The sequence below is a fragment of the Emys orbicularis genome, chromosome 15, assembly GCF_028017835.1.
Source record: "Emys orbicularis isolate rEmyOrb1 chromosome 15, rEmyOrb1.hap1, whole genome shotgun sequence".
Taxonomy (NCBI): Eukaryota; Metazoa; Chordata; order Testudines; family Emydidae; genus Emys; species Emys orbicularis.
In genome coordinates this window covers 17785172-17926351 of record NC_088697.1, presented here as the reverse complement: position 1 = coordinate 17926351, position 141180 = coordinate 17785172, and the positions used below count along the sequence as shown (strand labels likewise).

At 53.7% G+C, this 141180-nt stretch overlaps 6 protein-coding genes across 8 annotated transcripts; 4 read left to right on the top strand and 2 right to left on the bottom strand.

Moving 5' to 3' along the window:
* The first annotated feature begins 44601 nt into the window (after positions 1-44601).
* PUS3 (pseudouridine synthase 3) lies at positions 44602-53181 on the top strand. The gene is made up of 5 exons (XM_065417110.1): positions 44602-44676; positions 48803-49247; positions 50771-51339; positions 51877-52067; positions 52194-53181. The coding sequence occupies exons 2-5, from the start codon at positions 48858-48860 to the stop codon at positions 52538-52540; spliced, it is 1497 nt and encodes a 498-aa protein (XP_065273182.1). The 5' UTR covers positions 44602-44676; positions 48803-48857; the 3' UTR covers positions 52541-53181.
* Positions 45712-55934, bottom strand: HYLS1 (HYLS1 centriolar and ciliogenesis associated). Of its 3 annotated transcripts, none has more exons than XM_065417111.1 (2): positions 55824-55934; positions 45712-47180 (listed from the first exon to the last, which is right to left on the bottom strand). In XM_065417111.1, exon 2 carries the CDS (start codon positions 47144-47146, stop codon positions 46223-46225), a length of 924 nt encoding a protein of 307 aa, XP_065273183.1. In that variant the 5' UTR covers positions 47147-47180; positions 55824-55934; the 3' UTR covers positions 45712-46222. The 3 variants fall into 3 exon arrangements, with proteins under 3 accessions (XP_065273183.1, XP_065273185.1, XP_065273184.1); XM_065417113.1 differs by having other exon boundaries at positions 55875-55934; XM_065417112.1 differs by lacking the exon at positions 55824-55934 and adding an exon at positions 52296-52372.
* A 358-nt stretch (positions 55935-56292) lies between these two features.
* Positions 56293-66738, top strand: RPUSD4 (RNA pseudouridine synthase D4). The gene is made up of 7 exons (XM_065417107.1): positions 56293-56491; positions 61997-62162; positions 63280-63481; positions 64346-64439; positions 64600-64750; positions 65178-65275; positions 66364-66738. The coding sequence occupies exons 1-7, from the start codon at positions 56327-56329 to the stop codon at positions 66568-66570; spliced, it is 1083 nt and encodes a 360-aa protein (XP_065273179.1). The 5' UTR covers positions 56293-56326; the 3' UTR covers positions 66571-66738.
* Positions 66739-71975: 5237 nt separating this feature from the next.
* On the top strand, positions 71976-86680 carry PANX3 (pannexin 3). Its single transcript, XM_065417043.1, has 5 exons — positions 71976-72156; positions 77620-77762; positions 80123-80337; positions 82728-83395; positions 86613-86680. The coding sequence occupies exons 1-5, from the start codon at positions 71976-71978 to the stop codon at positions 86678-86680; spliced, it is 1275 nt and encodes a 424-aa protein (XP_065273115.1).
* A 7987-nt stretch (positions 86681-94667) lies between these two features.
* Positions 94668-113062, bottom strand: SIAE (sialic acid acetylesterase). Its single transcript, XM_065417029.1, has 10 exons — positions 113017-113062; positions 110840-111001; positions 103165-103340; positions 102649-102787; positions 101197-101380; positions 98901-99010; positions 98682-98815; positions 97037-97191; positions 95429-95624; positions 94668-94922 (listed from the first exon to the last, which is right to left on the bottom strand). The coding sequence occupies exons 1-10, from the start codon at positions 113060-113062 to the stop codon at positions 94668-94670; spliced, it is 1557 nt and encodes a 518-aa protein (XP_065273101.1).
* A 1235-nt stretch (positions 113063-114297) lies between these two features.
* On the top strand, positions 114298-122159 carry SPA17 (sperm autoantigenic protein 17). Its single transcript, XM_065417429.1, has 5 exons — positions 114298-114328; positions 116333-116513; positions 117896-117966; positions 120775-120834; positions 121998-122159. Exons 2-5 carry the CDS (start codon positions 116360-116362, stop codon positions 122157-122159), a joined length of 447 nt encoding a protein of 148 aa, XP_065273501.1. The 5' UTR covers positions 114298-114328; positions 116333-116359.
* Positions 122160-141180: the final 19021 nt, after the last annotated feature.

The window sequence follows — 141180 nt, the reverse complement described above, 5'->3', positions numbered from 1 at the left end:
CTAAAGAACTTTAACTACTATACACAACTATCTACAGAAATGAGAACGATAAGCTAGGGAGTGTGGAGACCAGCTATGCCGTGCTCCACAGTTCCAACGACCGTCAGGGGCGGTAAGAAGGAACTGAGGGGGCGCTGGGTTGGCTGGGGTATATATCCAGCGCCATGAGGGCGCCACTCCAGGGGGCTCCACAGCCGACCCACCGGGTGTTGCTAGGGTAAAAGTTTTCCGACGATCGTGCACGCGGCGCGCGCACACCTAACTGGAATGGATATGAGCAAGCACTCGAAGAAGAACTGATGTTCTTCGAGATGTGTTGTTCCCGTCCATTCCACATTAGGTGTGCGCGCGCCGCGTGCACGAATCGTCGGAAACTTTTCCCTCAGCGGCTCCCGTCAGGCCCGCAGGGTCTCCCTTCCCGCCAGAGCGACGCCCCGCCCTCGCGTATATATATCCCTGCCGGCCCGACCCTCCCTCAGTTCCTTCTTGCCGGTGACTCCGACAGAGGGGAAGGAGGGTGGGAAGTGGAATGGACGTGAACAACACATCTCGAAGAACAACAGTTACAGAAGGTAAGTAACCGTCTTTTCTTCTTCGAGTGCTTGTTCACGTCCATTCCACATTAGGTGACTCACAAGCTTACCATTGGAGGAGGGTAGGAGTCAAGGAATAACTGATTGAAGCACCGCCCTGCCGACCATCGCGTCATCTTTGGTCTGATGGTGGACCGCGTAGTGGGCTGTGAAAGTATGCACCGACGACCAGGTGGCTGCCTTGCAGATCTCCTGGAGCGGGACCTGTGCCAAGAAGGCCGTCGAGGACGCCTGGGCCCTAGTGGAGTGAGCCTTGATCTGAGGTGCAGGCATGTTGGCGAGCTCGTAGCACGTACGTATGCAACGCACGATCCATGCCGACAGGCGCTGCGTCGAAATAGGCTGGCCCTTCATCCGTTCCGCAACGGCCACAAACAGCTGAGTCGATTTACGGAAAGGTCTGGTACGGTCCAGATAAAAAGCCAATGCCCGCCGAACATCCAGGGTATGTAGGCTGCGATGGCTTGGGTCCGTATGGGGCTTGGGGAAGAACACCGGTAAACAAATGTCCTGCCCCATGTGAAAATTCGTGACCACCTTTGGGAGGAATTTAGGGTGAGGCCTAAGATGCACCTTATCTTTATAAAAGACAGTATAAGGAGGCTCCGAGGTGAGGGCCCTCAATTCCGATACCCTCCTAGCCGAGGTGATGGCCACGAGGAACGCGACCTTCCATGAAAGGTGCGTGAGGGAGCAAGAGGCCAGGGGTTCAAAGAGCGGCCCCATAAGCTTAGTGAGGACCAGATTGAGGTTCCACGGGGGTATAGGAGGGCGCGAGTAAGGGAACACCCTCTCCAGTCCCTTGAGGAAACGGACTACCGTGGGGTTGGAGAACATGGATCTGCCCGAATCCCCAGGGTGGAACGCCGAAATGGCGGCCAGATGCACCTTAATAGAAGCGGGGGCGAGGCCTTGACGCCTGAGGTGCAGCAAGTAGTCCAGAATCAGTGGTATCGAGGCCTGCAAGGGCTGGGAGAGTTGAGGCTCACACCACAGAGAGAAGCGCTTCCACTTGGCAAGGTAGGTTGCCCTTGTGGAGGGTTTCCTACTACCAAGGAGGATTTGCTGGACCTCGTGGGAACATCTGTGCTCCACATCACTTAGCCAAAGAGAAGCCATGCTGTGAGATGCAGCGACGGCAGGTTCGGGTGGAGTAGGCGACCCCGATCTTGGGTGATGAGGTCGTGATGGAGGGGGAGGGCTATCGGAGTGGTCACGGACAGTTCCAACAGAGTTGTGAACCAGTGTTGGCGTGGCCACGCCGGGGCGATTAGAATGACTGTCGCCCTGTCCCTGCGGGTTTTTAGGAGGACCCTGTGAATGAGTGGGAATGGGGGGAAGGCGTACTTCAGGCTTCCGCCCCACGGGATTGCAAAGGCGTCCGCCATTGAGCCCGGACTGTGGTTCTGGAACGAGCAAAATTGCGGGCACTGGCTGTTGTCCTTGTTGGCAAACAGGTCCACCTGGGGAAACCCCCACCTCAGGAAAATAGAACGGAGGACGTCTCGTCTCAGCCTCCACTCGTGCATGAGATAGGACCGGCTGAGACGGTCCGCCAGGCCGTTCTGGACCCCGGGGAGATATGCCGCCCGAAGGTGCACTGAATGGGCTATGCAGAAGTCCCAGAGGAGGAGAGCCTCGTGACAGAGGGGAGAGGACCGGGACCCGCCCTGCTTGTTTATGTAGAACATAGCGGTAGTGTTGTCCGTCAGAACCGACACGCTGTGTCCTCTTATGGTGGCGTGAAAGGTCTGGCAGGCGAGGCAAACCGCCCTCAGCTCCTTCAGGTTGATGTGGAGCAACCGTTCCTCCCTGGACCACAAGCCCTGAGTGCGCTGGTCCCCTAGGTGCGCCCCCCAACCCAGGTCCGACGCGTATGTCACTAACGTCAGAGCTGGTTGTGGGGCGGCGAACGGGACCCCTGCGCAAACCTGCTGCTGATCGAGCCACCAACAGAGGGCGCCCGATACTCGAGCAGGGATCGTGACGACTATGTCCAATGGGTCTCTGTTGGGGCGATACACCTGGGCCAACCACAGCTGCAGAGGCCGGAGTCTGAGACGGGCGAGCCCGACTACGTGTGTGCATGCTGCCATGTGCCCCAAGAGTTGTAAGCAACATCTGGCCGTGGTCGTGGGGAATCGCTGCATGGAGGTTATGGCCTCCTGGATAGCCAGGAATCGCGATACGGGAAGACTCGCCCATGCCGCCACCGAGTCCAGGACTGCCCCTATGAAGTCCAGCCTCTGTGTGGGGACTAGTGAAGACTTGGGCACATTGACCAACAGGCCGAGTTCTCGGAATAATTGCAGCGCCAGTGCCACATGGGTGCGAACCTCCGCCTCCGACCTGCCCGCTAGGAGCCAATCGTCCAGGTACGGGAAGACGCGCATCCTTCTTTTTCGAAGGAAAGCCACTACCACTGACATGCATTTTGTAAAAACGCGCGGGGCTGTTGCCAGGCCGAAGGGCAGGACCGTAAATTGGAAATGGCGCTGGTTGACAGTGAAGCGCAGGAATCGCCGGTGGGCGGGCCGGACGGCGATGTGAAAATAGGCGTCTTTCATATCGAGGGCAGCGTACCAATCCCCCGGATCCAGGGAAGGAATGATGGTACCCAGGGAGACCATACGGAAACGTGGTTTGAGCAAGTATTTGTTTAACTTGCGAAGGTCCAGAATAGGACGGAGGCCCCCTTTTGCTTTGGGAATGAGGAAGTATCTCGAGTAGAACCCTTTTCCTCTGAGGTCCGGGGGAACCTCTTCCACCGCTCCCACTGAAAGGAGGGTCTGTACCTCCTGCATGAGAAGTTGCTCGTGAGAGGGGTCCCTGAAGAGGGACGGGGTTGGTGGGTGGGAGGGAGGGGGCGAGGAAAACTGGAGGGTATAACCTGTCTCCACCGTGCGGAGGACCCAACGGTCTGATGTTATACTGGACCAAGCACGGTAGAAATGAGACAGGCGGTCCCCGAAACACAGGGGTGGATCCGGAACGGAGATGGGTACACTGTCCTCGATCGCAGCTTCAAAACCCTGGTTTGTTTCCCGGCTGCGGTTTGTTTTGGCCTTGGGTTTGGCCTTGGTCAGGCATATTGTTGCGTCTACGCCTGTTATCCCTGCCCCTTCTGCGGTACGGCTCTTGTCGAGGGCGAGGATGGTACTGCCTCTGCGGAGGTTGGGGCTTAAAAGGCTTCCTCTGTGTCACCGGGGTGTGCATCCCCAAGGACTTGAGGGTAGCCCGAGAGTCCTTGAGGCTATGTAGTCTGGCGTCTGTCTGCTCTGAAAACAAGCCCGAACCCTCGAACGGCAGGTCCTGGAGGGTGTTTTGTACCTCCGGGGAAAGGCCAGAAGACTGCAGCCATGCAGAGCGTCTCATTACAACGCCTGACGCGATTGTTCTAGCGGCTGCGTCGGCAGAGTCAAGTGAGGCCTGTAAAGAGGTTTTGGCCACCGCCTTCCCCTCGTCCACTATGGCCGCAAACTCAGGTTGTGAGCCCTGAGGCAAGGCGTCCTTGAACTTGGACACTGATGCCCATGAATTAAAGTTGTGCCTATTCAGGATCGCTTGCTGGTTTGCGATCCGCAACTGGAGGCCTCCGGACGAGTAGACTTTCCTGCCAAATAGGTCTAGCCGTCTTGCTTCCTTGGCCTTGGGGGCTGGGGCCTGCTGGCCATGCCTTTCCCGTTCGTTAACCGCCGAGACGACCAGCGAACATGGGGCCGGATGGGAGAAGAGAAAGTCAAACCCTTTGGATGGGGCAAAGTACTTTCTTTCTACGCCCTTTGCAGTTGGCGCAGAGGAGGCTGGCGTTTGCCATACGGTCTTATAGTTTGACTGGACCGTTTTTATGAGCGGGAGCGCGATCCTGGAGGGACCTTCCGGGCTCAGAATGTCCACCATCGGGTCCTCCTGTTCAACCGTCTCCTCCGCTTGTAGTCCCAAGTTGAGGGCTACCCGTCGGAGCAGGTCCTGGTGCGCCCGGTGGTCAATAGGGGGAGGGCCGGACACTGTTGTGCCCGCCACGACTTCGTCCGGTGAGGAGGAGGAGGTCATGGCCTTTTGAGCGTCCTCGTCCTCCTGTAACTCCTCCTCAGCGGGGTGGCCCTCGGGGGTGCGTCCCCTGCCCTGAGTCAGGGACGGTGCAGGGCTCGGTGCCGAGTCTGCCCTCTCTGCGTCCGGTGGTCTGGAGACCGTGGCCTCCGCACGGGAGGCAGGACGGCACCGTGGGGAGCGGGACCGGTCTCCTGAGGGGCCCGATCTCGAGGTTCTGGATGGAGGGCCTTGCTGATGATAGGCCCACGGAGTCCAGAACGGCCACTGTCCAGGATGGCTCCAATGCGGTTGCCACGAGGCCTCCTGCTCTCTAGCGGCGTGCCCTCTGCGGCCATATCTGGAAAAACTGGAGCCCTCTTCCGACGCTAGGGACGGCGACCTAGAGGGCCACGGCGGTGCCGTGGGGCGGTGCCGGTCCGGTGTCGGAGAGCGGTGCCGTCGGGACCGGGACCGTGAGTAGCGTCGTGCCGATCTGGACCTGGAACGGTACCGTTGACCGCGGGACCGGGAACGGCTGCGGGAGGATGGTCTGGGGAACCTCGCCATCGAAGCGTCCCGGTGCCTGCTCGAGCCGGGCTGCTGGGACGGTGCCTCGCTCGCATAGGGGCCTGGCTGTTTGGTGGCCCGTTGCGCGGCAGGAAGCCGGGAGTCCACGAGGCGGAGCTCGACTGGGACCGGCGCCGTGAACGGTGCCGAGATGGCAACCGCGATGGGCGCATCATTGCCGGCTTGCCCTTGGAAGGCAGTCACGGCGGAATGTCTTTAGCGCGGAGTGTGTTGTCGGAGGACAATTCAATGAGGTCCTTTGCTGCCTCAAATGTGTCCGGGGTGGAGGACTGTTCCAACAGTTCCTCCAGCCCTTCCTCCTCACTCGACGCGCTTGTCCCGGGGCTCGACGGGCCTTTCGGCGCTGGAGCCACTGGTACCGGGACCTGTATCGGGGCCGTCACGGCCTTGGCCGCACTTGCGGTCTTTGCCGGTGCCACCTTCTTGTGTGGGGAGCGACCCCGGGCCTTGGGCTGGCTCTTGGACTTGGCCGGCGAAGAAGACCGGTGCCGGGCGTGATCTCGCCGTGGCGGCACCATAGGCTTAGTCTGCACCGCCGGTGTCGGGTCGCGGACCGATGCCGGGGCACTCCGCACCGAAGCCGACGGTGCCGCGGAAGAGGAGGGCTGTAACGCCGTCTCCATGAGGAGCTGTTTAAGACGAAAGTCTCTCTCTTTCCTAGTCCTGGGCTTGAAAGCCTTACAAATTTTACAGCGCTCCTTCTGGTGTGCTTCCCCAAGGCAACGGAGACACGACTCGTGCGGGTCGCTCACTGGCATAGGCCTGCGACACGCCTATGCCAGTGAGCGACAAGCCTTGAAGCCTTGGGCGTGCGGCAGGGAGGGTCGGGCCGGCAGGGATATATATACGCGAGGGCGGGGCGTTGCTCTGGCGGGAAGGGAGACCCTGCGGGCCCGACGGGAGCCGCTGAGGGAAAAGTTTCCGACGATTCGTGCACGCAGCGCGCGCACACCTAATATGGAATGGACGTGAACAAGCACTCGAAGAAGAATGAAGGGGACAGGCGATGGGGTAACAGGAGGATGGGGTAACGGGGATTGAGGTGGGATGGAGGTAACGGGGGACTGAAGGGGACAGTCGATGGGATAACAGGGGGATGGGGTAACGGGGGATTGAGGGGGACAGGCGATGGGGTAACAGGGGGATGCAGTTACGGGGGATTGAGGGGGACAGGCAATGGGGTAACGGGGATTGAGAGGGACAGGTGATGGGGTAACAGGTTGATGGGGTAACGGAGGATTGAAGGAGACAGGCGATGGGGTAACGGGGATTGAGGGGGACAGGGGGTAACGGGGGATTGATGGGGACAGGTGATGGGGTAACAGGGGGATGGGGTAACGGGGATTGAGGTGGGACGGGGGTAACGGAGGACGGAAGGAGACAGGCGATGGGGTAACAGGGCGATGGGGTAACGGGGGATTGAGGGGGACAGGTGATGTGGTAACGGGGATGGGGTAATGGGGGATTGAGGGGGACACGCGATGGGGTAACGGGGGATTGAGGTGGGACAAGCGATGAGGTAACGGGGATAGGGTAACGGGGGATTGAGAGGGACAGGCGATGGGGTAACGAGGATTGAGGGGGACAGGAGATGGGGTAACAGGGGGCTGGGGTAACGGGGGACTGAGGTGGGACAGGCGATGATGTAACGGGGGATTGAGGTGGGACAGGCGATGGGGTAACGGGGGAGTGAGGTGGGATGGGGGTAACGGGAGATTGAGGGGGATAGGTGATGGGGTAACAGAGGGATGGGTTAACGGGGATTGAGGTGGGACAGGGGATAACGGGGGATTAAAGGGGATAGGTGATGGTGTAACAGGGGGATGGGGTAACGGGGATTGAGGTGGGACGGGGGTAACGGGGGATTGAAGTGGACAGGAGATGGGATAACGGGGGAATGAAGGGGACAGGCGATGGGATAACGGGGGATTGAGGTGGGACAGGCGATGGGGTAACGGGGGAATGAAGGGGACAGGCGATGGGATAACGGGGGATTGAGGTGGGACAGGCGATGGGGTAACAGGGGAGTGAGGTGGGATAGGGGGTAACGGGGACTGAGGGGGACAGGCGATAGGGTAACAGGGGGATGGGGTAACGGGTATTGAGGTGGGATGGGGGTAATGGGGATTGAGGGGGACAGGTGATGGGGTAACAGGGGGATGGGGTAACGGGGATTGAGGTGGGACGGGGGTAACGGGGGATTGAGGTGGACAGGCGATGGGATAACGGGGGATTGAAGGGGACAGGCGATGGGGTAATAGGGGGGTGGGATAACGGGGATTCAGGTGGGACAGGGGGTAACGGGGGATTGAGGGGGACAGGCAATGGAGTAACGGGGATTGAGGGGGACAGGTGATGTGGTAACAGTGGGATGGGGTAACGGGGATTGAGGGGGACAGGTGATGGGATAACAGGGGGATGGGGTAATGGGGGATTGAGGGGGACACGCAATGGGGTAACGGGGGATTAAGGTGGGACATGCAATGAGGTAACCGGAATGGGGTAACAGGGGATTGAGGGGGACAGGCGATGGGGTAACGGGGATTGAGGGGGGCAGGAGATGGGGTAACAGGGGGCTGGGGTGACGGCGATTGAGGTGGGACACGCGATGGGGTAATGGGAGAGTGAGGTGGGATGGGGGTAACGGGGACTGAGGGGGACAGGCAATGGGGTAACGGGGAATGAGGGGGACAGGCAATGGCGTAACAGGGCGATGGGGTAACGGGGGACTGAGGTGGGACAGGCGATGGCGTAACGGGGGATTGAGGTGGGACACGCGATCGGGTAACGGGGGGATGGGGTAACAGGATTGAGGTGGGACGGGGGTAACGGAGGACTGAAGGAGACAGGCGATGGGGTAACAGGGGGATGCGGTTACGGGGGATTGAGGGGGACAGGCAATGGGGTAATGGGGATTGAGGGGGACAGGCGATGGGGTAACAGGGGGATGGGGTAACACGGGATTGAGGGGGACAGGCGATGGGATAACGGGGGATCGAGGTGGGACAGGCGATGGGATAACGGGGGATTGAGGGGGGACGGGGGTAACGGAGGATTGAAGGGGACAGGCAATGGGGTAACAGGGGGATGGGGTAACGGGGGATTGAAGTGGACAGGTGATAGGATAACGGGGGATGGAGGTGGGACAAGTGATGGGGTAACGGGGGAGGTGGGATGGGGGTAACGGGGGATTGAGGGGGACAGTTGATGGAGTAACAGGGGGATGGGGTAACGGGGATTGAGGTGGGACGGGGGAAACGGGGAATTGAAGTGGAAAGCGATGGGATAACGGGGGATTGAGGTGGGACAGGCGATGTGGTAACGGGGGGATGGGGTAACGGGGGATTGATGGGGACAGGCAATGGGGTAACGGGGATTGAGGGCGACAGGTGATGTGGTAACAGGGGGATGGGGTAACGGGGATTGAGGGGGACAGGTGATGGGATAACAGGGGGATGGGGTAATGGGGGATTGAGGGGGACACGCGATGCGGTAACGGGGATGGGGTAACAGGGTATTGAGGGGGACAGGCGATGGGGTAACGGGGATTGAGGGAGACAGGTGATGGGGTAACAGAGGGCTGGGGTAATGGGGGACTGAGGTGGGACAGGCGATGGGGTAACGGGGGATTGAGGTGGGACAGGAGATGGGGTAACAGGGGGATGGGGTAACGGGGGATTGAGGTGGGACTGGGGATTGAGGGGGACAGGCAATGTAGTAACAGGGGGATGGGGTAACGGGGATTGAGGTGGGATGGAGGTAACGGGGGACTGAAGGGGACAGTCGAAGGGATAACAGGGGGATGGGGTAACGGGGGATTGAGGGGGACAGGCGATGGGGTAACAGGGGGATGCGGTTACGGGGGATTGAGGGGGACAGGCAATGGGGTAATGGGGATTGAGAGGGACAGGCGATGGGGTAACAGGTTACATAAGAACATAAGAACGTAAGAAAGGCCGTACTGGGTCAGACCAAAGGTCCATCTAGCCCAGTATCTGTCTACCGACAGTGGCCAATGCCAGGTGCCCCAGAGGGAGTGAACCTAACAGGCAATGATCAAGTGATCTCTCTCCTGCCATCCATCTCCATCCTCTGACGAACAGAGGCTAGGGACACCATTCTTACCCATCCTGGCTAATAGCCATTTATGGACTTAGCCACCATGAATTTATCCAGTCCCCTTTTAAACATTGTTATAGTCCTAGCCTTCACAACCTCCTCAGGTAAGGAGTTCCACAAGTTGACTGTGCGCTGCGTGAAGAAGGTTGATGGGGTAACGGAGGATTGAAGGAGACAAGCGATGGGGTAACGGGGATTGAGGGTGACAGGGGGTAACGGGGGATTGATGGGGACAGGTGATGGGGTAACAGGGGGATGGGGTAACGGGGATTGAGGTGGGACGGGGGTAACGGAGGACGGAAGGAGACAGGCGATGGGGTAACAGGGCGATGGGGTAATGGGGGATTGAGGGGGACAGGTGATGTGGTAACGGGGATGGGGTAATGGGGGATTGAGGGGGACACGCGATGGGGTAACGGGGGATTGAGGTGGGACAAGCGATGAGGTAACGGGGATAGGGTAACGGGGGATTGAGAGGGACAGGCTATGGGGTAACTAGGATTGAGGGGGACAGGAGATGGGGTAACAGGGGGCTGGGGTAACGGGGGACTGAGGTGGGACAGGCGATGATGTAACGGGGGATTGAGGTGGGACAGGCGATGGGGTAACGGGGGAGTGAGGTGGGATGGGGGTAACGGGGGATTGAGGGGGATAGGTGATGGGGTAACAGAGGGATGGGTTAACAGGGATTGAGGTGGGACAGGGGATAACGGGGGATTAAACGGGATAGGTGATGGTGTAACAGGGGGATGGGATAACGGGGATTGAGGTGGGACGGGGGTAACGGGGGATTGAAGTGGACAGGCAATGGGATAACGGGGGAATGAAGGGGACAGGTGATGGGATAACGGGGGATTGTGGTGGGACAGGCGATGGGGTAACAGGGGAGTGAGGTGGGATAGGGGGTAACGGGGACTGAGGGGGACAGGCGATAGGGTAACAGGGGGATGGGGTAACGGGTATTGAGGTGGGATGGGGGTAATGGGGATTGAGGGGGACAGGTGATGGGGTAACAGGGGGATGGGGTAACGGGGATTGAGGGGGACAGGTGATGGGATAACAGGGGGATGGGGTAATGGGGGATTGAGGGGGACACGCAATGGGGTAACGGGGGATTAAGGTGGGACATGCAATGAGGTAACGGGAATGGGGTAACAGGGGATTGAGGGGGACAGGCGATGGGGTAACGGGGATTGAGGGGGGCAGGAGATGGGGTAACAGGGGGCTGGGGTGACGGCGACTGAGGTGGGACACGCGATGGGGTAATGGGAGAGTGAGGTGGGATGGGGGTAACGGGGACTGAGGGGGACAGGCAATGGGGTAACGGGGAATGAGGGGGACAGGCAATGGCGTAACAGGGCGATGGGGTAACGGGGGACTGAGGTGGGACAGGCGATGGCGTAACGGGGGATTGAGGTGGGACACGCGATCGGGTAACGGGGGGATGGGGTAACAGGATTGAGGTGGGACAGGGGTAACGGAGGACTGAAGGACACAGGCGATGGGGTAACAGGGGGATGCGGTTACGGGGGATTGAGGGGGACAGGCAATGGGGTAATGGGGATTGAGGGGGACAGGCGATGGGGTAACAGGGGGATGGGGTAACACGGGATCGAGGTGGGACAGGCGATGGGATAACGGGGGATCGAGGTGGGACAGGCGATGGGATAACGGGGGATTGAGGGGGGACGGGGGTAACGGAGGATTGAAGGGGACAGGCAATGGGGTAACAGGGGGATGGGGTAACGGGGGATTGAAGTGGACAGGTGATGGGATAACGGGGGATGGAGGTGGGACAAGCGATGGGGTAACGGGGGAGGTGGGATGGGGGTAACGGGGGATTGAGGGGGACAGGTGATGGAGTAACAGGGGGATGGGGTAACGGGGATTGAGGTGGGACGGGGGTAACGGGGGATTGAAGTGGACAGGCGATGGGATAACGGGGGATTGAGGTGGGACAGGCGATGGGGTAACGGGGGATTGAGGTGGGACAGGCGATGTGGTAACGGGGGGATGGGGTAACGGGGGATTGATGGGGACAGGCAATGGGGTAACGGGGATTGAGGGGGACAGGTGATGGGATAACAGGGGGATGGGGTAATGGGGGATTGAGGGGGACACGCGATGCGGTAACGGGGGATTGAGGTGGGACACGCGATGGGGTAACGGGGATGGGGTAACAGGGTATTGAGGGGGACAGGCGATGGGGTAACAGCGGGCTGGGGTAATGGGGGACTGAGGTGGGACAGGCGATGGGGTAACGGGGTATTGAGGTGGGACAGGAGATGGGGTAACAGGGGGATGGGGTAATGGGATTGAGGGGGACAGGCGATAGGGTAACGGGGATTGAGGGCGACGGGGTAATGGGGGACTGAGGTGGGACAGGCGATGGGGTAACAGGTGATTGAGGTGGGACAGGCGATGGGGTAACGGGGGATTGAGGGGGACAGGAGATGGGGTAACCGGGCGATGGAGTAACGGGGGATTGAGGGGGACAGGCAATGGGGTAACAGGGGGATGGGGTAACGGGGATTGAGGTGGGACGGGGTAACAGGGGATTGAGGGGGACAGGCAATGGGGTAACGGAGATTGAGGGGGACAGGTGATGTGGTAACAGTGGGATGGGGTAACGGGGGATTGAGGGGGACAGGCGATGGGATAACAGGGGGATGGGGTAACGGGGGATTGAGGGGGACAGGCGATGGGGTAACAGGGGGATGGGGTAACGGGGGATTGAGGTGGGACTGGGGATTGAGGGGGACAGGCAATGTAGTAACAGGGGGATGGGGTAACGGGGATTGAGGTGGGACAGGGGGTAACGGTGGATTGAGGGGGACAGGCAATGGGGTAACAGAGGGATGGGGTAACGGGGATTGAGGTGGGACTGGGGATTGAGGGGGACAGGCAATGTAGTAACAGGGGGATGGGGTAACGGGGATTGAGGTGGGACAGGGGGTAACGGTGGACTGAGGAGGACAGGCGATTGGGTAACAGGGGGATACAGTAATGGCGATTGAGGTGGGACTGGGGATTGAGGAGGACAGGTGATGGGGTAACGGGGATTGAGGTAGGACGGGGGTAACGGGGGATTGAGGGGGACAGGCAATGGAATAACAGGGAATGAGGTGGGGCAGGGGATTGAGGGGGACAGGAGATGGTGTAACAGGGGGATGGGGTAACGGGTATTGAGGTGGGACAGAGGGTAACCAGGGACTGATAGGGACAGGCGATGGTGTAACAGGGGGATGGGGTAATGGGGGATTGAGGGGAACAGGCGATGGGGTAATGGGGATTGAGGTGGGACGGCGGTAACGGGAGATTGAAGGGGACAGGCGATGGGGTAACAGGAGGATGGGGTAACGGGGACTGAGGTGGGACAGGGGGTAACGGTGGACTGAGAGGAACAGGCGATGGGGTAAAAGGGGGATGCAGTAATGGCGATTGAGAAGGGACTGGGGATTGAGGGGGACAGGTGATGGGGTAACGGGGATTGAGGTGGGATGGAGGTAACGGGGGACTGAAGGGGACAGTCGATGGGATAACAGGGGGATGGGGTAAAGGGGGATTGAGAGGGACAGGGGGTAAGGGGGGATTGATAGGGACAGGTGATGGGGTAACAGGGGAATGGGGTAACGGGGATTGAGGTGGGACGGGGGTAACGGAGGACTGATGGGGTAACAGGGCGATGGGGTAACGGGGGATTGAGGGGGACAGGTGATGTGGTAACGGGGATGGGGTAAAGGGGGATTGAGGGGGACACGTGATGGGGTAACGGGGGATTGAGGTGGGACAAGCGATGAGGTAACGGGGATAGGGTAACGGGGGATTGAGAGGGACAGGCGATGGGGTAACGAGGATTGAGGGGGACAGGAGATGGGGTAACAGGGGGCTGGGGTAACGGGGGACTGAGGTGGGACAGGCGATGATGTAACGGGGGATTGAGGTGGGACAGGCAATGGGGTAACGGGGGAGTGAGGTGGGACAGGGGGTAACGGGGGATTGAGGGGGATAGGTGATGGGGTAACAGAGGGATGGGGTAACGGGGATTGAGGTGGGACAGGGGATAACAGGGGATTCAAGGGGATAGGTGATGGTGTAACAGGGGGATGGGGTAACGGGGATTGAGGTGGGAAGGGGGTAACGGGGATTGAGGGGGACAGGTGATGGGGTAACGGGGATGGGGTAAGGGGGATTGAGGTGGGACGGGGGTAACGGGGGATTGAAGTGGACAGGCGATGGGGTAACGGGGGATTGAGGTGGGACAGGCGATGGGGTAACGGGGGGATGGGGTAACGGGGGATTGATGGGGACAGGAAATGGGGTAACGGGGATTGAGGGGGACAGGTGATGGGATAACAGGGGGATGGGGTAACGGGGATTGAGGGGGACAGGTGATGGGATAACAGGGGGATGGGATAATGGGGGATTGAGGGGGACACGCGATGCGGTAACGGGGGATTGAGCTGGGACACGCGATGGGGTAACGGGGATGGGGTAACAGGGTATTGAGGGGGACAGGCGATGGGGTAACGGGGATTGAGGGGGACAGGTGATGGGGTAACGGGGATTGAGGGGGACAGGTGATGGGGTAACAGAGGGCTGGGGTAATGGGGGACTGAGGTGGGACAGGCGATGGGGTAACGGGGGATTGAGGTGGGACAGGAGATGGGGTAACAGGGGGATGGGGTAACGGGATTGAGGGGGACAGGCGATAGGGTAACGGGGGATTGAGGTGGGACAGGAGATGCGGTAACAGGGGGATGGGGTAACGGGATTGAGGGGGACAGGCGATAGGGTAACGGGGATTGAGGGCGACGGGGTAATGGGGGACTGAGGTGGGACAGGCGATGGGGTAACAGGTGATTGAGGTGGGACAGGCGATGGGGTAACAGGTGATTGAGGTGGGACAGGAGATGGGGTAACAGGGCGATGGAGTAACGGGGGATTGAGGGGGACAGGCGATGGGGTAACAGGGGGATGGGGTAACGGGGATTGAGGTGGGATGGGGGTAACAGGGGATTGAGGGGGACAGGCAATGGGGTAACGGGGATTGAGGGGGACAGGTGATGTGGTAACAGTCGGATGGGGTAACGGGGGATTGAGGGGGACAGGCGATGGGGTAACAGGGGGATGGGGTAACGGGGGATTGAGGGGGACAGGCGATGGGATAACAGGGGGATGGGGTAACGGGGGATTGAGGGGGACAGGCGATGGGATAACAGGGGGAAGGGGTAACGGGGGATTGAGGGGGACAGGCGATGGGATAACAGGGGGAAGGGGTAACGGGGGATTGAGGGGGACAGGCGATGGGGTAACGGGGGATTGAGGGGGACAGGCGATGGGGTAACAGGGGGATGGGGTAACGGGGGATTGAGGGGGACAGGCGATGGGGTAACAGGGGGATGGGGTAACAGGGGATTGAGGGGGACAGGCGATGCGGTAACAGGGGGATGGGGAAACGGGGGATTGAGGGGGACAGGCGATGGGGTAACAGGGCGATGGAGTAACGGGGGATTCAGCGGGACAGGCGATGGGGTAACAGGGGGATGGGGAAACGGGGGATTGAGGGGGACAGGCGATGGGGTAACAGGGCGATGGAGTAACGGGGGATTGAGCGGGACAGGCGATGGGGTAACAGGGCGATGGAGTAACGGGGGATTGAGGGGGACAGGCGATGGGGTAACAGGGGGATGGGGTAACGGGGATTGAGGTGGGACGGGGGTAACAGGGGATTGAGGGGGACAGGTGATGTGGTAACAGTGGGATGGGGTTTGAGGGGGACAGGAGATGGGGTAACAGGGCGATGGAGTAACGGGGGATTGAGGGGGACAGGCGATGTGGTAAAAGGGGTATGGGGTAACGGGGATTGAGATGGGACGGGGGTAACAGGGGATTGAGGTGGGACGGGGGTAACACAGGATTGAGGGGGACAGGAGATGGAGTAACAGGGCGATGGAGTAACGGGGGATTAAGGGGGACAGGCGATGGGGTAATAGGGATTGAGGGAGGTAGGCAAACGGGTAACAGAGGGATGGGGTAACAGGGATTGATGTGGGACAGGGGATAACGGTGGATTGAGGGGGACAGGCAATGGGGTAACAGAGGGATGGGGTAACGGGGATTGAGGTGGGACTGGGGATTGAGGGGGACAGGCAATGTAGTAACGGATTGAGGTGGCACAGGAGGTAACGGGGGATTGAGGGGGATAGGCAATGGAATAACAGGGAATGAGGTGGGGCAGGGGATTGAGGGGGACAGGAGATGGTGTAACAGGGGGATGGGGTAACGGGTATTGAGGTGGGACAGAGGGTAACCAGGGACTGATAGGGACAGGCGATGGTGTAACAGGGGGATGGGGTAATGGGGGATTGAGGGGAACAGGCGATGGGGTAATGGGGATTGAGGTGGGACGGCGGTAACGGGAGATTGAAGGGGACAGGGGATGGGGTAACAGGAGGATGGGGTAACGGGGACTGAGGTGGGACAGGGGGTAACGGTGGACTGAGAGGAATAGGCGATGGGGTAACATGGGGATGCAGTAATGGCGATTGAGATGGGACTGGGGATTGAGGGGGGACAGGTGATGGGGTAACGGGGATTGAGGGGGACAGGGGGTAACGGGGGATTGATGGGGACAGTCGATGGGATAACAGGGGGATGGGGTAACGGGGATTGAGGTGGGACGGGGGTAACGGAGGACTGATGGGGTAACAGGGCGATGGGGTAACGGGGGATTGAGGGGGACAGGTGATGTGGTAACGGGGATGGGGTAATGGGGGATTGAGGGGGACACGCGATGGGGTAACGGGGGATTGAGGTGGGACAAGCGATGAGGTAAAGGGGATAGGGTAACGGGGGATTGAGAGGGACAGGCGATGGGGTAACGAGGATTGAGGGGGACAGGAGATGGGGTAACAGGGGGCTGGGGTAACGGGGGACTGAGGTGGGACAGGCGATGATGTAACGGGGGATTGAGGTGGGACAGGCAATGGGGTAACGGGGGAGTGAGGCGGGATGGGGGTAACGGGGGATTGAGGGGGATAGGTGAGGGGGTAACAGAGGGATGGGGTAACGGGGATTGAGGTGGGACAGGGGATAACGGGGGATTGAAGGGGATAGGTGATGGTGTAACAGGGGGATGGGGTAACGGGTTTTGAGGTGGGAAGGGGGTAACGGGGATTGAGGGGGACAGGTGATGGGGTAACAGGGGGATGGGGTAAGGGGGATTGAGGTGGGACGGGGGTAATGGGGGATTGAAGTGGACAGGCGATGGGATAACGGGGGATTGAAGGGGACAGGCGATGGGATAACAGGGGGGTGGGATAACGGGGATTGAGGTGGGACAGGGGGTAACGGGGGATTGAGGGGGACAGGCAATGGGGTAACAGGGATTGAGGGGGACAGGTGATGGGATAACAGAGGGATGGGGTAATGGGGGATTGAGGGGGACACGCGATGGGGTAACGGGGGATTGAGGTGGGACATGCAATGAGGTAACGGGGATGGGGTAACAGGGGATTGAGGGGGACAGGCGATGGGGTAACGGGGATTGAGGGGGGCAGGAGATGGGGTAACGGGGATTGAGGGGGGACTCGCGATGGGGTAATGGGAGAGTGAGGTGGGATAGGGCGTAACGGGGATTGAGGGGGACAGGCAATGGGGTAACAGGGATTGAGGGGGACAGGCAATGGGGTAACAGGGCGATGGGGTAACGGGGGACTGAGGTGGGACAGGCGATGGGGTAACGGGGGATTGAGGTGGGACAGGCAATGGGGTAATGGGGATTGAGGGGGACAGGCGATGGGGTAACAGGGGGATGGGGTAACACGGGATTGAGGGGGAGAGGCGATGGGATAACGGGGGATTGAGGTGGGACAGGCGATGGGATAACGGGGGATTGAGGGGGGACGGGGGTAACGGAGGATTGAAGTGGACAGGTGATGGGATAACAGGGGATTGAGGTGGGACACGCGATGGGGTAACGGGGGAGGTGGGATGGGGGTAACGGGGGATTGAGGGGGACAGGTGATGGCGTAACAGGGGGATGGGGTAACGGGGATTGAGGTGGGACGGGGGTAACGGGGGATTGAAGTGGACAGGCGATGGGATAACGAGGGATTGAAGGGGACAGGCGATGGGGTAACGGGGGAGTGAGGTGGGATAGGGGGTAACGGGGACTGAGGGGGACAGGCGATGGGGTAACGGGGATTGAGGGGGGACAGGTGATGTGGTAACAGTGGGATGGGGTTTGAGGGGGAGAGGTGATGGGATAACGGGGATGGTGTAACGGGGGATTGAGGGCGACAGGCGATGGGGTAACAGGGGGATGGGGTAACGGGGATTGAGGTGGGACGGGGGTAACAGGGGATTGAGGGGGACAGGTGATGTGGTAACAGTGGGATGGGGTTTGAGGGGGACAGGCGATGGGGTAACAGGGGGATGGGGTAACGGGGGATTGAGGGGGACAGGCGATGGGGTAACAGGGGGATGGGGTAACGGGGATTGAGGTGGGACGGGGGTAACAGGGGATTGAGGTGGGACAGGCAATGGGGTAACGGGGATTGAGGGGGACAGGTGATGTGGTAACAGTGGGATGGGGTTTGAGGGGGACAGGTGATGGGATAACAGGGGGATGGGGTAACGGGGGATTGAGGGGGACAGGCAATCGGGTAACAGGGTGATGGGGCAATGGGGATTGAGGCTGGACGGGGGATTGAGGGGGACAGGTGATGGGGTAACGGGGATTGAGGTGGGACGGCGGTAACGGGGGATTGAGGGGGACAGGCAATGGAATAACAGGGAATGAGGTGGGGCAGGGGATTGAGGGGGACAGGAGATGGGATAACAGGGAATGAGATGGGGCAGGGGATTGAGGTGGGACAGGCGATGGGATAATGGGGGATTGAGGGGGGACAGGGGTAAGGGAGGATTGAAGGAGACAGGCGATGGGGTAACGGGGATTGAGGGGGACAGGGGGTAACGGGGGATTGATGGGGACAGGTGATGGGGTAACAGGGATTGAGGTGGGACGGGGGTAACGGAGGACTGAAGGAGACAGGCGATGGGGTAACAGGGGGATGGGGTAACGGGGATGGGGTAATGGGGGATTTAGGGAGACACGCGATGGGGTAACGGGGGATTGAGGTGGGACAAGCGATGAGGTAACGGGGATAGGGTAACGGGGGATTGAGAGGGACAGGCGCTGGGGTAACGAGGATTGAGGGGGACAGGAGATGGGGTAACAGGGGGCTGGGGTAACGGGCGACTGAAGTGGACAGGTGATGGGATAACGGGGGATTGAGGTGGGACACGCGATGGGGTAACGGGGGAATGAGGTGGGATGGGGGTAACGGGGGATTGAGGGGGATAGGTGATGGGGTAACAGAGGGATGGGGTAACGGGGATTGAGGTGGGACAGGGGATAACGGGGGATTGAAGGGGATAGGTGATGCTGTAACAGGGGGATGGGGTAACGGGGATTGAGGTGGGATGGGGGTAACGTGGGATTGAAGTGGACAGGCGACGGGATAACGGGGGAATGAAGGGGACAGGCGATGGGATAACGGGGGATTGAGGTGGGATAGGCGATGGGGTAACAGGGGAGTGAGGTGGGATAGGGGGTAACAGGGATTGAGGGGGACAGGTGATGGGGTAACAGGGGGATGGGGTAACGGGGATTGAGGGGGACAGGTGATGGGATAACAGGGGGATGGGGTAACGGGGGACTGAGGGGGACACGCGATGGGGTAACGGGGGATTGAGGTGGGACATGCAATGAGGTAACGGGGATGGGGTAACAGGGGATTGAGGGGGACAGGCGATGGGGTAACGGGGATTGAGGGGGCAGGAGATGGGGTAACAGGGGGCTGGGGTAACGGCGATTGAGGTGGGACACGCGATGGGGTAATGGGAGAGCGAGGTGGGATAGGGGTAACGGGGACTGAGGGGGACAGGCAATGGGGTAACAGGGCGATGGGGTAATGGGGGTTGAGGTGGGACACGCGATGGGGTAACGGGGGAGTGAGGTGGGATGGGGGTAACGGGGGATTGAGGGGGATAGGTGATGGGGTAACAGGGCGATGGAGTAACGGGGGATTGAGGTGGGACAGTGGGTATCGGGATTGAGGGGGACAGGCGATGGGGTAACAGGGGATTGAGGTGGGACACGCGATGGGGTAACGGGGGAGGTGGGATGGGGGTAACGGGGGATTGAGGGGGACAGGTGATGGGATAACGGGGGATTGAGGTGGGACGGGGGTAACGGGGGTTTGAGGTGGGACACGCGATGGGATAACGGGGGAGGTGGGATGGGGGTAACGGGGGATTGAGGGGGATGGGGTAACGGGGGATTGAGGTGGGACAGGCGATGGGGTAACGGGGGAGTGAGGTGGGATAGGGGGTAACGGGGACTGAGGGGGACAGGCGATGGGGTAACAGGGGGATGGGGTAACGGGTATTGAGGTGGCACAGGGGGTAACGGGGGATTGATGGGGACACGCGATGGGGTAACGGGGATTGAGGTGGGACGGGGGTAACGGAGGACTGAAGGAGACAGGCGATGGGGTAACAGGGCGATGGAGTAACGGGGGATTGAGGTGGGACAGTGGGTATCGGGATTGAGGGGGACAGGCGATGGGGTAACAGGGGGATGCGGTTACGGGGGATTGAGGGGGACAGGTAATGGGGATTGAGGGGGACAGGCGATGGGGTAACAGGGGGATGGGGTAACACGGGATTGAGGGGGACAGGCGATGGGATAACGGGGGATTGAGGTGGGACACGCGATGGGATAACGGGGGAGGTGGGATGGGGGTAACGGGGGATTGAGGGGGACAGGTGATGGGGTAACAGGGGATTGAGGTGGGACACGCGATGGGGTAACGGGGGAGGTGGGATGGGGGTAACGGGGGATTGAGGGGGACAGGTGATGGGATAACGGGGGATTGAGGTGGGACGGGGGTAACGGGGGTTTGAGGTGGGACACGCGATGGGATAACGGGGGAGGTGGGATGGGGGTAACGGGGGATTGAGGGGGATGGGGTAACGGGGGATTGAGGTGGGACAGGCGATGGGGTAACGGGGGAGTGAGGTGGGATAGGGGGTAACGGGGACTGAGGGGGACAGGCGATGGGGTAACAGGGGGATGGGGTAACGGGTATTGAGGTGGCACAGGGGGTAACGGGGGATTGATGGGGACAGGCAATGGGGTAACGGGGATTGAGGGGGACAGGTGATGTGGTAACAGGGGGATGGGGTAATGGGGGATTGAGGGGGACACGCGATGGGGTAACGGGGGATTGAGGTGGGACACACGATGGGGTAACGGGGATGGGATAACAGGGTATTGAGGGGGACAGGCGATGGGGTAAGGGGGATTGAGGGGGACAGGCGATGGGGTAACAGAGGGCTGGGGTAATGGGGGACTGAGGTGGGACAGGCGATGGGGTAACGGGGGATTGAGGGGGACAGGAGATGGGGTAACAGGGCGATGGAGTAATGGGGGATTGAGGGGGACAGGCGATGGGGTAACAGGGGGATGGAGTAATGGGGGATTGAGGGGGACAGGCGATGGGGTAACAGAGGGATGGGGTAACGGGGATTGAGGTGGGACTGGGGATTGAGGGGGACAGGCAATGTAGTAACGGATTGAGGTGGCACAGGAGGTAACGGGGGATTGAGGGGGATAGGCAATGGAGTAACAGGGGGATGGGGTAACGGGGATTGAGGTGCGACAGGGGGTAACGGTGGACTGAGGAGGACAGGCGATTGGATAACAGGGGGATACAGTAATGGCGATTGAGGTGGGACTGGGGATTGAGGAGGACAGGTGATGGGGTAACGGGGATTGAGGTGGGACGGGGGTAACGGGGGATTGAGGGGGACAGGCAATGGAATGAGGGAATGAGGTGGGGAAGGGGATTGAGGGGGACAGGAGATGGGGTAACAGGGGGATGGGGTAACGGGTATAGAGGTGGGACAGAGGGTAACGGTGGACTGAGGAGGACAGGCGATTGTATAACAGGGGGATACAGTAATGGCGATTGAGGTGGGACTGGGGATTGAGGAGGACAGGTGATGGGGTAACGGGGATTGAGGTGGGACGGGGGTAACGGGGGATTGAGGGGGACAGGCAATGGAATGAGGGAATGAGGTGGGGAAGGGGATTGAGGGGGACCGGCGATGGTGTAACAGGGGGATGGGGTAATGGGGGATTGAGGGGAACAGACGATGGGGTAATGGGGATTGAGGTGGGACGGCGGTAACGGGAGATTGAAGGGGACAGGGGATGGGGTAACAGGAGGATGGGGTAACGGGGATTGAGGTGGGACAGGGGGTAACGGTGGACTGAGGAACAGGCGATGGGGTAACAGGGGGATGCAGTAATGGCGATTGAGATGGGACTGGGGATTGAGGGGGACAGGGGATGGGGTAACGGGGATTGAGGTGGGATGGAGGTAACGGGGGACTGAAGGGGACAGTCGATGGGATAACAGGGGGATGGGGTAACGGGGGATTGAGGGGGACAGGCGATGGGGTAACAGGGGGATGCGGTTACAGGGGATTGAGGGGGACAGGCAATGGGGTAATAGGGATTGAGAGGGACAGGCGATGGGGTAACGGGGATTGAGGGTGACAGGGGGTAACGGGGAATTGATGGAGACAGTTGATGGGGTAACAGGGGGATGGGGTAACGGGGATTGAGGTGGGACGGGGGTAACGGAGGACTGAAGGAGACAGGCGATGGGGTAACAGGGCGATGGGGTAACGGGGGATTGAGGGGGACAGGTGATGTGGTAACGGGGATGGGGTAATGGGGGATTGAGGGGGACACGCGATGGGGTAACGGGGGATTGAGGTGGGACAAGCGATGAGGTAACGGGGATAGGGTAACGGGGGATTGAGAGGGACAGGCGATGGGGTAACGAGGATTGAGGGGGACAGGAGATGGGGTAACAGGAGGATGGGGTAACGGTGGACTGAAGTGGACAGGTGATGGGATAACGGGGGATTGAGGTGGGAGACGCGATGGGGTAACGGGGGAGTGAGGTGGGATGGGGGTAACGGGGGATTGAGGGGGATAGGTGATGGGGTAACAGGGGGATGCGGTTACGGGGGATTGAGGGGGACAGGTAATGGGGATTGAGGGGGACAGGCGATGGGGTAACAGGGGGATGGGGTAACACGGGATTGAGGGGGACAGGCGATGGGATAACGGGGGATTGAGGTGGGACACGCGATGGGATAACGGGGGAGGTGGGATGGGGGTAACGGGGGATTGAGGGGGACAGGTGATGGGGTAACAGGGGATTGAGGTGGGACACGCGATGGGGTAACGGGGGAGGTGGGATGGGGGTAACGGGGGATTGAGGGGGACAGGTGATGGGATAACGGGGGATTGAGGTGGGACGGGGGTAACGGGGGTTTGAGGTGGGACACGCGATGGGATAACGGGGGAGGTGGGATGGGGGTAACGGGGGATTGAGGGGGACAGGGGATGGGGTAACGGGGGATTGAGGTGGGACAGGCGATGGGGTAACGGGGGAGTGAGGTGGGATAGGGGGTAACGGGGACTGAGGGGGACAGGCGATGGGGTAACAGAGGGATGGGGTAACGGGTATTGAGGTGGCACAGGGGGTAACGGGGGATTGATGGGGACAGGCAATGGGGTAACGGGGATTGAGGGGGACAGGTGATGTGGTAACAGGAGGATGGGGTAACGGGGGATTGAGGTGGGACACACGATGGGGTAACGGGGATGGGATAACAGGGTATTGAGGGGGACAGGCGATGGGGTAACGGGGATTGAGGGGGACAGGCGATGGGGTAACAGAGGGCTGGGGTAATGGGGGACTGAGGTGGGACAGGCGATGGGGTAACGGGGGATTGAGGGGGACAGGAGATGGGGTAACAGGGCGATGGAGTAATGGGGGATTGAGGGGGACAGGCGATGGGGTAACAGGGGGATGGAGTAATGGGGGATTGAGGGGGACAGGCGATGGGGTAACAGAGGGATGGGGTAACGGGGATTGAGGTGGGACTGGGGATTGAGGGGGACAGGCAATGTAGTAACGGATTGAGGTGGCACAGGAGGTAACAGGGGATTGAGGGGGATAGGCAATGGAGTAACAGGGGGATGGGGTAACGGGGATTGAGGTGCGACAGGGGGTAACGGTGGACTGAGGAGGACAGGCGATTGGATAACAGGGGGATACAGTAATGGCGATTGAGGTGGGACTGGGGATTGAGGAGGACAGGTGATGGGGTAACGGGGATTGAGGTGGGACGGGGGTAACGGGGGATTGAGGGGGACAGGCAATGGAATGAGGGAATGAGGTGGGGAAGGGGATTGAGGGGGACAGGAGATGGGGTAACAGGGGGATGGGGTAACGGGTATAGAGGTGGGACAGAGGGTAACGGTGGACTGAGGAGGACAGGCGATTGTATAACAGGGGGATACAGTAATGGCGATTGAGGTGGGACTGGGGATTGAGGAGGACAGGTGATGGGGTAACGGGGATTGAGGTGGGACGGGGGTAACGGGGGATTGAGGGGGACAGGCAATGGAATGAGGGAATGAGGTGGGGAAGGGGATTGAGGGGGACCGGCGATGGTGTAACAGGGGGATGGGGTAATGGGGGATTGAGGGGAACAGACGATGGGGTAACGGGGGATTGAGGTGGGACAAGCGATGAGGTAACGGGGATAGGGTAACGGGGGATTGAGAGGGACAGGCGATGGGGTAACGAGGATTGAGGGGGACAGGAGATGGGGTAACAGGAGGATGGGGTAACGGGGATTGAGGTGGGACAGGGGGTAACGGTGGACTGAGGAACAGGCGATGGGGTAACAGGGGGATGCAGTAATGGCGATTGAGATGGGACTGGGGATTGAGGGGGACAGGGGATGGGGTAACGGGGATTGAGGTGGGATGGAGGTAACGGGGGACTGAAGGGGACAGTCGATGGGATAACAGGGGGATGGGGTAACGGGGGATTGAGGGGGACAGGCGATGGGGTAACAGGGGGATGCGGTTACAGGGGATTGAGGGGGACAGGCAATGGGGTAATAGGGATTGAGAGGGACAGGCGATGGGGTAACGGGGATTGAGGGTGACAGGGGGTAACGGGGAATTGATGGAGACAGTTGATGGGGTAACAGGGGGATGGGGTAACGGGGATTGAGGTGGGACGGGGGTAACGGAGGACTGAAGGAGACAGGCGATGGGGTAACAGGGCGATGGGGTAACGGGGGATTGAGGGGGACAGGTGATGTGGTAACGGGGATGGGGTAATGGGGGATTGAGGGGGACACGCGATGGGGTAACGGGGGATTGAGGTGGGACAAGCGATGAGGTAACGGGGATAGGGTAACGGGGGATTGAGAGGGACAGGCGATGGGGTAACGAGGATTGAGGGGGACAGGAGATGGGGTAACAGGAGGATGGGGTAACGGTGGACTGAAGTGGACAGGTGATGGGATAACGGGGGATTGAGGTGGGAGACGCGATGGGGTAACGGGGGAGTGAGGTGGGATGGGGGTAACGGGGGATTGAGGGGGATAGGTGATGGGGTAACAGAGGGATGGGGTAACAGGGATTGAGGTGGGACAGGGGATAACGGGGGATTGAAGGGGATAGGTGATGGTGTAACAGGGGGATGGGGTAACGGGGATTGAGGTGGGACGGGGGTAAAGTGGGATTGAAGTGGACAGGCGATGGGATAACGGGGGAATGAAGGGGACAGGCGATGGGATAACGGGGGATTGAGGTGGGACAGGCGATGGGGTAACAGGGGAGTGAGGTGGGATAGGGGGTAACGGGGATTGAGGGGGACAGGTGATGGGGTAACAGGGGGATGGGGTAACGGGGATTGAGGTGGGACGGGGTAACGGGGGATTGATGGGGATAGGTGATGGGGTAACAGAGGGATGGGGTAACGGGGATTGAGGTGGGACAGGGGATAACGGGGGATTGAGGGGAACAGGCGATGGGGTAACGGGGATTGAGGGGGGCAGGAGATGGGGTAACAGGGGGCTGGGGTAACGGCGATTGAGGTGGGACACGCGATGGGGGAATGGGACAGTGAGGTGGGATGGGGGTAACGGGGACTGAGGGAGACAGGCAATGGGGTAACGGGGATTGAGGGGGACAGGCAATGGCGTAACAAGGCGAAGGGGTAACGGGGGACTGAGGTGGGACAGGCGATGGCGTAACGGGGGATTGAGGTGGGACACGCGATCGGGTAATGGGGGGATGGGGTAACGGGATTGAGGTGGGACGGGGGTAACGGAGGACTGAAGGAGACAGGCGATGGGGTAACAGGGGGATGCGGTTACGGGGGATTGAGGGGGACAGGCAATGGGGTAATAGGGATTGAGGGGGACAGGCGAAGGGGTAACGGGGGGGGTAACACGGGATTGAGGGGGACAGGCGATGGGATAACGGGGGATTGAGGTGGGACAGGCGATGGGATAACGGGGGATTGAGGGGGGACGGGGGTAACGGAGGATTGAAGGGGACAGGCAATGGGGTAACAGGGGGATGGGGTAACGGGGCATTGAAGTGGACAGGTGATGGGATAACGGGGGATGGGGTAACGGGGATTGAGGTGGGACAGGGGATAACGGGGGATTGAAGGGGATAGGTGATGGGATAGCGGGGGTATGAAGGGGACAGGCGATGGGATAACGGGGGATTGAGGTGGGACAGGCGATGGGATAACAGGAGAGTGAGGTGGGATAGGGGGTGACGGGGATTGAGGGGGACAGGCGATAGGGTAACAGGGGGATGGGGTAACGGGTATTGAGGTGGGATAGGGGGTAACAGGGATTGAGGGGGACAGGTGATGGGGTAACAGGGGGATGGGGTAACGGGGATTGAGGGGGACAGGTGATGGGATAACAGGGGGATGGGGAAATGGGGGATTGAGAAGGACACGCGATGGGGTAACGGGGGATTGTGGTGGGACATGCAATGAGGTAACGGGGATGGGGTAACAGGGGATTGAGGGGGACAGGCGATGGGGTAACGGGGATTGACGGGGGCAGGCGATGGGGTAACGGGGATTGAGGGGGGCAGGAGATGGGGTAACAGGGAGCTGGGGTAACGGCGATTGAGGTGGGACACGCGATGGGGTAATGGGAGAGTGAGGTGGGATAGGGGGTAACGGGGACTGAGGGGGACAGGCAATGGGGTAACGGGGATTGAGGGGGACAGGCGATGGGGTAACGGGGGGATGGGGTAACGGGATTGAGGTGGGACGGGGTAACGGAGGACTGAAGGAGACAGGCGATGGGGTAACAGGGGGATGAGGTTACGGGGGATTGAGGGGGACAGGTAATGGGGATTGAGGGGGACAGGCGATGGGGTAACAGGGGGATGGGGTAACACGGGATTGAGGTGGGACAGGCGATGGGATAACGGGGGATTGAGGTGGGACAGGCGATGGGATAACAGGGGTTTGAGGTGGGACAGGCGATGGGGTAACGGGGGAAGTGGGATGGGGGTAACGGGGGATTGATGGGGACAGGTGATGGGGTAACGGGGGATTGAGGTGGGACAAGCGATGGGGTAACGGGGGAGGTGTAATGGGGGTAACGGGGGATTGAGGGGGACAGGTGATGGGGTAACAGGGGGATGGGGTAACGGGGATTGAGGTGGGACGGGGGTAACGGGGGATTGAAGTGGACAGGCGATGGGATAACGGGGGATTGAAGGGGACAGGGGATGGGGTAACGGGGGATTGAGGTGGGACAGGCGATGGGGTAACGGGGGAGTGAGGTGGGATAGGGGGTAACGGGGACTGAGGGGGACAGGTGATGTGGTAACAGGGGGATGGGGTAACGGGGATTGAGGGGGACAGGTGATGGGATAACAGGGGGATGGGGTAATGGGGGATTGAGGGGGACACGCGATGGGGTAACGGGGGATTGAGGTGGGACACGCGATGGGGTAACGGGGATGGGATAACAGGGTATTGAGGGGGACAGGCGATGGGGTAACGGGGATTGAGGGGGACAGGCGATGGGGTAACGGGGATTGAGGGGGACAGGCGATGGGGTAACAGAGGGCTGGGGTAATGGGCGACTGAGGTGGGACAGGCGATGGGGTAACGGGGGATTGAGGGGGACAGGAGATGGGGTAACAGGGCAATGGGGTAATGGGGGACTGAGGTGGGACAGGCGATGGGGTAATGGGATTGAGATGGGACACACGATGGGGTAACAGGGGGATGGGGTAATGGGATTGAGGGGGACAGGCGATGGGGTAACGGGGATTGAGGGCGACGGGGTAATGGGGGACTGAGGTGGGACAGGCGATGGGGTAACAGGTGATTGAGGTGGGACAGGCGATGGGGTAACGGGGGATTGAGGGGGACAGGTGATGTGGTAACAGTGGGATGAGGTTTGAGGGGGACAGGTGATGGGATAACAGGGGGATGGGGTAACGGGGGATTGAGGGGGATAGGAGATGGGGTAACAGGGCAATGGAGTAACGGGGGATTGAGGGGGACAGGTGATGTGGTAACAGTGGGATGGAGTTTGAGGGGGACAGGTGATGGGATAACAGGGGGATGGGGTAACGGGGGATTGAGGGGGACAGGCGATGGGGTAACAAGGGGATGGGGTAAAGGGGATTGAGGTGGGACGGGGGTAACGGAGGACTGAAGGAGAAAGGCGATGGGGTAACAGGGCGATGGGGTAACGGGGGATTGAGGGGGACAGGTGATGTGGTAACGGGGATGGGGTAATGGGGGATTGAGGGGGACATGCGATGGGGTAACGGGGGATTGAGGTGGGACAAGCGATGAGGTAACGTGGATAGGGTAACGGGGGATTGAGAGGGACAGGCGATGGGGTAACGAGGATTGAGGGGGACAGGAGATGGGATAACGGGGGATTGAGGTGGGACGGGGGTAACGGGGGATTGAAGGGGACAGGCGATGGGATAACGGGGATTGAGGGGGACAGGTGATGTGGTAACAGTGGGATTGGGTAACGGGGATTGAGGGGGACAGGTGATGGGATAACAGGGGGGTGGGGTAATGGGGGATTGAAGGGGACAGGCGATGGGGTAACAGGAGGATGGGGTAACGGGGATTGAGGGGGACAGGCGATGGGGTAACGGGGATTGAGGTGGGACGGAGGTAACGGGGGACTGCAGGGGACAGTCGATGGGATAACAGGGGGATGGGGTAACGGGGGATTGAGGGGGACAGGCGATGGGGTAACAGGGGGATGCGGTTACAGGGGATTGAGGGGGACAGGCAATGGGGTAATGGGGATTGAGAGGGACAGGCGATGGGGTAACAGGTTGATGGGGTAACGGAGGATTGAAGGAGACAGGCGATGGGGTAACGGGGATTGAGGGGGACAGGGGGTAACGGGGGATGGATGGGGACAGGTGATGGGGTAACAGGGGGATGAGGTAACGGGGATTGAGGTGGGACGGGGGTAACGGAGGACTGAAGGAGACAGGCGATGAGGTAACAGTGCGATGGGGTAACGGGGGATTGAGGGGGACAGGTGATGTGGTAACGGGGATGGGGTAATGGGGGACTGAGAGGGACACGCGATGGGGTAACGGGGGATTGAGGTGGGACAAGCGATGAGGTAACGGGGATAGGGTAACGGGGGATTGAGGGGGACAGGTGATGTGGTAACGGGGATGGGGTAATGGGGGACTGAGGGGGACACGCGATGGGGTAACGGGGATGGGGTAATGGGGGACTGAGGGGGACACGCGATGGGGTAACGGGGGATTGAGGTGGGACAAGCGATGAGGTAACGGGGATAGGGTAACGGGGGATTGAGAGGGACAGGCGATGGGGTAACGAGGAGTGAGGGGGACAGGAGATGGGGTAACAGGGGGCTGGGGTAACGAAGGATTGAGGTGGGACAGGCGATGATGTAACGGGGGATTGAGGTGGGACAGGCGATGGGGTAACAGGAGGATGGGATAACGGGGGATTGAAGGGGATAGGTGATGGTGTAACAGGGGGATGGGGTAACGGGGATTGAGGTGGGACGGGGGTAACGGGGGATTGAAGGGGACAGGCAAATGGGATAACGGGGGAATAAAGGGGCAGGCGATGGGATAACGGGGGATTGAGGTGGGACAGGCGATGGGGTAACAGGGGAGTGAGGTGGGATAGGGGGTAACGGGGACTGAGGGGGATAGGCGATAGGGTAAGAAGGGGATGGGGTAACGGGTGTTGAGGTGGGATAAGGGGTAACGGGGATTGAGGGGGACAGGCGATGGGGTAACAGGGGGGTGGGATAACGGGGATTGAGGTGGGACAGGGGGTAACGGGGGATTGAGGGGGACAGGCAATGGGGTAACAAGGATTGAGGGGGACAGGTGATGTGGTAACAGTGGGATGGGGTAACGGGGATTGAGGGGGACAGGTGATGGGATAACAGGGGGATGGGGTAACGGGGGATTGAGGTGGGACATGCGATGAGGTAACGGGGATGGGGTAACGGGGATTGAGGGGGGCAGGAGATGGGGTAACGGGGATTGAGGGGGGCAGGAGATGGGGTAACGGGGGATTGAGGTGGGACAGGCGATGGGGTAACAGGAGGATGGGGTAACGGGGGACTGAAGTGGACAGGTGATGGGGTAACGGGGGATTGAGGTGGGACACGCGATGGGGTAACAGGGGAGTGAGGTGGGATAGGGGGTAACGGGGACTGAGGGGGATAGGCGATAGGGTAACAAGGGGATGGGGTAACGGGTATTGATGTGGGATAGGGGGTAACGGGGATTGAGGGGGACAGATGATGGGGTAACAGGGGGATGGGGTAACGGGGATTGAGGTGGGACGGGGTAACGGGGGATTGAAGTGGACAGGCGATGGGATAACGGGGGATTGAAGGAGACAGGCGATGGGATAACGGGGGGGTGGGATAACGGGGATTGAGGTGGGACAGGGGGTAACGGGGGATTGAGGGGGACAGGCAATGGGGTAACAGGGATTGAGGGAGACAGGTGATGTGGTAACAGTGGGATGGGGTAACGGGGATTGAGGGGGACAGGTGATGGGATAACAGAGGGATGGGGTAACGGGGGATTGAGGTGGGACATGCGATGAGGTAACGGGGATGGGGTAACGGGGATTGAGGGGGGCAGGAGATGAGGTAACGGGGATGGGGTAACGGGGATTGAGGGGGGCAGGAGATGGGGTAACAGGGGGCTGGGGTAAGGGCGATTGAGGTGGGACACGCGATGGGGTAATGGGAGAGTGAGTTGGGATAGGGGGTAACGGGGATTGAGGGGGACAGGCAATGGGGTAACGGGGATTGAGGGGGACAGGCAATGGGGTAACAGGGCGATGGGGTAACGGGGGACTGAGGTGGGACAGGCGATGGGGTAACGGGGGATTGAGGTGGGACACGCGATGGGGTAACGGGGGGATGGGGTAACGGGATTGAGGTGGGACGGGGGTAACGGAGGACTGAAGGAGACAGGCGATGGGGTAACAGGGCAATGGGGTAACGGGGGATTGAGGTGGGACAGTGGGTAACGGGACTGAGAGGGACAGGCGATGGGGTAACAGGGGGATGCGGTTACGGGGGATTGAGGAGGACAGGCAATGGGGTAATGGGGATTGAGGGGGACTGGCAATGGGATAACGGGGGATTGAGGTGGGACAGGCGATGGGATAACGGGGGATTGAGGGGGGACGGGGGTAACGGAGGATTAAAGGGGACAGGCAATGGGGTAACGGGGGATGGGGTAACGGGGGATTGAGGTGGGACACGCGATGGGGTAACGGGGGATTGAGGTGGGACACGCGATGGGGTAACGGGGGATTGAGGGGGACAGGCGATGGGGTAACGGGGGATTGAGGGGGACAGGCGATGGGGTAACAGAGGGCTGGGGTAATGGGCGACTGAGGTGGGACAGGCGATGGGGTAACGGGGGATTGAGGGGGACAGGAGATGGGGTAACAGGGCAATGGGGTAATGGGGGACTGAGGTGGGACAGGCGATGGGGTAATGGGATTGAGATGGGACACACGATGGGGTAACAGGGGGATGGGGTAACGGGGATTGAGGGGGACAGGTGATGGGATAACAGGGGGATGGGGTAATGGGGGATTGAGGGGGACACGCGATGGGGTAACGGGGGATTGAGGTGGGACACGCGATGGGGTAACGGGGATGGGATAACAGGGTATTGAGGGGGACAGGCGATGGGGTAACGGGGATTGAGGGGGACAGGCGATGGGGTAACAGAGGCCTGGGGTAATGGGCGACTGAGGTGGGACAGGCGATGGGGTAACGGGGGATTGAGGGGGACAGGAGATGGGGTAACAGGGCAATGGGGTAATGGGGGACTGAGGTGGGACAGGCGATGGGGTAATGGGATTGAGATGGGACACACGATGGGGTAACAGGGGGATGGGGTAACGGGATTGAGGGGGACAGGCGATGGGGTAACGGGGATTGAGGGCGACGGGGTAATGGGGGACTGAGGTGGGACAGGCGATGGGGTAACGGGGGATTGAGGGGGACAGGAGATGGGGTAACAGGGCAATGGGGTAAAAGGTGATTGAGGTGGGACAGGCGATGGGGTAACGGGGGATTGAGGGGGACAGGTGATGTGGTAACAGTGGGATGAGGTTTGAGGGGGACAGGTGATGGGATAACAGGGGGATGGGGTAACGGGGGATTGAGGGGGATAGGAGATGGGGTAACAGGGCAATGGAGTAACAGGGGATTGAGGGGGACAGGTGATGTGGTAACAGTGGGATGGGGTTTGAGGGGGACAGGTGATGGGATAACAGGGGGATGGGGTAACGGGGGATTGAGGGGGACAGGCGATGGGGTAACAATGGGATGGGGTAAAGGGGATTGAGGTGGGACGGGGGTAACGGAGGACTGAAGGAGAAAGGCGATGGGGTAACAGGGCGATGGGGTAACGGGGGATTGAGGGGGACAGGTGATGTGGTAACGGGGATGGGGTAATGGGGGATTGAGGGGGACACGCGATGGGGTAACGGGGGATTGAGGTGGGACAAGCGATGAGGTAACGGGGATAGGGTAACGGGGGATTGAGAGGGACAGGCGATGGGGTAACGAGGATTGAGGGGGACAGGAGATGGGATAACGGGGGATTGAGGTGGGATGGGGGTAACGGGGGATTGAAGGGGATAGGTGATGGTGTAACACGGGGATGGGGTAACGGGGATTGAGGTGGGACGGGGGTAACGGGGGATTGAAGGGGACAGGCGATGGGATAACGGGGATTGAGGGGGACAGGTGATGTGGTAACAGTGGGATTGGGTAACGGGGATTGAATGGGACAGGCGATGGGGTAACAGGAGGATGGGGTAACGGGGATTGAGGGGGACAGGCGATGGGGTAACGGGGATTGAGGTGGGACAGGGGGTAACGGGGGATTGAGGGGGACAGGCAATGGGGTAACAGGGATTGAGGGGGACAGGTGATGTGGTAACAGTGGGATGGAGTAACGGGGATTGAGGGGGACAGGTGATGGGATAACAGGGGGATGGGGTAACGGGGGATTGAGGTGCGACAGGCGATGGGGTAACAGGGGAGTGAGGTGGGATGGGGGTAACGGGGACTGAGGGGGATAGGCGATAGGGTAACAAGGGGATGGGGTAACGGGTATTGATGTGGGATAGGGGGTAACGGGGATTGAGGGGGACAGATGATGGGGTAACAGGGGGATGGGGTAACGGGGATTGAGGTGGGACGGGGTAACGGGGGATTGAAGTGGACAGGCGATGGGATAACGGGGGATTGAAGGGGACAGGCGATGGGATAACGGGGGGGTGGGATAACGGGGATTGAGGTGGGACAGGGGGTAACGGGGGATTGAGGGGGACAGGCAATGGGATAACAGGGATTGAGGGAGACAGGTGATGTGGTAACAGTGGGATGGGGTAACGGGGATTGAGGGGGACAGGTGATGGGATAACAGGGGGATGGGGTAACGGGTATTGAGGTGGGACATGTGATGAGGTAACGGGGATGGGGTAACGGGGATTGAGGGGGGCAGGAGATGGGGTATCGGGGATTGAGGGGGGCAGGAGATGGGGTATCGGGGATTGAGGGGGGCAGGAGATGGGGTAACAGGGGGCTGGGGTAAGGGCGATTGAGGTGGGACACGCGATGGGGTAATGGGAGAGTGAGGTGGGATAGGGGGTAACGGGGACTGAGGGGGACAGGCAATGGGGTAACGGGGATTGAGGGGGACAGGCAATGGGGTAACGGGGCGATGGGGTAACGGGGGACTGAGGTAGGACAGGCGATGGGGTAACGGGGGATTGAGGTGGGACACACGATGGGGTAACGGGGGGATGGGGTAACGGGACTGAGGTGGGACGGGGGTAACGGAGGACTGAAGGAGACAGGCGATGGGGTAACAGGGCAATGGGGTAACGGGGGATTGAGGTGGGACAGTGGGTAACGGGACTGAGGGGGACAGGCGATGGGGTAACAGGGGGATGCGGTTACGGGGGATTGAGGAGGACAGGCAATGGGGTAATGGGGATTGAGGGGGACTGGCGATGGGATAACGGGGGATTGAGGTGGGACAGGCGATGGGATAACGGGGGATTGAGGGGGGACGGGGGTAACGGAGGATTAAAGGGGACAGGCAATGGGGTAACGGGGGATGGGGTAACGGGGGATTGAGGTGGGACAGGCGATGGGGTAACGGGGGATTGAGGTGGGACAGGCGATGGGGTAACAGGGGGATGGGGTACCGGGTTTTGAGGTGGCACAGGGGGTAACGGGGGATTGATGGGGACAGGCAATGGGGTAACGGGGATTGAGGGGGACAGGTGATGTGGTAACAGGGGGATGGGGTAACGGGGATTGAGGGGGACAGGTTATGGGGTAACAGGGATTGAGGTGGGACAGAGGTAACCAGGGACTGAAGGGGACAGGCGATGGGGTAACAGGGGGATGGGGTAATGGGGGATTGAGGGGAACAGGCGATGGGGTAATGGGGATTGAGGTGGGATGGCGGTAATGGGAGATTGAAGGGGACAGGCGATGGGGTAACAGGACGATGGGGTAACGGGGATTGAGGTGGGACAGGGGGTAACGGTGGACTGAGAGGAACAGGCGATAGGGTAACAGGGGGATGCAGTAATGGCGATTGAGATGGGACTGGGGATTGAGGGGGACAGGTGATGGGGTAACGGGGATTGAGGTGGGATGAGGTAACGGGGGACTGAAGGGGACAGTCGATGGGATAACAGGGGGATGGGGTAACGGGGGATTGAGGGGGACAGGCAATGGGGTAACAGGGGGATGCGGTTACGGGGGATTGAGGGGGACAGGCAATGGGGTAATGGGGATTGAGAGGGACAGGCGATGGGGTAACAGGTTGATGGGGTAACGGAGGATTGAAGGTGACAGGCGATGGGGTAACGGCGGATTATTGGGGACAGGTGATGGGGTAACAGGAGGATGGGGTAACGGGGATTGAGGTGGGACGGGGGTAACGGAGGACTGAAGGAGACAGGCGATGGGGTAACAGGGCGATGGGGTAACGGGGGATTGAGGGGGACAGGTGATGTGGTAACCGGGATGGGGTAATGGGGGATTGAGGGGGACACGCGATGGGGTAACGGGGGATTGAGGTCGGACAAGCGATGAGGTAACGGGGATAGGGTAACGGGGGACTGAGAGGGACAGGCGATGGGGTAACGAGGATTGAGGGGGACAGGAGATGGGGTAACAGGGGGCTGGGGTAACGGGGGACTGAGGTGGGACAGGCGATGATGTAACGGGGGATTGAGGTGGGACAGGCAATGGGGTAACAGGAGGATGGGGTAACGGTGGACTGAAGTGGACAGGTGATGGGATAACGGGGGATTGAGGTGGGAGACGCGATGGGGTAACGGTGGAGTGAGGTGGGATGGGGGTAACGGGGGATTGAGGGGGATAGGTGATGGGGTAACAGAGGGATGGGGTAACGGGGATTGAGGTGGGACAGGGGATAACGGGGGAATGAAGGGGACAGGCGATGGGATAACGGGGGATTGAGGTGGGACGGGGGTAACGGGGGATTGAAGTGGACAGGCAATGGGATCACGGGGGATAGAAGGGGACAGGCGATGGGGTAACAGGGGGGTGGGATAACGGGGATTGAGGTGGGACAGGGGGTAACGGGCACTGAGGGGGACAGGCAATGGGGTAACGGGGATTGAGGGGGACAGGTGATGGGATAACAGGGGGATAGGGTAATGGGGGATTGAGGGGGACACGCGATGGGGTAACGGGGGATTGAGGTGGGACAGGCGATGGGGTAACGGGGGATTGAGGTGGGACACGCGATGGGGTAACGGGGGGATGGGGTAACGGGATTGAGGTGGGACGGGGGTAACGGAGGACTGAAGGAGACAGGCGATGGGTAACGGGGACTGAGGGGGACAGGTGATGTGGTAACAGTGGGATGGGGTTGGAGGGGGACAGGTGATGGGATAACAGGGGGATGGGGTAACGGGGGATTGAGGGGGACAGGAGATGGGGTAACAGGGAATGGAGTAACGGGGGATTGAGGGGGACAGGCGATGGGGTAACAGGGGGATGAGGTAACGGGGATTGAGGTGGGACGGGGGTAACAGGGGATTGAGGGGGACAGGTGATGGGATAACAGGGGGATGGGGTAACGGGGGATTGAGGGGGACAGGAGATGGGGTAACAGGGCAATGGAGTAACGGGGGATTGAGGGGGACAGGCGATGGGGTAACAGGGGGATGAGGTAACGGGGATTGAGGTGGGACGGGGGTAACAGGGGATTGAGGGGGACAGGTGATGGGATAACAGGGGGATGGGATAACGGGGGATTGAGGGGGACAGGAGATGGGGTAACAGGGGATGGGGTTTGAGGGGGACAGGTGATGGGATAACAGGGGGATGGGGTAACGGGGGATTGAGGGGGACAGGAGATGGGGTAACAGGAGGATGGGGTAACGGGGATTGAGGTGGGACAGGGGTAACAGGGGATTGAGGGGGACAGGCAATGGGGTAACAGGGATTGAGGGGGACAGGTGATGTGGTAACAGTGGGATGGGGTTTGAGGGGGACAGGTGATGGGATAACAGGGGGATGGGGTAACGGGGGATTGAGGGGGACAGGCGATGGGGTAACAGGGGGATGGGGTAACGGGGATTGAGGGGGACAGGAGATGGGGTAACAGGGCGATGGAGTAACGGGGGATTGAGGGGGACAGGCGATGGGGTAACAGGGGGATGGGGTAACGGGGATTGAGGTGGGACGGGGTAACAGGGGATTGAGGGGGATAGGCAATGGGGTAACGGGGGAGTGAGGTGGGATAGGGCGTAACGGGGACTGAGGGGGACAGGCGATGGGGTAACGGAGATTGAGGTGGGACACGCGATGGGGTAACGGGGATGGGCTAACAGGATATTGAGGGGGACAGGCGATGGGGTAATGGGGGACTGAGGTGGGACAGGCGATGGGGTAACAGAGGGCTGGGGTAATGGGGGACTGAGGTGGGACAGGCGATGGGGTAACGGGGGATTGAGGGGGACAGGCGATGGGGTAACAGGGGGATGGGGTAACGGTGATTGAGGTGGGACGGGGTAACAGGGGATTGAGGGGGACAGGTGATGTGGTAACAGTGGGATGGGGTTTGAGGGGGACAGGTGATGGGATAACAGGGGGATGGGGTAACGGGGGATTGAGGGGGACAGGCGATGGGGTAACAGGGGGATGGGGTAACGGGGATTGAGGTGGGACGGGGGTAACAGGGGATTGAGGTGGGACAGGCAATGGGGGTAACGGGGATTGAGGGGGACAGGTGATGTGGTAACAGTGGGATGGGGTTTGAGGGGGACAGGTGATGGGATAACAGGGGGATGGGGTAACGGGGGATTGAGGGCGACAGGCGATGGGGTAACAGGGGGATGGGGTAACGGGGATTGAGGTGGGACGGGGGTAACAGGGGATTGAGGGGGACAGGTGATGTGGTAACAGTGGGATGGGGTTTGAGGGGGACAGGTGATGGGATAACAGGGGGATGGGGTAACGGGGGATTGAGGGGGACAGGCGATGGGGTAACAGGGGGATGGGGTAACGGGGATTGAGGTGGGACGGGGGTAACAGGGGATTGAGGTGGGACAGGCAATGGGGTAACGGGGATTGAGGGGGACAGGTGATGTGGTAACAGTGGGATGGGGTTTGAGGGGGACAGGTGATGGGATAACAGGGGGATGGGGTAACGGGGGATTGAGGGGGACAGGAGATGGGGTAACAGGGCGATGGAGTAATGGGGGATTGAGGGGGGACAGGCGATGGGGTAACAGGGCGATGGAGTAATGGGGGATTGAGGGGGGACAGGCGATGGGGTAACAGGGGGATGGAGTAATGGGGGATTGAGGGGGGACAGGCGATGGGGTAACAGGGGGATGGGGTAACGGGGATTGAGGTGGGACGGGGGTAACAGGGGATTGAGGGGGACAGGTGATGTGGTAACAGTGGGATGGGGTTTGAGGGGGACAGGTGATGGGATAACAGGGGGATGGGGTAACGGGGGATTGAGGGGGACAGGAGATGGGGTAACAGGGCGATGGAGTAACGGGGGATTGAGGGGGACAGGCGATGGGGTAACAGGGGGATGGGGTAACCGGGGATTGAGGTGGGACAGGGGTAACAGGGGATTGAGGTGGGACGGGGGTAACAGGGGATTGAGGCGGACAGGAGATGGGGTAACAGGGCGATGGAGTAACGTGGGATTGAGGGGGACAGGCGATGGGGTAACAGCGGGATGGGGTAACGGGGATTGAGGTGGGACGGGGGTAACGGGGGATTGAAGGGGAACATGCAATGGGATAACAGAGATTGAGGGAGGCAGGCAAACGGGTAACAGGGGGATGGGGTAACAGGGATTGATGTGGGACAGGGGAGAACGGTGGATTGAGGGGGACAGGCAATGGGGTAACAGAGGGTTGGGGTGACGGGGATTGAGATGGGACTGGGGATTGAGGGGGACAGGCAATGTAGTAACGGATTGAGGTGGCACAGGAGGTAACGGGGGATTGAGGAGGACAGGCGATTGGGTAACAGGGGGATACAGTAATGGCGATTGAGGTGGGACTGGGGATTGAGGAGGACAGGTGATGGGGTAACGGGGATTGAGGTGGGACGGGGGTAACGGGAGATTGAGGGGGACAGGCAATGGACTAACAGGGAATGAGGTGGGGCAGGGGATTGAGGGGGACAGGAGATGGGGTAACAGGGGGATGGGGTAACGGGTATTGAGGTGGTACAGAGGGTAACCAGGGACTGAAGGGGACAGGCGATGGTGTAACAGGGGGATGGGGTAATGGGGGATTGAGGGGAACAGGCGATGGGGTAATGGGGATTGAGGTGGGACGGCGGTAACGGGAGATTGAAGGGGACAGGCGATGGGGTAACAGGAGGATGGGGTAACGGGGATTGAGGTGGGACAGGGGGTAACGGTGGACTGAGAGGAACAGGCGATGGGGTAACAGGGGGATGCAGTAATGGCGATTGAGATGGGACTGGGGATTGAGGGGGACAGGTGATGGGGTAACGGGGATTGAGGTGGGATGGAGGTAACGGGGGACTGAAGGGGACAGTCGATGGGATAACAGGGGGATGGGGTAACGGGGGATTGAGGGGGACAGGCGATGGGGTAACAGGGGGATGCGGTTACGGGGGATTGAGGGGGACAGGCAATGGGGTAATGGGGATTGAGTGGGACAGGCGATGGGGTAACAGGTTGATGGGGTAACGGAGGATTGAAGGAGACAGGCGATGGGGTAACGGGGATTGAGGGGGACAGGGGGTAACGGCGGATTGATGGGGACAGGTGATGGGGTAACAGGAGGATGGGGTAACGGGGATTGAGGTGGGACGGGGGTAACGGAGGACTGAAGGAGACAGGCGATGGGGTAACAGGGCGATGGGGTAACGGGGGATTGAGGGGGACAGGTGATGTGGTAACCGGGATGGGGTAATGGGGGATTGAGGGGGACACGCGATGGAGTAACGGGGGATTGAGGGGGACAGGCGATGGGGTAACAGGAGGATGGGGTAACGGGGATTGAGGTGGGACAGGGGTAACAGGGGATTGAGGGGGACAGGCAATGGGGTAACAGGGATTGAGGGGGACAGGTGATGTGGTAACAGTGGGATGGGGTTTGAGGGGGACAGGTGATGGGATAACAGGGGGATGGGGTAACGGGGGATTGAGGGGGACAGGCGATGGGGTAACAGGGGGATGGGGTAACGGGGATTGAGGGGGACAGGAGATGGGGTAACAGGGCGATGGAGTAACGGGGGATTGAGGGGGACAGGCGATGGGGTAACAGGGGGATGGGGTAACGGGGATTGAGGTGGGACGGGGTAACGGGATTGAGGGGGATAGGCAATGGGGTAACAGGGATTGAGGGGGACAGGTGATGGGATAACAGGGGGATGGGGTAACGGGGGATTGAGGGGGACAGGAGATGGGGTAACAGGGCGATAGAGTAACAGGGGATTGAGGGGGACAGGCGATGGGGTAACAGGGGTATGGGGTAACGGGGATTGAGGTGGGACGGGGGTAACAGGGGATTGAGGTGGGACGGGGGTAACAGGGGATTGAGGGGGACAGGCAATGGGGTAACGGGGATTGAGGGGGACAGGTGATGTGGTAAGAGTGGGATGGGGTTTGAGGGGGACAGGTGGTGGTATAACAGGCTGATGGGGTAACGGGGGATTGAGGGGGACAGGAGATGGGGTAACAGGGCGATGGGGTAACGGGGGACTGAGGTGGGACAGGGGGTAACGGGGACTGAGGGGGACAGGCAATGGGGTAACGGTTTAGAGGACGGGGAGGTGGACCCGGCGCTGACGGTCACCGAGAGGCCGGGCCTGTCCCACTCACACTGTCTGCCAGAGCGGCGGTGTCCCTGTCGACCCAGCCGCGCCCCAGCGAGGCCATGGCCGCCCCGCCACGTGCCGCGCCCGCCCGTTAGTGGCGCGAAGGGCTGAACGCCCACCGTAGCGCGGCGCGGCGGGGGAGGGGCAGGTCATGAATATTCATTAGGGCGGGGCAATAGCGAGCAGAAGAGAAGAAGGGGGCGGGAATCCAGCCGTGTGGGGGCGGGATTGCTGCTGGGCCCGCCCCCCGGGCACGAAGGGGGTTCTCTGAACTGCCCCAACTTTATCTGTCCCAAGGGGGAGTCCGAGTCTCGACTCCCAGCCCCACCCCAGAGCACAAAGGGGGTCTGTGCTCTCAAATGGCTTTCTTAGACAGCTGGCCTCCCAAGACTGCTGCCATGCAGGTTCATGGGCCTGGTGTACTCCATTATACAAACCACTACTTGCTTGCCCTTTTTCAAAGTTCTGTGTCATTTTCTGGCAATATACAACAAATGATTTTTTAAAATCCTCCAGTATCTTACTGTGGGGTCTGGAGTTATTAATGTAAGACCACAATCATCCTCCAGTTTGGGTTCATTACTGTAGTGCTGTTTAATAAGGGATATACTGGCCTTGGTGGCTAAAATTTGAAAGGAAAAGGCAGCAGAGTGAAGACAGGAGAACGAGTTCCTGTAGCTTGAAGCTGAAGTTACACACACCTGCTCCTCCATCTAGAGCAAAGAGAATCACTTGGTTGGGGCAGGGCTTGAAGTGAGCCAGATTATGCTGAGCTGGCAATTTATAAGGTTGTTTTTTTTTTAGGATGCTATCTTGTTCTTCAGAAACCTCAGCTTTCATTTTAAAAAAGTGTAAGTGTCTAGCACTTATAATTATGGAGAAAGCTGGAAAAACATGCAAACTGATGCAGCAGCATCTGTCTGAATTTGCAGAGATCCTGAAACAATAATAGTGAGAAGTATTCCCAAGGATAGGATGACGATTTAAATGTAAAAAGCAACAGAGTTCTGTGGCACCTTATAGACTAACAGATGTATTGGTGAATAAGCTTTCGTGGGTGAATACCCACTTCGTCAGATTTAAATGTAAAAATTGTTGTGTTTTGCGGATATCCAAGCATATAAAAAAGGAGAGGGAGGATCACAAATTTGCACTTTCGACTGTGACCAGCATCTTATCTGAGTGAGGCTTGGGAGAGTGCCATTACTTCCCCTCTGCCACCCAGTTTGGGGTCTCCATGCTGTGATCATATCAGCAATGAAAATATTAAACAGCATTGGGCTATTTTATAAATAGGTGACCTCATGGGAGCAGCAAGGCACTCAAGAAATGGGGGTAGTAAAGCAGTATCTAGTGTTCTTTCCTCTTCCCTATCTTGGCTTATAGGAATTGGAATCTTTTGGCTAAGGCCTGAAACCAAGACCTGACCACTTGGGGCCATTAAAAATTCCATAGCCACTTCTATGAGATTTGCAGAGTTATTAATGCCCCCCAGACATATTTGATGCTGAGTAATTACGTTCTACTTCTCTACATTTCACCCCAGAGGTAGCTGCTTTTCTGGGGTGGGTAAAATGCTCACTATACCTCAATCACAGGGGCATTGTGAGGGCTGCTCTAACTTGCATCCAACCTACTATGGCCCCTATGGGCTGTACAGCATGGGAAATAGCTGGGGGTGTTATATGGACACCCCAGATATGCCCCCTGCATCCATGATCTTCAGTGGGGGCAGCATGGAGAACTGTCATGAAACCCACCCCCCCCCAGGAGAAATTATTCCCGGGAGGGGGGGGGGTTACAGCTTCTTTGTAACCATGTGGCTGCAGCACACCTTTTAATTCCTCCCTTTGCCTCCTAATCAGGAGAGGGAGAGGATGTGAAATGGCCCTCACCTGAGTTTTCTTTCCCCAGGGGAAGTATTTTCTTTGGCCTGTCTTCTCCCCGCAAATATTAGGGGGCAGCTCTACTAACACAAAAACAGGGCAGCCTTGGAATCTGCCCCTCTACCACAGGGGCAATATAATAAATGCCTAGTAAATTAACCGTCTTAACCTGTTTATGCTAAAATGCTATAAACAGGGGGCGAGATCCTTAAAACAATTTTTAATCTGATTTAAAGTTATAAACGGGTGCAACTTTGAATATAGAGAAGTCCTGAGATCTGTTGTCATTTCTTCTCTGGGGACTGGATGGAATGAAGGAGTGGGGGCCAAGTCTGTACTCTGCACAGTGCAATTCAAGAAAACCACTTTGGCAAATCAAGGCCTGGAAAGAGACAAAGGATCACAAGCTTTTTCTAAAATGTTCCATTTTCTACTATATTTTCATGAGGCTTGATAACCTAATCACCACCACTTGGGAATGAAGTCATTGTGCCCCCTGATGCCAGAGTCCTAGTACCAGTCTTGTCCTAACACATGGGGAGCCATTTAGCTCCCCAAAGACAGCTGCAATCGGAGAGGACTTTAAATCCAGCTCCCCAGGTCACGGAGCTGGTGAAAGAAACAAAGAGAATCAGTTAGAAAAAAATATTTCAGGACCATTCAGGTTAATGATTTTTAACATGAAAGACCTCATTTTTTTTAAAACCACATTTTAAAAGATCACATTTCAAAAATATTCTGGGCAAAGGCAGGTTTCTTATGTTCTTCACAACTTGGTTGCACCATCAGTGATAAAATTGCTCTCATCTGCACCCACATTGTAAAGTCTTAGATGATGAATGCAACAACCTGTGGAGTGATAGCTTAAGCCAGTGGTTCTCAAACTTTTGTACTGGTGACCCCTTTCACATAGCAAGCCTTTGAATGTGACCCCCCCTTATAAATTAAAAACACTTTTTTGTATATTTAATACCATTATAAATGCTGGAAGCAAAGCGGGGTTTAGGGTGGAGGCTGACAGCTCGCAACCCCCCATGTAATAACCTTGTGACCCCCTGAGGGGTCCTGACCCCCAGTTTGAGAACCCCTGGCTTATGCCATAGGAGACAGTGTGGCCTAGCGGTTACTTCACAGAACTGGGAGTCACCATAGCTAGTTTCTAATCCCCGCTCTGCCATTGATTGGCTGTGTGGCCTTCCTTGGACAAGTCATTAGGGCAGGGGCAGGCAAACTTTTCGGCCTGAGGGCCATTGGGGTTTCGGAAATTGTATGGAGGGCGGGTTAGGGGAGGCTGTGCCTCCTCAAACAGCCAGGTGTGGCCCAGCCCCCGCCCCCTATCCGCCCCCCGCTTCTCACCCCCTGACAGCCCCTCCCTGGGACTCCTGCCCCATCCAACCCCCCCCTTGTTCCCTGACTGCCCCATCCAACCACCCCTTCTCCCTGCCCCTTGACCACCTCCAGAACCCCTGCCCCTGACTGCACCCCGCTGCCCCGTCCAACCCCCCCTCCTTCCTGACTGCTCCCCGGGATCCCTGCCCCATCCAACCACCCCTTCTTCCCGTCCCGACTGCCCCCCGCCACCCCATCCAACCTCCCCCTTCCTGACTGCCCCCATTCAACCCGTTCCCCACCCTCTGACCGCCCCAACCCCATCCCCATCCATACCCCCACCCCCTAACCACCACCCCAAACTCCCCTGCCAACCCCCCCTGCTCCCTGACCCCTGACCACGCTGCCTGGAGCACCAGCGGCTGGCGGCGCTACAGCCATGCCACAGGCCAGGCTCTGCTGCTGCGCTGCCCTAGGAGCCCGCAGCCCTGCCGCCCAGAGCTCGCAGTGAACTGGGGCTGCTGGGGAGGGGTAACAGCAGGGGAGGGGCCGGGGACTAGCCTCCTGGCCCAGGAGCTCAGGGGCGGGGCAGGAGGGGCCTGCGGGCCATAGTTTGCCCACCTCTGCACTATGGCCTGGTTTTCGGATGTGCTCACTACCTGCAGCTCCCACTGGAGTCATGGGTATGCTGGCCTGTACCTCTGAAAATCAGGCCTGAAAGCTCCACACTTGCTTGGGAACAATATGACTTTGCCTGCCTTTGTACAGAGCTTTTTGGTCTATGGCTGAAAAGCACAGTCAGTGCCAAGCATGATAAATCATGAAAAGTCCCTTTCCCCTTTACAGCAGAGGCTGGCTCCAGAGGCCTCTCTGAAGGAGGATTTCACACTGACATGATGGCGATTATTTGTAAACGTCCCCCTGAGAAGGGCAAACACGCCTCCAACGCTTCCTGAAAGCAGCACAAGATTGCGGGAGTCTCCCTGCGGATGAGGGAGAGTCTGCCTGTGCAGCGTTCACATTGCAAACAGCCCCCGTTAGCCCCTCGCTGGAAACGGGGGACTGTGGGCCACGTGGTGCCGGAACTACATTTCCCATGACCCTCCTGCAGAGCATGGGGGAGTGGAAAGGTCATTTCCTGCAGGGAACGCGGAAAGCAGCGCGCACGTGACCCCCCGCCCTGGCTCTTCTCGGGAGTGGTCCGTTCGAGTCGGGGCCGGTCTCCTGTAGAGGTAGGCGCCGCGTTGCAGGGCTAACTCGCCTGTCGGGGAGGTTGGTTTGCCTGGCACGGGGTCACTTGGCAATGCAGGATTCGCGCTCTCCGATCCCGCCAGGGAGAGAAATAGGGCCGGTTTGAAACCCTCGCTCTCTCCAGTGGGCCTCCCTGGAGTTCGGTCCAAGGCTGCATGAGACCGGGAACAATCGCTCCTCGGGACGTGCAGTGGTAGCAGTAGTGAGCGAACAGCCTCCAGGTTTAAAGGGGGTGCGGCGGAGAGGGTATTCTTAGCGAGCGGTCTTCCTTTGCAAGGATCCCCTTCTTGGCTGAAAAAAGTCAGGGGGTTGGGAGGTCTAGAGGCCTTCTCTTTCACAGTAGGTGGCCGAGGGAATTGATATTTCTGCTGGGGTGGGAAGGGCTTGCTTGACTTTAGTACATTGGATGTGCATGTTGTTTGTGCTGATAACACACAGTTCTGTGGCACTCTCTGATCTGTGGTTGCTAAGCATTTTACAATGCAGTGTAAGACTCAGTATCCCTGTCTTACAGATGGGGAAACTGAGGCCCAAAGTCATACAGCAAGTCAATGGCAGAGCTCGGCACAGAACCTAGATTTCCTCACCTCGTTGTTCTATCCTGTGAACCATGCGGCACCTCCAGAAACTGGATAGATGCATTTTATACAATGAAATTAATATATTAAAGTTCTAACCCCTTCCATCCCAGAGGATCCTAAAGACCTTTATAGACCGAGACAAATTATTCTGGTACTGGGCTGGCTAAGGACACCATGGCAAATGCTTCTATTTACAGAAAGTGCCTTGGCAACTTAAAGTGGCAGACAGCTGCCTCTTAAAAATACAATATAAAAGCCTCATGGAGGCACTGCAATGCCACTCTTGGTGACAAAACTCTGCAGTGTAGACAAGGCCTACGAATGTAAAGGCATAGACAAATGCATGGAATAGTTACTTGCCCTAGACCGGTTAGGAAAGTTCTCTCTTAAGCTAATCAGAAGTGTTTCTAATTAATCCACAGAACTACAGCAGATCCTTTCACACACTTTATTAAAATAAATGCATCACCCAGAAGCCACAAATAAAACACCATAAATAGCATCACAGCAATTCATCCACAGGAGCAAGAGCAAAAAATAAAAAGGCAAAAAATAGAACTAGTGATATTGGTTATTCCCGTGAGCATAGAAGATTCCTGTAGGTTGATTATTTTCATTATATCCACTTTGAGCAGCTTCTGATGCAATAGTCTACTCAAGGAGAAGCTCTGCAGGTCTTGCTAATAGGCAGGCAACTGGCATGCAACTGATGCGTTTCAATACAAATATTCAGGAAGCTGGCAGGTAAAGCTGTTTTCTACCACAATCAACCTCCTTTGTCTAGAAGCACAAATGAGATTTTAGAGTCAACTTGACTTATTCAGGATCTCTAGAAGGAACAAACAGTTAAGAATGATGCAATGTGCCTGTGCAGAGCAGGTAGATCTTTGATTGGCACTAAGGGATGGATAGTCCTGTGGATGGGGGTTGAAGAGACTCTAGATAACTATGAAGGAAAGGAGCTCTTCCTGGGAATGAGGCCACTTGCCAGGTCACAGCGCACCCCCCAGCGCAGGGCAGATCTCTTCTTTTCTGTAGGCACCAGATAGTTGTTGGGGACATAGATGTGTTGAGACCTGGTTGGGAGGTCGGGCTTGTAGAGCATCTGTTCCCGAATGCCCCAGCGCAATTCCTTCCTGTGATCCTCCCCTGGTATCCGGAATGACTCCCAGTCCCGCTTATACTCAAAGTACCGGGCTACCCGGTCAATCTTCCCACGATTACGGCCTTGCTGCTCTAATCTTGGAGGAATGAAGGATTTTGGTTGTCCAGCCATAATCAAGTCTTGTTCGTAAACTGGAGAGCCCTGACCATGGCAATCCCTAGGAAAAAATGGGGGGTCTCCATGAGAGCCACTGCGACGAGGAAGATCCAAGTAAAACTTTCCATGGGAACTGTGGTTCGGCTCGCTTTCCACCTCTGACGCGGTGTCTTCCTGGTGGGGGTGTAGATGGAGCAGTCTCTGTCTCAGGTCTGAGATCTCAGGGTCACTTTCAGCACTGGTTTCTGGTTCACTGGTGACGGATTCATCAGACACATGTACCTCTCCATCAGGCATCCGCCTCAGAACTTTCCTCTTCATCACTGGCTTCCTGGGTCCTCTAGGTCCCTCTGAGAGGGTCTCTGGTTGCATGCTGTGTTCTGCCTGGTGGTGCCGCATCAACAGATGAAGAGATGGCCTGATCCCAGAAGTCACAGATGCTTTACTATAGGGGTCATACTGGGTTGGAGCATAGGTTCCTCTCAGGCTATCACCATCTCCTTGCTCTGCACAAAGTTGGGTAAAGGCCATAGCAGCTGCTGCTGCCATCCGCTCTTTATGGTTCATAGTGGCCCATCTGTACCCATCTGGTCCTATCAGTGCCTCCATGGTTTCACCTGGGCTGGATTGATTGTCACTTATTCTACAAGAGTAAATTGTAATTAAGTTCTTAGTACATTTGAACTGACTGAGATACAAAAGATACTTAGCAAAAAACCACCACACACACACACACACACACACACACACACAGAGTCCTTGTGGCATCGTGGAGACTAACAAGTTTATTTGGGCATAAGCTTTCCCAAATAAATTTGTTAGTCTCTAAGGTGCCACAAGGACTCCATGGTTGATGGGGTTTTTTGCTGATACAGATGAACATGGCTACCACTGAAAAGATACTTAGTGAACATTAAAATCAGACTCTAGACCACTTACCAGTGACCATCTGAATGCTAAAAAGGGATTTAAACAAATGAGTAAGAGCTAGTGAAACTGAAAAGAGTAGTGCAATCAGAATCCTTTATGGATACCCAAATTTACCCCTCACTTTGAATGATACTTCCCTCCAGATGCTTTTATATGTCAGATGCAAATAGCTATAGCTATTTGTATAGCAAATAGCTACCTATCGTGTAGTCATGCCCTAATGTCCCTTTTGAAGCAAATATTAGAATTGTGCCATAAAAGAATTTGCAGTGGTATTCAAACAGCAAAGGGGTAATTGATATGGATTAGTTATCCTAGCACAAGGGACAGTTACTAAGGTAATAGCTAAGGATGAGGCAGAATAAGATTCACTCTTTGGTTTTGGGGGGGGGGGGGGGGGGAGTAGTGTGATTCTGCCTTGTGTGAGCAAGGACAGTTGTTTAATAACTATTTACTAGCTGTGCTGACTCCAAGGGGGCACCCTAGAAATGTTTTACTAGCACAGATAATGAAAAGGCCCACCCCCTGGGAGGTCATCTTGATACCAAAGTCTTACCTAAGGCAAAGCTGGAGACTGCAGTTGAATTGCATACTATGAGACTTCAGTCCATAGTAGAAGCCAAGTTGGGGAACATTTAGGCTGAGATTTTCAAAGTCACCTTGGGGATTTGGATACCTAATTCACATTAATTCTAAGAGCAACTGGGCACCGAATCCATTAGACAGCTTTGAAAACTTGAGCTTTAATAGTGTCAAAAGAAGCTATTTTGAAGGAAAGATGACATTACAACAGATGGTTCCGTAAGACTAATAACAGACATTAACAAGTTGTCTCACATGCTGATGCTAGTAGAGTAGGGGGCTGTTGAAAATGAGGATTGTTGCTTGGCAGCTCTGTACACATCCCCAAAAGACTACATGAAAGCTTGGTATAGATGTGACTGGGCCTAACGCAGTAGATCTGATAACAGTAAATGGAATGAGGGACATGAGATTAGAAGCGTTGAAAGGATTAATTACACTGAATAAGGAAAAGTTGTCACAGCTAAGCCCAGCCGGCCATATGCTAGGTCAGAACATGGGAAATGTAGGGCACTGAGGAATGTTAGAAAGCCAAAGCCAGTATGTGAAGTAAATTCTCAGATGGGTAAATGCCAGAGGCAGATTTATACTAAATATAACAGGAAGTAAAGACAGGTAAGTGGGTTGTAGCCCACGAAAGCTTATGCTCTAATAAATTTGTTAGTCTCTAAGGTGCCACAAGTACTCCTGTTATTTTTGAGGAAGTAAAGAGACACTCAGATTTGCTTATCGCCTTACTGTCTTCTTCTGCAGACACTGAGGAGCTACCAACGCCTCCCAACTGGGATAATTCACAGGAATTCTCAGTATGGCAGAAATGGGTGTGGAGAAAGATAAAGGAGAGGGACTACTGAAGAGGGTGCAGGAACTGGAGGAAGAAGTGAAGAGACTGCAAGAGAAACTCTTGGAGGGCAAGGAGGGCACCGACATAAAAAGCAACCCTTCAGCACTAGGGAAAACTAAGAAACGCCAGCAGCGGCCATTTGATTTTAGTGCCTATGGCCGGAGACATGTGGCACTGAAGATTGCCTACCTGGGCTGGGGTTACCAGGGCTTTGCCAGCCAGGAGAACACCAGCAACACCATTGAAGAAAAACTGTTCGAGGCACTAAGCAAGACCCGGCTGGTAGACAATAGGCAGACTTCCAATTATCATCGCTGTGGACGGACAGACAAGGGGGTCAGTGCATTTGGACAGGTCAGTACTTGAGGCTGCAAGTTCTCCCAGCTCTTGCAGATATGAGAGATTCTGCCTTAATTGTGCTGTGAAATCTAGGTGGAGGGTGTACAGTCCTTTAGGATAATTCAACAGGCTTTATGACAAAGCTCGTGTCAAGCACAGGGGATAAAATCATTGGACCAATCTAAAAAGATACTAATTTTTCGCTCTGATCTGAAAATGAACATGGTAAGGAGCATTCCTAGTATGTAAAAGGACACTGCAGAGAGAGCCCATAGTTAACTTTGTGCTCAGCAATGCATTTAGTCAACAATTCACAATGGACATGAATGATGGAAGACACTTCAGGCTTGTCTACATGGAGAAGCTATTGTGAAATAAGTGAGGGTGTGACTTTAAAGTGCAGTGCTCTTCTGTACTAACTCCCTGCATGGACACTCACTCAGCACAAAGGCACTCTTATTGTGGAGTAAGTATCCACACAAGAAGCAAGAATAGCTATTCTGCCACACAAGAATAGCTATTCTGCCATTATTTCCCCATGTAGACAAGCCATTAGTGTGCAACTTAGAACAATGCTAAGCAAAATTACAACTGCACCAAGTGTCCCAAACAGTCATTAACACATGTTGACTTGGTTAAATTCTTATTCCTTTAAAAAACAAAAAACCCTTGTGAAACGAAACAGAATGGTCTCCAGTTGACTTGGGTCTTGTCTACATACTGCCTTTGTACTGGTTAACTACTATGGTTAGGAGTGTGGGGTTTTTAACTAACTAGTAAACTCAGCATAACCCCTAGTGTGGAGGCAGTTTTACCAGTATAGCTATTCCTCTAGAGAAGGCGAGTAAGCACCTTTAAACCACTATGATTACATGAACGCTGGGAGGACTGTACCACTTTAACAATATTGGTATAGTTAACAGTACAACTGTGTTTAGACAAGGCTTTAGACTGTACACTTCAGTCAGTACATAACAGGATACGGTCATGTCAATGGGTTAAACGCCCACTTCTGTCAGTGGGTTGAACCCAAACCTTCTTGATAAGGGCCAAAAGCAGTTTTTGTTTGCATATAGACTAGCCACAGTCTTCCAATAAGTTGATCTGATGCCAGTGCCTAGTGGACAACTGTCTGTATAAAACACCACAAATTGGCACCCTTGTTGAGGTTAAGGAGTGAGTTAGCCATGGAACTGAGCTAAGTTGCCATCTGAGTGTATGATTCCTCCAAGTCAAGGTTGAAAGTATTCCAAGATACCTATATAGTCCATGGATTACTAGGACTTTGAGGGCTGTTAGTCTGTCACCAAATAGATAACAGTGCAGCAAACTGTTAGCTCACTCCAACCATCTCCAGCAGCTGCAACTATACACTTCAATAGGGACTACTGCTAGGTCTAGTTATTAAAGCAAACCAGAAGATTAGTGTCCCTTCCAGAGGTCTTGAATTTGTTTATTTTAAAACAGAGTGTAATTGGAAGCTTGCTTTGCCTATTTTGAGGGAGTCAGAGTGTAATCCCCTTTTTCCAATCCTACAGGTGATTTCCCTGGACCTTCGCTCAAACCTTTCAGAGGGAAAGAAAGTGAATGGTCATGAGGGTGGCTTGGACGACAAAACCAGTAGTCCTGCCAACGAAATCCGCTACACCCATATCCTAAATCGGGTGCTCCCTCCTGACATACGCGTGTTGGCCTGGGCCCCTGTAGAGCCCAGCTTCAGTGCTAGATTCAGCTGCCTCAAGAGGACCTATCGCTATTTTTTCCCTCGTGCAGATTTAGATGTGGCCCTCATGAACGCTGCAGCACAAAAATACGTGGGGACCCATGACTTCCGGAACTTGTGCAAGATGGATGTAGCCAATGGCGTGACAAACTTCCAAAGGACTATTCTCACAGCACAGGTGCAGCTGGTGGATAGAAGAGGGGAAACTGGGCTACAGGACCCTTTCCAACTGTACCAGTTTGAAGTCACAGGCCAGGCATTCCTCTATCATCAAGTCCGTTGCATGATGGCAATCCTCTTGCTAATTGGACAGAGTATGGAGAATCCAGAGATTATTGATGAGCTATTGGATGTAGAGAAGAACCCTCGAAAACCACAGTACAGGCAAGAATTACCAAGACAAATCCTCAGAATTTTACCTCAAAGAATTTATGCATCTTAGTCCCTGTTTCTGAATCTAGTGCCATAAGTGCCCCTGCCACGCTTCCTATCAACATCCAAGCAGCCTGTCACTATCAAGCCTAGAGTGATATGGAAGACAGTAATTCCAGTGGCAGCCTGCTACTTAACATACCCTCTTAATCTTCAAAACATGCCCTTGAGAAACTACTTTTCCTGTTGCCTCAGTGTTTAAGCTTTGGCTCTTCAGGCAAGGAACATGACATTCTTGATGGGTCTTATTCCTTAGGACCTAGTAAAAATGTAAGCATTACTCATAGGTTCAAGGAGTTGCTGACTTGACAGCTCTTATACAAGATAGTGAGCTAGTCATCGTCTTTTCCACTGAAATCAGTGCCATCACATTGGATCTGCAGTCTTGTGGTCTAGGTTTTTCCCAAGTCACTGCATCATTTTGTTTTAACTTCCTGCTGACTGTGCCTGTGCACGGTTAGGTAATGTCTCCTCCTTTCCTCTCTGCAGCATGGCAGTGGAATTTCCTCTGGTTCTGTATGACTGCGAGTTTGAAAACATCCAGTGGATCTACGACCAAGAAGTTCAGGAGTTTAATGTTACTCATCTACAGCAACTCTGGGCCAATCATGCAGTCAAAACTCACATGTTATATAACATGTTACAGGGGCTAGACTCTGCTGTCATACCCACAGGGACAGGTAGGAAAATTGTTCTGAGAGTATGCCTAACAAATCGAAGTCATGTAGGGATAAAGGCTAATTCCTGAAATGAGTAGCCTGGGTTGTTTGAGATATTCTAGCATCTGACTTTTTTGTATGTTACAGGCCCAGAGAAGAACAGAATGGTCCTCTGGAGAGAGGTGAAGCCCCCAGTTCACAACCAGGTCAGCAGTTTCATCGAGGGGGTGAAGGCCCGCACTTACAAACCTTTGCTGGCTCGTCCCAAGTGCGAAGGTTTGGAGTCCCGGATCAATCACTTTGTGCGCAGGGGACGTATTGAGCTGCCACACTGCAGGGAGAAAAAGACTGGAGCAGACAAAGAGGAGCACCTAGAAACAAAGAGAGGCCACAGTGACAGTGCAGAAAAAGATAGTGAGGTTCCAGGACAAGCTGCCAAGCGGGTCTGTGTGGACACAAAGTCCAAGAGCTCTAAACGAGAGCTTTCCACCTGATCGCAGAAGCAGAACCATCTTTCAGTGATGGGGTGGAAGTGGTTCCCTAGGATTTTAGGAAAGGAAACATTTGGGGGTGGGAGGAAGGGCACAGAGGAGAGGAATCCTTTTAAAGGTGCAATTCTGCACCTACTTTTTTTAAATATTAATTTCCAGGGCGCTGTCCAAAGAACTATTGTACAATAATATAGTGCAGAGGTTCTCAAACAGGTCCATGAAACATGCTGGGCATATGGTACTTGTTTTGCCTCCTTTTTACCAGCTGCTAAAATGCATTAAAAGTAGCTAATATTACTTTTCCATGCAAGCAATTGCTGTATTTGCCACAGGAATATCATGTGATTAAATGGAAGAGGTGGTGCCCCATGTAATTGAGGACAAGTGGTTGAGATAGTATAAGTGTGATCCAGACTAGGAAAGTGAAAACCCCTACTCTAAGGGGCCACCATTATTTCCTTTCATCCCTCAATTTCTTCAGCCCTTTCATGCTGCACTTTCTGCTTAAGCACTTTGCACATGGAAGAGTTGCAGAGAGAACCAGCTAGCACCCTGGCCAGGGTCCCTTTTCAGCCAGCTCCCTGGGTAAAGTGCTGTCTCAGCAACTGCTGCCAGGCTCCTGTTTGCCACCCAGAGTGCATTCTGGTGGGTAGTACCCAAAAGTGGGAAGTATGGCAAATGTCAGGATGCGCAAGTGCTTTGGAGCAGTGGTTCTCAAACTTGGGCCATCGCTTGTTTGGGGAAAGCCCCTGGCGGGCTGGGCCGGTTTGTTTACCTGCCGCATCCGCAGGTTCAGCTGATCGCGGCTCCCACTGGCCAACGGGGGCTGCAGGAAGCGGCGCAGGACAAGGGATGTGCTGGCTGCCCTTCCCGCAGCCCCCATTGGCCTGGAGCGGCGAACCGCGGCCAGTGGGAGGCACGATCGGCCGAACCTGCAGACGCAGCAGGTAAACAAACCAGCTCGGCCCGCCAGGGGCTTTCCCTGAGCAAGCAGCAGCCCAAGTTTGAGAACCACTGCTTTGGAGGAACCCAGGAATTTTGTAGGTTCCTTCCCCTTCATTCCTGCAGGCTTTATTTAGTTGAGAAAGGTGAGATACTTAGAGGCTACTAGGGCTACAGCTCTGTGGAAGCGTAAACGCTTTGGGTAACAGTGCTGTTCATGGAGACTACCTCCAGGCACTTAAAAGTGTCAGCATGAAACTAGGGAGCAAGGAAGTTTGAAAGAAAGTTAACTAAAAGAATCAGGTCAGAAATAATCAGCTTTTTCTAGAAACAAATAGGATACGATTTCAGATGAAACACTTGTCCCAATTACAAATATTGTGTGGGATGGACAGCAGGAGAGGCAGAGAAGGCTGAAGAAATTATTTTGGAAAGGAAGAGCCCGTACTGCAGGAGAAGAATTGAAAGGCAATAGTAGAATGGTCATGTCAGGATGTGGCAATGTCTTAATTTCTGAATCAGATCATTAAACACTTTTCAGTTTTAAACTAGAGATTGACTAATTTGGCACTCAGATGAATTTTACTAGTTGTTTCAAATGCTTTATTTTTTCCCTACGAAGGAAACAAGCACCTTCATGACACTGTAATTAAACTACAATTTTAGATGAGATGCACTGGAAGGAAATTGATGCGACTCTACAGAAAGTTCTGCCCACAATCCCAAAGGAGTGAGCCACACTAATAACTAGTGAAAAGTAGAATACCTGGTATTGGGGAAAGGTACCTACCACAGGCCCTCAACCCTGTCTTTAAAGGAATTTAGGCACCAATCCTCTAAGCAGTCTTGCAACTGCTTCCCTTCTTACACACTCATAGAAATGAACATTGACATCAATAGGACTATGTTCATTTGAACTATGGCTTCTTCCTCAACTAGCTCAATCCTGCCCTAGGAATACCAGCATCCTAGTATAGAGAGAGACTTGATTTCTCTGTATTGGACTTCTTGTCCACTTGTGAAGCAGCCCTAACCAGGAATGTGAATATGCCTTAAAACTACTCCAGCACTATGTTGGTTTGTTGAAAAGCTACGTTTCATAACTCCTATAATTATAGGGCAACAGCCTGCTAGATTCAATCACAGCATTTGATACCATTTTAAGGAGTGGAATGTCAGGTATACAGGAAAGTATAATTAAATATTTGAAAGTTTGAGGATGCAGCAGTGGTTGAGTCTGAAACTAAATGTTCAGCAATGCAAGTCTGTCAAGGAGAACAGTGCATGTTTTACCCAAAAGCCACCCTTTCAGATGGTTTACTTCAGTACTGTCAATGCATAAAGTGATCTATAAAAGACAAAACAGCTTATGCACTCCAAACTTGTGCTGGACATTTTTTGCCATACATAAATGGGTGGAAGAAGCCACACATTTGGCTCCATCCACACCCCTCTAAAAACTTGCCCTGGATTTATGGGGACAAGTGGCTCTAACGCTGTACAACTTCTAACTTCCGGAGCTAGTTTAATTACCATAAGTAGCAAAGACCTTTGTTTTAGGTTTCATAAGAAGGTAGTAGGACAGGCAGCACCCTGCTGGAGCTATGGTTCAGGCCCAATCTACACTACGATGTCAGTGGTGCCAGGGGAGTTAGAACATCTCTTGCCATGGTCCAGACTGGTGCTATACCAGAGATAGTGCGGCGAAACAGAGAGGCTCAGTCTCACATATATTAGAAGACCATCTTACATGTTAACCTCGTCAGGGGACGAGGTTCTACCCCTTTCCCTGCTGTAAAGGATTTGACAATGCAGATAAGAGCTGAGACTCTAACTGGACCAGACTCACCAGCACTACACAGGTTCCAGGCAGGAGTGACCCTTCTGAGGAGAGGCCTGGGGGGTTACAGAACTAGAGGGCGGGGGAGAGAGGTTGTACAGTGCCCAGTGCAATGACAAGTCTCTGTGAGCCTAAGCACCCCGGTGTTCTCCAGTCGATCACCAGGCCCGAGGCCTTGGGTGCGCGATAAGGCTGCGAGAGGCACTCCAGGAGCTGAGAGCGATGACCTGGGTTTTGCAGTTAGGGACAAGGTGGACCTGAGGCCGTGTTCAGTGGGGGGCACCCCAAGCACCAGCGCCCCCCCCCCAGCTCGCCCCACGAGCCTTGTTCTAGCAGCCGGGGCACAGCTAAGGTGGAGTCAGGGCCGATACGTTCCAGTCCCGCCTCGCCCAGGGCCCTGCCCGGTGACCGCAGGCGAGTCGCCGTCTCGCCAGAGCCTTACCGTCCCGGGCCCTGCACAGCGGGCGGGGCTGACAGCCGGGAGGGACCCTCCTCCCCCCGTACCTGTCCCGTGCCCGAGAAACTCCGGTCCCGTCCCCACGCAACGACCGTTACCGGTTCCTGCCCACTCCCAACGGCCGTCTCCGCCGCCGTTTAAATCGCGGGGCGGGACTTCCCCCCGAGGCCGCAAAATCCACCGTTCTTATTGGACCGTCCTCTGTTAAAGTCCGCCTACCGCCGCCGCATGCTTCGCTTTCATTGGGCGCTTAGCCTCAAAATTCCACCGCCGGCTTTTCTCCTCCCATTGGGTGCCGTGCTGGCGGCCCCGCCTCCTCCACACTCCATAGCAATCTCATTGGGGGCTATCGCTATCACTTCGCCCTGTCGCTACCGATTGGGTGAGGTCTCTGTAACCCCACCCGTCGACCTATCCCATTGGGCCTTCTCCCTGAAGGCTTACGCCATACCCTCCTGATTCGGCGCCTTATCCGCGCGCTAGATGCGCGGGGAGGCGGGGCATTTGGAGGCCTCGCTCGGCCCCACCCCCTTCTGACAACTCCGGAAAGATGGCGGTGTTGGGGAGCGTCGGCCTACGTCTCTGGGGCCCTGCGCCCGCCCTGAGTCAGAGCCTCCGGGCTTTCTCCACCACCCACGGGGCAGCCGCCGCGGTGAGCGCGGAGCAGCTGGCGGAGAAGCTGAGGGCCCAAAAGCGTGAGGAACAGAAACAGGAGGCGAGTGTTCCCGGCATGCGCTGCGGTGTGCTGGGGACTACAGCCCCCGGCATGCACTGCGGAGCCTTAGGGTGCTAGTCTCTGACTACAGCTCCCGGCCGGCTGTGCAGCTATCGGGGACTACAGCTCCCGGCAGGCTCCGCGAGGCTCTTGGGCTGCCCACTGAGCGCGTTGTGCCGTTCGGGGCCCGGGACCCCGCTGTGACTTCAGCTGGGGGAGGGGGTGCAGGGGACCTGCTCTCAGCTCTCAGCCCGCGAGCTAGGGCCCCAAGGGTTGCCAGGTACCTGGTCGAAAAGGGACCCTGGCGGCTCCGGACAGCACCGCCGACTGGGCTGTTAAAAGGCCGGTCAGGGGTGCTGCGGCGCTAAGGCAGGCTAGTCCCCACCTGTCCTGGCTGGCGCTGCGCTGCGCCCCGGAAGCCGGATCCTAGGCGGGGGGGGGGCAGTGACTGCAGGCTAGAGCAGCGCGTGCATGGAGCCTCTCCTGCACTCCAAACACCTCATCCCCGGTCCCACCCCGGAGCCAGCACCCCCAGCCGGAGCCCTTACCCCCTCCTGCACCCCAACTCCCTGTCCCAGGCCGGAGCCCCCTCCCGCACCCTCCATATGTGCTGGAACTAGGGAGGTGGGAGGTGCTGCAGCACCCCCTGGCTTGAGGTCGTTTCCATTATATGCAGGGTTACAATTTTGGTCAATGGTCTCAGCACCCCAGTATAAAAATTGTTCTAGCACCCCTGCCTGAACCCCTCATTTCTGGCCCCACCCTGGAGCCTGCACCCCCAGTTAGAGCCCTCACCCCATCCTGCACCCCAACCCCCTGCCCCAGCCCAGTGAAAGTGAGTGAGGGTGGGGGAGAGTGAGCCACCGAGGGAGGGGGAATGTAGTGAGTGGGGGTGGGGTGTCGGGGCAGAGGCGGGGCCTTGGGGAAGGGGTGGGGCTAGGGTGTTTGGTTTTGTGCGACTAGAAAGTTGGCAACCCTACCCTCGAGGGGTTAATAGTTTTGTAGCACGCTGTGCTGGAGGCTTTCAGAGCGTGCTCAAGCTAGTCATATAAAGATGTGTGGTTGTAACTCCTACCAGAGCCAGTGGGAATTGTGGGTGTTCAGCGCCTCTCAGTCAGGGTTGCCAGGTGTGTGGTTTTCAACTGAAACACTCAGTCAAAAAGGGACCCTGGCTGCTCCAGTCAGGCTGCTTAAAAGTCCGGTTGGCCGCAGTGGGGCTAAGGCAGGCTCCCAGCCTGCCTCCACGTGGCTCTCAGTAAGCGGCGGCGGTTCCTAGGCACAGGGGTGACCAGCAGGGCTCCATGCGCTGCTCCCGCCCGCAGGTGCCTCCCTGAGCGCTGGCTCCGCAGCTCCCATTGGCTGATAAGCCACAACAGGTACAAATCCGGGGCACCGCGACCAACGGGGGCTGCGGAGCCGGCGCTCGGGGTGGCGCTTGCCGGTGGGGGCAGCATGCACAGCCCCCGGCTGCTTTTCTGCCTAGGAGCTGGACATGCTGCGGCTTCCTCCATCCCTGGGAAATGCCCGGGCAGTGCTGGTGTGGCTACTAAGGGGCCACCTGAGGTCAGCTCCTCCTAGACTCCCATGAACCACACCAGCCAGAGCCTGCACCCCGAATCCCCGCCTGCACCCAAACTCCCTTTCGGAACCTGCACCTCAACCCCTTTGGCCCCAAACCCCTCATGCCCGGCCCCACCCCAAAGTCCGCACCCCTAGTCCGCACCCCTACCCCGTGCCCCCTCCCACACTCTGAACTCCTCATTTCTGGCCCCACCTCAGAGCCTGAACCCCAGCCCAGAGCCTGTACCCCCTACCACACCCCAACCCTCTGCCCCCCAGCCTGCACCCTGCTCTCGCACCCCTAACTCTCTCACATACCCCCAGCCCCAAGCACCATCCTGCTCTTCCTAACAGCTGCCCCAGCTAGGTGGCCCTGCTCACCACAAGTGGCTGGTGGCTGCTTGGGGAGAAGGGATGAGGTGTAGATGCTCTAAATTTGCAGCTTCTTTCCCCAGTAGTTCCTACCCGGGAGCCTCCACTTCAGCCCATCTGAGCTGTCTGGGATATGTCTACACTGCAGTTAAACAACCTGATGGCCTGGCTCAGCGGACTGGGGTCAGAACATTAGTGTGTAGACATTTGGGCTCTCTGAGTCCCTCCCCCCTTGGGGGTCTCAGAGCTTGGGGTTCAGCTAGCCCAAACACAGCCCCACAGCAAGCTCCAAGCAGTGGACAGGGGGCAACCAGCTTTAATTGCTGTGTGGACACACCCACCCACACCCCCTCCCAGCAAGTGGGACACAGCAGCTGCTAGCCTGGGTGGCTGTGCAGGCCAGTCCCTCCTTGCAGGAGGTGCATGTAGATTAGTGTGGTTTGGGGCGTGTCTCTGTCAGTGCATCCAGGGGCAGTGCACTGGGTCTGGTTCGGCTTCCGCCACTGGGGTGGCCACTGCAACCACCCAGTCAGCGGGGCACATCAGGAGCCCCACCAACAGCCAGACATCGCTGTGTGCAAAGCCTGACTGGTGGGTGCCCGCCAGAGACTGCAAAAAAGTAAGTGGGACATGTGGTCTGATGGTGCTGGCAGCACAAAAGGGGCCGGGCAACAGGGAATGCAGAGCTTCACTAGGATGTTCCTGAAACAGAAGTTAGTCCCTCGCTATGGTAATCTCCCTCACGCCCATATACAGATCCTCTATGCTTCAAATAAAGGACAACTTGGAAATTATGAGCGTTAATATACAAATAACACATTGTATTACAGTGTACAATCTTTTGCATGATTAGTGGTGTATACAAGACAGTGTTTATTAATTTGAGGTGTAATGTGGAACATCGGGCACCAAACGAAGGACAGGTGGTCACGCTGTGTGTGACTTTCTAACATTACCTCTCAACCTGCTTTGGGACAAATCTGGGACACAGTACAGGTGAAAAAACTTGAAACGAAGAACACTAGAAAACCTGTTGGTTAGCAGGATGGTAAAATAGGGAGGGGTCAGTTTCTGCAGCATGAATTACATTTTATGCAATGTTTCAGAGTAGCAGCCGTGTTAGTCTGTATCCTCAAAAATAACAGGAGTACTTGTGGCACCTTAGAGACTAACAAATTTATTAGAGCATAAGCTTTCGTGGGCTACAACCCACTTCTTCGGATGGGTTGTAGCCCACGAAAGCTTATGCTCTAATAAATTTGTTAGTCTCTAAGGTGCCACAAGTACTCCTGTTATTTTATGCAATCTCACCTTAACTTTAAAGAGCTATAATGAATTAATGATGCAATATTAAGGTTATATATTTAAATGCAAGTGTCAGGAAATGTTAACATCAATTTGTCCACATTGCATATATTGTCTGTTAAAGCATACGTTTAAACAATGTAACTAGTCATTAAACATGGAACAGCATCACTTTTCCCCTCTGCTAGACAGTTCATTGTCAGGTAGGGAAAGAGTCAGTCAGGGGCTGCAGCACTACTGGGTCCCCTACCAGGACAGTTGGGTGAAGGCAAGAAAAATCAAGCTCCTGCAATCGTCTCTTTAGTCTCGCTTATTGTGAGTGAGGGGGACACTTTTTTGGGGGGGGCAATTAATTTTACAATAGTGTTTAAAATACCCCCCTGGAGAGGTGAAGGGTATTTGAATCACACGTTCCATCTCCCACATTCAAACTGTTGCAGCTCCTGGCCTTCTCTTGGTGCCTGCTTGGGCCTTGCAGTGAAAATGAGCGAGGGTGGAGGAGAGCAAGTGATGGAGGGAGTGGGCGGGTCCGCGGGGCAAGGGCGTTCGGTTTTCTGCAATTAGCAAGTTGGCAACCCTACTCTCAGGGTCAGACCCTGTTCTCTTTGCTGCCTTTACCAGGTGCTCGTAAATAGGCATCAAATGGCCCAGCAGTAAACATTACAGTCAAATGAAGAAACTACCCAAGTAGTGTGCAACCACCCTGATGCCAAGTCCACATCCCGTCCCTCAGACTGAACCAGGCAAGAGAGATCTAGTAAAGACAGAACAGGGATATAAAGGGAGAGTAACAACAAAACGGAAGGGGAGGGAAACCCCATATTGGCAGAGGATAAGCTTGCCAGCAGGGCAGTACATATTAAGAAAGTATTTATTGTATGTTTAGCCGTTTGTTTTTTTTTAAATATGATTTAGTAGTTTGGAAATTGAGAGCCAACATGTGAGCAGCCGGTGCTCCAAGCACCAACAGCTTGCAAATCTTTGTGTTAAAAGAAAATGCTTCTTAATTATTATTTGTATTTAACATGCAAGCATAATGCTGCTATCTTGAATCTGGTGCAATGTGACACAAGAAATGCCAGTTCCCTTTGAATGCACAGGGAACTGGAGAGCTTCAAAAGCTGTTTTCCTTGCCTGCACACTCAGGGCTTGTCTACATGTACAGCGCTGCAGTGGGGCTTCTCCCGTTGGCGTAGTTAATCCACCTCTGTGAGAGACGGTAGCTCTGTTGACAAAAGAAGCTCTCCCATCGCCACAGCACTGTCTGCACCTGGGCTAGGTTGGTTTAACTACATCGCTTAAGGAGTGTGGATTTTTCACACCCTGAGCAACGTAATTATACGGATGTAAGTTTGTAGTGTTGACCTGGCTTCAGTCAGACAGGCATTGTGTAGTCTAGACAGTTAGGTGTGGGGTTACAGGATGTTAGTTGACATGTTCTAACTAAAACATTCTAAAACTCTAGTGTAGACAAGGCAGTGTAGACTTTACGGTGCACTAAATGGGTCAAGTTAAAGCCTAGGGGTTAGCCTAGCTTTGTATGAGTTAAAGTTTACACTCCCTGTCTGCATTGGACCCCTAGAATGTGTTCGGTAACGCTTTCTAACAAAACACCTTTAGATCCTGGTTCAGACAAAGCCCCAATGTGAACTCGGCTCTCATTCTGAGGGGTTTGTTCTCACAGCTCAGAAAGCCTTGCGTGGCTCCGAGGCCAGCATGGGGTCCATCTGACCCTTCGCATTACCTAACGTATTCGAATTAATCAGTGCCCTTCTTCAGAACCAGTGAGTACCATTTTTACAGTCCTTTGTCTGCTCATACCCTTACTTTGAAATCTTGGCCTTACTTCCTTGGATGCTGTCAGCCGGGGTCAAATGTCAGCCTGACATCAGAACTCCTAGGCCTGCATCAAGTGGGTGATGAAACCTACATAAAGTGGCGAGGCACTGAGAGCGCACTGGAGTTGAAACATTTGGGGATAAATCTTGCCCAGCCGGGTGAGATTCCAGTGGGATGGCTGCTGTGATAGGACCATTGGGCAGCGTCTGCGGCCCTGTCACTGTAGTAACTGTGCCTCTCACAGTTTTGAGATTCCTCAAAACACCATTGTGAGGGGAGGAGATGCCGAGGCAGAGACATTCTGTGAACTGCCCAGTGTCTCACAGGAAGTTTGCGGCAGAGTCAGGAATTGCACGCTGGGCTCCTAAATCCCCGTTACTTAACCTGAGACCATCCTTTCTCCACTTATAACATTTTCTTTCTTCACAGGAGCCTAAAAAACCAGTATTGAGGCGGGTCCGCGAACTGTCCCAGCTCAGCAAGCAGCTGCAGCGGGTTCACCCCAACGTGCTGGCCAAGGCACTGAAGCGCGGGATCCTCTACCAGAATGAGGAGCTTGTGGTGATTGACAAACCCTACGGCCTCCCTGTGCACGGTGAGAGAGGGCCAAGGGAGGCCGTTCTGTGCTGGGCAGTGCGTAGGCTAATGCTAGGAGTGTGTGTCAGCCAATTCTAGTTACTGGGAGAGCAGCTTCACCAACCCCTGAAGGTGCCTTCTCTTGGTGTCTGGGCTCATGTTATATTAAACAATTTCAGCTCCAAAGGCATCTAAATGCCACTCGGATCTCTGCCGCCACGCCAACACGCTCATCACTGTATAGATCTGAATTGAGCCTGGGCCATGCTGTGCTCATGAATGGAGACCTGAAGTGGAGCTGTACCCCAGACAGCCTCCTGCGGGAGCTGCACAGGGGAATAGGGGGATGGGGTAAAGTGAGCCCGGTATTCTGTCTCTAACTTCCCTGATTAGCCTGGGGATTTTCTTCCTACATCTGGTCCCAAGGAGAGAGCAGCATGTATCTTCTTAGGGTCACATCTCAGTTTGAGGAAAGGAGAAAGTTTCACCCACAATGCTGATTGTTAGACAATTCAGCCTCTCCCAGCAGGCTGTGCTATGGGGAATGATGCAGGAGACCTGGCATTAGAGAGCTGTCGGCGGCTCCAGCCTCTCCTAGCAGGAGGTGCGCTTATGTGGGCAATACAGCAAATGGAAAAGTGGAAGTTTGTTGTGGTAGTGCCTGAAGGACCCTAATCAGGACCATGGTACGAGGTTCCGTACCCACAGATAGGCACAATCCCTGCCCCGAAGAACTTGCTGTCTAATTTGGAATGTGCTTGTGAAACTCTTCTGCTGGTGGGTAGAGGAGCCAGTCAGTGAGTGAACTTGCCTGGCATTGCTCTGCTTCAAGTGGGCACCTGGAGTAAATCCAGGGTTCCTCTGGGAACTCTGAGTGCCTGGCCCCAAGGGTTAAAGTTCTGAAGGTTCCCAGTGGTGCCTGGCAGAGTGAGAACTGGGGTCATCTGCCGGGGAATATGTGCAGGCTCACAAGTGTCTGTGGCGACTGAGTCTCCAAAAAAAACATTTTGGACTATCAAGCTCTTTCCATGGGGCCCTGATAGAGCCTGTCCTTGCTGGCTCTGCACTCAGGGGAAACCGCTTCTCTTGCGTCACTAATCTGGTTCTTTGGTCTTGTTTCTCTTCCAATCACCCAGGTGGCCCTGGGATCCAGAATTGCATCACCGATGTGCTGCCAATTTTGGCCAAGATGCTGGATGGCATGAAAGCTGAACCCCTGCACCTGTGTCACCGGCTGGACAAGGAGACGACGGGCGTGATGGTGCTAGCATGGGACAAGGACACAGCACATCGGATCCAGTGCCTCTTCAAAACGCGACAGGTGGAGAAGAAATACTGGTACGAGAGGTTTGCTGGGAGCAGGAGCACAGGCTCTTATGTGGTTTGGAGCTAGGTGTAGAGGGGCATCTGTCCTCTTAAAGGTGAACTGGAGACAACATGGGGGTGGAATTCGTGCCAGTGGTGGTTCTGCAGCGCAGTGCATTTGTCCACTGAGAGCAAGCTGGATACTTGCCAGCTCCTTCATGTACGCCACAAACAGCCCTCACAGCGCAGCTCACTACCCACTTGGGCTGTGTTTGAACCTGTGACCTAGAGGGGAAAAGGCCCCCTGTTAATCACATGCTTATATGCTCTCACCTGGGAGTGATAGAAGCGCCATCTGCTCTGGATTGGTTGTGCCATGCTTGGGAATCAGATGATGAGCAATTAGTTGTTAGGCCCGGTAGCCTAATGCTGCTTGCTGTGCTCCAGCCCGGAGAGCGATCTTCCATCTCCTGCTCCCCAGGACTAGGTGGGCCTTGTCTCCTCTCCCCTCCTGTGCACAGTAAGGAGAAGGGTTGAGTAAGATGCCCTTCCCACTGGATACAGCCAGCGGTGAGTCTGGGGCTCAGAGCCTGGGAAAAGGCAATGGGGGGACTCCTCAGGGCTTCGAATCTGGTGCTCAGACCTCCATGTGTAATTGCTGGCATCCCCAAGCCTTGTTAGCTCTTTCTGGGGACTTGGAGCTAGCTGCACTTTACAGCTTTTTGGAAGGGCTGATCATGTTTGTCACATTGAAGAGCCTCCCATTGCAGGGTCAAAACCTCTGCAGTATTGCTAATGGAATAAAGGAGACTGACCTCTCCCTGCCCTGTAGAGAGCTGACTGCTGTGTGCAGAGAGCTGGGGTGGGGCCCTGTTGATCTGTGTGTTCTCTTCCCAGGACAATCAGCGTGGGGCTCCCAGTCCCCTCGGAGGGGCTGGTGGATATTCCCATTGTGGAGAAGCAAGTGCAGAGCCACCAGTCGCACTATAAGGTGAGTGAGCGGCCTCCCAGCCGGGCCCCGGTACTGCCAGCCAGGGCCTAGCACTGTGAATCTCTAGCCAGGCTGTCCGCACTATTACCCTGCCCTCACAGCGCTCAAGGTGTATTTCTTGTGACCCTCTCTTCCTTGTGCGGGCTTCCCTGTGCTTCAGATGACGCTGGCACCGAACTACCGCGTGTCTCCTGAGAATGGGAAGATGGTGAAAGTGCGCCGGAACCGAGATGCCCACAGTGCTGTGACCCGGTACCGCGTTCTGGCTAGCTCTCCCTCTTGTTCCCTCCTGGAGCTCCAGCCAATCACAGGTAAGGCTCGTTTGGACCCCAGTTTGTTAGGATATGCTAGCGACCAGAGCCCCTGATGTGCTTCCTGTGCTGCCTCTGTAGGGGTCCCTATAGTGACAGCAGGTGCCCGAGCCTGATGGGAAATGGTTCAGGCTGAGCCTGTGGGTCTCTGGGAGTTCAGGACTTTGCATTCGAGTCTGGCTTTGGCTGAATTGCAATCTTATCCAAATCAGGAGCATTCCTAGTGCGGTGGGGACCAAGTAGTTTGCTCCAGCAGTCAATCGGAGTGCTTGTTTGCATCCGGGCCTCTCTGGCTGCTGGGGCTAACGACGGGCTGCAATCTCCAGTCCATGCCCACTCTTCCTTTGGCAGTCAGTCTGGGCGAGCAGCAGGTGGCACCAGGCTGTGTTCTAACGCCTGGTTCTTCTCTCTCCTATTGCGTGCTCAGGAGTGAAGCACCAGCTCCGGGTCCACCTGGCCTATGGATTGGGGTGTCCAATCCTCGGGGACCACAAATACGCACATTGGAGCAAGTTGGCACCCCAGGTAAGAGGTGATATGGCAAGGGGAGCTGCTGGCCCTCAGAAGGGGAACAGTGGCAGAGTTATGGGGCCTGTGTCCCCACTGCACCCCACGCCCTGGGGAAGGCTCCACTTCCTGGTGTGAGGCCTGTTGCTAACCTTTCCCTGGGAGCACTTCCTTCCACATCCACAACCTGCTGAGACTGGCTTCTCCAGGCCAGGGAGTTCAGAGCAGTTTGGTGGGATCTTCAGCACCCCTTTTGGGCAGGTGAGGCCTGTTCTCAGAGCCTCAGACCCAGAGGAGAATCCAGGAACCAGGCCCCAAGACTGCCAGCTGGAAACTCTGAAGGTGTCCTCATGGCATGTGCTGGGGCTTCTCCCTGCCCCTGAGATGATGGGTTCCCCTCCCACAACAAGCCAGATCCTGGGGCATCTTCCTGGGGGGGGGCATCACCTCCACCACCACAAAGATCCCAAGCACCTCTCCCCAGGGATGAGGTGGGGAAATGTGCAGTAGGCAAGTCCCATCATCTCTAGGGGAGATGGGGATGGTCACCTTTGCAACATCCAGCTCCTGGGGCCTCTCTCTCTTTGGGAGCTTGGGGGTGTCACCATGAAGATCCCAAGGCATCTCTTCCCAGGGCAAGAAGAGGTGGAGGGGATGTTATGCTGCAGGCAGGTCCCGTGGCCTCTCTGCACCAGCCAGATCCTGCAGCACCTCACCCTAGGTGAGATGGGAGGGAGCGATCTTCCCCCTAAAGCAGATCCCAGGTCCTGTTTCCTCTTGGATAGTGTCTGGTCAGTGTCTGGTTCTTAAGCCCAGTGCTCTTTGACTGAATCAGGGGTAACCCCAAAGGCGCCTGTGATGCTCATTCCCCCAGGCAGGTACCTGGTACACTGTGTTGGTGTCTGGCAGCGGCTGGCTGTGGGTGTTTCTAATGCTCCTACAGCTTGCTGTACCCGCAGAAGCCTTGTTCTCTCGGCCCTCCCTGGCAGTAGGGGCTTGGGACACTGCCTTGTGTTTGCAGGTGGTGTGCTGGTTTTGGGCACTGGCTCTCACCCATCTCGCGCGCCCGCTCTCTCTCTCTCTCTCTCTCTCTCTCCTTGGAGCAGAAGCTTCCCGAGAACGCTCTGATGAGACTGGGGTTGGAACAGGCCAAAGTGCGTCACCTCCCCCTCCACCTGCACGCCCACCAGCTCACCCTGCCCATGGGGACCAGCGGGGACAAGCAGCTGCACCTGGTCTGCAGGCCGCCCCGCTTCTTCACAAACGCTTTAAAGCGGCTGAAGCTGGAGATTCCAGAGTCGCTAGAGAAGTGAGAGGAGAGCAGAGCTGCCTGTCTCCGCAGCCACCATTGCTCTGATGACGTCTGACTCTGGTCCTAGCCGCTGTGCGGTGCTGTCTACCTCATGGGAGAATGGGATGATGAGTTCAGTGGTCTCAGCCGCTCCAGGAAAACCTCAGCCATTGGGGACAAAGTCTGTCCATTGACCTGCTTGACTGATCTTGGGCCGTTCAGCTGCTTGAGGGAGGTTCTGACTCAGATCCAAGGTCTGGTTCTGTGCAGAACCAGGACTGGATTCAGTGAAGAGCCAGCAGGTTCAGCCCGCTGAGGTTTGGCAGAGGCAGAGCAGGGCCTTGCCTGGAATCCAAACCCAAACCGTGAACGTCTCTAAACAATAAATGGTCTGATCTCATTCTATGCGGTAACACACTGTTAGGAGTTGTGTAATCTGGGAGAAAGCCAGGTTGTCTCTGCCATGGGGCTTCCCCCCACTGAGATGTCAGCTGCCACCAGCAAGAGGCACCAGAATGACCCATTTCGCTGTGCACTGTGCTACGAAACTCTGCTCGGGGGGTGACTGACTGCTGGGCTGAGCTGGTGGGGCTCAGCTTCCCCTCTAAGGCCCTGGGCTGGAGGTATTGACGGGCTGGGTGTGTGACCCCGGGAGGTGAGGGAAGTGCAAGGCTGGAATCCTGCCTCACAAACGAGGTGGGTTTCCCCAAGCTCAGCGTGTGTTGAAGGGATCCTGCAGGGCCAGGGGTGCACTCGGTGACCCTGGTGTTTGAGGGGTGGGGAAGGGGGCAGCTGTTGTGCCCTCCCTCCGTGGCCCCGGCCTGGAGATGCACACTGCTGGGGTCGGGGAAGTCACCAGATTTTGGAGCTAATCTCTGATTTCATGAGAGGTGGAGTCACAAGTCTTGCAGCCTCTCCCCTTCTTTAATTCCATCGGGGGCTGCATTCTGGTGCTAGTCCCATTCACACTCTGTACTGCTGGCAATATGGCCAGGGTGCATGGAGTGGGGCAGCACAGCCCTTCCCTACGGGCAGGCGCTCTGTGAATTGCTCAGTCTGAGCTGCCATTCTGGTGGGATTGTGTATTAAGACAGTTGGCCATAGGACAGGTCCCTGTCTGGAATCCGAGCTCTTCACCGCCACAGGCATTTGTAACGTTCATTTGTAAACCACACAGTGTAAATACAGCAGTGGCTTTGCCTTGGCCAAGAGACTGCACAGAATGCATGGTTTTGGGCTGGAGCCTTACCTCCCCCCTGCCCACAGCACCCGTGGCAACGTAACTTGCCTTCCTGCTGGGATTCCCTCAGCTCTGCAGCTTGCCTCCAGCCCTGTAGAAGCAGGTTTTCCCTAGCGGCCCGGCAGGAACCCTGGGTGCTGTGCTGTGAGACCCAGTTCTTCAATCGCACAACAGCAGGTTCATTCTAAGGCAAACTGTCAAATGCTAGATCAACATGAAACCCGCTCAGCAAGGGGCAGGGGATGGTGATTCTTGCCAGCCAGCCCTGCCCTGTCTGTGTGTCACAACAGTTCTAGTGCTTGCTCTCCGTAGAAAGGGGTTAACACGCCTGTGGCATGCGTTATACAGCCAGACTATGATCTCTGACTTAGAATCAGTTAATCCTCCCCTCCAGCCCAGAGCCCCGACCCTGGCTACAGCACAGGCCCTGGCCCATTGTATGACAGAGACAGTTGAGCCCATGTAAAGTGACCGTTGCCAGGTCTGAGATGTCAGTGTGCAGGCCAGATGGGAGAGTTCATTAGCTCATGCTGGCCTACGGCTTTCCTCTGTAGAGGTGTTTGAGTAGGGGCATGGCTTCCTCACTAGAGGGCTCTTATCTCTACAGTTTATCCTCCCCCCAGCCCCCACACACACTCCTTTGATCCAGTGGGGCACAGGTTTGCTGACCGTGAGGACATAGGGCAAAGCCCCAGGTCCTTGTTGAAGGGTGGCTGGGAGGGGAGAGGCTAAGTGGTGGTATACTCGGGTTTGAAGGGTGGGGAGAGGTTTTGTTAAATACTGGATTGTCCATGTGGCTGGAATCTTAAGGGGATCTCCAGGTGTGTCCCATTTGGCTCATGGCTGGAGGGAGAGCACCTCACTCTCCCCCCCCCCCCCCCGTCTCCATTCTTGTGCTTGTCCATGGCCGTAGAGTGAGACGCGCTGATGTGCAGTAATTAAATCAAAGTCGGGTCTAAACTTCTGTCCAGAGGGGCTTTAACATGGTCCTGCCCCTGCTAATTCAGTGGGGACCCCTGGCAAAGAGATGATGGACAGACAGCTGCATAACAAGGGGAAGTCTCTTGGGACTCATCCAGGCTAGACCCCCCTCTCTCTTCCAGGGTTAGTCTGGCCTGAAAGGTGGTATGGACCCATCAGCAGAGCCAGGAGAAGGCCTGGCCCTGGCCCGGGCTCTGGATGGGGAGGGGTGAGGATGGCTGGGCAAGAAGCCGCTGCAGCCAAAGCAAGGGGCTAGAGTGGCCAAGCAACCAGAGCAGGGCTGGCTTTAGGCCAATTCAACCAATTCCCCTGAATCGGGCCCCACGCCTTAAAGAGGAGAATCGGTTGAATCTGCCTAAAGCCGGCCCTGCCCAGGCCCTTTAAATAGCCCCCAGAGCCCTGGGGTAGCAGGGGCTCCGGGGGCTATTTAAAGGGCCAGGGCTCCAGCTGCCTGTGCTGCCCCATCCTTTAAATAGCCACCGGAGCCCCGCCGCTTCCCCAGGGCTCCTGTGGCTATTTAAAGGGCCAGGCGGTAGAAGCAGGGGAGCCCTGGGCCCTTTAAATAGCCCCCGAGCCCCAGGCTGCTGCTACTACCCCCTGTCCTGCCTGCACCAGCCCCGCCCCCCTGCCCACAGCCAGCCCCTGTCTCCAGCCAGCCCCGCACCCCCTGCCCACAGCCAGCCCCTGCTGCACCCCCTGCCCTACCTCCAGCCCCGCACCCCCTGCCCGCAGCCAGCCCCTGCTGCACCCCCTGCCCTACCTCCAGCCCCGCACCCCCTGCCCTGCCCACACCAGCCCCTGTCTCCAGGAGGGAGGAGGAGGGGGCACTTACTGTACAGGGTGGGCTGGGGGCTGGCTCTGACCCCCTCAGCCAGTGGTGAGCTGGAGCCGGTTCGCATGAACTGGTTGTTAAATTTTAAAGCAGTTTTAGACCCGCTTGTTAACCGGCTTCCCTGCGAGAAGGGGGCGCTGCGGCTTCGATGGGCTCCGGCTGGGAAGTGTGTAATTCCTCCTCTGGCCGCCGGGGGTGCTGTGCCGCGGGAGCCATGTGGGCCACCTCCTGGCCCTGTTGCTGCTGCTGCTCCTTGGACCTCTGACCCTGGGGCTCCCGCTGCTGCCTGGTGGGTCCCTGGCTGCTCTGCTGGGCCTGGGCTGCGTCCTGCTGCTCGGGCTGCTCCAAGGCGCTCTCCCCGTGATTACCCACCACCCTGCCTGCAGCCAGCCCCTGCCGCACCCCTTGCCCGCAGCCAGCCCGTCTCCAGCCAGCCCCGCACCCGCTGCCCTGCCCGCAGCCAGCCCCTACCTCCTGTCAGCCCCTGCCCTGCCTCCAGCCAGACCCATGTCCAGTGGTGCCCTGCAGTTCCCAGGGCAGTAACCCTGCATACCTGCTTCAATGAGGGGGGCAGGGAGCAGCTGGGACCCACACATGTGCACACCCTAGGATGACCAGACAGCAAGTGTGAAAAATTGGGACGGGGTGGGCGGTAATAGAAGCCTATATAGGAAAAAGACCCCAAAATTGGGACTGTTCCTATAACATCGGGACATCTGGTCACCCTGGCACACCCCCAGGGAGTGGTGGGGACCCACACATGTGAAACGGAGCTCATTTCTGGTTCAGGCCCATCTTTTTAAAAAAGAACTTTAGGTAGGGTTAACATACATCCGCATACATTACGCAATGTACGTAATATAGAATTTTGTTATTATTTATATAGTTATGGAAAGTAAATAATACATGGAAGAAATTAAAGGGTTTTTTTTAACGTGGTTTTTTTTTTTAGTCATCCCTGCCGGGGCCCCGCCGAAAATGTTCAAATTGGGCCCCGCACTTCCTAAAGCCGGCCCTGAACCAGAGAGGCCTTCTAAGTGAGCCCAGGGGCACAAGCACGGGAGCCTTTTACACTCAAGTGCCTCTGACAAGCCTGCATGGGGGGAGGCTCAGCAAGGTTTGGCCATGGGATAGGGGCAAACTCCTGAGCAAGCAGGTCAACTTATAAAGGAGTGGTTGGTTGGGGGTGGGGCTCTTCCCAGGATGAGGGTGAGGGAGCAAGGGACCTGCCACTGAACTTACCTAGGCAGAGTGCTGCACCAAGTTGGGTCAGGCATGGGCCACTTGAGCAGGGAGAGCGGGCAGTGGGATTGCTACCGGGGCTACTGTCCCTGAAAGAGTACAACTGCCCATGCAACGAGCAGGAGGAAACGGTGTGGAAAAGACCCCACTGGGACCTCTAGAGGCAGAGTCACAGGTCAAAGGCTGCTGGCTCTGGAGAAGAGGCTGGACCTGGAGGGGCGTCGACAGGCACCAAGGCCCAGATTTTTAAAGATGTTTAAAAATCGGTGAGAGTGAGGTACCTCGATACCTTTGAAAATCTGCCCTACGCACTAGATCTGCAGATCCGTAAGGTTTCCTTGTCTGCTCCTCTCTGCCTGCCCTGAGGGGCCGTCAGCTCTTGTACTCAGCAGCGTCTCCCCTGAACAGCACAGTGGTGTCCCTTCCCTCAGGTAGGTGCACATGTGAGTGTCTACTGGAGTCTGGGGCTTGGCCTGGTCTAACACCTACCATCCTCGCCTTGCAGCCCTGCAGTGCCCGGGGCGGTGTCAGGCCCTAGAAAGGCCTCTCTGTAGCGTGCCACTAATGGCTGCCCACAGGGCTGGGGATCCGCCTGGCTGAGAATCACTCACCTCGCAGCGAGTGTCAGAGGTCATTACAGCTGACACGTGCGTGCATCCCCCACCCCCCAGGCATGGGAGCTGGGGGTGGGATCGTGCCTCCCTGCCAACCCTCCTGCTCATTACTGGATGCGAAAATAGCCCAGCAGCCCCACGCCCCTTAAAATCGCTGCTAGAAATAAATCTGTTTATGAGAGAGGGCTGTAAAACCACAAGGACGCAGCCTTTCGTGGGGTTGCCTGTGGCTGGGTGAGGCACGCCAGGGCCCAGCAATCAGTGCGGCCCTCCTGCGGCGACTCTGGCTGCTCTATTTGAGGGAAGGCTATTTGTAACTTTCCTAGAGAAAAGGCTTCCCTTGTAATTAGCAATGCACATGGTGCACTGCCTGGGCTGTCATTTACCACAGCCCGGTACATAATGCTGGGCAAATACAGCTTTCAACCCCACAAGTGCTCATGCCCTGCTAGCTACCGCTCGGCCGGGATCAAGCCATAAACAACACCAGCAGCTGCGTCTTCTCTGCTCCCGGAGTCATGTCTATCGCACACACGGCGGCCGAGTACATGCTCTCTGATGCTTTGCTCCCGGAACCGAGCGGCTCCCGAGCCAAAGGCCTTCGCCTGGAGTTACCGAGCGACCGCGTTGTGAAGTTTGTCACGGTGGGGCTGCCCCTGTTCCTGGTGTCCCTGGCGTTCGCGCGGGAGTTTTCCACAGGTAAGTTGCAGGGTGGTGTGTTATCAGGACTGGTTTTAGATCAGCATTAAGGGTAGAAAGATCTAGGGAAGGAGCAGGGTATGCAGCACAGACCCCACTGGCTTCCTCTGGCTCTAGTTCTGCTGATGCATCACAGGTACATGGAAGGTTCAAGGAGTGAGGGGGTGTTTATGGGGAACTAGTCAGAGTTCTGAGGGTGTGGAAGAGTTTCAGAAGGACGATAAAACCTTGTGCTATTTCAGTACCTGCTCCACCCTCTAAGTACTAGGGGTTAGGGTGAGACCTTAATGGGGTGTTGACTGTCCCACATCTGCCACTGCAAGGTTCTTCCATCTGAAGAATCTGGTTCTGGTCGCTGTCCGAGCCAGGCCACTGAGCTAGATGGATCTCGGGCTGATCCAGACTGTCAGTTCCTATGTTCCTGTGAACACTCTGTGCTCCCCTGGAGAGTCTGTGGTTTTTATCATCTGTGTTGCAATAGTGCCTTGGAGCCCCAGTCATGGCCCAGGGCCCCATGGTGCAAGGCACTGTGCCAAGAGAACTGGAAGCCCCAAAGAGCTTCTGATCTAAGTAGGGTTCTGCTGGTGGTGGTGGTGGGACCGCTCCTTAGCCAGCATATAACCTTGGACATAACTTGCCACAATTCTGACAAAAACAACGGCTGCTGCTCTCTCCTGGGAGTTCCCAGTTCTTGTGCTGATGTGGTTGGAATTGCACCTCACTGGCTGGTCGCCTGCGTTATGGGTGGTCTCGCTCACTCCTCTCTCTCTCTCCTGCCCCTGGATGTTCTCGGAGGCTGTGGTTTTCTCTGTCCCTGCAGCCCCTTGGAGAGCCAGCCCAGCCAGCACTGGGATGCTGACAGTGCTTGAATTGACTCTTCTTTCCCCAGTTATAGGACTTGGCCTGGGATCCTATTACACAAAGTTTAATTGATAACACAATTGGATGCATCTTAACCTCAAGCTAAACATGGACTTGGAGGATGATCTGTTTCTGCCTTCAGAGGCTTTAGTCTGGCTTCCTTGCTTTCTACCTCTTTCTGTCCATCCCACTGCTACATGCCCTGTGTTCTTGCTGGGGGGGGGGGGGGGGGGTAGATAAGGGAGTTATGTCACAATCTTTCTTAAGTCCCCTTTGTTGGTTCAGTTGCTGCTCCTGGAAGAGAGAGAGCATCTAGTAAAATCAAAAGGGAGATGCCTATTTACACAATGTGTGTTTAGCCTATGGAACTCCCCTCCACATGATGTTAGAGAGGAAACCTGCTAAGCGTCTTCCAAAACAGGGTTAGACGTTTCCCTGAATATTAAGAATATCCTCGACAATTAGACCTGCTGGGAGAGACATTTATGAGGGATACTCATCTCATGACAGAAGCCAACCACTGCTTAGCTGGGACGATGAAGAAATATTCCCAAATGCATATTGCTATGTAATTAACTATCAGGATGATTTTTTACTAACTTCTACAAGTTATGGTTCTGGTCAGAGAATGAATACAAGGCAGGCTGGACCAGGGGAGCAACCCCTGGATCAACCTTACTGTACTGTGTGGACAGAAAAGTTGTGGTCTTATGAGAGACTTCAATTTGGGAGACATCTGCTGGAGGTCTCATGGAGCCAGTAGTAAAATATCATTAGCTTCTTTTATGGGTGATGATGTTCTAACACAAAGGGTGTTGCATCGAACACCAGGTAACTGTATTTGGACTCATTCTAATGACTAAAGATGAATTACCACTGGACTGAAGTTGGTGGTTGTCTAGGGGGTGGTGATCAGGAGCTGATTACATTTGATATGAGCAAGTAGAGGCCAGTCCCAATCAGTAATAGAAACACTTGGTGTTTCAAAAGGGCTCATTTCCCTAAACTGAGGAAAATTATCAGTGACATTGGAAAGAAAAACTTAGAAAACTCTGACTGAAAACTGGGAGTTCTTTAAAAAGAATGTATTAGTTGGCCAAAAAGCCATGATTCCACAATTGAGAAAGAGAGCAGCTTTGGCTAACAGTCATCCTGAAAATATACAGCAATTGATAGAAATTAGAAGCTATGAAGTGTGGAAAATCTAGGGATAAAATCTTTAAAATCAGCAGGCCTGGAAAACTTGTAACCAAGAGTCCTAAAAGAGCTGGCTGAGAAGATCTCTGGCCAGCTGATATTAATTTTTTATAAATCTCAGAATCTTGGGGGCTTCAAGAAGACTGGAAGAGTGCTAATGTTGTGCTAATATTAAAAAAGAGCAAGCAGGATGGCCCAACTAAGTATGTAAGTTATAATAAACTTTTGTAAGGTGTTTGACTTAGCACCACACAACATTCTAATTTAAAAAATTTAGCACTCCACAATAGCAATAGACCACACATTAAATGGATTAGAAACGAACTGACAGATCTCAAAAAGTAGCTATTAGTGGGGAACCTTCATTGAATGGGGGTGTTCCGCTGGAGTTCTGTAGGGATAGGTATGAGGCCGGATGCTATTCAGCCACTGGAACAAACTACCAAGGGAAGTGGTGGATTCTCTAGTCTTCAGATCAAGACTGGACAGCTTTCTGGAAGATGCTTTAGCCAAACACAAGTCACTGGGCTCAATACAGGGGTAACAAGCCTGTGTTATTCAGGAGAGATCCCTTCTGGCCTTAAAATCTGTGAATCTAAGCTCCTGTGTTGCCAGTGATTTAACGTTTCTGCCAGGAAAGCTTTGGTCTCTAGTCATGGGAGCAGAGGACACGTGTGTTTGTGGGGCTATTTGTGTATGTCTGACCGGAGAATGTGAGGTTTGTGGATGTAATTTCCATCCTGCCTCAGAAATTTGTTCTTGGACTTAATGTTCAGGAGGCCGGGTGGAGTCGGAGAGAATAAAATAGATGTGTTTTTGCTGGCTTGTTCCTTGATTATAACATAGATTGAGGTGCCACCAGGTTATTAGTCTCCTGAATGGACATTGAAATAGTCTAGTTGATGGGCTCTCTACCTTCTGTAGGCTATTCACGGTGTTAGAGCTGTGGCTAACTCTGTGTGTATGTAAAGCACCAGAACATGGTGTTACGGGAATGAACTCATCGTCTTCAGGGACAGGATTATCTCAAATGCCTTCATTAGCAAATGCTTGATAGCCCCGTCCAAACCTAAATCATGATTTGGGCAAGATGGCAGCTAAAGCATAGAATCATAGAATATCAGGGTTGGAAGGGACCTCAGGAGGTCATCTAGTCCAACCCCCTGCTCAAAGCAGGACCAATCTCCAACTAAATCATCCCAGCCAGGGCTTTGTCAAGCTGGGCCTTAAAAACCTTTAAGGATGGAGATTCCACCACCTCCCTAGGGAACCCATTCCAGTGCTTCACCACCCTCCTAGGGAAAAAGTTTTTCCTAATATCCAACCTAAACCTCCCCCACTGCAACTTGAGACCATTACTCCTTGTTCTGTCACTCTAGCTGGCCTGGCCTGAGCCAACAACTGCACTTGCGTTTACCAGCAGCGAAGTCTAGCCTGGTGAGCTGCCTGGAGTTTGGCAGAACAGGCGTCTCAGCTAGTGACCCACCCGTAGCTGCCAGTTCCTCCGGCCCCCTCCAAAACTAACAGGCCTGGAGCAGGGATGGGGAGCTGGGGGCTGCAGGGCTGTCGGGTAGCTGCATTCCTGCTGCATCAACCCCACCAGCAAGCTTGTGGCTCGGTCTGAGCACATAGTGTGACATGGAGTCAGAAGAGTTAGTGGAATCCCTGGGGGCATGGCCTCAGGGGAAAGGGGGGAGCAGAGAAGGATCCCTCAGCCAGTGGTCTATAGGAGCTCACCAGACCACCCCTGCCCTGCCACCCCTGCCCTGGGCAGTGGTTTGTGGGGTACAGGGCCGGCTCTAACTTTTTTGCCGCCCCAGGCAAAAAAGAAGAGTGCCGCCCCGCCGTACCCCGCCCCGCGAGCACCGCCGAAATCCCCGCCCCCCCAGCGCCGCGCCGCCCGAAGCCCTCCCCCCCTCCAAGGGCCGCGCCGCCCGAAGCCCCCGCCCCCCCTCCGAGCGCCGCACCGCGCCAGCCCCCGCCCCCCCAAGACCCCGCCCCCCCGAGCACCACGCCGCCCGAAGCCCTGCCCCCCCAAGCACCACGCCGCCCGAAGCCCCCGCCCGCCCTCCGAGCACCACGCCGCCCGAAGCCCCGCCCCCCTGAGCACCACGCCGCCCGAAGCCCCCGCCCCCCCTCCGAGCGCCGCGCCTCCGAATCCAAAATAAAATAAAATAAAATAAAAAATCGAGCGCTGCCCTGCCCCAAGGTGCCGCCCCAAGCACGTGCTTGGTCGGCTGGTGCCTGGAGCCGGCCCTGGTGGGGACAGTACCCAGAGTGCCTTGCAACTGAACAGGTGTAGGGGGGCATTGGTGTGGCTGCAGGCAGGACGGCAGTATACGAGCTCAGCGAGGCTGCGCTGAACCGCTCGTATCGTACTGCTCAATTCTCAGTGCTGGCTGGAGCCAGACTTTCCTGCCAAGCCTGGCTTTGCCAGTGAGGCTGTTCCTGGGCTGGCAGGAGCCTTTGCCACAGGGACTCTCTCACCTTTTTGGGCCAGGGCAAGACGAGTTGTGCCCAGCCGACTGTGTTACATGGGCTGTTTGGGAGACAGGGAGGGAGGGGATACCCCAGGGGCGCCAACTTTCTGCGGCGCCGGTGGGTGCTCGCGCCCCCATGCCCCTGGCCCCGCCCCCATTCCAACCCCTTCCCCAAAGTCCCCGCCCCAACTCCGCCCCTTCCCTGCCCCTATTGGATCCCTTCCCCAAATCCCTGCCCCAGCCCCGCCTCTTCGCCCAGCGCGCCGTGTTCTCCCTCCTCCCCCCTCCCTCCCTGCTCTGCGAAACAGCAGTTTCACGGCGCAAGCGTTGGGAGGGAGGGTGGAGAAGCAGGACGCGGCAACATGCTCACGGAGGAGGCGGAGACGAGCTGGAGCAGGGGGGTGGGGCGGGGCCATGGGGAGCTGCCAGTGGGTGTAGAGCACTCACTAATTTTTCTCCGTGGGTGCTCCAGCCCCGGAACACCCACGGAGTCGGCGCCTATGTGTAGTTCCAAGGCAGCTGGGAGGAGTGTGGACAACACACAGCTCCAGCCTGCAGGGAATCAGGCAGCATGACCCCAGCCAGCAGAGATGTTGCTGTGTTGTCACTGAGTTTAAAATTGAGGCCCATGCAATCCCAGGCGGCGCTGACAGCACGGAATTGCTGGCTGCTCCGTGCCCACAAGGGGGTGCTGCCCACAAGGGGGTGCTATCCACACTGCATAGCAGAAGGGGCAGTGTAGCCGGGGTGGCTGCAGGCTGGGAGGGGAGTGGGCTGGAACGGGGCTGCTGGACACACATTCACCGCAGAGATTCCAGAGCAGCCGGGTTTCGCGTTAGTGGGGATGGTGGTGGGTGGAATCCCCACCTGTGGGTCCAGCAGCTCCTCCCTGCCTCTTGCTGTAACCACTCGTGCTCTGTTCCAGGGACCCAGATCAGCTGTTTCTCGCCCGCCAACTTCACAGGGAAGCAGTCTGCATACGTTGATACGTCTTGCTGGGATTCCTTGATCCATTATGAATTTGATGCTGCTGGAAACACTACAGCCAAATCCCTCTGGACTCTCAAGGTAGCGGGGCTGATGGGTTAGGGGAGCTCTGCAGTTCAAGGGGCTGAAAATCAGCCCCCGATGCAGCGTCTCCAGGGCCAGTGGCATTCGGGTGGGCAAGGGACCCAGGTGAAGAACCCAACTCATCAGGATAAAGTGCTCCCCGCCCCCCGTCAGCCAAAGGCGAGAGGGACAGGCTGGCCTTTGCACTGCACCCTAAGGGGCTCTGCCAGACCAATTTGCCCCAGAGCAGGAAGCCCTGCCCTCAGCCCCAGCCGGTGGAATCCTGCTGATCTCCATCATGGCCCTGGCATGCGGCAGGGAGATTTGTACCTGACAGGCAGGCTCCAGCCACCGGGGGCTTGTGGGATCGAGGCCAAATGGGTCCAGAAGTGACTAGGGGGTCGGTGTGGTTATGTTCTGCTGTAGCGTGCTCCTTGCAGCCAGCTCTGCCCATCAGCCAGGCGGCTCCATTCTGCACCAGCTGAAACTGCCGAGTGGTCACCAGGGGCAGCCCCGTGCAGAGTCCATGGCAGGGACCCAGCCTGGGTGTCACAAGGCAGCGACTCTTGGTGCAAGGTCCAGATCTCAAAGAAATGGTCATGGTCACTTCATTGGGCAGAGAGGCCTCAATGCCACTTCTGTGTGTTTGTGAGCAGCCCCGGCAGAGCTTCTGAACAAACCACCTCTGTGTAGAAGCAAGAACCACCTCTGCCGTTTCCAAGAATCCCCCACCCAGGATCTCCTCTATTTCCCTGCAAACCCTGCATCAGCTCCCAGGGGCCAAGTGGATTGTCCTGATCTGTGAGGCTCATTTGGAGAGCAATCTTGTTTGGGGTTCAAGTTCCCCTGGGTCTGTCCAGCTTCCCCCCCCCCCCCCAAGGAGGCCTAATGGATAGGGCACTGGGCTGGGACTAAGGATAACTGGATTCAATCCCTAGCTCTGCCACTGACTCCCTGTGGGACCTAGAGCAAGTCCCTACCCTGCTCCATGCCTCAGTTTCCCCATCTGTAATATGGGGAGGATGAGCCATTGTAAAGCACTTGGAGATGGTCAGGTGGGAAGAGCTGTGTAATCGCTCGGTATCATTATATCTGGGGTTAGGCCTCAGGGCTGCAGCTCCTAATCTGCTGTTCAGCCTTATCCTGGCCATTCCCTGCCTCCTGAATGTTACTCCTGTGGGAATTCTGTGTCACTGCCCATGCGTAGAATTTATGTCCCCCGCAGATTTCTTTGCTTCCCCACAGAGCAGTCATGTGACCCTCCCCAGCAGTATGTTTTGGGTGCCCAGGGCAGCCCGCAGACAAGTAAATCACTATGGAGCAGGGGGCGGGACTGGGGAAGACCCGGCTGGTCAGACCCACCCCCAGATTTCTCCCCCAGCTGCAGGAAGCTCTGCAAACTCCCCTCAACCCCCGCTTCCTGCACCCATTGCTCCTCAGCTGCAGGGGGAGGGATCTCTGTACAGCTGCTCCCCATCTGCCCAACCCTATGCATCCAGACGCCCTCATACCCGGACCCTCCCACCGAGCCTCACCCCCCCGCAATCAGAACCCCTCATGATGAGTCCCACTCCTGCTGCACCTGGACACCCCAATGAGCCACCCGGATCCCCACCCCACTGAGCTCCAACTAGCTGCACCTGGATCCCCACCCCACTGAGCCCCACACTCCCAGTATCTGGAGCCCCCAGTGAGCTCCCCACACGCAGACTCCTCTGCCAAGTTCTATCCTCCCTACACGGAGACCCTCTCCTACTGATCCCCAACCACCTTCACCTGGATCCCCCTGCAGAGTCCCATTACCATTGCACCCAAAAGCTCCCAACAAGCCCCTGTGCATCCAGATTCCCCCCCGCACCCGGATCCCACACAGAACTGTCTCACCCCACACCTGGATCCCCCCACACTAAGCCCCTCCACACTTGGATCCTGACTTGCTGAGCCTGCCTGCCCACACCTGGTGCACCTGGCATGGAGGGGCAGGGCCCTGAGGTGTTTCTGGGGCAGGCCCGGTCCTTGCACTGTGTCAGGGTCAGGTGCAGCCTCACCGCTGAGTCTGTGTCCCGGGGGGAAGCTGCACAGTGATCTCCCACCTCTGTGCAGCCAGTGATCTGTGCTCCCCACTGCCATGCTGGAGCCTGCAAATGTATTTGACAAATAAAATTTGCAAAAGTTTGCAGAATTTTAAAACATTGTCTGCAGAATTTTTAATTTTTTGGCGCAGAATGCCCTCAGGAGTAGAATGTGCAGCCCTGAACGGCCCTGACTTGCTGCCCGGCTTGTCCTTTATGCTCCTGTTATAGTCTGTTCTGACCGCTGTTCTGCTCTCACTCTCGCCGGTCGAGCTGGTCTCAGCCATTGCATTGTCCTTTGCCCAGGCCTTCCCCTACTCCCTGCTGCTCATCGCGGTGGCCATGTACCTGCCCTCCCTGTTGTGGCGATACACAGCCGCGCCCGCACTGAACAGCGACCTGCTCTTCATCATCGACGAGCTGGACAAGTCCTACAACCGCTCCATCCGCCTGGTGCAGCATATGGTGAAGGTCCGCCAGGCCAGCACGGATGCCCGGCTCTTCTGGGAGGAGTTTGAGAAGTGAGTCAGTGGCTTGAGGACTGACCCTTTGGGTTCCTCCTCCCGCTCCCAGCGTGCGCAGTCCCTCAGCCACCATCTTGCCGGAGCGGGTGCAGGGGTCTGACTGAGCCCATTTCCTGGGAGACCCAGGGCAAGAGAGCTCTGCAGTGGGGCAAGGTGGAGGGATCTCCTTGGAGAATGTCCTTAGGACTGGTCCAGGCAGGAGGGGCCCTCCAATGCCCCAGGCCAGGTCTCTGCCCCCCGAACCTGTCGGCACTGGAGTTCCTGCCCAGCCCCAGCTCCCCCACGGCCATGCTACCAGGACCTTCCCTCACCGAGACTGCCCTCAGGCCCGCCCTGTTGTGGGGAGGGGGTTCCTCAGCATGCAGGGGCTCTGAGGGGAAGGTGACACAGACTGGAGCTGGGTGGTGGATCCCTATAACCCGGGCCCCCACTCCCTCCCCTGTGGAGAGCCCTCTGTGGCGGCCTGGGATGGGCTGCAGGATTTGCTCTCCACAGGGTATCAGACTTTTAATCTGAGGGTCCAGGGTTCAAGTCCCTGGTCAGGCAAAGGGACTGTTCCCCCTGTGGTATTCCCCTGCAACTTCAGATGGCATCTCCTCAGGACCCTCCTTGACCTTTCCTTTCAGTGGGGGAGGTCTAGGTTGGATATTAGGAAAAACTTTTTCACTAGGAGGGTGGTGAATAGGGTGACCAGATGTCCCGATTTTATAGGGACAGTCCCGATTTTTGGGTCTTTTTCTTATATGGGCTCCTATTACCCCCCACCACCTGTCCCGATTTTTCACATTTGCTGTCTGGTCACCCTAGTGGTGAAGCACTGGAATGGGTTACCTAGGGAGGTTGGTGGAATCTCTTTCCTTAGAGGTTTTTAAGGCCCGGCTTGACAAAGCCCTGGCTGGGATGATTTAGTTGGGAATTGGTCCTGCTTTGAGCAGGGTGTTGGACTAGATGACCTCCTGAGGTCCCTTCCAACCCTGATATTCTATGATTCTATGAGATCTGTGCCTGGAAGCCCCCACCCCACATGGGGCTGTGGTCCAATCTGGTCCGGCATGTGTGTGTCTGATCCCATCCACAGCACGGGCTACCCTCCACCTGGGGCTGAGCCTGAGTTGCCCCAGGGCTGGAGGTGGGCCTGTGAATGGGGTACAGAGCACTCTGGGCCGGGCCTAGGGTCAGGAGACCCCCGAGGAGGTAACAGTGCAGGGCCCCAGCTGACGGCCACTGCCCCTTCCCCCCACATGTGATTCCTCCCATCCCCCGCTGCCTCCTGCCCCCTTCTCACCCCCGCAGCCGTGACTCTAGCTTCTTCTCCAGGAAGCAGTTGTGGATAAGCTGCCTGCACAGTGTGGCTCCTGCTGATAGTGGAGGGCCAGGGGGCTGCAGAAACCATGGTGGGAGGGGATGTGTGTGGGGGGGGCTCCTGTAATGGACAACCCTATGCTGGGTGCACTTCAAAGCTCATCTCTATGGTTTCCTTAGGGTCCCACCGCCTGTATGCAGGCAAAACTCCCATTGACGGGGTGCGGGGGGTGGGGGGTGGATTGGCTTGTGGGCAGGATCAGGCCCTTTATGTAGATCTTCTGCATTTAATCTACTGGAAGGGAGGAGGGGAGAGGGGGGTTGATTTAAATCATGATGGAAATCAGCAGGCAGGAAACCTTGATTTAAAGCCTCGATTTTAATCCTGTTTTGCTTTTGTACTTCTGAGTTATTTTCCTAAAGGAAGGTTGATGCTCATTGGAGGGTTGCCATTCACACGTGGATTGAAATAACAGCCTTTGCCCTAAACCCCATGGTACTTTTTGCTAACCACGAGGTTACGTTTTATCCAGACACGTTTTTTCAGCTTCTTAAGTTTCTGCATTTTGATTATGCTAGCAAAGGGTGAATGCTGCAATTTTTAGTGACTAGAGGAGGATTTAATTTTTTCCTTGTGATTTGCGTCATGCTCCATTTGGGTGGAAATTAAAATTCAATTACATGCACAAAACCAGCATTTAAAAGCGGATCTTTTTATTAAATAAAATTACTTAAAATGTGTTGGCTACAGACGAGAAAAAAGTTGATCAAAACATGTTCTGGGTATAAACAAACTGATTCATTAACACACACACACACCCCCGTCAGGTCACATTGGGGGCTAGACTAGATGACCCTTGAGGTCCCTTCTAACCCTCTGGTTCTATGATTCTGGTTAATGCATTGGGCAGTGTTCTGATCCATCCAGCACTACATCCCCTTGGCATCAGGGGCCCGGGGATTTAACGCTAGAGGTGGAATTTACAGGCCAGGTCCTCAGCTGGTCCTCAGCTGACTTCAGTGAAGTGACCTGATTTACCCTAGCTGAGGAACTGGCCCCAACTACCCCTCTGTCTCTCCCCCAGGGCCCGCAGGGAGCGGTACTTTGAGTTCCCGCTGCTGGAGCGGTACCTGGCCTGCAAACAGCGCTCGCACTCCCTGGTGGGCGCCTACCTGCTGCGGAACCTGCTGCTGCTGCTCCTCATCACTGCTACCTGTTTCTACCTGGGATTCCTCCACCTCCACGTCTTTTTCCAAGATGAATTTAGCTGCTCCATCAAGACAGGGCTCCTGCGGGATGAGCCCCAGGTCCCCGATGTGATTCCCTGCAAGCTGGTCTTCTTCTCTGTCTTCCAGCTGATCAGCCTCTCTAACGGGGGTGTCTATGTCCTCCTGGCGCCTGTGGTCATCTACAACATGCTGCAGCTCCTCCAGTGGGACAAGCGCCTCCTGTCCATCTATGAGATGCTGCCTGCCTTCGACCTCCTCAGCAGGAAGATGCTGACCTGCCCCTTGAACGACCTGAACATCCTCCTCCTGTTCCTGCAGGCCAATATCTCGGAGCTCAAGTCTTTCAGCAGGCTGAACGCGGTGTGCGCGCTGAGGGAGGTCACCTCCAGCCCACAGCACATCGACACCGTGGTGGATTTCATGACCCTCCTCGCCGGCCTGGAGACGTCCAAACCGAAACACCCGGCCTGCGCTGCAGGGGCCGAAGGAAACCCTCCTCCTCCTCCAAGCAGCGAGATCCTGGGTAAGAGACGAATGGAACCTTCCTCCCTCCCTCTGGGTTGCTTTCAATCAAAGCATGGAAATCTCAGTGGGACTGGGAAGTTGATGAAAAATCGACACAGTGCTGGCAAAGCGCCTCTATTCCCCCTGCTAAAAGTCAGAGCAGGACAAATCTTACCTGGTCACCTAGCCTGTAGCCAGCCTGCCATGGCAGGAGAGCTTCCTACTCGGTGATCCTCCATGCCCCGTTCAGCCTAGTTCTAAGTATCTTGGGCAAGGAGGCTCCCGTCACTTCCTTCGGGGGAATATTCCAGAGTTTACAGGCGCTGATCTTTTCTTGACTGTCATCTTCAATTCTCCTTACTTGCATCTCATTACTTCTCCTCTCCCCCTGCACCACCCCAATTATCCCTCTGCTGCTTCTAGCCTTGCTGGCAGAGCCAGGTGAGTGGTGAATACCCCGTCTGCTGGAAACCTGCAAAGCTCTCGAGTGTATTTGGTGATATCCCAATTTTCTTTATTCGCTCGGATGAGCTGGGGGGCAGGGTGTTGTGTGGGGCATACGTTCTGCTCGGCGCCTCTGGGCACTCCCCCAAGAACCATGTTTCTTACCGGATTGCAGGGCGTTCCTCAGCAGCTCATTAAGAATGCAAAATTCAAAGTGCATGTTAGTTACGTAAGTCATGTGATCTTCTTTCTGTTCCCCGATTGGATGACTTCTGTGACTAGCCATGTCGGAGCGTGAGCTACTCTTCCAATTGTGGAACTTGCTCCTGGTGGGTAAAAGCTGCTTGGGATATTTGTAGAACACAAACACGCCGGGGGCACAAGGGTAGGCCCAGAAAACTCCCCGGGAATATCCCCAGGATCTGCCCAGCTCTGTGCAGAGGGGGGAACCTGTCTGCCCCCCACAACCCTCGGCCCTTCTCATGTTCCCCAATTTTTCTTTTGCAATAGTAATGAACCTGTGGTGTGCCACAGACCAACCCTGAAGAGTGCAACCAGCCACTGCAGGGCATAACGGGACCCCTCTTGGCTTGGTGCGGAAGGTCCAAACCGGACCTTTCTAGGTCGCGGATGCTTCATGGTAGCCGGGATTTTGCGGCTGTCTGGATTTTGCATGTGGGTGGGTGGCTGCCATAGTAACAGTTGAACCAGCTTCACTGGAGAGCTGGCAGCTTAAAAGCCAGGCTGCCTGCGAGGCTCAGAGGGAGCCGAAGCTCCGCCCGTTGGGGGCCACTGCTGGGGGTCAGACCCCACAGGCCATGGGGCAGCAGCTTGGAGCCCTGTGCCCCTGCTTCTCCTGGGTCACCGAAGGGTCTCGGTTAGCTGTTTGGCTGTAAACCCAGGTTCCTGCCTGGGCTCCCCTGTGCCCTGAGCAAACGTTGCCGAGGCGGGACGGTTCAGCCAAGTCTCCCAGGCACATCGGTGTCTCTCTGCTGGGCCAGCGAAAGGCACCTGCGGCCTCTGACACACCTCTTGTCTTGTTCCCACCACACCCCCCTGGGGCAGCTGCTGTCTGGTCTGAGCTCTTTGATTTCCAGGCCCGCTTCTCTCCCAATTCTCTCCCCAGCCCCCATTCTGCTCGCTGGCTCCTGCACCATGTGGGGTGCGCTACTGGGCCACGCCTGGCTGGCCGCTCGTGCTCTGGGGGAGGGAACGGAGCGTGGCTGTAAACCGACCTCCTGCTCTAGCACAGCTTGAATTTACTTCCTTTGGCCTGTCTGGGTACAGCGCAGGCAGCTGGTCCCCACTGACAGGAGCTGTCCTTTGTGCCTCAGGGCTGCTGCCTTGATCGACGGTCCATCCCCCTCACTCTGACAATACAGTCCTGGGTTAGAACCCAGGCCTAGGAACCAGGACTCCTGGGTTCTCGTCCTTGTTCTGCCATTATTGGCTGTATGATTTCCCCCCCCCCCTCATCTGTGCCTCAGTCTCGCCTTCTGTAAAATGGGGAGCATGATCCTTATCCCCCTTTAGGCCGTGCCCTGAGATCTCTGGCTGAAAAACACCAGGGCCATGCTGAGTATGATCAGCCCAGTCACCATAGTAACAGCTGCTTTGGCTCCTGGATGACCAGCAAGCAACAAACATGCCTCCCTTCCTTTCAAGAGGGGAGTGCAGCAGAGCACGGCAGGCAGGGGGAGCCTGGGGGCTCAGAGGAGTCACCTGGACATGGTGTAGCTATCAGCCATGCTTATGGCTAGAAACATCCTGGAGGGGCAGCCCAACCCTTACCAGCAGCCATGCCTCCCTTATAGGCCACTCCCCTGGGATGTGGGGGACCCAGGTTCAAATCCTATCCCTGCCTGATACCTTGTTGCTCTTTCCTTCGCTCAATGATTATCCACAGGCAGCAGGGATGACTATGAGTTAGCGCTAAGGGAGCTTCCCGATGCCCTTACAGCAGTGCCATAGTACAGAGCGACCCCTGGAGGCCACGTAACAGCTGTGAGGGTGGCTAGAGAGAACAGTCACTCTTCAAACTGTGACCAAGGGGCTGGATCCCATCAGCGGGGAGAACCAGACTGTAGAGAAGGGAGTTGGAGCTGAGTGGAAGGGAACAGGAGCACTAAAAACCTGGGACTGCTTTGCTGGAAAGAGAATAGAAGGAGATCCCCTGATACCTTTAGCTGAATGAAATAATGAAGGGGGGAGAGGGTGCCCCATTTCCCCATCTCAGCATCCTGTAAGAGAACAAAGGGCACGCAGTGGCAAAAAGCAAGAAATGTAGAATGGATAAAAGGAAACTGGGTACAATGTATAATTAAGCGGTGGAACTCACTGCCGCTGGATATGATACAAGTGTAGTATGTCCCTGTTGCTGGCTATGAGCAAATGCCAAGAGCCAGCCATCTTCGTGTTTTAGTATGGGTGCTCATTAGTGTCAGCTGGAGCTGGAGAAAATTCCCTCCTTTGTTACACAAAGAACTGACTCCATGGGGGATAGGAAATGAGGGAAGCGGGGGGCATTCTGCCTCTTCCTGGAGCCCCGCAAAGTGGCCACGCTTGGACAAAGGGTACCAACCTAGCTGGACCCTTCTGCTACAGCAATCCCTGCAGCAAAGAGTGTATCCCGACTGTCTGAGACAGGGGGATGGGAGGGCTAGGCTGGTGGGGAGCAGGTGCCACAGCTACTGCTCTAGTGAGGCTGGTCACATCCCTTAGGGCTCTCCCTTTCCCCTTTATTTCTATCACCCACATACACTGGTGACTTTCTCTTTGCTCCCCTTATCTAGACATGAAACCCACAGGAGAAGCTAAAAGAAATGCTGGCCCCAAGCCCAGCCTGCCTGGCTCTGCCTGAGTGAAGGACCCTGACAGATTGCTGAGCAGGGATGGGAAGATCACAGCTCCCCTGCTGAAAGATGACAAGATGTTAGAGGACGACTAACAAATGTAACAATCAAATCCATGGGGTGAATTCAGGCCACAGCCCTACACTCAGCTACTGCTCCAGGATCGGCTCTGCACTCATCCCACCCATGTAATCATGGCTGAAACTGTTCATGACTCTAGTTATTTGTCAGATCCATTGATCAGCGCCCATGAAACTGGTTTTTATCTGGACCAGTGTAATCCTCACCCTGCCATTCTTTTGGGTCCAGCTGCTCCAGTGCAGCTGTGGGGCCCAATTCTGGTTTTATAGCAGTTCTACCCCAGTGTAACTATGGCTGCCAGAGGAGATACTCCTGATTTCCTCTAGCATAAATGATCTCAGTGGAGTTACTTTCCCCACAGGAAGTGAGAGTACCAGCGGGCCCAGGGGGCTGAGGAAGGCATATTCAAAATTAAGTAGAGGAAATGGAAAATGGTTCATAATTAAAAAGTAAAGGCCGTGTATTGCTCTTGCTTTAAAGGCGTTTGGATTCTGCGGAAGCAGGCTGCTCTGAAGGATAGTATTGTGCTAGACTAGAACCCACCAGCCCTAAACTGGGGACTACAACCCAGCTGGCCGGGCACATGGTCCTGGCTCACTCCCTTGCCAGCTGTAGGTGTCAGGCTTTAAAAGCAGCTGGAAACAAGAAGCAGGGGTCAGCACAACTGCCTCCATGAAGAGCTACTGCTATGTCATAGAATCATAGGACTGGAAGGGACCTCGAGAGGTCATCTAGTCCAGTCCCCTGCACTCATGGCAGGACTAAGTATTATCTAGACCATCCCTGACAGGTGTTTGTCTAACCTACTTTTAAAAATCTCCAATGATAGAGATTCCACAACCTCCTGGGCAATTTATTCCAGTGCTTAACCACCCTGACAGTTAGGAAGTTTTTCCTAGTGTCCAACCTAAACCTCCCTTGCTGCAATTTAAGCCCACTGCTTCTTGTCCTATCCTCCAAGTTTAAGAAGAACAATTCTTCTCCCTCTTCCTTGTAACAGCCTTTTATGTTCTTGAAAACTGTTATGTCCCCTCTCAGTCTTCTCTGCTCCAGACTAAACAAATTCAATTTTTTCAGTCTTCCCTCATCGGTCATGTTTTCTAGACTTTTAATCATTTTTGTTGCTCTTCTCTGCACTCTCTCCAATTTGTCCGCATATTTCCTGAAATGTGGCACCCAGAACTGGACACAATATTCCAGTTGAGGCCTAATCAGCGCAGAGTACAGCGGACGAATTACTTCTCGTGTCTTGCTCACATACTCCTGCTAATACATCCCAGAATGATGTCAGGGAAGGTGAAGAGGAAACACCAGGGAACAGGTGCTGCTAGTGAGGGAAGATGGGCCAGGGGTTAGTGTGCTAGCCAGTGATTTGCAGGTCCCTGCTCTGCCATTGTCTGTGCAGCTTACAACGGAGTTAACAGCACTGCCCTGCCGTGCTGAGGTGGTGGGAGGATAACCCCATTAAAGACCTGTGAGAGGCTCAAGTACTCAGGTAAGAGGGGCCATGTAAGTACCATAGGTAGCTAGTTACCAGCAGGAGAGGGCTGGCCAGGCAGCTGGGCGGCCAGGGCTGAGGAAACGGGGGGAGACGGGCCCACAGGATGCCACTAAGAGCAGGCCACTCCGCACAATGGAGTGGGAGCCCTTGGGGTTCTAACTGGGTGGGCTCTCCGGTGGCAGGGGCTGGCATTCACAGCTCTCGGCAGTTGGGTTTTAGCAGGCAGTGGGTTTGCTGCCCTCTCTTTGCACTCAGAAATACTTTAAAGCAAGAACTTTTATTCACTAACCTAGAGAATAAAATGGTGGCACTGGGGTCAGCGCTTGGTGGGGAAGAGACAGAACCGAAGAGTGACATGTTGCTTCTTGTATCTAGCCTGGTGGACATTGCTCTTAAAGTCATAGGATCCAGCAGGGGGAAGGTCTGGTGGGTAAGGCACTAGACTGGGACTCAGGAGAGCCGGGTCCAAGGCCTGGCACAGACACCCTGAGTGACTGTGGGCACCACATGGGGCCAGATTTCCAGAAGTATTCAGCTCCCATTGATGCACCTAAGTAAGTGGGCAGTTTCCAAAGAGCTGTACATGCTGGGCGCTGACCAGTGGAGAACGTGGCCCTTAATCTCTGTGCCCCAGTTCTCCAGCTATAAAATAAGGGTGATACTGTCTTCCACCATTGGTCTGCTTCTCTGCTTAGATTGGAAGATTGTTGGACCGGGGCTGTCTTTCTGTGCATGTGTATAGTGTCCAACAGCAGGGGGCGCTGCTCTCATCTGGGGCCTCCACCTCACTGCAATGCAAATAACTAATATTCACTTCCACCCAAGTCAATGGAAATGCTGTCCCCAAAAGACCTGCATGTACAAGCTCTGGATATAACCAATTCAAAAAAAGCCAGCGAGAAAAGGAATCGTCCATAAGGAAATAAATGAGATCAACTGTTACAAAAGCACAATCAAATCCAACCCTTTATTATTAGTTGTAGTTTCAATAATTTACATCACACTAGACAAAGGCACAGAATTTATTTCATAATAGAATTAACTTTAATCGTTACACAGGAATTCCCAGTTAAAGAGGAGGAACCTCCCAGTCCAGGAACCCTCCATCTAGAGGGGCTGTTAATTACATCACAGATTGACAACTCAGAAGAATACTGAAGTGGAGTAAATAAGGCTTTACACATCATCTTCCATGACATGAACACGTGGTTCTGCTCTGTAAATTCCCTGCATCTTAGCCCCTTCAAACCCAGCTGACATCGTGACAGAAATATTCTCAGCTTGTTAGCAAAGCCGAGGCAACCCGGCGCTGAGCCCGAGATGCTGCCTGTCCTTGTGAAATGGCAGACGCTAAGCGCCACTCGCTTACCAACGCGTGAGGCAGTGGCAGAGGGGGCGTGAGGGCTAGAGCTAGTCTGTGGAAGCTATTTTACTGGTGCTGAAGGAGAGAGCCCAGCATGAGCTCCCCGGAGGAGTTTACGGTGCTTCATTTTACTTGTCAGCAGAGCACATCTGAGGTGGCGGCAGAGACACAAACAGTGCCACTGTGCAAAGCAGAACCGCTTTTAGGTCCAACAGAATCTAGAGCTGGCTTGAGCACAAGCAACAGAATATTGCATCCGTCCCAGCTCATGCAACCCATAGTGTGCATGGAACAAACAGTGAGCCATCGGCCTTTGCAGCTGCACACCGGAACCATTGGGGCAGGTTTCACCGTGCCTCGGTGGGTCACACTTGAGAATACCAAATTCAGGACAAACGGCTAAGAAATAGGGCAGACACCCCCCCAAAACCAGGGTTGCCAGGTATCCAGTTTTTGACCGGAATGCCCGGTCGAAAAGGGACCCAGGTGGCTCCAGTCAGCACTGCTGATCGGGCTGCTAAAAGTCTGGTCAGCGGTGCAGCGGGGCTAAGGCAGACTCTCTGCCTGCCCTGGCTCCACGCAGCTCCTGGAAGCGGCCAGCATGTCCGGCTCCTAGGCACAGGGCTCTGCGCGCTACCCCGAGCGCCGGCTCCGCAGCTCCCTTTGGCTGGGAACTGTGGCCAATGGGAACTGCAGGGGCAGCACTTGCAGGTGCGGGCAGTGTGCGGAGCCGCCAGGTTACCCCTGTGCCTAGTAGCCGGGACCCACCTGAGGTAAGCGCTGCCAGGATGGAGCCCGCACCCTGAACCCCCTCCCGCACCTCAACTCCCTGCCCCAGGTTGGAACCCATTCCCACACTCCAAACCCCTCAACCCCAGCCCCCTTCTGCACCCCAAGCCCCTCATCCCCACCCCAGAGCCCGAACCCCCAGCCAGAACCCTCACCCCCTTCCTAGACCCCAACTCCCTGCTCCAGCCCAGTGAAAGTGAGTGAGGGTGGGGGAGAGCGAGCGACAGAGGGAGGGGGGGATGGAGTGAGTGGGGGGCAGGGCCTTGGAGAAGGGGCTGGGCCTTGGGGCAGAGGGTGGGGCAAGGGTGTTCGGTTTTGTGCGATTAGGAAGTTGGCAACCCTAATTGGTGATTATTCTCCCACAAGATATACCAAACCAGCAACAAAAGTAAACTGACTCACAACACTGGACAACAAGAAGTCAGAAATGCAACCTCCTTAGGTATTCCAGTCCTTGGTTCAACACCCAGACACTAGACAATGATGAGTAGTTATTTAAAACCAATTTCATCAACCAAAGGGTTCTTCTGATCCCAAGGGACCAGCCACATACCCAGGTCAATATATAACTCAGATCTTACCCCATAATCACGCTGTTGCCAATCCTTTAGTATCGAATATCTAAAGGTTTATTTATAAAAAGAAAGAGGTGAGAGTTAAAATTGGTTAAAGGAATCAAGTACATACAATAATTGCATATCAATAATTGGATCAGGCTTGAAGCAGTGATGGCATAAACTGCTGGCTTAAGTCAAGTCTCTGGTTGCTCCCAAATCACTGGAAGATTCTCAGTCCCTGGGTTAGAATGCTCCCATCAGTATAAGTCCATAGTCCAAATGATCAGAGCAGGAAAGAGGAACAATGGAGATGCTTGCAGGGCCTTTTATAGCTTCTGCCATGTGGAGGGAAACTCATTGTTCCAAGCAAAGCCTTCAGCACAGTTTGTGGGAAAGCACAGGCACACGATGGAGTTCAGTACCACATGATCTAGTCACATGCCCTTGCATGCTTCGATGAGTCATAGCAGAGCCATTGCCCATATTCTAGCTAGAAAGTCCAGCAGGCGGGAATAAGCTTCTTCCATGGTCTTGTGTCTGTTGATGGGCCATCAACTAGAATAGTCCCTTCACAATGTGCTGGCTAGAGTGGATGCAAACTACCCTGTGGGTAGCAACAAAGAGTCCTGTGGCACCTTAAAGACTAGCAGATGTATTGGACCATAAGCTTTCGTGGGTGAATGCCCACTTCATCTGACGAAGTGGGTATTCACCCACGAAAGCTTATGCTCCAATACATCTGTTAGTCTACAAGGTGCCACAGGACTCTTTGTTGCTTTTTACAGATCCAGACTAACATGGCTACCCCTCTGATACTTGATACCCTGTGGGTGTTGCCCAGGAGCAAACACATTTGAAATACAGGTACATAGTCAATATTCGTAACGTCAGACACAACAACGATACATGCATACAAATAGGATAATCATATTCCGCGAATCATAACGTTTCCATTGACACCTTATGTGACCTATTTTGTACAAGATTTGTTGCAATTATGTAACCGTGGTAGCAACAATGATCTACATGGTCATATTTTAATCATATAATGTCACAGCAGGTTAGCGAGCCACCTGGCAATGCCCAACGGACTTTGCCCAGTTACTGTCCCGGAGAACGTGATGGAGTTCCTTACAGGCTGCAGCCCTCCACACAGGCTACAGATGCTACCTAAATCTACACCGAGAGTGCCAGGACACCAACTTCCAGGCACAGCCTGTGGCACAGTGACAGGGTAAAGTGCACTGTTACCCCACAGCATAACTGAACAATGGAACTCACTGCCACGAGATATCACTGAGGCCAAGAGCTTAGCAGGACTCAATATTTAGAGAACTGAATGTTTACATGGATATGGAAAACATTTATAGTTACATTAGAGGGTCAAATAATTATTAGGACTTATGTAAATCTGATGAGGTACAACAAGGACAAGTGCAGAGTTCTGCACTTAGGACGGAAGAATCCCATGAACAGCTACAGGCTGGGGACCGACTGGCTAAGCGGCAGTTCTGCAGAAAAGGACCCGGGGATTACAGTGGATGAGAAGCTGGATATGAGTCAGCAGTGTGCCCTTGTTGCCAAGAAGGCCAACAGCATATTGGGCTGCATTAGTAGAAGCATTGCCAGCAGATTGAGGGAAGTGATTATTCCCCTCTATTTGGCACTGGTGAGGCCACGTCTGGAGTATTGTGTCCAGTTTTGGGCCCCCCACTACAGAAAGGATGTGGACAAATTGGAGACAGTCCAGCAAAGGGCAACAAAAATGATTAGGGCTGGGGCACATGACTTATGAGGAGAGGCTGATGGAACTGGGGTTATTTAGTCTGCAGAAGAGAAGAGTGAGGGGGGGATTTGATAACAGCCTTCAACTACCTGAAGGGGGGTTCCAAAGAGGATGGATCTAGACTGTTCTCAGTGGTGGCAGATGACAGAACAAGGAGTAATGGTCTCAAGTTGCAGTGGGGGAGGTGTAGGTTGGATATTAGGAAAAACTATTTCACTAGGAGGGTGGTGAAGCACTGGAATGGGTTACCTTGGGAGGTGGTGGAATCTCCATTCTTAGAGGTTTTTAAGGCCCAGCTTGACAAAGCCCTGGCTGGGATGATTTAGTTGGGGTTGGTCCTGCTTTGAGCAGGGGATTGGACTAGATGACCTCTTGAGGTCTCTTCCGACCTTAATCTTCTATGATGGGAGCCAGGTAGACACCTCTCCTGGGGGCAGGTAATTCCACCTCAGGACACCAGGGGGCGCCCTGCCTGTTCCTCTGATGAGGCAGGTACTGGCTATCAGGGCCGGCTTTAGGCCGATTCAGTCGATTCGGCTGAATTGGGCCCCGTGCCAAGAGGGCCCCGCGCTGCAGCTCTCCACCCCGCCCCCAGCTCACTTCCCCCTCCTCCCCTCCCCTGAACGCTCCGCCCCCTCCCCTGCTTCCCGCGAATCTCTGAAAAGGAGCAGGGGCGGGCTGGCAGCAGCACAAGGTAAGCTGGGGTGGTGGGGGCGCAAGAAGGGCTCGGGGAGGTGCCGCCCGTTCCCGCCGAGCACGCAGGCCGCGGCTCGGGTCCGGCCCCGGCCCGGCCCCCGCGGCGCGGCTCGGGTCCGGCCCGGCCCCGGCACGGCTCCCGCGGCGCTGCTTGGGTCTGGCCCGGCCCCCGCGGCGCGGCTCCGGGTCGGACCCAAGCCCGGCAACCCCGGCTGGAGCGCGGCTCGATTCCTGGGGGCGGGGCTTGCAGCAAGCCCCGCCCCCAGGAATCGGGCCCCGCTCTTGCTAAGGCCGGCCCTGATGGCTATAATTAAACAGGACACTTGGCTGGACTTACCCCAGGTCTGACCCGGCCCAGGAAAGCCTATGTAATACAGTTAAGGCACTGGTTAGACTAACCGAACCCATGGCGTTATGGTATAAAGAAGAAGCTGTTTCTGAATCAATGTGATTTCCAAAGCACCCAGGGGATCTCAACGTCCAATTCCCATTCATTTTAATGGGTATCCAAAGTCCTCAGGCGGCTTTGGGAATCTCAGCCTAAAATGACAGGTGAAGTGTTCATTGGCTACGAGTAGGGCCCTACCAAATTCACAGCCGTGAAAAACATGTCACAGACATAGTATGGGGGGAGGGTTTGTTACTTTTTGCAGGGAGGCAGGGCCGGCCTTACGGGTGTGCGATGTGGGCAACTGCTAAGGGCGCCGTGGTCATTCCCCCCCTCCACACACTGCCAGCCCAAGGCCCCTATAAACCCCAAGTGCTGGGCATGGAGACGGGGAGGGGCAGGGCTGGGGACTCCTACCTTGTGCTGGGCTCCAGCTGCTAGTCCCGGCTGCGCTGTGGAGGGGCAGGAGGGACTTCCTCTTCCCCTGCACGGCCTGCTGATAGGTCTGGGTCAGACCCACCCCAGGGAATCTCCCCCGGCTGCAGGAAGCTCCACGGCTGCTGGCTGGGATCCTAGCTCTGAAGGCAGCACCGTCGCCAGCAGCAGCGCCGAAGTAAGGGTGGCAATATCGCGTCCCCACTACCGTAGCCTTGTGACTGCTTCCCACCTTCCCCCTTCTGGGTCCGGCCCCCCGTGAAATTTCAGATTTAAATATCTGAAACGGTTACATTTAAGATTTTACAAATCCTATCATAATGAAATTTACCAAAATGGAGCGTGAATTTGATGGGGCCTTAGCTATGCGTCTATATTCTCTCTGCATCACCCCGCCTCCTAGCAGTTGGCCCAGCCTGTTCTTGATGCAGAGTCGATAACAAACGGAGGTGCTGGCAGCAGGTGCTTGTTGTAAAGGGGACACTGTCTGTACTCACACGGCCACTCTGCCCACGCATAGCGCAGGAGGGTGACAGCGGCCCTGCAGCCAGGGCTGGACAGCGTCACTGCGTGGGAAGATGCCGACACCACGGGTGCTGGAACCCACTGGCACGGCTCCTGCGCCGAGAGCTGGGGCCGGTAAGAGCAACACACCTGCAGGAAGAAGCACAGACCAGTCACGTGACCTTGCTCTGCCGCACCGAGCTGTAGCTCTGTTGTTTTCTGGCTCAGGCGGCTGCATCGCTGCGCTCTGGGGTGGAGATGGCAGAGCTGCCCTGCAGCGCATGCGATTGCTTAGGGCCCCACGCACCTCCCAGCTCAGCCTCCTCTCCCCCTCGGACAGCAGGGGACGCAGCTCCCCCCACCTCAACAGCAGGAGAGGCAGCATTTGCTAGATCGCCCCTGTAGCCCTGGGCTCCAGCACATCTGGGATTTGTCCACTGCAAACTTTTATTTAGACAACTAGCCAGCGTGCGGCAAGAGCTGCCTGCCCCACTGACATCGGGCCAGCTAGTCCAGCAGGGGGCACAGCCCGAGCTGATGGTGCTGGAGGGGTCATGTGCCCCCCGGAGAGCACTCAGGCTAGCCCAGTAACAGTGCAGCCCCTCTGCCCTTGGCGCTTGTGCCTTGAGACATGCAGGGACCCCCATGCGCCTCACCTCAAAGATGCGGTCGTGCATTAGAAGCAGCAGGAGTTCCTGGCCATACGTCACGTTAATGAGGCCCCTGGCTCCATCCACCACGACTTTTGTAGGATATGGGCCTTGGAAGACCAGGCCTTTCTCTCCATATGCCACAGCTCGGGCTCCCAGGTGCAGCCGATACGCCACGTTCTGTTTATCCCGGGGGTGAATGCTGCAAAGAGGGAAGCAGAGGGGAAATGATGGGGAGAGGGCAGGGAGCCACTTCCCAGCAGTGCAGGCAAAGGCAGTGGCTCCTGAAACTCCACCTCTGCCAGCAGAGGGCGCCGTGTAGCTCCAGGGTGCCCTCACCCCACCCCAGCAGCTAAGAACTTTGTCTAACTGCAGGATGAGTCAACGGGACCCTGCAGCAACTGCCTGGAGAGGTTGGGGGTGGGAGCAGATGCTGGAGGGAGCAGGTCTGCCAGGGAGGGGGACTGACTGAGACAGCGGCCAACCCTGGAGGTAAAGAAGTCAGCCGTGGGAGGGGAGGGCTAGGGGCTCCCTCCACAGCAGCAGCAGCAGCGTCTCCTGGACTGCAGATTGGCTGCAGGGTCCCAATCAAAGGGCTGATGACCAGGCCTGCTGCTGGGGTGGGGAGCAGCAGGGAGCGGTGGTAGGTCTGGCCTGACAAATGATCTGGAAGGGAAGCGGGGAGCAGCTGTGACTGCCAGTGGGGCTAGAGGAAGAGCACAACGGGACCAGGAGAGGTTAGAGAGGCCACCGGCCAAACCTGAGCCAAGGCCAGCTACCAATCTCCGTGCAGCAATGAAGAGCGCTGAGTCGGCGCAGCTGCAGCATACGAAGATAACGGCAGGAAGTCTAGTTCCGGGGGCAGGGAAAAGACTCCTGGGCAGATCCCTCCCAAAGTCCCCCCCCTGCACCAAATGGAAAGGGGGCACCCATCTCAAACCACCGCTGAGAGCACAAGCTCAAAGAGCCCAGCCTCCGCGGGACGGTCTCCCAGAGACCAGGCTACCGAACAGATCCCAGCTCAGCTCCCCAGGCTGCTCTGGGGGGCAATGGGCCCCAAGGATCTCGTGCCAGGCGCTGCGGCGCTGTCAATCGCCCCTCCCACGTACGCTGAGTACACCGACGCTGCATGCACCTGTGCGCCAAACCCGCCGGCACCAGCCTCTCCACAAAGCCCTCTGCCCACTAGCGGTGAGCTCCGAGTGCCTGCCCCCAGTACCTGTGTCCTTTACTGGCTATCACAGCAGTGCACCCAAGCACGCTGTGCCGCCCGGTACTTGACAGGGCTAGCGACCTGTACATCTCCCCGCCTCACACACCCAGCTGGGCAAAGCACAGCTAACAGATCTGGGAGGCCAGTGACACGGGGGTGGGGAGTGGCCCTGGAGCACTGTGCATTAGGGGATTTCTTCTCCTCCCCTTTCGGCACTCCCTGTCCTCCTCCTCTTTCCCGGCCCTGCCCCACTCTCCTCCCACACTGCAGCATGGCCTGACAGACGCCTGCTTCAGCCCCGCCCCTCCTGTGTGGGGAAAGGCCCTGGCACCTCCAGGCCGGGTGCTATGGAACGTCCCCTGGGCGCACTGCAGGCTGCTGTGCAGGGAGTGGGCAGTTACCTGCCGTAGGGCGAGTGCTCGTCGCACAGATCCACCGCCACGGCCATGAAGGTGTTGGGCATTCTCTTGTTGGGCACGTAGCCGTAGTCAGCTGTCTGGTGCCACCGAATGCGGGGGAAACGGTCATCCCGGTCCTGCCGGCGGAACGTGGATAACTGCAAAGACAGGGAGAGTTGGGAAACAGCTGTTCCCGCACCGGGGCCAGAGCCCGCCCCCGCCAGCCCTGCTTCCCAGTGTCCCACACATCAACCCACCCCAGCAGGGGGTGGCCCAGAAGGCCCTGACTTGCGCCAGCAGCCACATACTAACTCCCCATGCAGAGAGTTGAGCTTCTGCTCCACCCCAGCCCATGAGACACCGGGGCCAGAGGACGCCCCAGCCAGGCAGAGCGGGGTCACCATGGCATAGAGCAGCAGTTCTCCACCAAGGCCCCCTGAGCAGGTTTCAGGGGGTCCGCCAAGCAGAGCTGGCATTAGACTCACCAGAGCCCAGGGCAGAAAGCCGAAGCCCCGCCGCCCGAGCCCTGCCACCTGGGGCTCAAGCCGAAGCCTGAGCAACTTAGCTTCGCAGGGCCCCGGGCAATTGGCCCGCTTGCTACCCCCAGTGCCGGCCTGGCTTTTATACAGGGGCGCTGGAACAATTAGTGTAGTGGGGGTGCTGAGAGCCATTGAACCAAACCATAACCCCTGGATATGATGGAAACCCCTTCAAGCCAGGGGGTTCAGCTGGACCCCCAGCTCCCCTAGTTCCAGCACCTATGGTTTTATATGCAGAAGTGGAGTTTTTATAGCATGTTGGGAACCCCTGGCACAGAGGGTGGCAGGCAGGCAGAGGAGGAGTGGTGGGCTGGGACAGAAGGCAGGTGACCGGTGGGAAGGGAGCTGGGCGAGGCCCATCGGCGGGACTGCGGGCAGGGCACTAACTCTAAGGTCAGCTGGATTCTCTCAGCTTGTCCCCTCACGCCCTTTCCCTCCCCATCCCTGCTGGGCTCAGTCCTTCTCCATCAGCTTCTCCTCAGATTGCGCCTCTGACGCTCCTTCCTCCCAGCACTCTCCTCCTTCCTCCCAGGCCTCTCCCTCCACCCATACGCTCCCTCTTTCCTCCGCCTCCCCCACTCACCTGAAGCCAGGAGAGCCTGGGGGTGAGGCAGACAAGGGGACAGAGCAGGGGTGGCTTCTCTTCCCCCTTTCCCCTCCCAGTGCGTCAGGAGGGGAAGTGAGGGTCTAAGATGTGGGGGGCCCTGTCTTCCCCCGCTCCCCGTTCTGCTGTGAGATAGAGACAGGAGCAGAGGAGCCGGCAGGGCACAGACCCCAGCCAGCATGAAAAGGGGACAGGTAGCAGTGCCTGACTGCCCCGCAGGGGCAAGAGCATATATCACCCCTCCAGCACAACTCACAGCTCACTCTCCCCCTACAAGGCCTCTGTGCTGGGACTTGGCGCCTATGGCAAGACCACTCCTGGGTCCATTAGCGTCAAGGAGTCAGCAGGGAAACTCTGATCAAACTGACTCAACCTGGCCCTCCCCTCGGTCCTGCGCAGCATCAGGGATCGCTCTGCAGTGAAGTGAACGAAACGAGCAGCGAGCAGGAGCTGGCTCTGAGCAGCGATTCCTGTCTCCGTGGTCAGCACCCTGGCTACCAGTCACCTGAACAAACCCAAAGGGGAAGAGCGGCTGCGTTTGCCCCTCAGACCCGGCATGGAAGGCCCTGCGCCAGTCCGCGATGAGAGCTGGGAACGTGCAGTTGTACAGATCTGTGTTCACGAAGGCGTTTGCTTCACCTGCAATGAGCACACGGGACAAGTGAGAGCTGAGCCCAGCACCGGAAGTGGCGTGGCCGGTGCCGTGATATGCTGCCAGACTTACCCTGGTACCAGATGACGCCCGTGAGGGACATGTTGAGGAGCGGGTGGATCATCGCATTCCAGAGCACAGAGGGCATCTTGGGGCCAGAAAGCAGCGTGGGAAGAAGAAACCTACGACACAAGACAAGCACCGATTGGTGGGGGGCAGCACCTCACGTCACACAAGGTGACTGGCCGACTCCAGGTGGCATTGATCCCCTATGGTGGGCAATCACTGGACCTGTTCCTCGGGGACTGGATACACAGGACTAAAAGAGGTGAACCATTTGGGGTCAGACTGACAGGGCTAAAAGCACTGGGAAAAGACGAGCCCAGCCCGAGGGAGATGAGCTGGAAAAACAGCCTCTAGGGAAGGGGTTAAATGGTCACTAACGAGATGCCGTTCCCAACTCCTCTGGGGTTATTCCAGCACGTGCCCTGCCAGCCCTACCTGTGTCATTGCTCTAGTCGCATCGCACTCCCCCTGGGTACCAACCCACAGGGGAGGCTTTTCAAGAGTGGAAAGTCAGGGCTTGAATTACTCCGGTGCGGAATGAAATAGGGTTTGAGGCTGGCCCAGCAAGGGCTGGAGGCAGCGGCCAGGGAAGCTTCAGGGGAGTGGGGTGAAGGAGGTGGCGGCTGTGAGTGCAATGGGGTGGGGAGGAAGAGGAGGTTAAGGGCAAGGTGGTGCAGAGGAGCTGGAAGCCATGCGCACATGGGGGCAGGAGCTGGAAGCTCTGGAGAGGGGCTTGGTGGGGACAGTTCATTCAGGTGGAATGGGTACTGAGGGGACGGCTTATACTTAGGGCCCTACCAAATTCCCAGTGCCTTTTGGTCAATGTCATGACCAGGGTTTTTTTAAATTAGTCAATTTCACAGTTTCAGATGTTTACATCTAAAATTTCATGGTGTTGTAACCCTGGGGGTCCTGACCCCAAAGGTGGTCAGAGTATGGGGGTCACAAACCTATTGTAGGGGGGGAGGGGTCATGGGATTGCCACCCTCACTTCTGCCCTGCTGCTGGCAGGCGCACGGCTTTCAGAGTTGGGCAGCCAGAGAGGAAGGCTGCTGGCCAGGCACCCAGCTCTAAAGCCAGCACTACCGCCAGCAGCAGGGCTGAAGTGAGGGTCGCAGGCTATCGGGAGAGGGTGGGTTACCATATGTCATAGAATCATAGAAGATTAGGGTTGGACGAGACCTCAGGAGGTCATCTAGTCCAACCCCCTGCTCAAAGCAGGACCAATTCCCAACTAAATCATCCCAGCCAGGGCTTCGTCAAGCCGGGCCTTAAAAACCTCTAAGGATAGAGATTCCACCACCTCCTTAGGTAACGCATTCCAGTGCTTCATCACCTGCCTAATGAAACAGTTTTTCCTACTATCCAGCCTAAACCTCCCCCTCTGCAATTTGAGACCATTACTCCTTGTTCTGACATCTGCCTCCACTGAGAACAGCCTAGCTCCATCCTCTTTGGAACCCCCCTTCAGGTAGTTGAAGGCTGCTATCAAATCCCCCCCTCACTCCTCTCTTCTGCAAACTAAATAACCCCAGTTCCCTCAGCCTCTCCTCGTAAGTCATGTGCCCCAGCCCCCTAATCATTTTCGTTGCCCTCCACTGGACTGTCTCCAATTTGTCCACATCCTTTCTGTAGTGGGGGGCCCAAAACTGGACGCAATACTCCAGGTATGGCCTCACCAGTGTCAAATAGAGGGGAATAATCACTTCCCTCGATCTGCTGGCAACGCTCCTACTAATACAGCCCAATATGCTGTTAGCCTTCTTGGCAACAAGGGCACCAGGAGCGCCGCCAGCTTTTCTGCCGCCCTAGGCGGCGGAAGGTCCCGCCACCGAAATACCGCCGCGGTCGCCACCCCCCAAATTGTAGCGCCCTAGGCGACCACCTAGGTCGCCTAATGGGTTGCGCTGGCCCTGTAGGGCACACTGTTGACTCATATCCAGCTTCTCATCCACTGTAATCCCCAGATCTGTTTCTGTCCAGTTTTCCCAGCAGTCTCCTGGCCCAGTGGAGGGCTGACAGCTGGAGCTGCAGCCTCCCCGTGTGGGGGGAGGTGACAGCTGGAGCTCCAGAGCTTCTTGCAGCTGGGGGAGGTTCCTGGAGATGGGTCTGACCTGCCCTGGGAGCGGTCCCTGCAAGGGAGGAGGAAGTCTGGTCTCTCCCCATCCCCTGCCAGGACTAGCAGCTGGAGCCGGTGCAGGGTAGGAGCCCCCAGCTGGGTGCCAGATTTCACCGGGGAGATCAGATTTCACGGTCCATGACGTGTTTTTCACAGCCGTGAATTTGCTCTCAATGTCCTCACCGTCTGGCGTCGCCTGTGAGCCCACACTCCTGCAGCGCCCTTTCTGAGGACCAGGCTTCAATGCAGGTCCCTCCCCAGGAGGACTCCACTAATCCTATGGGGTACTGGAGCGTCTCGTACAAGTGACGGCCAAACAGCCAACACACAGCTGAGAAGTAGCTGAAGTTCCCGTGACCCAAGTTTTCTATTCAGGAAAAAGAGAATCGAGAGGCAAACAACAGAAAACTGCAGGCGATGCAAACGTCAGGGGGAGCTTCCAGAGGCAAAGCTGCAAGTGCTGGGGGGGACACCCCCGCCAGGGAAATCCATCCTGTGGGAGGGCCAGTGCAAGGACAGAGTCTACCTGGCCAGTGTCCTGTCTGATCCAGAGGAGCAATTCCAAAGGGAGGGGAATTGTTAGGCTGAATATCAGGGAAGCCTTCCAGAAATGGGCCTCACCTCTCAAGGGACGGGAGAAATTCCCATCAGAACTAGACTGAACACCACACTGTAAAACATGCTGGAGGAAACAACCTGCATTGATCCCAAGGGCTGCCTGGAGAAGACATCACTGCTCCCTACAGCCGCTTCCCACCCATTTCAAAGGTCTTGGTCCTTATCTTTAAGGCGCTCAATGGCCTAGGCCCAGCATATCTAAGAGCCTCGAAGTCCAGGATGAAGATGTGGTTGACAACTCCATTCCTCAGGCACAATGGAACTTTCCAGCACCACGGTAAAGCTGGTCTGTGCAGGAGACAGAGCTTTCTCAGGGGCTGGGTCCGGAGTCTGGACCGAACTACCTCAGGACCATCACAAACCTCCCCACCTTCCACTCCAAGGGCCAGGTACATTCTCCAGCCAGTCATTGCTAAGACACAGAGCAGTATGGCCATGTAAAAACAACAAAACCACTCCCAAAGCAAACGGCTCCACTGCATACATAATCCTGCCCCTGGGAGAGGATGAGAGAAAGAATAAACTGCTTGTGACTGATGCTAAATGCACAACTGGAAACTCAGATATTTTTGAGGGTGAGGGTGGAAGAACCTATCCAAGGGTGACTAGATAGCAAGTGTGAAAAATCAGGAAGGGGCTGTGGGGGGTAATAGGTGCCTATATAAGACAATGCCCCGAATATCAAGACTGTCCCTATAAAATCTGGACATCCCTAACCTATACAGACTAGAACAAGTATTCTAGAAATCAGAGCTGGAAGAGAACACCTCCAGGATTTTAAATTTATACATAGGGTTTGCTCTCTTTTGCTTCTTTATGATGGATGAAGAAGGCCTGAAAGGTTCTTTCTGCTTGTTTTTTTACCTTAGCTAAACCTGGAAGGTGGCATCTGGTCTCGCCCGGTTAAACAACAGGGTTCTTGAAAGTCTCAGAGAAGGTGGGCTGACATTCCTGCCCCTACGTGTCAGTTAGGCTTTGGAGCTAAACAGGCCCTTTTTAAGGGGGATTTGTACTCACCAGCTGTCGGTATAGACCACTCCAAGTCAATCTTCGCCAGGTCCTGCAATTCCACTTCAGACTGAATAAGAGAGGCCGTGAACACACGGACATATGGATAGAGAGGTGCTTCGGAGAGCTCCTTACTGGCATTGATTATCTAGGAAACAGGCAGGGCGGTGAATCATCATGGCCTTTCCTGCAGCAGTCATGGCTGCTAATTGCGTGGTTAACATACAGTCTGCAGTGCTGAACTCCTGCAGGCCCCAATGACAAATACTCCGGAGCGTGAGGTCACTTAGGAGTGCAAGAGGCTGGGAAGTTGTGGAAACTCCAGCCGCACGGGAGAGATTTAAAACTAGACTGGACAAAACACTAGGAAAACTGAACTGGATTTCTAGGATTCCTTGTCGCTCACTTAGCAAGCTTAATGTCTGACCCTGACAGATCAAAAGGGAACAACTTTCTTTGGACATAGTTACCAGCCCTGTCCCAACCCCTACAAAGGCTAATGCCTCATTACATACTGGAGATTACCTGGGAAACTGTCATCTCCATGTTACTTTGCCCACTGCAGAGCCAGACGTCTCCAAAGTAGATATCCCGCAGCGTCAGATTCTTTGGCTCGTCCCTGGAATGCTGCTCTGCCATCACACTATAAGGGCCACCATGGTCCATAGGAGCCAGTACAACTTTCCAGGTCCCAGAGTGCTCTGAAACATGAAGCAAAGGACCCTGACTTGATAGCAGCAAGCACAGATCCCTGATTGGTATCAATCCAGCGATACAAACAGAGGTTTTTATTAAATGAAAAGGGACATTTCATATCATGGTGCTTTAATAGGGCTAATTTTACAAAGCTGAAAACAATTATGAGCCAAAGCAGCTGGGAGGAAGAATTTAATTAGAAAAATATGTGCAATAATTAGGAATCATTTAAGAACATCTTACTAGATGCCCAAAAAGTCACAATGCCACAAATGAGGAAGAAGGTCGTGCCCATTAAAAAACCAAACGGGTTTAGAGGGGAAGTGAAGACAACTATAAAAACTCAAAAAATAATATATAACAAATAGAAGAAAGGTGAAGTTGAGAATAATGAATATAAATCAGAAGTTAGGAATTGTAGAAAATTGATAGGGGAAGCAAATGGACACAAGGAGACATCTATGGCCAGCAGAGTCAAGGAGAAAAAGGAGTTTTTAAAATGTATTAGGAACAAAAAAAATCCTGACAATGGTATTGGTCCATTACTAGATGGAAATGGCAGAATTATCAATAACAATGCTGGAAAGACAGAAGAGGTCAATAAATATTTCCTTTCTGTATTTGGGGGGAAAAACAGATATAATCAAGGGCTGTCAATTAATAGCAGTTAGCTCATGTGATTAACTCAAGAAATTAATTGTGATTAAAAAAATGAATCACAATTAATTACAGTTTTAATTGCACTGTTAAACAATAGAATACTAATTGAAATGTATTTAATATTTTGGATGTTTTTCTACATTTCAAATATATTGATTTCAATTACAACACAAGTATCAGAGGGGTAGCCGTGTTAGTCTGAATCTGTAAAAAGCAACAGAGGGTACTTCTGTTAGTCTTAAAGGTGCCACAGGACCCTCTGTTGCTAATTACAACACAATGCAAAGTGTACAGTGCTCACTTTATATTATTATTTTTATTACAAATATTTGCACTGTAAAAATGATAAACAAAGAAATAGTATTTTTCAATTCACCTCATACAAGTACCATAATGCAATCTCTTTATCGTGAAATTGCAACTTACAAATGTAGATTTTTTTTTAACATAACTGCACTCAAAACAAAACTTAAGAGCCTACAAGTCCACTCAGTCCTACTTCTTGTTCAGCCAATCGCTAAGACAAACAAGTTTGTTTACATTTACAGGAGATAATGCTGCCCTTTTCTTATTTACAATTTCACCTGAAAATGAGAACAGGCGTTCGCATGGCACTTTTGTAACCGGCACTGCAAGGTCTTTATGTGCCAGATATGCTAAATATTTTTATGTCCCTTCATGCTTCGGCCACCATTCCAGAGGACATGCTTCCATGCTGATAATGCTCGTTAAAAAAATAACGCGTTAATTAAATTTTGACTGAACTCCTTGGGAGAGAATAGTATGTCTCCTGCTCTGTTTTACCTGCATTCTGCCATGTATTTCATATTGGATGATGACCCAGAACACGTTGTTCGTTTTAAGAACACTTTCACTGCAGATTGGACAAAACGCAAAGAAAGTACCAATGTGAGATTTCTAAAGATAGCTACAGCACTTGACCCAAGGTTTAAGAATCAGAAGTGCCTTCCAAAATCTGAGAGGGGCGAGGTGTGAAGCATGCTGTGACGGGGTGTACCGGCCCCGCAGTGGGCCGCCAAGGGCGGACCAATCATTGTGGGTCCAGGAGGCCACACCCTCTCTTCCCTGATGCATATGCTCCAAGTGGAGAACTCAGATAAAAGGAGGCAGCCCAGGCCAGTCAAGGGGAAGGGGGGGAGAAGGAGGAAGGGAGTACACTACTGGCTCTTGCAAAGGTACCTGCAGCTCCCCTGGCGGTAAAGCCCGGGGACCGGGTCCGGGACTACCCACCAGACGACCCGCCAGCTGTGGAGACCGCCGTGGAAGCCGAGCCACTGCCCGTTGAGGAAGCTGCCTAAAGTATGCCCCAGCCCCGAGAGGCATGAGGCCTATAGACTGATTGTTTGCTTGCCTCACCCCGCCCCGGGTTGCAGCCTGCTTGCTGCTTCGCCCTGCCCAGGGGGCTAATTCCACAGACTGTTTGATTTTTTGGCCACTCAGAATCCAAGGATTACCCGTTTAGGTGACCCTGTGCGCGGGCCGGGCCACAGTTGACAGAAATCACCCCCGAGGAAGCCCACGACCAAGTGGTGGAGTGGGCCACCCCCATACTGGACTGACACCCCAGCTCGACCAGCAAGGCCCTGCCCATCATTCAGATGATGAAAGTGAACATGTGTCGGTCCACACTGCTTTGGATCATTATCGAGCAGAACCTGTCATCAGCATGAATGTCACCAGCATCACCTCTGGAACGGTGGTTGAAGCATGAAGGGACATATGAATCTTTAGCGCATCTGGCACGTAAATATCTTGCAATGCCGGCTACAACAGTGCCATGGGAATGCGTGTTCTCACTTTCAGGTGACATTGTAAACAAGACGCGGGCAGCATTATCTCACTTGTTTGTCTGACCGACTGGCTGGAGTAGGACTGAGTAGACTTGTAGGCTCTAAAGTTTTACATTGTTTTATTTTTGAATGCAGTTATTTTTTGTACATAATTCTACATTTGTAAGTTCAACTTTCATGATGAAGAGATCGCACTACAGTACTTGTATGAGGTGAATTGAAAAATACTATTTCTTTTGTTTTTTACAGCACAAATATTTGTAATAAAAAATAAATATAAAAAGTGAGCACTGTACACTTTGTATTCTGTGTTGTAACTGAAATCAATACATTTGAATATGTAGAAAACATCCAAAAATATTTAAATAAATGGGATTCTATTATTAACAGTGCAATTAATCACAATTAATTTTGTTTTTAAATCGCTTGACAGCCCTAATATAATCTCATCATATGATGATGATGATGATAACATGCTCCATTCCACTAGTATCTCTGGAGGATATTAAACAGAAGCTACTACAGTTAGATATTTTAAAATCAGTAGGTGAAGATAGCCAGCTCTTTTAAAACTTTTGGAAGCAGGTTGAGGAGCAGACTGGACCATTAATGGTTATTTTTAATAAGTCTTGGGGAAGTTCCAGAAGACTGGCAGAAAGCTAACATTGTGCCAATTTTTAAAAAGGGTAAACGGGTTGACCTAGATAATTATAGGCCTGTCAGCCTGACATTGATCTCAGTCAAGATAATGGATTAATAACAAACTATAGGAAGGTAATGTAATGAATGCAAATCAACATGGGTTTAAGGAAAATAGATCTGGTCAAACTAATTTGATTTTTTTATGAGATTACATGTTTAGTTGATAAAGAATAGCATTGACGTAATATACTTAGACTTCTGTAAGGCATTTGACTTGGTACAACATAACATTTTGATTAAAAAAGTAGAATGATATAAAATTAACATGGCACACATTAAATGGATTAAAAACTGGCTGATAGGTCTCAAAGTGTAACTGTAAATAGAGAATCGTCATCAAGTAGGTGTGTTTCCATTGGGGTCCACAGGGATCAGTTCTTGGCCCTACGCTATTTAACATTTTTATCAATGACCTGGAAGAAAACATAAAATTATCACCGATAAAGTTTGCAGATGACACAAAAATTGGGGATGTGGTAGATGACGAAGAGGACAGGTCACTGATTCAGAGCCATCTAGATCCCTTGGTAAACTGGGTATAAGCAAACAATATTTAATATGGGCTCTTCAGTCTAGCAGAGGAAGGTCTAACACGATCCACTGGCTGAAAGTTGAAGCTAGACACATTCAGACTGAAACAAGGTGTAAATTTTTAACAGTGAAAGTAATTAACCATTGGAACAATTTACCAATTGTCGTGGTGGACTCTCCATCACTGACCATGTTTAAATCAAGAGTGGCTGTTTTTTCCCTAAAAGCTCTGCTCTAAGAATTATTTGGGGGAAGTTCTGTGGCCTGTGTTACACAGGAGGTCAGACTAGATGATCATAATGGTCCCTTCTGGCCTTGGAATCTATGAAAATTGTCACTTAAACCCCGCCCCAGACTCTCTGAAATTTGTTCTCCTGCTGACGTTCTACGTAACTCCTGCCACCTCCACCACAGAGAGGCAATGGAGAAAACATGATTTTCCTCTGGTTTTTCAGTATGTTGACTTTGTGCATTCTACAGCACGTGAGGAGCGGAGTCAGTCGCCCCTGAGGTTTGTGTGGCGCTTTCCCCCAGCAACAGGAACAGAAAAACATTTTAAGCTGTAAGAAGAACGTGATTGGAAAGCCCCAAATATTGGCAAAGATTGTCTTTCTAGGACCACATCCATCATCCTAGCGTCTCCAGTAACTGGGGATGGGAGAAGAGAAGGGGACGCCATGATGTCCACTAGGAGCCTCGCAATGCAGGCCAGATTTACTGGGAAGGACATAGGCCCCAATCCCACATGCTGTTGCGAGTGATCAAATCTCTGCACCTGATCAGAGCTCCAATGCCTTCAAAGGAGCTCTGTGGGGGGGCATCCACATGGGTGTGACATCCCAGGGTACAGTCCAGACTAGTGGGGGGCTGCATCACCCCTGCTCTGCAAGCTTGAATGTCTTACAATGCCTTGCTGAAGTAGCTCCCACCTGGGCTGCTCACAAACAGATTTCTAGCATGCAAGCCACACGCTGAGTGTTTGTAACTGCAGCCTGCCCGCGACACTTGGGTTACACTCTGGGTCTCACCAGCCGTGGTTACACTGCACGGTGACCCCAACACACCCCCAGTCCCAGATCTCCCCCAGAAATGTATGTCCTGTGCTGGCCAGCCCTCTCCTGGACAGTGCAAACTACTTTAAGTTTGTTATTCCTTAACAGGAACAATAAGCCAGCCCATTATTTCAAATAGTTATTCAGACGCTTCAATTTACACACACAGGGTTAGCTACAAGAGTAAAACAAGTGTATTAACTACAAAGAGAGAGGTTTTAAGTGAGTACAAGCAATGAGGCGTAGAAATCAGAAAATAAAGATAAAATGCTTACTAATGCCTAACAAACTATATCGGATTCAAGCCCAGCTTCTCATCACATGCTTTCAGCAATGTTACTGAGCAGACTCTCAGGTCCGGATCCCTCCCCCAGAGTTCAACACTTGCTTCCTTGTTCTTTTCAGGTGCAGTGAATGTGATAGGCAGGGAGAGAGAGGGGTGTCCCCTAGGCCCCTCCTTTTTATAGTTTCAGTCCCCCTCTCGAAACACATTTCCAGCGGGGCACTAGGAGACAAAAAGTCTGTGTGGAAGGATGTTCCTTGCTGGCTTTTCCTCACCTGTTTGAGCTTCCTTTGTCTCTCCTTCCTGCTTGATGACTCTGTTTACTGCTTAAATGCAAATTAAGCAAAGCACACACTTTTCTGGCTAGGACAGCAATGTTTGCCAACTTCTGTTGGGCAGGGCTATGGGTTCGGAACACGTGTTAATAACACCATACAGGGGACTCTTATAACTACCTGTACAATGTTGCCACAGAGTTTATCAGGCCAATACGGACCAGCAAATTATGAGTTTTCAAATGATACCTTACAAGACATACTTTGTACAAAGATTATTACACCTCTACCTCGATATAACGCTGTCCTCGGGAGCCAAAAAATCTTACCGCGTTATAGGTGAAACCGCGTTATATCGAACTTGCTTTGATCCGCCCCCCCGGAGCACTGCTTTACTGCTTTACTGCATTATATCTGAATTCGTGTTATATCAGGTCGTGTTATATCGGGGTAGAGGTGTACTATGCTATTGCAAGCAAGCAAAGCCCTACACCTGAACAGAGCCCCAAAGCCCTCAAAGGAGCGCTCCAGGGGTCCATCCACATGGGATAACATGCAGGATGAGGGTCTTAGATGCTGGGGGTGGCGGGGTGCTCAGAAACGACTGCTAACCAATTATTTGTATTGATGACTTCCAATTAACAGTGTCCATTTAGAGACCTATAGGCCTGAAGCTAAAATGGGAACCACAGAGTGAATTCAGTTGAAAAAGGAGGATAAATTTCCCTACTATTGGGTATGTGTGTTAAAGGCAAGACTTTATGGGCATTCTTTTATTCCAATGAAGCCCTCTGGTTAATGATAAAGCAGAGGCATTTATATCATCCCAGATGCATTTATATCTGAGTAGAAGAACTTCAGAGGAGCACCCATTTGCTGGAGCACTTTGGCTCTGCGATATCAATTTCAGAATATGCTCAGCACCTTCAACTGATTTTACAGCTGCAGAACTGAGCCCAAAGAGATTAAATAACCTGCCCCAGGTCACACAGAAATTACGGCTAAACTGGGAATTGAACTCCCATCTTCTATGCCTTAGGCCAGTGCCCCAACCACAACGTCATCACTGCTCTTTCAATGCTAGTCCACCAGCTGCCCCATGAGACCTCCAGAAGAGAGAGAGAGAGAGAGAACGAACAGGGGGTTAGACTAGATGATCTCCTGAGGTCCCTTCCAACCCTGATATTCTATTCTACGAGAGAAGGCAGGCAACTAACTTTTTTCCCTTTCCATGTCGCCTTCAGCTAGAGCATTGTATGAAGTACGTACAGACCGAAAGTCAGAGCTCGGTTATCATTTTGACAGATAAAAGATAAAATAAATCCCCCTTTTTATCCCCATTCCTACACTGAAGAACCTGCACTCGTGCACCTACTTAAAATATCATTTTGACGGCAGCTCAGTAAATAGAGATTCAATTGTTTGAAAACCCAAATGTGCTAGAGTTGGTGTCAAGACTGCAAAAAGGAAGTGTGAGAGGGAGGCAGATTAAATACCAGAAATGCCTCAGCTCCAGGCAGAGATCAGGGCAGAACCTGGCCAAATGTGGCAATACCTGACTTAGTGCGTCTACATGGGCAAATCAGAGAAGCACAGCTTGAGTTTGCCACGTGACTTCAAAAGCCCCCTCACTGGTGCAGGTTTGGCAAAGGGGGTGCTTTTGGCCTGTATGGTGGGAATCTCCATAGAATGCCACTTTGGGGAAAACGATCTGACTATAAACTGTAAAATGCGGGCCCTAAGCTGCGAGGCCTGGAGAGGATGCACAAGGTCTATGGAGGTGCGCCGCAAATCTGTGTGCTCCAGACAACTGTCAGTTATTGCAGAAAGCAAACAGGCACTTGGGAAGTTGGGACTAGAACATGCCTCCTTCAATTCCACAAGCTTGTACCACGTGAACTACTGGAGAAACCATCTAACTAGTGCAGCTCCCTATCCTCTCTGAAGGTCAGACGGCAACAACACAAAGCCAACAAATCATAGAGGAAACAGGGTTTGGTGCCACATTCCCCACTGCCAAGGAGCTCGTCTGTAGGACAGCCACTTGGCTGGGGAAGTGGATAGGTGCTGCTGTTTGGGGGATGTTTCCTGGCCTTCATCAGAGGCAGGGAGTGGGGGCAGAGAGACCCTGGAAGCTGTGTGGTCATGGGGAAGTGCAAAGCAGTAGGAATCTGAGATTTATTTTATTACCTTCAACTTGTGCCATTTTCTTCATTATTACTTTGCTGTCTTTGGAAAGAGACACGATAACATTAGCGCCAGCTTCCCCGTAGCCCCATACCACTGCGCCGGCTGGTTTCTTCTGTAATACCATGTGGTCACCATAATAGGATGCAAAGCGAAACGTCACACCTAGGATCCACAAAAATGTCATGATCGTCCTGTCAATATTTTACTCCTCACAGAAATGCCAAACCCCTTATCCTCTATGGGGTATGCACTGGGAGGTAGGTAACTGTTAGGAATTTCTGTCTATAGCTGTCATTTTGTGAGACAGAGTTAATGAAGCATGTTATGGGGAGACAAACACACAGTGCTCTCCCATGACAACTTTCCTTTTGTTCTTTCTTATTTTGTTGTTTCCCTTTATCTAAAGTAAGTCTTGAGATGGCAGCACACAGTAGCTATTGATTTTGTTGTGACACCTACAATATTGGTGTTGAGATAATACAGCATGTTTGAGCCAAAAATCCTTCTAATAAAGCAAACAAACCAACAAAAATTGATCATTTTCTGACAGCATAAACTGCTAATAAATACACACTATTATATACTGCCTTGAATGGCTCAGATATCAGCATGATACAAATACTAAGACAGATAAGGAGGAATAGGAAAAACATTGTGTACTATCAGCTACTCTGTTAAAAAGCCACATGTCAATTGTAAACACTGCTTCTAGCATGTAACAATTAAATGGGCAAGATTTTGAGGAGGATAAATAGGTCCATGAGCAGGGAACTGAAGAACTTTAATTGCTGGAATCATCAAAAGTTAATTCCACACAATTGAAAAACAAACAAACTATTTCTCCACTGATTCAATGCTTGAAGAAATCACAATATTGTACCAATGCTGTAAATATGATGATGGTTGGACTCTAATAAATAATTGGGACCAATGTGTAACAATACTCATAGTAGTTCAGATATGTATTACCAGGGCCCTGTTTATTCGGCTCCCGCTGAATTTACCACAGAATTCACACTCTGCCCATCTGTCACGGAATTCGCCATTTCTAGAATCTGAACTTCCAGATAAAAATAATTGTGTTTCTCTCTTTCTCGTGATTTTGAAGATAACCCTGAAAACATGAACTGCCTGTAACCAATGCAATGCGGTCTTCTAGAATCTGCAGCTGGGACTCTGAGACATGTAACCAGCCCCATCTCTCAATGGCATGTTAACTCTAGAATCCTCAAGATGACCATCTAAAATTTCAATATCTAGATAATGTTCTTACCTGACAATTCCAATCCACCCCCCTTACCACCCCTGGGGTCCAAAGCCCCAGATGGCCACGCATCCAAGTACCACCCCCTTACTTCCATAATGTGGCTATTGACCAACACAAGAATCTGTGCATACTGCCAACTGAAAATGCAGAAACAGCATCAAACAAATGGAATTTAATAGCACGGAGGAGATTGCGTTAATGGGATTAGTCACTTTCATAATTAATTCAATAACAACCCTTCATTTTTCATTTAAATGAAACTACCAGAATTTCCAGTTTGCTGCACCAAAGCCCTGCATAATTCAGAGCAACAGAAGTAAACAGACTCTTAAAAGGACACGTTACAGAAAAACAAGACTGAAGAAAAAAGAGTTACCGAAGGAGCAACACATGAGGGTGTAGTAGGATGAAGGGAGAATGGGAAGACCGGGGAAATCCACAGGAACAGACAGGGGCTTTTATAGAAATTTTGCCTCCTACAAAATTGTGTCTCATTTAATGAGGGAAGCAAACCCAAAACAAAACAAAAAAAAAGCTGAAAATGGTGATGAAGGAAGGGGCAGAGGGGTCCCCAAATCTGACCTCTCAGGGGTATTCTACACCCTAACTTTTTTTCTTTTTAGATTGAGAGGTAAGTCCCCATCCACAAGGCTTCCAAAGGGGCGGAATGTCTCAGTGAGATTTTTATTGCAACCACAGAAGCCTAACCAACTTGCCTCTCTCAGGTGTTCCCTGGAAGCAGGAAAGTCTAGACAGAGAGAAGGAAAGTTCTCGCTGCTGGGCCCCTCTGATTTGTCACTAGAAAATCAGTTTTGTTTCTCATGTTCTCTCGCTTTCTGGGCAACACTTTTCATGCACAGGATATGGCTCGTGGGAAGGGAAGCCCCCTCTCTTCCCATTAACCCCTCACCTTCTGCAGAAGCCAGCGTAAGCACAAGCAGCAGGCAAGCAGCCATTTCCTCTACAAAATAACAGGGGACAGCTGCCAAGAAGTCAAATCACATGATTAGGCCAGAATTCTAGAGTGAGTTTTAAAGAGACAAGCTTCCACCTCCAGTCACTGAGTAAAAAAGAGGCCAGAGGGGAAAGTTAGCAGGATTGGGTGTGTGGGGGGAGAGGGGGGTGGACACCAGTGGACATAAGCTGGTGACAGCAATAGTGGGAAATCAGGGGGAGGGGGAAGTGTCTAGCACAGACACAGCCCTTTCTTACCAAAGCCCCCAGATGAACAGGGACAGGTCACACTACTCACAGAACCAAAGCCAATGGGTACAAGTGAGTTTAGGGCAAAAATCTCATGTGCCTCAAAGCCAGGGGCTTGGCACAGAGCAGCTGCGGAGCCACTAATGAGCTTGACCAGCAGCCACCACACATTAGACTCCTTCACACGGGCTCTCCCCAGCAGATGCCCCTGTGTTTGGGGCCTTCCTGCACCCCAGGAGACCCAGGTGGCCCTCGGCCCTATCACTACAGTCAGGCTCAGCCTGGTGTCAGCCCCGTGGATGACCAGCCCCTCCAAGCAACCGGGCCAGACGTTCCGTAGTTCTGACGCCAGCAAAGGGCCCACAGAGCCAGGTGAGGCTTAGGGTTGCCAACCCTCCAGGATTGACCTGGAGTCTTCAGGAATTAAAGATTAATCTTTAATTAAAAGATTGTCATGTGATGAAATATCCAGAAATACATCCAACAAAACTGGCAACCCTAGCGAGGCTGCAGGCAGCCCATGGAGAGCTCAGCCAGGTGGGCATTGCTTGGGCACGCAATGGTGAGACTCCCGCCTCCCAACGCTCCTGTATAGGGGACGAGCAGCCAGGGCACATGGGAGGGAGCTGAGCCTGGGGCGTGGGCACAGTGCCAAAGGCTGGCCTTGGGCAGGCTGCTCCTGGACAGAGGCTGGAAATCAGGTTCGGGCCCCGCCTGGCTGGTTCTGGGCCAAGGCCTCATGTTCCAAGCGGGTGCCAAAACCGCTTCCCTGCCCTGGTGCTGGCATGGAGGGTCGCTGCAGCCAGGCCCCCCATGCCTCTCCAGTGCCAATGGCCTGGGCACGGGCAAACCGGGTCCCAGCTGGGGCCGGGGGCGGGGCCTATAGGGAGATGGGCGGGGCCGGGTACTGCTTCGCGTTTGTCCCTTCCCGGGCACCAGCCCAAGCCGGTGGGAGGGGCGGGGTCTTGTTGCTAGGCAACAGAAGCGTCCAAGGAGCGGCCGAGTGCAGCGGCGGAGCGGTAAGAGCCCGCCCGAGGGCCGAGGCTGTTAGTGCCCCGGGCCGGGCACCGGACTCCCGTCGTGGGGGCGCCGGCCTGGAGCGAGCCGTGTCTGAACGGGGTGGGGCTCGCAGGGACCTCGCCCCCCCCCCCCCCACACACACACACACGCCGGGCGCAGGGTGCAGCTCGGGACCCCTGGGACTCCCCCTCCCCCCCACACACACACGCCGGGCCGGGCGCAGGGTGCAGCTCGGGACCCCCTGGGACTCCCCCGCCCCCCCCCCACACACACACCCCGGGCGCAGGGTGCAGCTCGGGACCCCTGGGACTCCCCCTCCCCCCCACACACACGCCGGGCCGGGCGCAGGGTGCAGCTAGGGACCCCCTGGGACTACCCCCCACACACACACACACACGCCGGGCGCAGGGTGCAGCTCGGGACCCCCTGGGACTTCCCCCCACACACACACACACCCCGGGCCGGGCGCAGGGTGCAGCTAGGGACCCCCTGGGACTCCCCCCCCCCCCCCCACACACACACCCCGGGCCGGGCGCAGGGTGCAGCTCGGGACCCCCTGGGACTTCCCCCCCCACACACACACCCCGGGCCGGGCGCAGGGTGCAGCTAGGGACCCCCTGGGACTCCCCCCCCCCCCCCCACACACACGCCGGGCCGGGCGCAGGGTGCAGCTCGGGACCCCTGGGACTCCCCCCCCCCACACACACACACGCCGGGCGCAGGGTGCAGCTCGGGACCCCTGGGACTCCCCCCCCCCACACACACACACAGTGGGCCGGGCGCAGGGTGCAGCTAGGGACCCCCTGGGACTCCCCCCCCACACACACACACAGATGCCGGGCCGGGCGCAGGGTGCAGCTAGGGACCCCCTGGGACTCCCCCCCCCCCCACACACACACACAGACGCCGGGCCGGGCGCAGGGTGCAGCTAGGGATCCCTGGGACTCCCTCCACTCTCACACACACACCACCACCACCACCACTGAGCCGGGCACAGCTAGGGACCGTCCACCAGGTGCAGAGTCGTGCTAGGGACCCCCCTGGGCTCCCCCCCACACACACACACGCTGGGCCTGGTGTGGGGTGCAGCTGGGGACCCCAGGACTCCCCACATACACATTCTGGGCCAGGTGCAGCCAGCACTTTCTTGGCAGGAACTTTCTCCCCTGGGACTCCGTGCCCTGTTCCAGCCACTGCCAAAAGGGCCCCACTGTGGCTGCCTGAAGCTGGCTGGAAATCTGGGAGCCATGGCCCCGTGCCAGCAGACAGCTACCCCGGGGCACTCAGCTGCGAAGAGCGGCTCCATGGCACTGACCCACTTCTGCCTTCCAGCTAGTCTGGGTGCACTTTCGGAAGGGTGGCCTCACTCATAGAATCCTCCTAGAGCTATAGGGTTAGAAGAGACTCAAGGGTCATCTAGTCTAACCCCCTGCCAAGATGCAGGATTTGTTGTGCAGGCACAAGTTGCATCCACAGAATTTGCAGCGTTAAATGCAACGCTGAGTTCTTATACATCCGGCTGCCTGACTGTGCTAATCCGGTAACTGGAGGTTAAAAATCAGCTTTGCTCCCACAATCCCACTGCAAATACGGATTGTGCCTGTGAAAAGGGAAAGCAGAATCTAGCATGTCTGAAAATATGTATGTGCAATGAGATTGAATTGAAACCTTAACTCCTTCATTCCCTGACTTGCCTTGTAATTAAAGTCATGACCATAATGTTGAGTTCTACAAATTTAAACCCCCAAAATTGTTATTTTTAAGAGGGTAAAAAAATAAATTGCCTGTGTTTAATAATGTTAGAAATAAAGAGCCTGTGTGAGCATTGATATTCACACTTTATTGAGGGGCATAGGCTGGGGGAGGTGTGAATTCCATAACCTTAACTATACCATTTGCTAGCTCTCTGAACTGTACACTGTGTTTGAGCGAATAGCAAAGAATTATGAATGCTGGACCCAGGTGAGAAGTAACTAGCCCATGCTCTTTAAATGGAACTGCAGGTGCCGTAGAAGGCCTGTTCCGACACCATGTCTATACCATTCTCAAACACCCATCACCGCATTCCGCCGGGATTTGCAAATCTGCTAGAAGGACTAGCCAGAGAAGTTTTGAGGGAGCAGCCTGAAGATATACCAGCCTTTGCAGCCAACTATTTTGAAGAGCTGCTGGATAAAAGAGAAAGTGAGTGTAAAGTAAATGAGGAATTTTGCTTATAAAAGGAAGTTACAGTACAGGGCTGAGTCAAAAGAACTGAATTCTATTCTCACTGTGTGATCCAGGGTACTTAAGTTCAACATCTCTGTTTTCCCAGTTCCTAAAATGGAGATTTAAAAATTCCTTCCTAATGGGTGTTAGTGCTAAAACGACTAGGTTTTCTGAGCTGGTAATGCCACTGAACTGCCGTATTTGTATCTCCTCTTCTGTGCGTATGTATGGCTCTTAGCTGGATGGAATGTCAGACCTGTCTATGGATGACATGTCTCCCTTTAATGGCTGTTAAAGATCCTAATATTAAGTACTATACAAACGTGAATGACTGTTTCATGGGTTTCCCTACTCTTTGTGCATCATAGATCTCTGTATCCATTTTCTTTATTGCATTTTCCCATTTTAAGCTTATTGTATTTCTCTCCCTCCTTCATAATTCCTTTTTCTTCCTGCTACATAGCCTTTCTTAATTCATTAGCTTATAACTGACATTCTCTGTAACCCTTTAGAAAATGGTAGGCTTGCGGAAGCAATCTAATTTTCTGAATATGTTTGGTTACGGGATGATGAACATGCAGACTCAAAACTACTCAGTCTCACTATGGTTTCCACTTAATATTTTTTTAATGTAGAATAAATTACACTACAGGGTAAGAGGCTTTTGTGTGGTTATCGCACAAGAAAAGCTTGTCAGCAGGGAATGTCCAGGGAGCAAGAATGCGCATCCCTCAGTGTAAGGTAATCAACTTCCTCCTCCCAGTCAGATCCACACTTCGGGGCTGTAAGGAGATCCCCATTAACTTGGGGTGAGGGTCCCCCACTGGCCCTGAGATTAATTGGCTTGCTGCTGCAGGTATACCTGTTCCTGGGCATGTTGGTCCCGCTTGGACATGCAGTGATGCCATTTTCTTGGGTCACCTCCCATTTCCTCATGGGAAGAAGCATGGCCATGACAGGCACTAGTGAATTGTTCAAGCTGGGGCATGCCATGCACACACCTCTGAGCACAGTCTTGCCTGCCTGTTGAGTCTCCTGTGTGGCTTTAATTGTGGCTCTGTACCTAGATGTTAGATGCTACAGTGGCTTTTGGCTCCCCTGCTGTCATGGGACTGTTCCTAGAACCATGGATGCATGATGTTCCTTAACTGGCATGACCTTTACCCTCCCCTAGTGGCAGTGCAGAAAATAGCATTTCTTTTTCTCACAGCCAAGGCTGCCTCTGTTCTGAATCTATCATCTTCATTCTGCTGTCAGCCTGCTGCCAACCCGCTGAATGAGTGTAACTTGACTGGGGAACTTCCTGTCTTAATTACTAGCTTGACATTGATATGATAAATGTTGGTATTTATTTTCAGAAACCAAGTTTGACCCAGCAGAATGGGGGGCTAAACTAGACGACAGGTTCTACAACAACAAAGCTTTTGAGGTAGGCTGGGATTGCTGCTCTAATGGGTCTCGTCTTAATGCAGTGCACAGGACTAAAAAGCAAAATCTCACCAAATGCTTTTGAACTTCAGTTAGAATCATAGAATATCAGGGTTGGAAGGAACCTCAGGAGGTCATCTAGTCCAACCCCCTGCTCAAAGCAGGACCAACCCCAACTAAATCATCCCAGCCAGGGCTTTGTCAAGCGGGCCTTAAAAACCTCTAAGGAAGGAGATTCCACCACCTCCCTAGGTAACCCATTCCAGTGCTTCACCACCCTCCTAGTGAAAAAGTTTTTCCTAATATCCAACCTAAACCTCCCCCACTGCAACTTGAGACCATTACTCCTCATTCTGTCATCTGGTACCACTGAGAATAGTCTAGATCCATTCTCTTTGGAATCCCCTTTTAGGTAGTTGAAAGCAGCTATCAAATCCTCCCTTATTCTTCTCTTCTGCAGACTAAATAATCCCAGTTCCCTCAGCCTCTCCTCTTAAGTCGTGTGCTCCAGCCCCCTAATCATTTTTGTTGCCCTTCGCTGGACTCTTTCCAATTTTTCCACATCCTTCTTGTAGTGTGGGGCCCAAAACTGGACACAGTACTCCAGATGAGGCCTCACCAACCCCGAATAGAGGGGAATGATCACGTCCCTTGATCTGCTGGCAATGCTCCTACTTATACAGCCCAAAATGCCGTTAGCCTTCTTGGCAACAAGGGCATGCTGTCGACTCATATCCAGTTTCTCATCCACTGTTACTCCTAGGTCCTTTTTTGCAGAACTGCTGCCTAGCCGCTCAATCCCTATTTTGTTGCAGTGCATGGGATTCTTCCGTCCTAAGTGCAGGACTCTGCACTTGTCCTTGTTGAACCTCATCAGATTTCTTTTGGCCCAATCCTCTAATTTGTCTAGGTCCCTCTGTATCCTATCCCTACCCTCCAGCGTGTCTACCACTCCTCCCAGTTTAGTGTCATCTGCAAACTTGCTGAGGGTGCAGTCCACGCCATCCTCCAGATCGTTAATGAAGATATTGAACAAAACCGGCCCCAGGACCGACCCTTGGGGCACTCCGCTCGATACCGGCTGCCAACTAGACATGGAGCCATTAATCACTATCCATTGAGCCTGATCATCTAGCCAGCTTTCTGTCCACCTTATAGTCCATTCATCCAGCCCATACTTCTTTAACTTGCTGGCAAGAATACTGTGGGAGACCATATCAAAAGCTTTGCTAAAGTCCAGAAATAACACGTCCACTGCTTTCCCCTCATCCACAGAGCCAGTTATCTCCTCATAGAAGGCAATTAGGTTAGTCAGGCATGATTTGCCCTTGGTGAATCCATGCTGACTGTTCCTGATCATTTTCCTCTCCTCTAAGTGCTTCAGAATTGATTCCTTGAGGACCTGCTCCATGATTTTTCCAGGGAGTGAGGTGAGGCTGACTGGCCCGTAGTTCCCCGGATCCTCCTTCTTCCCTTTTTTAAAGATAGGCACTACATTAGCCTTTTTCCAGTCATCTGGGACCTCCCCCGATCTCCATGAGTTTTCAAAGATAATGGCCAATGGCTCTGCAATCACACCAGCCAACTCCTTTAGCACCCTCGGATGCAGCGCATCCAGCACTATGGACTTGTGCTCGTCCAGCTTTTCTAAATAGTCCTGAACCACTTCTTTCTCCACAGAGGGCTGGTAACCTCCTCCCCATACTGTGCTGCCCAGTGCAGTAGTCTGGGAGCTGACCTTGTTCGTGAAGGCAGAGGCAAAAAAAGCATTGAGTACATTAGCTGAATGTTGCCATTGTGATTATTCTGCACATCTGAGGAGTGTGGTAGAATAACGTACTTCTGTGCTATGGACAAGACATGGCTTCCATGGAACAGGCTTGGTGAGAAATAATGCCAAGGTTCTTAACCTGGCTCGCCACTTCTAAGTTTGTCCTCTGAATAAACAGGGGCACAAAGTAAGCAAGATGCCCCCTATGCGGATGATCCGTATCCAGCAACATGACTTCTGTCTTCTCAGGGCTCTGAACAAGGCAGTTCTGATGCAATGTGTATCACCCAAGCTCCCCTCCAGGGCAGAGACTGAGCTAAGCGGGGTCCGTGATACAAGTAATATTCCGCTATGTTGTACATAGTGGTGATGCCCTATCTTGTGTCTAGAAATGATCTTGACACAGGACCTAATGTATATGTTGAACAGGAGAGATAGGGTTCAAGGTTCTAGCTTGACTTCCAGACACATTCACTGCTAACTTAAAAATTGGGGAGGGGTAGCTCAGTGGTTTGAGCATTGGCCTGCTAAACCCAGAGTTGTGAGTTCAATCCTTGAGGGGGCCATTTAGGAATCTGGGGCAAAAAACTGTTAGGGACGGTACTTGGTCCTGCTGTGAAGGCAGGGGACTAGACTCGATAACCTTTCAAGGTCCCTTCCAGCTCTATGAGATAGGTATATCTCCATATTAAATTGAAAGTCAGTAAACTCCTCAGGGCAGGGGTCTTGTCTTATCTGTGCTGGTGGGTGTTTTGCCCACTCTTGGGTGCTGTTAAAACAGTTAACAATAATGGTAACCAGGTGCCTTATGAAATCCAGCCTTCAGCTCTGCACATCCCCATTCATGGACGTTGAGCTAGTGCTTAAACTGAGAAATGGGACCAGGGGAATTACAGACTCACACAGATGGGGAGAAGCTGAATTTCCATTTGGGATCCTTGTTCTGGAGCAGTCTCCAGGGAGACTCAGACTTGAGCTCTTTCCTATTATGAAGGAATGGTTGGTTGAACCTTTATTTTTTTTCTGTTCTTCTTACAGGAGGCCGTATCTTTGCAAGAAGAGGTGAAGGAGTCGAAGAAAGATTCATCCCTGGAGCCCGTAAGTAATCTCCCAAAGTCTGCCTGGATTTTGACTCTGTTGGAACTGCATCTTGTGTCCATGTCCCGATGGCTAAGCAGGAGTTGGAAGTGCTCCACCAGTTCCAGGGCAGCTCTCTCTAAATAATCTGAAGAGAGAAAATCAAGGCCTTTTGTTCCAGCTGTCTTAGGATCCTCCCCTTTCTACTGTTCAATGTGGTTTCCCAAAGAGTGTGGAGTCAGATTCAGCCCTGGGGTGACTTTTCCCGTAGAGTTTCACCGGGGATGCGTTTGTTCCATTAGCATTTATAAAGCAGTTCATTCCTATCTGCAGAGAATTTGCCTTTGTTGTGAGGCTCTGTGTCCCTCCTTCCCCATTCTGGATGTTAGTTTCTAGATCACTGAAATCATTTCCCCCAGCTAATTAGTTAATATGATGCTCTAACTGCAACTTGGTGTGGTATTTGACTTGCTCCTCTCCATCATTCTCAGCTGGGGCACCTTGTTGGAGGTCGGGGAGCCTGATTTGTATCTCCCACTGGAAATAGGTCTCTCTTTTTCTCTCCCTCTGCCTAGTAACTCAGTCTCTGTCATGCTTGATAGTACGGTTCAGGCTTACAGTGCTCATCATTTTTAAAAATCAACATTTGCCAACAGTTATCATCACTCCCTGGGAACGAGAGGCCACCATTTCCCCCCGTACTTAGCAGGAAATAACAATCGTATCACACACCACCAAGTAGTAACTCTTGGCAAATGCTGATAGTTTAATGGCACCGTTAGTCTCCCACAGAAGGGAGCTTCGTGTTCTGGAAACTCTGAGATGAGCAGTTGGTCTTTAAATAAGGACCAAATCACAATGTTCTTACTCAGACAAGACTCCCAGTGAGTCAGAGAAAGTTCTGCCCAAGTAAGGGCCTCAAGATTTGGCCCTAAAAACAACCCCAACAATGATTAGATCTGTTGCAAAAAAAAAGGTAAAGATGACAAAACACATTTAGTTTCCCACTCAACCTTTGGTTCACACACAGCTTCCAAAATGCCTTTGAGAAGCAGCAGTTTTCAGTGGCTGCACATTATGCAGATTTACTGTAATTTAGGCATTCGTTTTTACTACAAGAAAATGATCAGCCTGTCAGCTGTTTACGGAGCCATTTCCTCTGTGGTTTTATTTCTTTAATGAAGGAGCTTGACAAACACAGCCTCTTTGAAACAACCACCCATGAAATAGAAGATAAAGCTGCCACAAAAATCCAGGCTGTCTACAGGGGATACAGGGTAAGAGAGACAGTGAGGAGACTGAAAGAACTAGGTCAGGATGCAACGAACCCCACGGAAGAAATCTAATGCCATTCGACCTGCCAGTGTCATGATTTCCAGACTAGATGTAGGTGAATGAATGGCTTGTTTGTCAGTATTGCTAGTAGGTTTATTTTTGTTTAATAAACATCACATTTTCAAAATGCACCTGAGTACTGTGTGTTTTTTTTTTTTTTGAGTCTGTTTGCAGAGCTGCTCGCTCAGTCTGTCATCGGCACAGACTCATTGAACTTCTCTAGCAAGTTGGTTGTGATCTGGTAAGCCACAGAGAACTGCCTTTTTGCAAATGTTAGTTCTAAAAGCAAAAAGTCCATTGCCTGAAGCATGTCATTTACTGGCTGCGTGTTAGGGTCACTGTTTCCAAACTCTCCCCAAAGGACGACAGAATGGGAAGGGGGCTATGGGAGCAAACACCAAAGATGTGTTCTGCATCCCGTCGCTTCTGCTCTGCTCCACCTTCTCCAGGTGTGCTCTTGCCCTCCGTCCTCAGGTCTAGAGCACAGGGACTAGACCTGGGGCCTGCTGCCTCCAAAGACTGGGCTGGACTGGACGATGGAGTCAGTCTCTCTCTCTGGCCTGATGACTAAGTATTTATCCACAACAGAACAGTCACTGGGCCAGAGAGACTAAGGCTAGGTCTACACTACAGCGGGGGTCCGACCTAAGATACGCAACTTCAGCTACGTGAATACCGTAGCTGAAGTTGCGTATTTTAGGTTGGCTTACCTGGCGGTGAGGACGCGGGAAAGTCGACCGCTGCCGCGCTGCCGCCGACTCCGCTGCCGCCTCTTGCCGCGGTGGATTTACGGAGTCGACGGCAGAGCGATCAGGGATCGATTTTACCGCGTCTTCACTAGACGCGGTAAGTCGATCCCCGATAGACCGATTGCTACCCGTCGGATTGGCGGGTAGTGAAGACAAAGCCTGAGTGGGAATGACTGTAATCTAGTGATTTGGGCATCCACCTGGGAGATGGGAAGCCCCAAGTCCAGTCCCCCTGCTGTACTCACTCTTTCATTATTTATCCAGAGTGCAACAGCTTCAACAGGAGAGAGGGGGGGAGCCTGCATCCGAATATCCCATAGCTCAGTGGTTAGAGCACTCTCCTGAGAGGCAGGTCTCCCTTTTCTCCCTCTGCCAGAACCTCAGTCTCCCACATCCCAGGTGAGTGCCTGAACCAGTGGGTTCAGAGTGAAAAGGTGGGCTGCTGCTCCTCCACTGGCCAGATTTTAAATGGGACTGATCCAGTAGGTGGCCTCTGAGCACACCTACTGGATTGGGCCCCGCATGTGACTTAGGTGGCTGGACGCCTATCTTCCTGTTCTTTGTGAATCGCTCTGGGGCTTAGGCATGTACCTTCATGGATCCCACGCTGTGCACCACAGTTTCCCCATTGGTAAACTAGGGATAATTTTGCCGCCTTCATAGTCGGGGGCTCTAGGCAATTAAGCCGTGTTTGTAAAGTAGCTCGATATTCCTGGTTGAAAAGATGCTATAAAAGTGCAGTATATTATTAGATTTATGCCTGGGAAAACAATGAAGAAAATAAAGAACAAAAGACTGGATTCAATATTTGTGAGGACTGGGAAGACCCAGGAGTGGTAATGCCATACACAGGCTTGATTCTGCACTTTTTAGCTCTTGTGTTGTCACTTAACCTGCATGCAAAGCGGGTATGAAATGTTACCCAGTGGAATGTTGGCATTTTGCACCGAGTTTGCACGGCACCTGCCCAGCGTGTGAGAAGCGGGGGGTCAGGTCCACGTCCTTTCTGTTCTAGCTCACTAGTCTGAATCCAGGCCAGGTGAGCACAGCTGATCATGTATAGCTCTCTGGTGCCCTTTGTGAATTGATGGGGTCAATCTCAGTCCAATTCCTATTAGAGGTTTAACTGGCATGCTAGGCTGATGGCTAAATTCTGTTTATTCTACTACCCTTCTTAAGCACTAAACTTAGATTTTTTTTTTTTTTTAAGGGAACACTTCTGTTGGGACAGAACCTGACAGAATTCAGCACTGGGGCTGTCACTTTGTCTTGAATCAATAGTTTAGAAATATTGTAACACAAAACGGAAAGTAGTGATTGAAGAACAAAAGCTCCCTGCCAGCCTCCGCCCTTCCTGGGGTGGAGGATTATCTCATCAATTGGGATCAAGTCACTTTTTAATGAAAACTTAATAAATTGGCCCCAATAATTGGGCGTTATTTCCCAAGGTCCCTGCAGTTATTATAATTGCTCACCTGAGATTTCTTACTCATTGCTCGACTTTTCAGGATAAGAATGCTCGTGCGATCGTCTTGAAAGTCCCTGCCGGAGCGTCTGAAGGAGGAAGAAAAGATATGTAAATGTGCACATCTCTAGATTATATTTAATGCTCTATTTTTAGTTTTCTTGTATCCCTTGAGGTTGTCACAATTTAGTACAGATCCCTGCTTGAACGAGGGATGTGACATCTGCTATCATTACAAACCCCATCGATATGCTTGGTGGTGGGGGAGGGGAGGCACTGCGGTACTGCAGTTAACGTATTTTACAGTCTCAAAGTAACTTCTAGCCACCTTGTTTGGATGTGCTGGGCCCAGGGCCGGCTCTAGGTTTTTTGCTGCCCCAAGCAAAAAAAATTTTTGGCTGCCCCCCACCCCAGCCCTGGGCTCCCACCCGCACTCCCCTGCTGCCCCAGCCCTGGGTTCTCCCCCCACCCACCCACCCACACCCCCTGTCGCCCCAGTGCTGGGCTCCCCCCTTTCCCTCCCACCAGTGCCCTCCCCCCACCCCAGCCCTGGGCTCTCCCCCAACCTGCACCCTCCTGCTGTCCCAGCCCTGGGTCACTGGTAACTCGCTCCCAGGGCACGTCATTCAGACAGGATTGGTTCCCGCATGGTTACAGAACTGCAGTAAAGTGGAACAATTTTCAGCTTGTGTGACTGGAGGATATCTGGATGCATATTATAAGACTGTCCTACATAAATGAGGAAAAGTTGAGGTGCCTTTATTATTCTTTTGTTCCACTCTTTCTTTCTATGGGGAATTTGCCAATGCAATATCACTGTCTTCCTTTCAAGCAAATAAAACTAAAAAAAAAAAAAGGCAATGGCTGTTGAAAATAGCAATTCCAGTCCTAAAAACCACTGGGAAGCATTTCTTGCTCAATTTTATCCTACTTTTTCTACAGCAAGTTACAGTATATTTGATTTGGAAGAAATGAAGTAACAGCTGCCCGAATTGAGCTTGAGGACTCCTGAATTTTGAGGTGATCAAATCTGGAAGGCAGGTGCTAGATTCCCTTTCTAATATTAGCTATATCTGGAAAGGAAAAGTCAATTTCTGCTTCCATGGCTCAGAAGTGGAAATCCTCGTAAGTGCCTGGTACTGTATCTAAAGCTGCCCAGGTCCAGAGCCTCCTCTCCCTTACTTTTCATTTTAAATTCTAGTGGGATCCACGAACCTCCCTTACTAGGCTTCATAGATTCTAGGACTGGAAGGGACCTCGAGAGGTCATCGAGTCCAGTCCCCTGCCCGCATGGCAGGACTAAATACTGTCTAGACCATCCCTGATAGACATTTATCTAACCTACTCTTAAATATCTCCAGAGATGGAGATTCCACAACCTCCCTAGGCAATCTATTCCAGGGTTTAACCACCCTGACAGTTAGGAACTTTTTTCTAATGTCCAACCTAGACCTCCCTTGCTGCAGTTTAAACCCATTGCTTCTTGTGATAAATTAATGGAGATATCCTATCTCCTAGAACTGGAAGGGACCTTGAAAGGTCATTGAGTCCAGCCCCCTGCCTTCACTAGCAGGACCAAGTACTGATTTTGCCCCAAATCCCTAAGTGGCCCCCTCAAGGATTGAACTCACAACCTTGGGTTTAGCAGGCCAATGCTCAACCCACTGAGCTATCCCTCCCCTCAGATAGAGAGGGGCACTGTCCATTTAGTCTACCCAATTCCTTCTTTGGGGGCTGCAAGGTGAGGTCACACCAGTATCCCTAATCCAGTCTGGGGAAGTCTTCTGAAGGGGATATCTGGGGCAAAGCCTTCTACTCCTTGGGCACACTTGTTCCCAGGGCCAGTGCAACCATTTAGGCGACCTAGGCGATCGCCTAGGGCACTAGGATTTGGGGGGCGCCATTTTCTTCGGCAGCGACCGCGGTGGCCGGATCTTCGGCTGCCCCGGTTGCCGTCGGCATTTAGGCGGAGGGAGCTGGGGCAGTGGAGCGCGAGGAGGGCCGCCTGCAGCAAGGGGGGGGGGGCGGCATGCAGGGGAATTCCCCGCCCCAGCTCAAGCCTGCCCCGCCTCCTCCCTGAGCACGCCGTGGCTGCTTCACTTCTCCCGCCTCCCAGGCTTGCGGCGCCTAAACTGATTGGCGCCGCAAGCCTGGGAGGCGGGAGAAGTGAAGCAGCGACGGCGTGCTCGGGGAGGAGGCGGGACAGGGGTGAGCTGGGCCAGGGGGGGTGCCTCAGGGTGGGGGGTGGGGAGCTGCTGCGGGGGGGGGGGCGCTTCAGGGCGGAGGGGGGAGCTGCCATGGGGGGGGCGCCTCAGGGCGGGGGCTCGGGGACGGGGCGGGGGGCGCGAGGTGGAAGTTTCGCCTAGGGTGCGAAACATCCTTCCACCGGCCCTTCTTGTTCCCCATTCACAGTGCCACCCCTTTCGACTCACAGCAAGCTGCAGCATAGCTCAGCTACCTCACTCCCTACCCCTCCCTTTCCTGTTGATAGCTGCCAAGGGATTGCTGGGAAATGTAGTTCTTTCCCTACTCCAGGGCTGGCTCTCTAGGCAGGGAGCTGGCCAAGGAACTACAGCTCCCAGGGTCCCATGGGTTCTCAGCTCCCATGCTGGATCCCCAGCTGCTCTGTGGCTCCACTTCTGTAGGGTTGTGAAAGGGGAGGAAGTGAGTAAAAAAAAAAAAAAGGATGGCCCGAATGCCGCCCCCTGCAAATGTGCTGCCCCAAGCACCTGCTTGTTTTGCTGGTGCCTAGAGCCGGCCCTGGCTGGGCCTATGCTGGGTAACACATTTTCCATGGCTGCTTTGTTTCAGTGACATGCCAAAGGGGCTTCCATTCACATGAGTGAACTTAGCACTTGATTGATAAATTTAAATGTTTCTAATGTACTAAACTAAGTTCACTCTTAATTATTGTACCACTCGACATGAATGCTGGAAAAACGGACCCCAACCACTGAAAATTAAGCAGTAGCGTTGAGTCTTTAGGACTAAGGCTTCAGTACAGAAGATGGTGAACAAAACTGCATTGAATTCAGTGGGGTCACTCCTGGTTTTTACTAGTGTATATGCAAGTAGAATGAGCAGGCCTGATTCCCCTTGCCTTGCTCCTTGGGTAGTCATTCAGCGGTGTAAAATGCTACCAACCCAGCATTCCTCACTCATGCAAGGCTGTGGAAAATCTCTCTCTGGTACATAAACGCTCTCCATTCCCATAGTATTTGAGCACCTCACAAACTCTACTCTATTTATCCTCCCATACCCCGGTGAGGCAGGGAAGTGCTATTATTCCCATTGTACAGATGGGGAACTAAGGCACAGAGGGACCAATGCCTGGATCCTCAAAGCTATGTGGGTGCCTAACTTCCATTGGAATCCATAGGAATTAGGTGCCCAAGTACCTTTGAGGATCTGGGCCTAACTCAAAGTCCCACAGGCAGGGCTAGATCTACAAAGGGATTTAGGAATGGGAATGCAAGTTCAGGCTCATAGAGTGGGTGCCATTAACATTTCAACATTTATCAGCAGTGTTATCTGAGACAGCATAGTTATTTCTTATTCTAAGTATAACTAAATACTGTGGCGTCCCTGAGATACACAACTGCTGTGTAGTAACTGTTAGTAAGTGCTGACTTTTCAGTATACAGTATTGTATCTTGTACTCTACAAGTACCTTATCAGTTAACTTTTGGCATCAGTGTAAAATGTACTAAAACTTCTTATTAATGACCTATTGATTTTGCTGACAATGCGCCATGGACAATGTGAAATCAAAGGGAGTTTCCTTCACAGAAGAATTATAGGATTGGGAATGCAGAAGAAACCCAAAACCATTTCAAATTGTTTTGATTATTTTAAAATGAAATTTTCAAATCAACACATTCTTGTGGAACATGCCAATTTTGACAAATTACCAAAACCACACTAACTGAAATTTTTTGACCAGCTTGAAGCTGGGTTTACAAATGCCTAATCTGTATAAGAAATTCTCACACTTGTGCCTGCAGACTGGGTACCAGTGCATGCTTCCTTTATTCCACAACAGGATATAAAAGAATAAATATACCTCCAGCCATAAAGTACTCTTCTGCATCTCCCAGTATAGCCTCTCTGTTATGTGTGTTCATTTCCACTGACCCACTAAAGCTGCCCACCCTCAACCACATGGGAAGGGATGTGGAATAAATGCCTGGAACTCCCTCTCCTCCCAGAGGGAAGGCAGATGTAAATTACCCTTCCCTTTTGTGAACCTGGCCCTTCCAGAGCCAGCACCTGCAGGCTACACTTGAATGGAATTGGAGGGGAACTCGTGATCTGTTTCGACACTGGGCTACAGCACTACAGAGTCAGAAATATTGATGCTACACCAGTGGATCCCAAACTTTTTAGCCTAAGACACTGGCTGTAGGAGCAGTGCCTGTGGCTCCCTCTCTAGCTTAACGAGGGGTCTCTTTGCCCTATGCTGCCCGCTTGCCAATCAATAGTCCTTGCTCAAACTTGGCAATGCCTTCACATTCTCCCCAAGGCTGAGGGTTTACAACTGGCTGGAAAATGTAGTGAAACTATACGTCACTGAACAGATTTTAAAGAAACCTGAAGAGTTTCTGCCAGTGAGCATGTGCATAGATGCCTAAGTCCCGATGCCTGGAGTCTATCTCACAGCTAAGCCCCTGTGGGGTGCTCAAACAAAGCATGGCCCTGCTCACCTTGCCTGATCTGGTAGGCGTTGTTAGCGGTCGCCTAACCGATGGGGCCCTGCACAAAACACCACTGGAGCAGGCGGCGGCAGCAGCCCCCTTATTACCTCTTGCCCAATGGTCGAAGCACTCACCCAGTTTGTGGGAGATCCCCCTGTTAGGTGAATGCCCTAGCCTCTGGGCTATGGGACATTCTGAGGTGGGGGTCTCTCTCAGTCTCTCCTGCTGAAGCTGTTACTGGAACAGGGTCTTGACGTTGAGTCTTCCCATGCCAGGCGAGTGCCCTGACCAGTCAGTTACAGAGTCAGGCTCATGCTGTCTCTGCCCCAGGGACATAATTATTCATACAAAATAGAACTTGTGGGCGGCGGGTATAATAGGCCGGGGGAAGCTCTGCCTCCCCATGTGCTGGTGCTGGTGCTGCTGCCAGACCCCCGGCTGCTGGATTTTGGGGGGAAGTTTTTGCTTTATTGTGCCCCATGCAGGTTCCAGAGCGGCTGAAGAGGCGGTATGTGCTACTCCACTTCCTGTGTTCATCAGTAATCTCCCGGGACTCCAGAGAGATTACTGATGGACCCAGGAAGCTGAGTAGCAAATACCGCTGCCTCAGCTGCCCCGGAACCTGCATGGGGCATAGTAAAAGTGTCTTTGGATGGGAGTGAGAGACTTTTCCCCGCAGCGGCTTGGGGTCTGGGGCATGGCTGCGGTTGGCCTGGGGCTCCTTCAGGCAGGTGGGGGGGGAGGCCTCAGGGCACCTCCGGGCAGGGAGGCTTGGGGCTTCGGCTGGCCTGGGGCTCCTCCAGCCGAGGGGAGGTGCTCAGGACTCCTCCGCGTGGGGAGGGGGAGAGGACTCATGGCTCTGGCTGCGGGGGAGTGGCAGGGGGTCTCAGGAAGAAGGGGCGGAGCCAGGGGCTAGCCTCCCCTAAGGGGGGCTGCACCCACCACCCATGATGGAACTGTTTCAACAAGAGAGATTGAGGGAGCCCCCCCCTCAGAACATCCCATTGCACAGGGGCCGGGGCACTCTGCCGAGATGTGGGTTCAAATCTCTGTTCTAACGCCATCAGCGGGGATTGAACCTGGGTCGCCCACCTAGACGAGGGGAGCGTTCTGACCTCCGTGCTAAAGGCCTTTTCGGGGCGAGCTGCACAACCTGCTCTTCCGTGGCGACCTCTGATTTTTTCAAGCAGGGGCCCAGACCCCTAACTCCAGGAGAGGGTTTGCGGCTGCAAACCCAGCGCAGAGATAGACCCCTCCCCCCCGGTATTTTCTACTCGCTGGTTTAGGCAGCAACACGCTCAGCTGCCTGGCTTTTGTGGATCCCATTCTTAGGTGCCTCAGTCCCCGTACATTGCAGAGGGAGCCTGGCTGCCTAGCGTGGGGCTGTGGCTTCTGCTAGAAGGCAGGTTGCCTAAAGTTAGGCTCTGTAATGCTGAGTCTCTGCAGCTCTAGCCTAAAGCCTGCGGCAGTTCTCCCACGTACCAGGTTAGTGCTCTAACCACTGGCCCGTCCTTCCGCCGACAGCCCAGAAAAGTCAGAACATGCACACTCGGTCTCATTTATTGTAGACATAAGCAAAGAATCATGGCGGCGTCTCTTCTCTCCCCTGCAAATCCTTTCCTGTCGCTGAGGTGAGTGGCTGTAACAGTATCAGAAACGGGCCCAACAGGCCCCAAGTCTCCATCCCGCACCCCCTCCCCAACCCCCACCCTCCCACAAGCAGATCGGCAGATTTAATCAGCCTGCGTTTTCCTTCAGTGGGTTACACTGCCACAAAACGGGTAGGATCTGGTAGAGAATCAGGCCTCCTACTATTTAAAGGTGCCAAACACAGAAAACTAAGCGGGAGCTACACCCACGGCCTGGGCTTGTCAGCCCCCAGCTGTCATTGCTGATGGCAGGGGGAAAACGATAAAAGCAGGGAGGACGAACTGAGTTGGCGTAACCCTCCCTTTCTTCCAGCACAGGCAGTGCTCCCGCCAGCGACTGTGGCTCTGGCCTGCTAGGTTTGCCGGCTGTCATGTTATTTGTTGGGCGGTGAGAAAGCTGTTTTGGAAGGGCTATCCCCCAGCTCCTGCCAATGCTGCTGCCTTGAGTCAGCACCATTCTCCAGTCTGGGCCTGAGTGAATTGCTGAGCAGTTTGGCATGAGCACCTCCTCAACCACCTGAGCTCTGCCCTTACAACCTCCCCAGCACTGGCTTGTTTTACTGCAATTTAGGATTCCCTCCCTCTCCAGTATCTCCCCGAGTCCCCCCCCCCCCCCAATCTACATTATTCTAAGCTTTTCCTCCCTTAAATTCCTGCTTTGTGTTTAAGTTCCTCTAACACAGATTTAGTCTGGGAACAGAAGGGAGGACTAGTGATGGAATTCGCTGCTGCTAGCTTTGCCTCTGCCCTAGAAAGGAGCCCGAATCCTATTGCTGGCTGGATGCATGGGCACTTCCTCCCCCCAGCGTAAGGCAGGATGAGGTCACTGTTTTTTATTTAGACATTTGTTTGCTGTTGCTTCTGGGCTCTTTAAATACATCAAAACAGCCTCATTAGTCGGTCAGTTAGAGACTTGCCATTTTAAATGACTAAGGCTAGGTCTACACTACCCGCCTGAATCGGCAGGTAGAAATCGACCTCTCGGGGATCGATTTATCGCGTCCCGTCGGGACGCGACAATCGATCCCCGAATCGACGGTCTTACTCCACCAGCGAAGGTGGGAGTAAGCGCCGTTGACAGGAAGCCGCAGAGGTCGATTTTGCCACCGTCCCTACAGCGGGGTAAGTCGGCTGTGATACGTCGAATTCAGCTACGCTATTCGCGTAGCTGAATTTGTGTATCTTAAATCGACCCCCCCCTGTAGTGAAGACGTAGCCTAAGCTGTGAGTTCTGCCGTGCTTGCTGTCTGAAAGCCCCGTTAAACAGCTGTGCCTTTCCCTGTGCTCACCCAGCGTGGGCTCTGGTAGACTACTGGACTGCAAGGGTTGCACAGGCAGAGGTCCTCCACTGAGCATGCTTTGCAGCTGCTTCTGCACCATGACCTTCAAGAACGGGCAGCAAAGCTAGCCCAGCAGAGCGTCATCCCCAGAAAAGACCCAGGGGAAGAGACAGTCCCTCAGCCCATTGGGTGCTAGACCGCTCATTCCCCAACTGAGCCCCGGAGCACGTGCTGGTGCTGTGCAGACTGGCTGATCACAGGTTCCAAACTCCACCTTGACCTCTGGTTCATGAATGCACAGAAGAGCCCGGATGCCTATAAAAGCAGCTGCTGGGGTGGGAGGAGGACAATGTCTCGTTAATAGCCACTCCTGCATAAGAGGAGAGGAAACAGAAGACTGCTGGCCAAAGGCAGACATGCATCCCTAGTAGCAAGTGCAGGCAGAGATCCCATACTCCCTACCCCTTCCTCCTGATGCTCCCCTCCAACTAGCACCATTTCCATTTTGGCCGGGCAGAGCATCAGCGAGTCTCCTCATCTCTATCAGCCTCTGGGAAAGCGCAAGTTCTAGGGTTCGGGGTCCACACAAAGGTGAGGGTGAGCTGAGTTTCATCCACATTAACTGGTGACACTGCAGCCCCAAATGTCCCCCAATTGCTGTTAGCAGTGGTACTTTGATGTCCATTGGGATGGCAGAGAGCAGTGACAGTGCATGCATGTGTTAGTTATACTGCGTGTTGAGTTACCAGGCTGTATTACTGCCTCTACCTGCATTAGACCCATTCCCTTTAGTTAGTGTTAGTTTGTTGGTCCTTTCCTGCTTCCTGGCGGGGACAGAGAAGGTGGGGACGGCAGGGGAGGATATTGGGATTAATAGCCAGTTAAAATATGTAGAGGAAGGTTCCCAATCAACAGGTACCCCAAGTTTCAACAGATTATTTCAAACAGAACAGCAATATCGGGATCAACGGGAAGCAACCGTTCACACTGTCGCCATGAGTAATGCAGTAGGAATAAAATGCATCTCCGGGAACAGGATCAACATTATATTAAGTATTAACAATGTTCTGGCATTTGATGTTCCTCCTCTGCTAACAAACAGTGCCATCAGCGTCCTTGCAGGACATGCAGGATTTGGTGGCTCAGGTATGTCTACACCACAGCAGGAGGCATCATTTCCAGTTTGGAAGCCATACTCGCGCAACCTCTGACTGAGTGAGTGTTCTTAAAATAGCCGCGTAGCTGTGATGATGCAAGCAGCAGGCCAGGCTAGCTGCCCTGACTACGAAGCAGTCTGAAACCCTAGAGATGTACTCCAGCAGCTAGTCCATCCCATTGTTGCTTTACACTATTGAGATAACACAGGTATGTCTCCTCAAGCTGGAAATTACACCTCCAGTACCAGTGTAGATGTAGCCTCAGTGGGAGTCTGCATCAGGAAAAAGGGTGGATTTTTTTTTAAACCAAGTGCTAGCTAACATATAGAACATAAGAACGGCCATACTCGGTCAGATCAATGGTCCTTCTAGGCCAATATCCAGTCTTCTGACAGTGGCCACTCCCGGATGCTTCAGAGGGAATGAACAGAACAGGGCAGTTTTGAGTGGTCCATCCCCTGTCGTCTAGTCCCAGCTTCTGGCAATCAGAGGTTTAGGAACACCCAGTGCATAGGGCTGTGTCCCTGACTATTTTGGCTAATAGCCATTATTGATGTATCCTCCATGAACTCATCTAATTCTTTTTTGAACCCAGTTATACTTTTGGCCTTCACAATATCCCCTGGCAATGAGTTCCACAGGTTGACTGTGCGTTGTATGAAGAAGTACGTCCGCAAGTTAGTTGTAAAGCTGCTGCCTATTCATTTCACTGAGTGACCCCTTGTTCTTGTGTTATGCGAAGGGATAAAAACCCTTCCCTATTCACTTTGTTCACACCAATCATGATTTTATAGACTTCTGCCCTAGTAGTAGTCTCTTTTCTAAGCTGAACAGTCTGTCCTTTTAGTAACTAACACATGGTAACATCCCAGTGTGGACAAGGCAGGTTGTAGTTTTCACACACATTAGAAGGGCAAGTGCTTACTTTGACCTGCTGCGTGACAACTACATACTACCTTGTCCACACTAAGATGTTACCATGTGTTAGCTAGTGTAGTAAAAAAACCACCTTTTTTTCCTAGTGAGGACAAGGCCTTGGCCTCTTCCTCTGCCTCCCTTGGGGCCATGATACCTACTCATATAAATGCTGTGTTTGTGGCAGAACAAACCCAGTTGATGGTATATTATAGTTTAAGGGAGTTTGTAGAAGAAAAGTGTCTGGCAGCTCCGATGCACTGAACTATGCCAAATGATCCCCATGGTTGTGGCCCAGAGATTCCAGCTCAAATGTGCTCAGTTTACAAATACAACTAAATTCTGATCTCAGGTACACTAGTGTAAATCCAGAGTAAACGTCCATTGGTGTAAATGAGATGAGACTGCCCTGTTTTTTTACTGACTGCTGGCTTGCAAACTCAGACAGGGAATGAGAGTCAAGCTGGGTTCGTTCTGGCTTGCCAACGCTGAAATTCTGCAACCAGAATTTGGTTCACAATCCTGTTGATGATGCATGAGCTAGAATCCAGCTCTTTCCCACTTACCTGTGCTAGTTCTGCAGGGTCAACAGGAGGAAAAAGCAGTGAAAACTTATCTTTGTTACTAGAACAAAGAACTGTGACTCTGATACAGGGAGCAAATCAGTTGAGAAGAAAGTTCAGTTTTAACACAGATGCCTGTGAGTCAAGCTGCACTTCAAACTGGCCCCACTTCAGAATTACAATGGCTATCAAGGGGATTTTATCTGGTGAATCAATCCAGCGCTTGACAGATCAAACAATGCTACATCTAAGGGTTTAAAATGGTCACTACCCTCAAGATTAACACAGAAAAACAGCTCCAGCAGACCTGGAGGAGATAAAAGCATCTTCACTTAATAGAAGATGAATTTTTTCCTTCCCAGTGCACAAGCCCTAAACTAGGATAGACATGCTGGATCATAGAGTTGGAAGGGACCTCAGGAGGTCATCTAGTCCACCCCCCTGCTCAAAGCAGGGCTGATCCCCAGACAGATTTTTACCCCAGTTCCCTAAGTGGCCCCCTCAAGGATTGAACTCACAACCCTGGGTTTAGCAGGTCAATGCTCAAACCACCTGAGTCTGTTCTAGTTACCCCACTAAAACTGGTGTCAGCGAGAGGAGGATCAGGCATACATTCTGAGTTTGATTCATTGGCTTGTGTAATTTAGACACAGGCACAATAATCACCTGGATTTTGTAAGTGAGAAGTGTAATTTGCCAGCCAGTGTAATAATGCCCTGGGGGAAGGAGAGGGGAGGGATGACATCAGAAAAAGGGGTGTGGTTTATTCAAATAAGTGGCGGTCCCCCTGTCAGGTAGTAGCAATCATGTAGTGTGTATGGTGTCTGGATGAAAATAGCCCCCCTCCCAGTTTGACTCTGGTGAGGTGCTGTCTTCCAGGCAGGGTCCAGGGTCCAGCCCAGTTCAGACACTGAAGTTTGCAGCAGGTGGCTGTGGAGCATCCATCACAGAGGCAGGATAAAGTGTAATTATTAGTAGTTTACAGTGCAGTTCTACTCCGTAAAGTGACTGTGTCGGAATGACAGGTTTCAAAGTAGCAGCCGTGTTAGTCTATAGCCGCAAAAAGAACAGGAGTACTTGTGGCACCTTAGAGACGAACAAATTTATTTCAGCATAAGCTTTCATGGGCTACAGCCCACTTCTTCAGATGCATAGAGTGGAACACACAGACAGAAGATCTTTATACATACAGAGAACATGAAAAGGTGGAAGTACGCATACCAATTGTAAGAGGCCAATCAATTGAGATGAGCTATCAGTAGCAGCAGAAGAAAAAACTTTGAAGTGATAATCGAGATGACCCATAGAAGGTGTGAGGAGAATTTAACATGGGGGGAAAAAAATTCAATTAGTGTAATGACCCAACCATTCCCAGTCTCTGTTTAGACCTAAGTTAATTGTGTCTAATTTGCATATTAATTCGAGTTCAGCAGTCTCTCTTTGGAGTCTGTTTTTGAAGTTTTTTTGTTGCAAAACTGACACCTTCAAGTCTGTCACTGAGTGATTAGAGAGGTTGAAGTGTTCTCCCACTGGTTTTTGAATGTTATGATTCCTGATGTCAGATTTGTGTCCATTTATTCTTTTGCGTAGAGACTGTCCAGTTTGGCCAATGTACATGGCAGAGGGGCATTGCTGGCACATGATGGCATATATCACGTTGGTAGATGTGCAGGTGAACAAGCCCCTGATGGTGTGGCTGATGTGGTTAGGTCCTATGATGGTGTCACTTGAATAGATATGTGGACAGAGCTGGCATCGGGCTTTGTTGCAAGGATAGGTTCCTGGGTTAGTGTTTTTGTTGTATGGTGTGCAGTTGCTGGTGAGTATTTGCTTAAGGTTGGGAGGCTGTCTGTAAGCAAGGACTGGTCTGGTCTGTCCTTTGTGTCGGAATGGCATCATCTTACTCCATAGAGGGGCACTCCCGTGTATTCAGGGGATCTTCTGCCCCTAATGACATAAACAAGGTTTTTCTGCTTTTTACTCTTGTGCGCATTGCAGAGCCAGCCTGGGAGAGAGAGCTGTGATCCATTCGGGCATATGCATGAGCAACAGAACAGTGAACTAAGTGCCAATTTCAGGGCCTTGTTCTGCCCATCCTTGAAGGCAAGGGGGTTGCATGGGAATAGTTTGTCCTGCAGAATGTTAATAACAGGTGCTGATGTGTGAGAAGGAGAGAGCCCAGAGTGAGTAGGAAAAACAAACTTTTTACGTATACATAGGGAAGAAGTGATCTCGAGTCCCTACTAGACAATAAACATGGGACCCCGTGTATCACGATTGCTATCTCACCCTGAGGAATAGCCCCACAGTGGGATATGCTGTTTGAACAAATTGTGCAAACCAGCCTCCCCCGACCATGAACACACTTATTTAACACCAGTGAACCCTACTCATATTTTGCACCATCACGGGACTCTCATTTGCAAGGGAGGAGCACTTTAAATGTTCTGTGTACGTTGTGATTATATGCTATTGAAAGGCAGAGTTGTCATTCTGTTCCCAGGGGCCTGCTCCTGTAAATTCTTGCTGTCTGCTATAGACACAGCTGGGAGGCAGTGGCCATTTTGTGTTCCAGTTCATAATGTCACAGGGCGAGTCACACATTTGTGCTCTCTCTCACGGAGACTTTACCTTTGTTCTTTGTTTCCCTTAATCTGATGTAAAAGCCGTTTGAGCAACAGGGGCAGGTATTGTAAAAAACAAAGCACTCAGAAGAAGTGGAGCAGCTTTCTGGCTAAAAAGAATCAAAAGAGAAAGGAAGCATGGCTTCCCACTTAGTGAAAGAGGAAGGCGATAAAGCCTTTATTTAGAGGCTGGAAGAGGATTTTAATGTAAATGCTATTGGAGGCAGTGGCAAGAGAAGAGCTATTTTTTCCTAACACTGGTGGGAAGAGTGACATTTGCAGTACTTAGAAGCTTATGCTTGCCAGAGGAAGCGGGTGCGATGGAGTGTAAGGACTCAAGAGGTGCTTCAAAAACAGTATGTTCCAGAAACAAACTTTCTACTGAAGTTCCAGCACAGAAACCACGTGGGTGGAGAGGATGTCGCAAAATGTCTACTCTAAAGAAAAGCTTTCCACGACCTGCCATTTTGGTGACCTTAATATTCTTTGAATACAAGCAGCTTTGGGCTCTGGGGATTGACGCCGGCTTTGGATGCTAGCAGTCCTGGGCTCAAATCATGAGCATGCCCTGGCAGTTGGAGATAACAGCTATGGCTCCTTTAATTTTGATCATAATGGCCTTAAAATCTATGCATATTTGTCGACTTATGTCCCCTCTTAGCTCCAGTCTACATTACAAATGCAGCTATGTCAGGGAACCACAGTTGCTCACTAAGCCCCTTACAACCATGGAGCCAATCTGTAGTGTAAACTGGACCTTTGTCATTTGAGCCTTGGCTCTTTAATTCTAGTGCATAGATATCATGGTGATAAATGCTTTATTTAAAAATTCTGAGCTAGGTAGCACTCAGCAATGGTTCATAACCAAGCTAAGGACTTGGTCTGACCTGCGGTCTAGTCTTCACTACGACAGGAATCATGTTTGTAACAGTGTAGCACGGAGGTTCCCTGAAATGGTTGTATTGTAGGAGAGGAATAACGTTAGTGCTAAAGGAGCAGAAATATATAGGATGGCACATGAGGGCAGAACTAGTAGTTCTGAGCTAAAATTAGGAAAGGAAGCATCTGGGTTGAATATTAGAAAAGTTGTCCTTACTGTGCGATAGATCAGGCTGTGGAATTGTCTCTCAAGGGAAGGGGGAAATGCACCATCAGTTAGGACTTGTAAATTCAGAGTGCTCAAAGCACTAGAAGGTGTGGTCTAGGGAGCAACCCTGACCTGGCCCCAAGAAGATGGACAGACTGGCCTAAGAGGTCTCTTCTATTTGGGATTGGATGACATGTTGACACCACTTCTCTGCAGCTTCCAAAAAACTATGACTGAATCCATCTCACCCAGAGATCACTCCTGTCTCTTCCAGCAGATACAGTACTGCACAGATCAATTCTCCCAGGAAAAAATGGCACACTGATATATCAGGATGTGCTAGACAAGGAGCAGAGCCTGCAGGAGAAAAACATCTAGCACTGCTGCTAATAGAAGGTGATCCTGGTAGTTACAGGCCTGTAAGCCTAATTTCAGTACCAGGAAAGCTGCTTGAACTATAGTAAAGAATAGAATTATCAGACACATAGATGAACATGATACATTGGGAAAGAGTCAAACGGCTTTTGTAAAGAGAAATCATGCTTCACCAATCTATTAGAATTCTTTGAGGGTATCAACAAGCATGTGGACAAGGGGGATCCAGTGGATGGACTTTCAGAAAGTCTTTGACAAGGTCCCACACCAAAGACTCTTAAAAGTAAGCAGTCCTGGGATAAGAGGGAAAGTCCTCTCATGGATCAGTAACTGGTTAAAACAGGGGTAGGCAACCTATGGCACGTGTGCCGAAGACGGCACGCAAGCTGACTTTCAGTGGCACTCACACTGCCTCGGTCCTGGCCACTGGTCTGGGGGGCTCTGCATTTTAATTTAATTTTAAATGAAGCTTCTTAAACATTTTAAAAACATTATTTACTTTACATACAACAATAGTTTAGTTATATATTATAGACTTATAGAAAGAGACCGTCTAAAAACGTTAAAATGTATGACTGGCACGCGAAACCTTAAATTAGAGTGAATAAATGAAGACTCAGCACACCACTTCTGAAAGGTTGCCGACCCCTAGGTTAAAAGATAGGAAACAAAAGGTAGGAATAAATGGTCAGTTTTCACAGCAGAGAGAGGTAAATAGCATGGTACCCCAAGAATCTGTCCTGGGATTTGTGCTGTTCAATATATTCATAAATGATCTGGAAAAGGGGATGAACTGTGAGGTGGCAAAATTTCCCAGTGACACTAAATTGCTCAAAATAGTTAAATCCAAAGCAGATTGGGAAATTACAAAGGGATCTCACAAAACTAGGTGATTGTGTAATAAAATGGCAGATGAAATTCAATGTTGGCAAATGCAAAGTAATGCACTTTTGAAAATGTAATCCCAACTATATATACAAATCATATGATCTAAATTAGCAGTTACCACTCAAGAAAGAGACCTTGTGGATAGTTCTCTGAAAATATCTGTTCAATATGCAGCAGCAGTCAAAAAAGCTAACAGAATGTTAGGAACCATTAGGAAAGAGATAGATAATAAGACAGAAAATATCATAATGCCACTATATAAATCCATGGTACGCCCACACCATGAATACTGTGTGCAGTTCTGGTCACCCCATCTCAAAAAAGATATATGAGAATTGGAAAAGATACAGAGCAGGGCAACAAAAATGATTTGGGCTATAAAACAGCTTCCATATGGGAAGAGATTAAAAAGGCTGGGAATGTTCATCTTAGGGATAGGACAGAGGTCTATAAAATCATGACTGGTGGAAGAAAGTGAATAGGGAAGGGTGGGTTTTTACCCCTTCACATAACATAAGAAGCAGGGGTCACCCAATGAAATGAATAGGCAGCAGGTTTATAACTAACATACAGAAGTACTTCCCACAATGCACAGTCAAGCTGTGGAACTTGTTGCCGGGGATGTTGTGATGGTCAAAAGTATAACTGGGTTAAAAAAAGAGCTAGAAAAGTGCATGGAGGATAGGTCCATCAATGGCTATTAGCCAAGAGGGTCAGGGACACAACCCCATGCTCTGGATGTTCCTAAACCTCTGGCTGCCAGAAGCTGGGAATAATAACTTGATAATTGCCCTGTTCTGTTCATTCCCTCTGGGGCACCTGGCATTGGCCACTGTTGGGATCCTGGGCTGGATGGACCATTGGTCTGTCTGACCCAGTCTGGCCACTCTTATGTTCTTATGGAGTTTCACTAGCAATGATTTCCTTCCATCTCAGAGTTCTTAATCGGTCAGATAGGCACAGTCCCACCCCGTGCTAGAAGCATTGCATGTTGCGTGGGACAATACTAAAGAAAGGAGAGGATGAGCAGCATCTGATGACAGAGATGTGAGGGGGCAGGTATATGTTTGCAAAGGTGACCCTGCGGGCACACATGGCAGAATGGAAAGAATGCTAATGGCAGCTGACATCAAAGAATGATGAAGGAACAGCAGCCCTTAGACAAGAGGCCACGTGGTATCCCCTGGGAGCCAGCATGGAAAACAGGTTAAGGACCTTAACTGGGATTCAGAAATCTTGGGTTCAACTCCCACAGACTCCTTGTGTGTCCCTGGGCAGATCATTTAATCTCTCTCTGCCTCAGTTCTCTGCAAAATGGAGATTAGACTCCCTTATTTCACACCTTTATCTGTCTTCTCTATTTATAGGGCAGGCCCTTTGGTGCAGGGCCCGTCTCCTGCTCTGGGTAAGTACCCAAAAGGTCCTTGATCTCAGCTGGGGGCTCCAGCTGCTATAGAAATATAAATAATGCATAATGGTGGTGACTCTGATACCTGGGCCCGAAAAGCAAGTCCCATGTATCCTTGGGCTATGTACAAGAAGGGCCAAAAACAGCACATGGAGAAGGAGAATAGGAAGGTTGCCTA

Bases quoted from the DNA above. Each gene is read 5' to 3' on its own strand.
- HYLS1 (XM_065417111.1), bottom strand. From the start codon at position 47,146: ATGGAGGCACTGATAGGACCAGATGGGTACAGATGGGCCACTATGAAC.
- PUS3 (XM_065417110.1), top strand. From the start codon at position 48,858: ATGGCAGAAATGGGTGTGGAGAAAGATAAAGGAGAGGGACTACTGAAG. The intron at 51,340-51,876 runs GCAAGAATTACC...TCCTCTCTGCAG, and splicing joins CCTCGAAAACCACAGTACAG to CATGGCAGTGGAATTTCCTC. The intron at 52,068-52,193 runs GTAGGAAAATTG...TGTATGTTACAG, and splicing joins TGTCATACCCACAGGGACAG to GCCCAGAGAAGAACAGAATG.
- RPUSD4 (XM_065417107.1), top strand. From the start codon at position 56,327: ATGGCGGTGTTGGGGAGCGTCGGCCTACGTCTCTGGGGCCCTGCGCCC. The intron at 62,163-63,279 runs GTGAGAGAGGGC...CCAATCACCCAG, and splicing joins CTACGGCCTCCCTGTGCACG to GTGGCCCTGGGATCCAGAAT. The intron at 63,482-64,345 runs GTACGAGAGGTT...TTCTCTTCCCAG, and splicing joins CAGGTGGAGAAGAAATACTG to GACAATCAGCGTGGGGCTCC.
- PANX3 (XM_065417043.1), top strand. From the start codon at position 71,976: ATGTCTATCGCACACACGGCGGCCGAGTACATGCTCTCTGATGCTTTG. The intron at 72,157-77,619 runs GTAAGTTGCAGG...GCTCTGTTCCAG, and splicing joins CGCGCGGGAGTTTTCCACAG to GGACCCAGATCAGCTGTTTC. The intron at 80,338-82,727 runs GTGAGTCAGTGG...TCTCTCCCCCAG, and splicing joins TTCTGGGAGGAGTTTGAGAA to GGCCCGCAGGGAGCGGTACT.
- SIAE (XM_065417029.1), bottom strand. From the start codon at position 113,062: ATGGCTGCTTGCCTGCTGCTTGTGCTTACGCTGGCTTCTGCAGAAG. The intron at 98,816-98,900 runs GTAAGTCTGGCA...TGCTCATTGCAG, and splicing joins GGGCGTCATCTGGTACCAGG to GTGAAGCAAACGCCTTCGTG. The intron at 95,625-97,036 runs GTAACTGCCCAC...CCCTCTTTGCAG, and splicing joins GAGCACTCGCCCTACGGCAG to CATTCACCCCCGGGATAAAC.
- SPA17 (XM_065417429.1), top strand. From the start codon at position 116,360: ATGTCTATACCATTCTCAAACACCCATCACCGCATTCCGCCGGGATTT. The intron at 116,514-117,895 runs GTGAGTGTAAAG...ATTTATTTTCAG, and splicing joins GCTGCTGGATAAAAGAGAAA to AAACCAAGTTTGACCCAGCA. The intron at 120,835-121,997 runs GTAAGTAATCTC...TCTTTAATGAAG, and splicing joins AAGATTCATCCCTGGAGCCC to GAGCTTGACAAACACAGCCT.